The 144,179-nt window shown below is 40.2% G+C and overlaps 2 protein-coding genes across 2 annotated transcripts; both read right to left on the bottom strand.

The window, feature by feature from the left end:
* Positions 1 to 58,329: 58,329 nt before the first annotated feature.
* On the bottom strand, positions 58,330 to 61,699 carry SLC35D3 (solute carrier family 35 member D3). The gene is made up of 2 exons (XM_040239315.1): positions 61,258 to 61,699; positions 58,330 to 60,258 (listed from the first exon to the last, which is right to left on the bottom strand). Exons 1-2 carry the CDS (start codon positions 61,697 to 61,699, stop codon positions 59,429 to 59,431), a joined length of 1,272 nt encoding a protein of 423 aa, XP_040095249.1. The 3' UTR covers positions 58,330 to 59,428.
* A 7,260-nt stretch (positions 61,700 to 68,959) lies between these two features.
* PEX7 (peroxisomal biogenesis factor 7) lies at positions 68,960 to 142,100 on the bottom strand. Its single transcript, XM_040239313.1, has 10 exons — positions 141,857 to 142,100; positions 140,044 to 140,101; positions 138,866 to 139,016; positions 127,443 to 127,520; positions 126,956 to 127,064; positions 115,963 to 116,069; positions 113,968 to 114,081; positions 111,751 to 111,806; positions 87,590 to 87,689; positions 68,960 to 69,444 (listed from the first exon to the last, which is right to left on the bottom strand). Exons 1-10 carry the CDS (start codon positions 141,984 to 141,986, stop codon positions 69,376 to 69,378), a joined length of 972 nt encoding a protein of 323 aa, XP_040095247.1. The 5' UTR covers positions 141,987 to 142,100; the 3' UTR covers positions 68,960 to 69,375.
* Positions 142,101 to 144,179: the final 2,079 nt, after the last annotated feature.

Below are 144,179 nucleotides of genomic sequence, written 5' to 3'. Positions count from 1 at the left end.
GTAGAATCTAAAACGCAAATATATTGGAACAGCAAGTACCCTAACCCTCAATAAGTCTGACTTTTAGACAGAATTCTAGGCTTGGTGGTAGGTATGATAGAAAGGAATTAGGAATTTCAAAGTTCACAAGAATCTAGCAAAGACCCTACATATCTGTAAGGTCAATGGCAAACCGAAATATCTCTGAGTCACATCTGTGTTTCCAGGAAAAGTATAGAAATCATTGGTCTCCAAATTTAATTTGGAGACCCTGAGCAAAAGTTTAGACAGGCCCAGAATTTATCTCAGAATGTGTAAACTCTCGCATATCCTTGACAGAAAAGGCCCCCTGCCTTTGGGTCATGGTGGGACTTCCCTCGTGGCTCAGAAGGTGCTGGAGACCCGAGTTCAGTCCCTGGATTGGGAAGATCCCCTGGAGAAGGGAAATGGCAACCCACTCCAGTATTCTTGCCTAGAGAATATCATGGACAGAGGCGCCTAGCAGGCCATAGTCCATGAGCTCACAAAGAGTCAGAGGCGACTGAGTGACTAACACTTTGCATCGATCATACAAGCGCCCTCAATTGCAGAACAGCCGAAGCCGTCTTCACATCCCTGGCAGATGCTCTGGCCTCTGCCAGCTTGAATTCCTCGCAGCTGTCAGGGTCAGAATTCTGAGAAAGCCGGGGTGGGAAGCAGCCGCGAGCAGGTGCAGCCTCTGCTGCCTCTTCCTCAGCTGGAGTCTGCCGCTCAGCTTCCAGGGAGGTGGGTGGTTCCATGCGGGGAGTTAGCACACAGCAATTACGTCTTCCTTGAACTGCAGCAGGCAAAGCCACTGACATTTATATCCAAAAATGGCTCATTCGGATCCCACAGCCTTCCCAGAGGAGAATCCGTCACGTCTTCATCACCCTCCTCTAAGGGCAAGGAGCCGCTGTTAACAGGAGATTCCCTTCTCAGCGTGCCCCCCGCCCCGCCCCGTCCCCAACACACACACACTTGCATTCAGAAACCCAATAGGGTTTGGTCACTGTGCCCAGTGCTGCAGCCCCCAGATCCCCGCCTTTGCCTGTCTGTCTTAGGCCCCACCAGCTCTCAGGGTCAGCTCTGAGTTGACTGAGCCCTCCCTCTGGCAGGTGACCTCTGCTTAGGGAAAAGCCAGGGAGAGGTCAGGAGTGCCCCCATCCCTCCTTGACCACACTCTGTCCCCAGGAGCTAGGCTCTACACCCTTTCGTTGGTGGCCCACTTTCCAGCTAAATGCTTCCAGAATGATTTCTCCACAGAGTGGTAGCTGAAGTGGGAAGGCTCACCTCTAGCTGGCAACTAGCCAGCAACACATACTGAACATCTTTCAGGTCTACAGACAATCCCAGTTGCTTTGGGGGTTTAAGCATGACTCCTCCAAAGGAGAGATGTAAAAAATAAGACATAAAGACCAAGCATGCCTACAGCCCTCTCTCATTTTAGTTCACACACCCATATCCTTGCAGTGGGATGCTTATCCAATCAGAGATTTTGCAGTGACAAAATCTGTTATTCAATCTCACAATTTGGCAATGTGATGGAATAAGCTATGTTTCATTCTTAAGGATGAGCATTCTTGAGAGTGTTTTTGGAAGTCAGTTTTCCTTGTGCGATATGATTCTTGTTTTATCTTGTTTTTGTTTCTCCTTCAAAGCCAACCCAGATCTTATAACTGATTTTTTCAGACATATCCACCATGACTCATAGCTATTTGATAAAGGATAAAATGCTTCTATTTCTCAGGCTTAACTTTCAAAATTAAACATTCAAATGAAAAAAAATAGCATTGCTCCAGTAGATGTCAGTGATTAAACTCACAAAAAACAGTTCTTTTCAGAGAAGCTCCATAATGTATCTAGACTGTTTCTTCCTTTCATCCAACCCTGACCTAATTCTGAGCTTTTTTTTTTTAAATGCATCTTGACTTAATTAATTGTTTACAAGTTGCTGCTCAGAGATGAGTTTATTTTCTGAATAGATACTCATGAGGAAACTTCTAGGGGTCAGGAAGGCTGAATGAGGTCCCCTTGCATTCAGGAAATGACAGCCTCCTACTGCACACCCATCCCTGGACCAGTGAGAATGCAGAGTGCCTGTGTGGCAACCCACTCCAGTATTCTTGCCTGGAGAACTTCATGGACAGAAGAGCCTGGTGGGCTACAGCCCATGGGGTCACAAAGAGTTGCACACGACTGAGCAACTAACACTGTACTTCCTGGGTGGCACTGCCTGCTCCCTCCAGACCCTGCAGTATCAGGGAGAGAATTGGTATCTGCTACTTTCATAAAAGCCACTGGTAACCTAAGGAGATGGAAGGGCTACTTGCCAGGGTCTTCAGAAGATCTGATCCAACATGGCAAGATAGACTTTTCAGTTCCCTTAAGGAAAATCTTGCTTGAAAGAAGAATATGTCTGGAGCCAACAGCTATCTGCTCTACCACGAAAGACATCTATTAATACAAATTTCCTCTGTTTTGTCTTACTCCCTAAAGGGAGATGACTAGAAAAGGTCAAAGTGATTCTGTTTCCTGTAATTCACATAAATAAGTTATTATTAACCATCCACCATATTGGGGCATGGGGGGCACCAGGATAAATGATGTATGTCCTACCCTCAAGGAACTTACAAGGACTTTTCTCTGTGTACCATCTGTTTCCAATGAGGTGTTTTATTCCCCAACACAGAAAATCACTACTAAATGGATTCCACACTTCCCTGACCTTTTGTCCTGACTCCCACATCTTCATTTAAATTGTCAACTGTAATAAGGTGATGCCCTCACTGGGGAGATTAGAGCCTCTCCCTGTGTCTCTGGAATCTGAGAGCCATCCTTGACTTTTCCTTCTTCCTCACCTCTCCCATCCAATCAGCCATCCTGAACTGGAAATTCTACCTCCATGACATTTCATGTCTCACGCATTTCTTCATTTCCACTGCCTCACTTGGGGCTTCTTCACATCTCACCTGAAACCACTTAAACGTATTCTGGCTCATAGCCCTGGGTTCAGTCTTATCCAGCACTTAATCATTCGCCATACTATATCATAACATGGAGAAGGAAGCGGCAGCCCACTCCAGTGTTCTTGCCTGAAGAATCCCAGGGACAGAGGGGCCTGGTGGGCTGCCGTCTATGGGGTCGCACAGAGCTGGACACGACTGAAGCGCCTTAGCAGCAGCATATTATAACAGCATTTTTATCTAACAGTCTTCATGCTGGATTATAAACCCTTGAGGGCAGGCATTAGCTTTCAATCTCTGTGTCCTGGACACTGAGCACAGTGACAGGCTAATAGGAGGCACTCTGCTTATGCTTATTAAATGCATGGGAGATGCTAAATGGATGCATGGGTGTACTAAATGACTCCACACTACTGTGATTTTACTGTTTCTCCTCTTCAGTTTCCTCTCGGTTGTTAATAACCACTTTATCAATTTTAGCAGTATTTCTGCTTTTTATTCACTTATTTCCACTACCCTAATTAATTTTTGGTTTCAATCTGCTGTGGGCTAGCAAACCAGAAAATCACAGTTATTTAGAGAGTGTATAAAGGAAGAGTGAACAGGCCCTGACCAGGTCCCTCTTCTACATTTAAAGCAAATGAGCTTCAGTGCACTGATTCTGTGAGAGCTGTCTCAGCACCTCAGGGAACTTTGTTCCACTGCTGTGTTCCAGACAGCAGGAGTTGTCAATAATTCTGAAAGTTACCTAGAGGTAACTAAGATGAGACTGTATTAAACTTTTTGAAAATTGGTGACCTTTTAATTGATATAGAGTTGATTTACAATGTTGCGTTTTGGGTGTACAGCAAAGTGATTCAGTGATGTTTATATATTTTTATAATTCTTTTATAAATTTATATTATTTTTATATAAAAAGAATATTTATATTCTTTTCCATTCTGGTCTATTACAGGATGTTGAATATACTTTCCCGTGCTATACAGTAAGACCTTATTGTTTATCTATTTTATATGTAGCAATTTGTATCTACTAATCCCAAACTCCTCATCTATGCCTCCCCCACCTTCTTTCGCCTTTGGTAACCATAAGTTTATTTTCTATGTTTGTGAATTTGTTCCTGTTTTGCAAATAAGTTCATTGGTGCCGTATTTTTGATTCCACATATAAGTGACATCATATGGTAATTGTCAGTAATCAGTCATTTTAATTTGTACTTTTATTTCAATAATACTCTTTCAAATTTGCTTCTGAACATTATAGCAAAACTTTTGATTTTACTATACTTTTTAAATGATATATATGAATCTTACCAAAGTGTGTTATTAAAACTTATCTCACTGGAAAATACTTGTGTAGCTGCTTATTTATATCTTTGCCATTTTTAATTTTTTCAAATATAGTTTAATGTTAAATAAGGAAGGATATCAAAAATCCCTGTAGAAACGAATTAAGAACCTTCTACTAAAAATGCATGGACATTGCATTTTCTGTTAAAAATCTCCACCTACCTAATCCTATTCTTAATGGATTCTCTGCCAGCAGAGAACTGATAAATACAGCCTTGAAATACTTGCTAGCACAGAGCAGTGGGTTTTGCTTTTTAAACTATGGTTGGTTATATTTAGGAGTGAAGATAGTGCACACCCTTAGAAAAGAAGTTGAGCTTGGCATTGAAGCCAGTAATCCTTCAGGTATGCATCTTAATTGCCTCAGTTGAGAGCACAAGCCCACTTCACAATTTTTGCAATTGCCTTCCGTCTCAGCTCCTACAGCTGGAGGCCTGGTTAATCAGGTCCACATGTGTGGCCCCGGTCCATTAGAACTCATGGACACCTAACACTGGACCAACAAATCCATAGGCTGGGCCAAGCCAAATAGATTCTCTCTTTTAGAAATACGAAGTCAGGGCTCTGACACAGAACTAATGGGTTGATGTTGAGCGCTTGGTCTGAGAGGACACATAGAGTCAGGATGGAAGTGCCTTCTTGGGCTACATGCAACTGATTAGAGAGGAAAAGCTGATTAAAGAGAAATAAAACAGAGAGAAGAGCCACTCTGAAGCCCTAGGAGAGACACAGAGGTGACCTCAATTCAGAGAATGATCAGCTATAAAATTTTCAGGGTGCAGCACAAAATGAAAATGTGGAACTCCTTATTCAAAAGCAACTGTTGGAAGGGGATGGCACTAAAGTTATTACAATATATTTTTTGTTTATGGTTGTTTATAAATTGTACAGGAGTGTATTAGTCAACTCAGGCTGCCATAACAAAATATCACAAACTGGGTGGCTTAAGCAACAGAAATTTACAGTTCTGAAGATTAGAAGCCCAAGATCAGGGTGTTGTTATGGTGTCTGGTAAGACCTCTCTTCTGGGCTTGCAGACAGCTATCTTATCGCTGTATCGCATATAACCCTTCCTCTGCGCACACAGAAAAAGAGAAATGCCTACTGTCTCTTTCTCTTCTTAGAAGGACTTGGGTCAAAAAGAGTCAGACATGGCAACTGAACAAGAACACAACCTCTTTAACTGCTCCGTCTCCAACTACAGTCACAGAGAAGATTAGCATTTCAACATACAAACTGGGGACAGAGAACAGAATTCAGACTTGAACAAAGTAATAATAGTGATATATAGGAATCATTTACAAACTGAACTTATAAAATGAACAAAATAATATTTTTGGCATTACAATCTTATATAACACAATAAATAATACTTTATTAGTGTAGCTTAACTGATGGTAAGACTTTCCTGGCTCACATCTACGAATGTAATTATTAGGCCATCAAAATTTATACTTTTAGCAACTTTATTTTCTAATGATATTGAAAGCAATGTGAGTTGCTCCTGGAAAATTCAGGATTGTAAGTGATTTTTGAATATTTTTCATTTTGAGGTAACTCCAGTTACTGGAGCTGTTAAGAGTATGTTTTAAGCTGTGAAAACTTTGGGGAAATTTTCTGATTATTTATTTTGAAATACAAATATCAGCACATCAAAAGCTGATGGTTCTTGAAGAATAATTTTCTTTAAAAATGTAGTCTTTCATACAAATCCCTTTCATGTAAGTCTGGATCTAATTTTAAATGTAAATTTGAACAACAGCATGTTAATATTTCCTCTTACATTTCCTATGATTTGTGCAGGTTACACAAAAATCTGACTTCATGATTTATATATAATTCAAACACCTGTCTATGTCTTGTATCACTGTATCTTCCAGTACAAAAGAGACAATTGTAAAATTACCTTTTTCATCAATAATTGGTTCATCTGATGCTTCATATGACAATAGTGTCCTTTGCCATCAAATGTGGTCATCTTTAAATTTAGTTTCTGTTTCTAAGCTTGCGGATATTTATTTTGCAATGTGGCAGCAGTTTTCAAAACTAGATATTTTACATTATAGAGTTCTAATAACTTACTGATAGGCTTTATTGCAATGCCCACATGTATTTTTCTATTTAGTATTAATTTGCTGACCAAGTTTTACCAGCTGAGCTCCAGTGGTTCCAGACCAAAGATTTAAGATTTGCGCCAGTGCCCCAGAGAGGGGCTCCACGGCCAGATCAGCAGACTGGCCTCCCACCACTGATCCTAGCATTGTTCTCACAGGAAGCCCCTCTGCTTCCCAGGGCTGAGGCTGCTGCTGCTGTCACCATCATTGCCACCAATATGGACCTGGTCCCAGCCTTGGCATGTGTAGCCAGGTTAACTGCTTGGCATGTACACTAACCACCGCTCACTGTGACATAGGACTAAGCCAGCCTGCCTAAGTGTGTGTGTGTGTGTGTGTGTGTGTGTGTGTGTGTGTGTGTGCATGCGCACGCACATGTACACACTGCACGCTGCCACTTCATATAGCTCCTCTTTGCACATGCATGTTCCATTATCTATGAAGACTTAACTTACAAAACACAAACTCCTCATTGGCGACTTCTGTCACCATCCCTGAGGGATCCAGGCTCTGCTTGTGTCTTATTCTTGGATGCCAGTAAGATGACATCCACTGTATTTTTATGAAAACTTCCCTATTCTTAGACTACAGGATGCCCAGTCATTGCCCTTTCTCTCTTCTTTAATAAAAGAAAAGTTATTCTTTTCAGGGGAGCCACATGCCACCTCCCAGAATTCCTTCCTGGTAGGCTGCAGTCCATGGGGTAGCTAAGAGTTGGACACTACTGAGTGACTTCACTTTCACTTTTCACTTTCATGCGTTGGAGAAGGAAATCGCAACCCACTCCAGTGTTCTTGCCTGGAGAATCCCAGGGGCAGGAAGCCTGGTGGGCTGCTGTCTATGGGGTCACACAGAGTCGGACACGACTGAAGTGACTTAGCAGCAAAGGTAATTATGCAACTCAGAGCCAACGAAGAGTAATCAGGAGGCTGCTCTAGATTTCTGGAAATATTTGCTTTCCTGATACACATATGGCCTTCTTTCTGTTCCTCTTCTTCTTACCAGGAATGTATACCTGAGGCTCAAAGTAGAAAAGCCATCTTGCAATCATGAAGCAATAAGCAAGAAGGTAGAACTGGAGCACAGGAAGAAGCTGTACCAACCCCAAACCGTCAACTCCTGAATGTCCTGTTGTATTAGAAACATAAACTCTTTTGGTTAGGCACTGAATCTAGTTTTTATTATATGCAGCCAAATGAAATCGTAACTGAGATATCCTGTTGCTTATATTAGCTTGGGTGGGTTTTTGTTTCTTGCAGCTTGCTAGTTTTGTACGACCCATAGCCTATCTTTTTCCTACACAAGGTGTTTTTACTCCTACCAATCATTACTTGCAGCTCTTAGTTACGAGGCTACTCTCAGTCTGCCCAGGCTGTTGGTTTTAAGAGCTGTAACTGCAGGGGAATTTACATCCCCTTGGTGCTATTTGTAACCTTTGCCTTACTCTGGATGGTTTACCTTACTGGAGGATTAGGAAAGAGTTATGCCCGTGAGATGTTCATGGAACACTCTTACACAATCCCATTGCCCAAGTTCTCCTGGGACATTTCCTAATAAACTACTTTTCCATGGATCCTTATCTCAGGGTCTACTTCTGGGAAACAGAACCTAAGATGCAGTCCAAAGATTCTGAATAGAATACATACTATCAAGTGCTATGGGCTGAATGTGTCCTCTCAAAATTCTTTTGTTGAAATCCTTAATCCCCGGGTTGATTGGTGGTGGTAAACAGGTAGCTAGATCCAAAGTGGGAAGTCCCCATGATTGGATTAGTGTCCTTATAAAAAGAAAAAAAGATGTGAGATATCAATCTGTGTGTGTGTGTATGTGTGTGCATGCATGAACATGCCAAGAAAAGGCCATGTGGGGACATAACCACATCTCAGTCTCAGTTCAGTCACTCAGTCATGTCTGACTTTTTGCAACCCTATGGACTGCAGCACGCCAGGCTTCCCTGTCTATCACCAACTCCTGGAGCTTTCTCAAACTCGTGTCCATCGAGTCAGTGATGCCACCAAACCATCTCATCTCCTGTCGTCCCCTTCTCCTCCTGCCTTCAATCTTTCCCAGCATCAGGGTCTTTTGCAATGAGTCAGTTCTTCATATCAGGTGGCCAAAGTATTGGAGCTTCAGCTTCAGCATCAGTCCTTCCAATAAATATTCAGGACTGATTTCCTAAGGATTGACTGGTTTGATCTCCTTGCTGTCCAAGGGACTCTCAAGAGTCTTCTCCAACACCACACTTCAAAAGGATCAATTCTTCGGTGCTCAACTTTCTTTATAGTCCAGTGCTCACATCCATACATGACTACTGGAAAAGCAATAGCTTTGACTAGATGGACCTTTGTTAGCAAAATAATGTGTCTGCTTTTTAATATGCTGTCTAGGTTGGTCATAACTTTTCTTTCAAGGAGCAAGTGTCTTTTAATTTTATGGCTGCAGTCACCATCTGCAGTGAGTCTGGAGACCAAGAAAATAAAGTCAGCCACTGTTTCCATTGTTTCCCCCTCTGTTTGCCATGAAGTGATGGGACTGGATGCCATGGTCTTCGTTTTTTGAAGGCTGAGTTTTAAGTCAGCTTTTTCACTCTCCTCTTTCACCTTCATCAAGAGGCTCTTTAGTTCTTTGCTTTCTGCCATAAGCGTGGTATCATCTGTGTATCTGAGGTTATTGATATTTCTCCTGGCAATCTTGATTCCAGCCTGTGCTTCATCCAGCCCAGCATTTTGCATAATGTACTCTGCATATAAGCAGGGTGACAATATACAGCCTTGACGTATTCCTTCTCCTATTTGGAACCAGTCTGTTGTTCCATGTCTAATTCTAACTGTTACTTCTTGACCTGCATACAGATTTCTCAGAAGGCAGGTAAGGTGATCTGGTATTCCCGTCTCTTTCAGAATTTTCTACAGTTTGTTGTGATCCACACAGTCAAAGGCTTTGGCGTAGTCAATAAAGGAGAAATAGATGTTTTTCTGGAACTCTCTTGCTTTTTCAATGATCTAATGAGTGTTGGCAATTTGATCTCTGGTTCCTCTGCCTTTTCTAAAACCAGCTTGAACATCTGGAAGTTCATGATTCACATATTGTTGAAGCCTGGCTTGGAGAATTTTGAGCATTACTTTGCTAGCATGTGAGATGAGTGCAATTGTGTGATAGTTTGAACTTTCTTTGGCCACCCAAGACGGGCGGATCATGGTGGAGAGGTCTGACAGAATGTGGTCCACTGGAGAAGGGAATGGCAAACCACTTCAGTATTCTAGCCTTGAGAACCCCATGAACAGTATGAAAAGGCAAAAAGATAGGACACTGAAAGATGGACTTTCCAGTTGGTAGGTGCCCAATATGCTACAGGAGAAGGGTGGAGAAATAACTCCAGGAAGAATGAAGAGATGACGCCAAAGTGAAAACAATGCCCAATTGTGGATGTGACTGGTGTTGGAAGTAAAGTCCAATGCTATAAAAAACAATATTGCGTAGGAACCTGGAATATTAGGTCCATGAATCAAGGTAAATTAGAAGTGGTCAAACAAGAGATGGCAAGAGTGAACATCAACATTTTAGGAATCAGTGAACTAAAATGGACTGAAATGGGTGAATTTAACTCAGATGACCTTTATATCTACTACTGTGGGCAAGAATCCCTTAGAAGAAATGGAGTAGCTGTTGTAGTGAACAAAAGAGTCCAAAATGCAGTCCTTGGGTGCAGTCTCACAAACAACAGAATAGTCTCTGTTCCTTTCCAAGCAAGCCATTCAGTATCACAGGAATCCGAGTCTATGCCCCAACCAGTAATGCTGAAGAAGCTGAAGTTGAACGGTTCTGTGAAGACCTACAAGAACTTCTAGAACTAACACCCCAAAAAAAGATGTCCTTTTCATCACAGGGTACTGGAACACTTCACATAACCATATAAACCCTCACTAAGAGTATGTCGGGCTTCCCTTTTGTCTCAGCTGGTAAAGAATCCACCTGCAATGCAGGAGACCTGAGTTCCGTCCCTGGGTTGGGAAGATCCCCTGGAGAAGGGAAAGGCTACCCACTCCAGGATTCTGGCCTGGAGAATTCCATGGACTGTGCAGTTCATGGGGTCTCAAAGAGTCGGATGCGGCTGAGCAACTTTCACTTTCATGTTCAAGAGTGTGCCGGCACCCTGATCTGGAACTTCTAGCCTCCAGAAACATGAGAATTAAACATTTTTGCTTAAGTCATCTAGTCTATGATACTCTGTTATAGAAAACTAAGATAATAACAAATTTAAAAGCAATTTAAAAGGCAGTCAATTTTGATGTTTGTTATACATTCAGGCCTTTAGTGGGAATAAAGGTATTCTTCTTTACATCATGCGTAGCTCCCTCCCTCTTCACATATCCCATCTGATAGCAGCCCAGGCATTTTTAAATACTTCAAATATAATGTGATACTCCAAATAAACATATATTTATTAGTTTGAAATTCATAAGAAATATCAATGACCTCAGATATGCAGATGACCCCACACTTATGCCAGAAAACAAAGAGGAACTAAAGAACCTTTCAATGAAGGTGAAAGAGGAGAGTGAAAAAAACTGGCTTAAAACATCAACATCAACATTCAAAGAACGAAGATCCAGTCCCATCACTTCATGGCAAATAGATGGGGAAACAATGGAGACAGTGATGGACTTTATTTTCTTGGGCTCCAAAATCACTGCAGATGGTGACTGTAGTCAACATGAAATTAAAAGATGCTTGCTCCTTGGAAGAAAGCTATGACAAACCTCATCAGCATATTAAAAAGCAGAGACATTACCTTGCTGACAAACATCCATCTAGTCAAAGCTGTGGTTTTCCAGTAGTCATGTATGGATGTGAGCATTGGACTATAAAGAAAGCTGAGCACCAAAGAATTGATGCTTTTGAAGTGTGTTGGAGAAGACTCTTAAGAGTCCCTTGGACAGCAAGGAGATCAATCCAGTCAATCCTTAAGGAAATCAGTCCTGAATATTCATTGGAAGGACTGATGCTGAAGCTGAAGCTCCAAGACTTTGGCCACCTGAGAGACAACTCATTAGAAAAGACCCTGATGCTGGGAAAGATTGAAGGCAGGAAGAGAAGGGGATGACAGAGGAAGAGATAGTTGAATGGCATCACTGACTCAATGAACATGAATTTGAGCAAACTCCAGGAGATAGTGAAGGACAGAGAAGCCTGGCGTGCTGCAGTCCATGGGGTTGCAAAGAGTCAGACACGACTGAGCTATTGAACAACAATTTCATAAGAAGCAAATGTCACTATTGTGATACTAAAAAGATGAATATAAAATAGATGATAGCTGAGTCTTCCCTGGTGGTCCATTAGTTGGAACTCTGCACTTCCACTGCAGGGGACCCAGGTTCAATCCCTGGTCAGGGAGTTAAAATGCCCCAAGCCACGCAGGTGGTAAATAAATAATGTTAAACTAATAGACGTCAGTCAAAGTGTTGATCGAGGGCTATCTTTCATACCTCACAGCCACTGCAGTTTGGGGAGCACTCCAATCTGGCACTGGCTCCAGGGGGGATGCAGCTTATTACCCTTAACCTCCCCATCACCTCCCAACACTGTACTTTCTTGATCCTAAACTTTGCTGCTCTTTGTGGGCCATTGGTGTTTTCAGTTTTATTCACAGCCTGATTTTCTTTTACCTTGATGCATGGGTCACGCCTTTGATGTCAGAAAGGCTGGGAATTATTTTTAAAGGCCTGAATCGATACTCTCATTGAGAAAACTGGACCATGTAGGATTGCAAGCTCAAGATGAAAAGCTGACACCCTTTCCAACAGCTCAGTTCTTAAGGCTGAGAGCAGGGCAGATGGCTCAGTATCCCTTGATATGATTTGATTACCAGTCACTGCCAGATGCCCCGTCTGGGGTACGTGAAGAAAAGCACAGACAGACTGCTGGATTTACACTGTTTAGGAAGCAGATACTCTTTCAGTTCAGTGACTAAGAAGCAAAACGCTCCTTCAGGTTTTAAGAAAACACAACTGGCACTTCTGAAGAGTCAGGAGCAAAAGGAGGGTACTGCACACACCCCCAACATGCAACACTACCCTAGGGGCTTCCCAGGTGGAGATAGTGGTAAAGATTCCACCTGCCAATGCAGGGGACGTGAGGGACTCAGATTCTCGATCCCTGGGTCAAGAAGACCCCCTGGAGGAGGAAATGGCAATCCACTCCAGTATTCTTGCCTGGAGAATCCCATAGACAGAGGAGCCTGGCGAGCTACAGCCCATGGGATCGCAGAGTCAGACACAACAGCAGCAACAAGGGGTGAGCAGATCATCTAAGTCACCCCCCTGGCCAGACCTCTGGACACACCCCTATCTTCACCCCATAAAAGTAACAAGCTCACCTCTGCTCAAGTAGTGAGCAAGCAAGGGAAATGTGTTTGTTCTCGCTCCTCCTTACTATAGCAAGGGCCCCAGTAAAGCCTGAATTTCTTGTCTGGCTTCTGTTCACTTCCTATTGATTAAGGAGGCCAATTGGGTTTCCCAGGTGGCATAGTGGTAAAGAACTCAGTTTCCAATGCAGGAGATGAAAGAGACACAGGTTCGATCCCTGGGTCAGGAGGATCCCTTGGAGCAGGACAACCCACTCCAGTATTCTTGCCTGGAAAATGAAATAGACAGAGGAACCTGGTGGGCTACAGTCCATGGGGTCACAAAGAGTCGAACACAACTGAGCTCATACGCACACAAGGAGGCCAATAACTCTGGTCAGTAACAAGTCTTCTAGGGGCATGTATACAGATCGTCCTGCAGAGATAGTCAATATGTTTTGACTGAGTACTTTCCTGACTTTTGCTTTCAGCCTACCAGAGACCTACCACTGAAGGGAACTGAAGGCAATTTAACATGCCATACCCCCCATTAGTCTGGGGTACACTTGGCTTGCCGCTTTACCCTCCTGTCTCTGTTTCTCCACCCAGAATAATTACTTACTTTTGGAACATAGGCTTAGCTTTTAGCAGTCCTATGTCCCTTGCTATCAGGTAGAGCCAGTGGGAAAAAACGAGCCTCTGCTTATGGATTTATATTTAACAATTTATATATGGTCAACTAGCCTAATGATGCCATTTGACTATATTAATTATATTCCATCAAGGCAAGAACTATGAAGCTTGTGAGACAAATAGTAAGTAGACCATTTGCAAATAAAATGCAAATCTACCCCAACTCAGTCACAAACCAGAAACAGTAGATTAAAGACACTGAAACCCTGAGTGTTTATTTTACAGATCAAAAGGGATGGTGGCCAATTTACTCCAAATTTAGTACACTCTAATATACAGGAATAGTTTCCTTACTATCTTTGGTCACCTCCCAAATGGCAGGCACAGTGAATTGGGACAACTTCATTCAAAGAACCATTGACCTTTTTCGAGGAGTAAAGAGAAATTAGAATAATGGCAGTGAAGATTATCGGAAACTTTTTTCCACTCAAAAAGAAAAAAAAAATCATCTTCCCACCCTCTATACAACCTACATACACAGCATCTTACAAGCAAAAATTCCTTGGGCCTTCATTTAAGATACTACCAGAGATACACACCACTGATTAGTTGACTAATTGCTTTGCTTTTATATTCCAGCCAGATGTACTAGAGAGGCAAGAAGAGGCAATAAGATTCCATTATTGAATCTTATTGAAGAGAAGAGAAAAAGAGCACCTTGGAGTATTAAAAAGCCCCCCAAATTGGGGGAAGGCATCTAAAAGCCAAATTCTGCCTGGAGTCTCAGTCTGCATATTCCTGACCCTGGTTCCCACAATCTGAGATTCTCAAAGAACTCTTGAGAAGCGAAGCCACTTAAAGGGCCCATTTAAAGCATCAAAACTAAGGCTGGCATGTATTATTCGCTCTGAAAACGAAATTCAGAATATTCAGATATGCAATAAAACCAATAATAGTACACACATATATGGCCAACATACTAGCAGTCTCTTGAGCTAACTTTGTCATTTTGGGATTTATGTTACATCATTTTAGAAAACTAATTTAGTATACTAGGGCTATTATTCTACATTAAGCAATTCAATTTTAGCAATCTATATTTGCAGAAAAATAAATTGGAATGGGTAAACTTTAAAAGAAATTTTTACCTGTGAAAATAATACATGTGTAGTGGGTAGATACAGAAAATAAATGGTAGAAAATAAAAATCAATAGTAATTACAGCAGTAAGGGAAAACCTATGTTGACATTTTGAGGTATTTATCTTCAACTCTTTTCTGCTCATATATCTACTCATGTATGTCATCTGGAGCCAGACATCCTGGAATGGGAAGTCAAGTGGGGCTTAGGAAGCATCACTATACACAAAGCTAGTGGAGGTGATGGAATTCCAGTTGAGCTATTTCAAATCCTGAAAGATGATGCTGTGAAAGTGCTGCACTCAATATGCCAGCAAATTTGGAAAACTCAGCAGTGGCCACAGGACTAGAATAGGTCAGTTTTCATTCCAATTCCAAAGAAAGGCAATGCCAAAGAATGCTCAAACTACTGCACAATTGCACTCATCTCACATGCTAGTAAAGTAATGATCAAAATTCTCCTAGCCAGGCTTTAGCAATACGTGAACGTGTACTTCCTGATGTTCAAGCTGGTTTTAGAAAAGGCAGAGGAACCAGAGATCAAATTGCCAACATCCGCTGGATCATCAAAAAAGCAAGAGAGTTCCAGAAAAACATCTATTTCTCCTTTATTGGCTACACCAAAGCCTTTGACTATGTGGATCACAATAAACTGTGGAAAATTCTGAAAGAGATGGGCATACCAGACCACCGGACCTGCCTCTTGAGAAATCAGTACACAAGTCAGGAAGCAAGAGTTAGAACTGGACATGGAACAACAGATTGGTTCCAATAGGAAAAGGAGTACATCAAGGCTGTATATTGTCACCCTACTTATTTAACTTCTACACAGAGTACATCATGAGAAATGCTGGGCTGGAAGAAGCACAAGCTGGAATCAACATTGCCAGGAGAAATATCAATTACCTCAGATATGCAGATGACACCACCCTTATGGCAGAAAGTGAAGAGCTAAAAAGCCTCCTGATGAAAGTAAAAGAGGAGAGTGAAAAAGTTGGCTTAAAGCTCAACACTCAGAAAACAAAGATCATGGCATCTGGTCCCATCACTTCATGGGAAATAGATGGGGAAACAGTGGAAACAGTGTCAGACTTTATTTTGGGGGGCTCCAAAATCACTGCAGATGGTGACTGCAGCTATGAAATTAAAAGACACTTACTCCTTGGAAGAAAAGTTATGACCAACCTAGATAGCATATTCAAAAGCTGAGACATTACTTTGCCGACTAAGGTCCATCTAGTCAAGGCTATGGTTTTTCCAGTGGTCATGTATGGATATGAGAGTTGGACTGTGAAGAAGGCTGAGTGCCGAAGAATTGATGCTTTTGAACCGTGGTATTGGAGAAGACTCTTGAGAGTCCCTTGGACTTCAAGGAGATCCAACCAGTCCATTCTGAAGGAGATCAGCCCTGGGATTTCTTTGGAGGAAATGATGCTAAAGCTGAAACTCCAGTACTTTGGTCACCTCATGCAAAGGGTTAACTCATTGGAAAAGACTCTGATGCTGGGAGGGATTGGGGGCAGGAGGAGAAGGGGACGACAGAAGATGAGATGGCCGGATGGCATCACTGACTCAATGGATGTGAGTTTGAGTGAACTCCGAGAGTTGGTGATGGACAGGGAGGCCTGGGATGCTGCGATTCACGGGGTCACAAAGAGTTGGACATGACTCAGCGACTGAACTGAACTGAACTGAACTGGTGTACAGTTATCCTATTGTTTTTGCAGGTTTTACATTTAAATTTATTTTTGAATGTATAAAACATACATTTGGCATTAAAGTCTAATTAAAATACACTAACTGTTCAGAATTTTTTACCTTTTTTCTATTGTTTTTTTTTAGTGCTTTTTTCTTGATATTGAAGAATTCTGCATATGTTTTTCATTTTTATTACAAGTCTTTTCCCTGTTTAGAATTTATTTGATCAATTTTTTTTTATTTTAATGGTTTCTAACAAATTTAGACAAACATCTACTACTGCTTCTATAGTTAGAGTCTTTGATCTCCTATGATGTAGTCATTTTTCTTCTATTTTTTATTTTACTTTTTCATATTTTACATTTAATTTTAATCCATCTGAAATTTACCTGGGGCTAAGATGTACAGTATCCAACCAACTTTATTTTTTGAGTAATGGTTTCTTTTCCTACAGTTTTATGATACCATCTTTTATGGATTGAAATGTGTCCTCCAGAAAGATATGTTGAAAGTCCTAAGCCTCAGTATTTCAAAATGACCTTATTTTTAAAAAATAAGTCATTGCAGACCTAGTTAGTTAGGATAAGGTCATGCTGGAGTAGGGTGGGCGCTTCATCCAGTTTGAAGAAAAGAGTAGACGCAGAGAGAACGCCAAGTGAAGACCACAAGGAGACTCCATGCAAAGGTGGCACTGGAGACTGGAGTCGTGTTGCCACAAGCCAAGGAGCACCAAGCACGGCCACCAAGTCTCAGAAGCTAGGAAGAGGCAAGCAAGACTTCCTCAGAAACTCCAGAGGGAGCATTGTTCTGCAGATACCTTGGACTTGAACTTCAAGCGTCCAGAACTGTTAGACCATAAATTTCTGTCGTTTTAAACCACCCAGTTTGTGGTGCTTCATTACAGCAGCCCTTGGAAATGAATACACCCTCTTCAGCAGATATAAACCTCTGATAAACTAGTATTCTTTTTTTTGGGGGGGTCCATTGATTTATGTCTATTACTGTATGGATATAATGCTATTTTATTAAGGTTTTTGATTTAATATTCTGTATCTTTCCCCTCACTACTTCATCTTTTCTGAGCTTTCTTACTAATCTTACAAATTATTCTTCATAGTAAGTTTTATTTTTAGAATGAAAATGTCAAGTCCTATTTCTTCCAAAATACAAACCTGATAATTTTTTATGTACAGTGATTCATCACTTAACAACAATAAAAATTCACACTCTGATTACATTAAGTAACAAAATCTCCAGTTTCTTTGAAATAGGATTTCAATTTTTTTAATTGATTCACATTTAACAATTTACATTTATTCCAGAAAATTGGACCAATATGTGATCATAAAACAATTATAGATTTTAAAGAATAAAAGTCTTCCATTGCATACAGTTGAAGGAAACTGTATTTTTAAATAATAATGTTATTGTTTGATAATAAAGCCTGCCTTTGATTTTCACATTATTTTAATGTTTAAAAATTCTTTGCTATCATTTAGTTCAGTGAACAATATAACAGACATTCTGCCTCAAGGATGTTACCCCGTTCACCACTTACCCAGCCTAATGTCTCAACTCCAGTTATAAATGTTTTTCTAAAATACTTACCCACCTTCCCCGAAGTCTTCCCCCTCCCTATATCCTGAATGCTTAGATTCTATCAATCCTTCAAGTCACCCTCAGGAGTTACCAGTATCTTAGAGCCTTGGAATCACCCTAGTTGGAAGCACTTTCTTCCTATTGCTTAACTAGTCACTTTCTGTCTATAGTTCATCTTACATCCTGTGTATTGTGTAACAATGTTATCTTTTATCTATGTGTAGGGTTTGAACTATGATTTATTACGTCACCTTGTTTGAGCAATATATTTTGTTACCATGTATACTAAACCCTTTTTGAAAAATCAGATTGGCTAATTCCATGTACTCCTCCTAAATTCGTGCTTCTAAATTACCTGTTCCTTATGTAAGAAACTGAGAGAACTGGCCTCACCTAAGACATTTTTGTGGAGGGGAATGCCCAGCATCTACAAGGCATCTCTATGTAGGTCAGGGTTGGCCCCTACAGCTGTCTCTCAGACATCAGTGCTACCGTGATGTTCTTCAACAAAACTTCATACATCACTTTCTCAATGTGATGGGATCAGCATTGGGCAAAGGGTCAGAAGGACTGGATTCAAGTTCTGGCTTTGTTCTCATCTTTCCTTCTCTGGGCCTGTTTGTTTCTTCTTCTGTATCACAATGTTATTGCAAGGGGGTCACTGGGAAGTGGGAGGTTTTTGTTGTGAGATGGATTTGTCGTTTGGTTGATTTTTGCTTTGTTTTGTTTTGATTGCAACAGCAGTAAAGACTTTCAAAACTTAAAGTGGGAGAAGGGGCAATAATTGATTTTTTTTTTTTAAAAAAAGAGCCTTCCTGATAGGAGCTGGGAGAATGGCTGGAAACCTGTCTCTTGACCTTCCCTACTTCTCCCAGCAGCCTTGGAGGCTCCTCTGTGGCCTGAATGCCAGGGTGGTTCCTGAGAATACACTTTGAAACCATTAAACTAGGTCAGGGTTTCCTAAGCTTCAGGCATCCACGTACCAACCTATGATTTTTGCCTGAATCAGCAGCTACCATGTGCTACTTATTCTTTCATTCATCCATTCAACAAAGATTTGTTAAGGCACGTTACATTGAGATCAAATGTTATTTTTCTAACCTACCCACTTGTTTAACTTAAGTAATTTCCTTAGCCTCATTCTAAGCAAATAAATCTAGTATAGAACATCATCTAGGTATTTTTAGCATATTTGAAAATATGTACACAGCAATTCCCTTTGGAAATGTTCCTCTTCACCCTTAAGTCATTTCAGCATCCGTTTAGTATGTGGGACACATTTGGGAAACATAATTGCCTTCATTTCTTCTAGCATGACCAGCCCATGCTCTGGTCAGATGCAGTGGAAGGATATCATTTTCCTCTGTATAATGTTGTCATTACTATCCATCTTCAGAAAATAGTCATCAAGTGCTTAATTCCTGCTGTGTCTCAGGTCTAAGGAATGGTCTGCACTCATTTCTCCATCATCCAGATGATTATCAAAGGCATGTGTATGTACCACATCCTCTTAATCCAGTCCTCTGCTGATGGATATTTAGGCTGCTTTCATGTCTTGGCTACTGTAAATATTGCTGCTATGAACATTGGGATGCATATATCTTTTTGAATCGAGTTTTCTCCAGATGTATGCCCAGGAGTGGGATTGCTGGATCATGTGATAGCTCTCTTTGTAGTTTTTTAAGGAACCTTCATACTTTTCTCCATAGTGGCTTCACCAATTTATATTCCCACCAACAGTGTAGGAGGGTTCTTCTTTCTCCACATCCTCTCTAGCACTTATTATTTGCAGACATCTGAAGATGGCCATTCTGATTGGTGTAAGGTAATATCTCGTAGTTTTGATTTGAATTTCTTTAATAATTAGTGATATTGAGCATCTTTTCATGTGTCTGTTGGCCTACATGTCTTCTTTGGAAAAATGTTTATTTAGGTCTTCTGCTCATTTTTTTGTTGTTAATTTGTGTGTGTGTGTTTATGTTAAGCTATATGAGCTGTTTGCCTATTTTGGAAATTAAGCCCTTGTCAGTTGCATTGTTTGTAAATATTTTCTACTATTTTGTATGTTGTCTTTTAGATGTGGTATATATACAATGGAATATTAGTGAAAGTCGCTCAGTCATGTCCGATTCTTTGCAACCCCATGGACTATAGCCTGCCAGGCTCCTCTGTCCATGGAATTCTCTAGGCCAGAATACTAGAATGGGTAGCCGTTCCCTTCTCCAGGGGATCTTCCCAACCCAGGGATCGAACCCAGTTCTCCCACATTGCAGGAGGGTTCTTTACCATCTGAGCCACAGGGAAGCCCACAATGGAATATTACTCAGCCATAAAAAGAATGAAATAATGTCATTTGCAGCAACATGGATGAACCTAGAGATTATCCTACTAAGTGAAGTAAGCCAGACAGAGAAAGACAACTATCACGTGATACTGTTTATATGCAGAAACCGAAAAAAACTAAAAAACAATACAAATGAACTTATTAAAGAAATATAGACAGACTCACAGACAAGAAAACAAACTTATGGTTAAAGCAAAGAGGGGAGGGAAAAATTAGGGGTCTGGGGTTAACATATACACATTACTGTGTATTTAATAAACAATAAAGATCTAATGTATAACACGGAGAACTATATATAATATCTTGTAATAACCTATAAGGACAAAGAATCTGAAAAAGAACATTATATCTACAATTACTTTGCTGAACACATTATTGTAAATCAACTATACTTCAATTTTAAAAAAGAACAAAAGGCATCTATGGTGTGATGAAACCACTTGCCCAGGTCAGGCCAGCACCTTGACAAAGAATAAACCAGTACGTGGAAAGCAGAAAGAACATTAATATCATATAGTGCTTTAGAAGGACTTTTCAGGGTTAAAGACAAGAGTAGGGTCCTGTGAAGCCAGCAATGGGAGCTTTAAGTTCAGATCACAAGTAGTCACACTCCCTTTTCAAAGGCCTGGCTGCTGCGTAGAGGACCCTGCAATGCCCCCCTTCTCCTGGCTCCATTGTTCCCACCCACCCTCCGAGCCAAAGCCTGGGGACTCTACAAAGGCAAGGAGGGTCTCGAGTGAGGGGATCCCAGGCTGGAGACCTCCCTAGCCTCCTATTATGGAGAAGCACATAAAACTGGTCTTTTCTAAAGGCCAGACCTTTCCTGGGGCCTGCCTTTCCAACTTTCACTTCACCCAACTACACACAAACTTCCCAGCACCATGAATTACCTGCCAATTATTGAAAGAGTCCCACAGCAACCACACGGAAGCAGAGGATCTTAGAAGTAAACGCAGAGGTTTTCTAGCGGCTGTGCTGTGGCCAGCCCTCTGTGCAATTCAGGATCTCCGTCTATAGACATTCAGTTTCTGCTTCAACCCTACACAGAGGCTACCACCCGCGCTCCCCTCCCACATCCAGTACAGCTTTACAACCTGCTGGGTGGCCATATTTGGGTATAGTTCAAGGTCAGTGTTCTTGTCCTGTCCTGGCTCTATTACCGGCCAGTTGTGTGACAGCGGAAAAGTGTCACCCTCTCAGCCTCGTTTTCCTCCTTTGTAAACTGGGGAGTGTGTCTGATGGGATTTCTAAGGTCCCTTCCATAACTATCATTTGACTGATCTGATTCCAATCACCTCTCTTCCCCATGACAGCCCTTCAAATATCTAACTGCAGCATCCATGTCATCTCCTCCTCAGCCAACTTTCCCTTTCCCCTCCACGCGTCCCTGTCACTCTTGGTCTCTGGATCCCTCTCTGCTCTGGTCATCCTCCTCTGGAAGGGGGCCAGCTCATCAGCTCGGTTCAGATAAGGGGCACAGCAGAGCCTGCCTGGGACTTCTTCCAGAGCACCTGCTCATTGCCAGAACCAAGGCTGTCTGCCTCAATTAGAACATCTGGTCACCTTTGCTTGTCCCCCTAATCCCATTGCAAACCCACTGGCTTCATTAATACAAGAAGTTAGATTTTAAATACTGGCTGTTAGGAAAAGACGGAAGAGTCATCTGCTAACGCATAACCTCATTTTTTTCCAAGACGTTAATTTAAGAAAAAAGAAACATTCAGAAACATTCAGAAAACTCCTTGTACTTTCATAAGTACAAATGAAGCTCCTTGGGTTCTCAAAGAGCAATTTGTTTCTGAAAGTACAAGCAGAGAGACAGCCATTTCTTCTGCAGTTAGAGAATGTGCCCACTAGGCTAGTAGAGCACAGCCAAGAAGATGCTGCTGCCACCTTGTGGCAGCAGTTATTACATCGCGTCTCTGTCCATCAGCAGGATTTAGGGACGAATCACTGAGCAACATACATGTCCACTGGCTTTCATATTAGGAATCCTGAGACAGAGAAGATGAATAGAGAGGAATCACCCAGATTCCTGCCCCTCTCTCCATTCTTTTCATCTTTCAGACCAATCGGCTTCCTCCCATCCCTCCTCCATCAATAACCAGTGAGCTTTGACAAGACCCCTGCAGCCTGGTGTCCACTAGGTGGAGGACAGCATATCTGTGGCTGCCCACCTGGGACTCCCAGAGGCTGGGCACTTTCTGGACCACAGTGGCTGGCCCTCTCTCATCTCCTTGCCCCTGCCTAAAAGTGATACAGGCAATAGCTGGTTCCTTCAGCATTCTCCACATTCCTCCTAGCTTGCTTAACCCCCTGACTGGTGCCTCAGATAATACCAATGAGGAGCAAATGTCCACAGTTCGTTAAGTGTGGCCCTGAGTCTCTGCAGTCTCTGCGGGGAAGATGAGTGAGTCCATGCCCAGTTGCTTCCGTCATGTCTGATTCTTTGTGAACTTATGAACTGGCAGGCTCCTCTGTCCATGGGATTTCCCAGGCAAGAATACTGAAGTGGGTTGCCAAGCCCTCCTCCGTGGGATCTTTGCAACCCAAGGATCGAACCCATGTCTCCTGCATCTCCTGCCCTGCAGCTGGATTATTTCCTGCTGAGCCACAGGGAATTCCCTAGGGAAGATGAGCCTCCTCCCCCTTTCAGTATCATGGCCGTATGATAGGTGCATGGTCTCCATCTTCCACCTAGAGATCTGCATGCCTGAGCAGGTGAGTCTGGGGCACACAGCCAGGACTCCAGGCTGGATGGGGACACTGGCACAGATGCCAAGTTCGGTTCCTCCAGATTCCAAGTCCCCACGTGCCTGTCTCCATTACAGTCAACACCGCCAGCTTCTCCCCCAACAAATATGTCCCCCTTTCCTCCCAAATGTGCTACTTCTGGGCCATGAACGGGTGGCAGAACCAATGTACATGGAGCGGGACGACAGTGCATATCTAGTCTACTAATAATCCCCGGAGCTGACTTCAGGGAGATTGTCAACCTTAAAATAACTTATTTTCTCCATCACTAGATCACAAGTTCTATTAGTGATGAAAAAGGTGCAAAAAGGGAGAAGGCAGTCAATAAATCTGTAGTAGAAAACTGCTATCTTAAGCTTATTTTACAGCACACGCTGATATTTACCTAAGTTCTTTTCCCAGGCAGCGACAAAAAGAACTGTTGCTACCCTAAAGAGAGAAAGGGACCCAAGTGATCTGGTTAAAAAGGGATGAGGAGAAATGGTGTAAAGAGGGGAAGGGGTGGAAACATAAACCAAATATTCACTGCAGAGAACCTCCTGCACATCGGCAACCTGCAATTTATGAGAAGGTTTGCAAACCAGCCAATTACCAAGTGGAGCTGCTTAGCTACAAACAAGATGCTGGTTTGTGTCACGGGAGGTCATCCAGGCAATGGGGCCCACGGCTGAGGGCACTGTGTTGGTCCCTCCAGGGTAGTGGTGAACAAACAGTCACCACACCTATGAACCACTTAGAATAAGATCTGGAAAGATCTACACCAAACTGTGACTGCAGTTACATGTCGGGGTCAGGACAAGAAGAATAGGAATAAAGAGGATTAGTAGGAATTTTAAGTTGTAATATCTTTTTTATTTTTTTTGCAAAAAGAAGGAACTGTTTTATCATATGTATAATTTAAAAAATACATTAAAATATATTACAAAATCCAGTCAAAGGAGCATGAACATAGGTGGCAAACTGGGTTTAAGTGTCAGCTGTATCTATATCTAACTGGTGTCTCACTTTGGGCCAATCACTGAAACACTTGTGACTTAGTTTCCTGGTCTGTAAAAAGGAGGCATTAATACGTAATCTGCAAAGTTGTTGTGTTGCTTGAGACTGAAATAGGAAGTATTTAAAATACAATTGGTCCTAAGTAAATAATCTTTAAAAAGAGAGATGATTGCCCAGACCAGAGGTAACACAGGTTTATGAGGACGGTGGCAAAGAAAACAAAACAGAAGACAAAAATGAGAGAGAGATTTCAGAAACACAGCAGAAAAGAAGATGATCTGCCAACAAAACTGACATTTCTGACTCAAAGCCTGTTTCCTATACCCGCTCCCCATCCCAGGCTGTCCTTTGGTTCTGCTTTTCTTCATTCAGGCCAGAAGGTGGCTGTGGTGGGAGAATATGAAGCGGAAAGAGAGAGAGAAAAAAAAGGAACAGAATGAATTTAAGACCCGATACAGTCCAAGAGAGTTCCAGAAAAGCATCTATTTCTGCTTTATTGACTATACCAAAGCCTTTGACTGTGTGGATCACAATAAACTATGGAGAATTCTGAAAGAGATGGGAATACCAGACCAGCTGACCTGCCTCTTGAGAAACCTATATGCAGATCAGGAAGCAATAGTTAGAACTGGACATGGAACAACAGACTGGTTCCAGATAGGAAAAGGAGTACTTCAAGGCTGTATATTGTCACCCTGCTTATTTAACTTATATGCAGAGTACATCATGAGAAACGCTGGGCTGGAGGAAGCACAAGCTGGAATCAAGATTGCCAGGAGAAATATCAACAACCTCAGATATGCAGATGACACCACCCTTATGGCAGAAAGTGAACAGGAACTAAAGTGCCTCTTGATGAATGTGAAAGAGGAGAGTGAAAAAGTTGGCTTAAAGTTCAACATTCAGAAAACTAAGATCATGGCATCTGGTCCCATCACTTCACGGCAAATAGATGGGGAAGCAGTGGAAACGGTGGCTGACTTTATTTTTGGGGGCTCCAAGATCACTACAGATGGTGATTGCAGCCATGAAATTAAAAGACGCTTACTCCTTGGAAGAAAAGTTATGACCAACCTAGATAGTATATTCAAAAGCAGAGACATTACTTTGTCAACAAAGGTCCATCCAGTCAAGGCTATGGTTTTTCTAGTAGTCATATATGGATGTGAGAGTTGGACTGTGAAGAAAGCTGAGTGCTGAAGAATTGATGCTTTTGAATTGTGGTATTGGAGAAGACTCTTGAGAGTCCCTTGGACTGCAAGGAGATCCAACCAGTCCATTCTAAAGGAGATCAGTCCTGGGTGTTCATTGGAAGGACTGATGTTGAAACTGAAACTCCAATACTTTGGCCACCTGAAGTGAAGAGCTGACTCATTGGAAAAGACCCTGATGCTGGGAAAGATTAAGGGCAGGAGGAGAAGGGGACGACCGAGGATGAGGTGGTTGGATGGCATCACCGACTCAATGGACATGGGTTTGGGTGGACTCTGGCAGTTGGTGATGGACAGGGAGGCCTGGCATGCTGTGGGGTTGCAAAGAGTCGGACACGACTGAGCGACTGAACTGAACTGACAGTCCATGGTCATATTGTTAAAAATGTGTGTGTTACAATGAGTATTTTGTGAAAGAATTTGCTGTTTCTGTGCTTTCTGTGAGTGCATGGGTGCTCCCATCCTGACAATGTTCTCATCCTAACAGTCCTCAGCATGACTGCCTGCTTCCATCTTGGCCTCTGAACCATTCTATCACTCCCAAGGAGGCAAAAACTGCTTCTCGGGAATATGGGGGGAGGGGACGACAAAAAAAGACTTGCTTTAATGTATAAAGCTCAGAGACAGATAGGTATTACACACACACATAGGGTATTTGGAAAGTGTATCTGTAAAAGGCTCCTTAGGGGCATGATAATGGAAAAAAGTTGTGAAGCCTTCTCTCAGCACTCTGGGGGCTGGGATTCTGAATTCACATTCACCCTCCACGTTGAGGAGGACACCTGTGGATATCAGAGATTAATAACAATATACTAGAGGGGAAAGGAGGGTGAGGGAGGGAGAGGAAGTAGAGGGAGGCACTCCTGGGCTACAAACAATGGACTTAAACTATACACCACTGGCTCGCTTTGTTGTTAGCTCCTGGGTAGGTAGTGAGATGCTGCTGCAAATCTCAGTCCTGAGAAAATAATCTTAGACAGAGAGCATCTTCTGGAAATTTGCCCCAGAGCCTCCAACAGTCTTCCCCGCGGGTCCCATTTGACTGTCACATGACTTTCCCAAAACCAATCAAGGACAAGGAGGGTGTGGACCCCTTCTTAGACCTGCAGGGACAAGCTCTGGAGCCGGGAAAGGGTCTGGTCTACCGAGGCACAAAGGGGCAAAGAAGTGGCAGGAATTTAAATACAACTGGGGTTTGTAGGGCAAGAAGAAGAATCGGGTGGAGCCTGGTTGGGGAAACAACTGAGTTACTGGCTTAGATGTTCCTGAGCAGTTTTATTAAGAGAAATGGGTTTCCACCGTGTTCCTGCCATATTTTAGTAGCTCTTAACATAGCAAACATCCTTTATTTTTTAATTGAAGTATAGTTGACTTAAAGTTTTAGTTGAATAACAACCTGTAACTATTTCAGTATAAATTATCTATTTCAGCTTAACTTTTTTGAGTTAAGTGGATGACATCAAGGAAGTCCTTCCCTCTCTCACAGCTTTGGTTTGCTCCCTTGAGAAATAAACAAAAGATTATCACAGTCTCTGCCGTACCTAAGGGTCTGCATCTTGGAATGTGCTTCTACTATATTACAGATTATAGAGGTTTGTGCAATTTTACTTTTATAGGTGCTTTTGCCAAATAGTTTGAGTCCTGTTTACATTTTTTTTTTTTGTATTTGAACAGAAGCAAGCTCTCCATTATAATGCCATTTTGATAGGAAAATATCATCCATTTAACCATAAATCATGACACCTTATGGTTTCCAAGAGGGAACATTTGTACCTACAGAAGAAGCCTATTGTGCACAATTTTAAATGACCACGTTCAGTCTTTTGGATGGATGGTTGAGTTGATGGACAAACACAGATAACTGAATGAGCAAATGATCTTGCAGTCTAAGATTAGGTATAAGTCCCTAGTGATATTGAGGCAATTAAATGGCAGGTGTATGTCCTTCTACAGTTCAGGGCGCCAGACACTGTCCCTATTCTAAGAACAGGTCTATGAAGGGAGCTTGTGTCATGTCGGTCACACACTCTGTTTGCCAGCTTCCCAAAGAGCTTACTTGCATTTTCATTAGACTGTCCACTTTCTTTCTATTACACATCTGCACACTTTGTTGCCCTTGCTGAGAGAAGCAAATGACTACACTAGGTCTGCAAAAGCAGGCAACATCTCTCCTCCTAGCTCCCCTTTTCTGGTCCTTTCCCTTAAGAATTATGAGATTTACAGGTTGCTAAGGGGACGACAGAGGATGAGATGGCTGGATGGCATCACTGACTCAATGGACGTGAGTCTGAGTGAACTCCAGGAGTTGGTGATGGACAGGGAGGCCTGGTGTGCTGCGATTCATGGGGTCGCAAAGAATCGGACACTACTGAGCAACTGAACTGAACTGAAGAGTTAGAGTGACTTTTCTTCTTATACAATTTCTCATATAAAAATTTAAAACTAAATATAAAAACACCACACACCTTGAACCACTTCCAAAGTTAGGAGGATTTTTAGATTAAGAGCAGTGATGCACTTAATAATAATCAAGTCAATTTCCCAACTACAATAGCTTGTTTTGAAACCATGTTTCAGGATATATGCATTTATAAAGAGGACAAATCTGTAAATAAATTACCACAATAAGGGAATGTTTTTAATTCTACACCTTGAAAGTCAAGAGTTAAACAGAATCAAGAATCAAAGATAAACTTATGAAGCAACTTGTTAGAAAGTACATGTATTTACCTGATCAATATGAAGTAATCTACAATACATTATATAGTAGAAATGTGTTAGAAAATCTCTATTTGGAGAAATATCTTGTCTTCTTTTCACTGTACTCTAAATAAGTTTATAAGCATGTAATTTACCTTGTTCATATTTATCAGTTAACATGGTTGCCTACAATTAAAAGATGTTTTCAATACTTTAAAGAAAAAGAAGACCAGTGACAAAATATCAGTGTTTCTGGGATGAAATTTTAATCTAGAAGAACTTTTTAAAAAGCACTTTTCTATCTTGGCTCAGTAAATGAACAGAATCAAGCGAACACTACCATCCCAGGCGCAGATGCTCCCTCTTGCTCCCCATTCAGCTGAAGACCTGCCTGTCAACACTGCCCGGCGATTGTGGCTCTCCCCGCCGCTTCCTGCAGCTGCCATCTGGCTGATTAGAAGGGTGAAAGCCTACGTGACAAGCCCTCAGGGCACTGCTCCAACCCTTTGGGAAACAGAACCAGGAACCACTAATAAATCTTTCAAGCAGCCTTCAAGAGGAGAGGGCATTGGGTGTGGAAGAAGTTGATCCCTTCATGGTCCATATTTCACCTTAGTGCCCTCCTTTCATTTTACAGCAGAGACTCCACGCACGCACGCCCCCGCCCTCCTCAGCCCTTGCCCAGCCCGGCGCGGGAGAAGGGGAGGAGGGAGGTTTCAGGGTTTCCGGTCCAAACTTCATCGTCCCAGGGGACTTCAATTCTTGCTGTCGTTCAGTCGTTCAGTCGTGTCCGACTCTGCAGCCCCATGGACTGCAGCACGCCAGGCCCCCTGTCCTTCACTATCTCCCAGAGCTTGCTCAAACTCACGTCCATTGAGTCAGTGATGCCATTCACCCATCTTGTTCTCTGTCGCCCCCTTCTCCTCTGTCGTCTCCGCTTCAGAGCACAAATTAAAAAACAAATCAGAATGGCAAAATAGCGATAGCAGAAATTGGGAGTGAGGGTCGAGGATGGGGGCTTCTGGGCGCGGGACCCTAAGTGACCGCACTGGTCGTTCGCCCACGTGGACAACCCTGCCCCAGCTCCTCTCTGGCTGGTAGCACTGCCTTCCTTCCCGAGCACGGGTCTGCCTGCAGTGTGCCACATTTATCTTTTTTCCTCCTGTCCCCACTACCCCAGCCCACCACCACTAAGCTGGTTGCGATAAGCACAACCGGGGGAAACCAGGACGCCCTTCTTTCTGTGCGAGGTCTGGGAGAACACCGGAAATGCATTCCACTTAGTTACCAGGAGAAATCCTCTAGGACTGCTTTTGATACTATTCCTAGAACCAATTAATCAGACCTTTCATTTAGATGCAACTGTAGTACTGTATTTTAACAGCTTAAACAGCTCCATTTGTTTAGCTTAAACAGTGGAATAGCTTTCCAGAAATACACAGAAGAGCAGCTCTTTAGGCCTACTGAAAGCATAACAATGACAGCTGCAAAGTCATAAAGGAAGTACCAGTTAGGTGCCATTTGCTAATGAGTTGTGTTCAATATTTGAAGAGAGAAAGAAAAAAAATGTTAAAATAATGAAAGTTAAAGGTGAAATAGAGACCTTCTCATCTACTTTATTTTGTGAATTAACAGCTGGATCATCAGTTGGAAATATGATCTAGTTGGCATTAGGCAGGAGAGTGTTATATAAAACATTTAATAAGGAAAGTTCTGTCTCAAAAGTCTTTTTTGACTTATTAAAACAGAAATCATATACACAGGATATTTTTATATCTGTGTGACTGTAACATTTGCTTTTATCTTGTAAAGATATATTTTAACAATGAAACAAATACATATACTTGAGTCATATTTAGAAAGTACAATTTCTACAAATAAACAGGTAAGGTTTACAATTTCAGTTAAAATCAGTGCTAAAAAATAATTTGAAACATTTTCAAATATTTTCTTCAATTTTAACCTTATGTCTCAAATATAAGTTCACAACAGAGTCTCATGAACTTTGAATTCAAGCAAAAATTTTAAAAATTAATCTTATTTCTTTTCATCTGTTCATTCAAAAATAGTTTTTAAAACTTAGCTTAATGAGTTCTCCACTTAAAGAGCGTAATCTTAACATAGGTGATTTTGGATTAACAATGCAAACCTGATAGCAAAAATTTCCCAGAATTGATGCCGACCTGTCAAAGAGAATGGCCTGTTTCTGAATGATGCTCAACAACATTCATGTATATTACACACAAAGTACAGGTTACACACAAAATAAAGGTTACATACAAATAAAGACACTTAGCAGTTTTGAAAGTACCGAGAGATGGTATACGCTGGGTGAAAGATAACTCAACTGCATTATTCCAGCTCTATGGACATTAAAATTTAATTTGAGAAGAGTGAGCAACATCTGCTGCTAACAGCGCTAATGACACAAACCAGGGACACAAAATCAGCCTGCCCAGTCTTTATCTTAAGTCCTCTCTCCTTTTTCCCAATTGTTCCCTTTCTATCTTCTAATCTTGACCCGTTTTGTAAACCACTTATTCTAATATCAATTCCTTTCTTGATTGAAACTGTGACTAAAAATCAGCTCATCCAACACACACAAGACAAAAATACCAGGTTCTAAATCTTGTGTTGGTGAGGGTGAGTCAATGCCCAATATGTGACACAGAGGGGTCAGTGACAGGCAAAGGGGATTAGCCCTTTTCTACCCTTTCAGTTCTCCCCCATTTTCCTGCTGGGCTGGCACTGCCTTCCTCTTCCCCACTGCCCTCTGTACACCCTCCTCCACCCTTGTCATCCTATCTTTCAAAACAGTTCTTATCAACTCTTTCACGAATGTGCGTCATGCTCTATCCCAGTGGTCCTCAAGAGGGCACGGGTAGTATTATAGGAATCAATGCTGAGATCCTTAGCATCCATATAAACTTGTTATTAAAACCATTGTCCCTGAGAAACAGCCTGTGATCAAAGTGTCCTTCTGGTTCTCTGTTCCTGTCGCCTCTTTCATAGGCACCCTTTCCTCACCTTAAAAAAAAAAAAAAAAAACAACGATGAAGAAGGTATTCCTCTCATCTATCAGGACTCAATTCAGTGCATTACCAGAAAGCATAAAACTCTCTGAGGCACTTAAAAATAAAATCAACTTAAAATAGTACTGTTGGATGAAAAACAGTCTGGAAGGTCCTTCAACTCAGTTCAGTTCAGTCACTCAGTCCTGTCTGACTCTTTGCGATCCCACAATTCGCAGCACGGCAGGCCTCCCTGTCCATCACCAACTCCTGGAGTTCACTCAAACTCACGTCCATTGAGTCAGTGATGCCATTCAGCCATCTCATCCTCTGTCTTCCCCTTTTCCTCGTGCTTCCAATCCCTCCCAGCATCAGAGTCTTTTCCAATGAGTCAACTCTTTGAGGTGGCCAAAGTGTTGGAGTTTCAGCTTTAGCATCATTCCTTCCAAAGAAATCCCAGGGCTGATCTCCTTCAGAATGGACTGGTTGGATCTCCTTGAAGTCCAAGGGACTCTCAAGAGTCTTCTCCAATACCACAGTTCAAAAGCATTAATTCTTCGGCACTCAGCTTTCTTCACAGTCCAACTCTTACATCCATACATGACCACTGGAAAAAACATAGCCTTGACTAGGTGGACCTTTGTTGGGAAAGTAATGTCTCTGCTTTTGAATATGCTATCTAGGTTGGTCATAACTTTTCTTCCAAGGAGTAAACGTCTTTTAATTTCATGGCTGCAATCACCATCTGCAGTGATTTTGCAGCTCCCCCGCCAAAAAAGTCTAACACTGTTTCCACTGTTTCCCCAACTATTTGCCATGAAATGATGGGACTAGAGGCCATGATCGTTTTCTGAATGTTGAGCTTTAAACCAACTTTTTCACTCTCCTCTTTCACTTTCATCAAGAGACTTTTTAGTTCCTCTTCACTTTCTGCCATAAGGGTGGTGTCATCTGCATATCTGAGGTTATTGATATTTCTCCTGGCAATTTTGATTCCAGCTTGTGCTTCTTCCAGCCCAGTGTTTCTCATGATGTACTCTGCATTTAAGTTAAATAAGCAGGCGACAGTATACAGCCTTGACGTACTCCTTTTTCTATTTGAAACCAGCCTCTTGTTCCATGTCCAGTTCTAACTGTTGCTTTCTAACCTGCATATAGGTTTCTCAAGAGGCAGATCAGCTGGTCTGGTATTCCCATCTCTTTCAGAAATTTCCACAGTTTATTGTGATCCACACAGTCAAAGGCTTTGGCATAGTCAATAAAGCGGAAATAAAAATTTTTCTGGAACTCTGTTAAAAAACTAAAAATCAAGTTACCATGTGATCTGGCAATCCTACCCCTGGGCATATGTCTGGAAAAAATGAAAACTCTAATTCAAAAAGATCCATGCACCCCAATGTTCATAGCAGTACTATGTACAGTAACCAAGAAGCAACTTATATGTCCATCGACAGATGGATGGATAAGGAAGCTGTGGTACATGTATACAATGGCATATTACTCAGCCAAAAGGAAGAATGAAATAATGCCATTTGCAGCAACATGGATGGATCTGGAGATTATCATACTAAGTGAAGTAAGTCAGAGAAAGGCAAATATCATATGATATTCACTTAATATTCCACTTATATGTGGAATCTAAAAAAGTATATAATTGAATAATTTTGCTGCACACCTGAAACACTGTAAATCCACTATATTTCAATTTGAGAAAAAAAGGTAGTAGCTTTGGTGTTGTGATTCTAATGACTGGCTAACAAATCCTTTTGCAAGTCAAGTACTTTCCTATTCTTTTGAAAAATGGGCTAATAAATCATTAGAAATAATTTTCCACAATAGATCACTATGTAATTTTGTCAGGATATATATTGGAGAAGTGAGTGGCTTTCCTAACAACAAAACTCTTTCCTTTACCACCCACTTATTCAGCGAACAAAAATCCTCAACACACCTATAAAAATGGCATAATGAAAATTAGAGCTGAGCCCTGTCTTTTTCTGACCATAAGTAACATTCACTCATGAATTCATGAAATAACTTTTTAACATCCCATTTGTCTCATTAAGAGATGGAGCTCTAATAGAATTTTATTTTTATAATTAGCAACTGTCAACATTTATAATATATTTCTGTTGAGAACTCACTGAGTCCTGATAGTAATCATGGTGATAACTCAATTCTAGAAGACAATCCTTACAGTTAAGATCCTATTGGTCAAAAATATTAGTTTAAATTGCATACATACTTTTGTTTAAGAAAAATATTTAAGACTTTCAAACACAGAAGACACTAGGATAACATTTCTATTAGAAAGTAGAATAAAAATACAATTTCAAAAGGTTGAAGCAAAAAGAGAATATCAAGTTTCCCCTTGTCTATGCCCATATCTTTCTTATCATTATGAGATTTAAGCTTTGTTGAGTACATTAAAAATTACATATCAATTTTATTTTATTTTATTTTTTAATTTATTGGCCATGCTGACAGGCATGCAGGATCTTAGTCCCCTAACCAGTGATCGGACCTGTGCCCGCTCAGAGTCTTAACCACTGGACCATCAGGGAAGTCCCTCAATTTTATTTTAAAATGAAAGTGGAAATTAAATCCTTTGCAACTACATAAATTTGAAAACTTTTAGATATCAACTTAAACAGATGCAAAGAGGGCATATCTTTTGAAACTTATTCTAATCTACACCTCTCCCTCCCTAGCATTACCATCCAGGATGCTTTGTGTATACTCTGGACCACTACACCATAGAGGGTTAAAGTAGGGAACCTGCAGAGTATTTAGCAAAGTGTCTGTCTGTGGTCACTAATCAATAAGCAATAGCTATTTTCTGTCTCCAAGGAGAATATCTTATAAACCAATTCATAATGAGGCAATAATCACTCAAAGATTTAAAGGATTATTATTCTCAGAAGGTTTGATTCTAGCAGGCTCATGAAAAGGCAGTATTTTCACACTTGTGCACATGTGCCAGTTGCAGACACACACATATGTACACAGAGAGCCAGGTGGCTCACAGGTAGAGGTCTCCCCCGTCCTCTGTCTGTCCTCCCCCACTGCCCTCTGACCGCTGTTATACTGTGCTTACATTCCGTGCTCAGGAATGGCCCTGTCATTTACTTTTTAAAAATAATTTTTATTTATTCATTCTTGCCTTGAGAACCCCATGAACAGTATGAAAAGGCAAAAAGATAGGACAATGAAAGATGAATTCCCTGGGTCGGTAGGTGCCCAGTATGCTACTGGAGATCAGTGGAGAAACAACTCCAGAAATAATGAAGGGATGGAGCCAAAGCAAATACAATACCCAGTTGTGGATGTGACTGGTGATAGAAGCAAGGTCCGATGCTGTAAAGAGCAATATTGCATAGGAACCTGGAATGTTATGTCCATGAATCAAGGCAAATTGGAAGTGGTCAAACAGGAGATGAAAAGAGTGAATGTCGACATTCTAGGAATCAGCGAACCTAGATGGACTGGAATGAGTGAATTTAACTCAGATGACCATTATATCTACCACTGTGGGCAGGAATCCCTTAGAAGAAATGGAGTAGCCATCATAGTCAACAAAAGAGTCCGAAATAAGGTACTTGGATGCAGTCTCAAAAACAACAGAATGATCTCTGTTCGTTTCCAAGACAAACCATTCAATATCATGGTAATCCAAGCCTATGCCCCAGCCAATAACGCTGAAGAAGCTGAAGTTGAACAGTTCTGTGAAGACCTACAAGACCTTCTAGAACTAACACCCAAAAAAGATGTCCTTTTCATTACAGGGGACTGGAATGCAAAAGTAGGAAGTCGAGAAACACCTGGAATAACAGGCAAATTTGGCATTGGAGTACAGAATGAAGGAGGGCAATGGCTAATAGAGTTCTGCCAAGAGAATGCACTAGTCATAGCAAACATCCTCTTCCAACAACACAAGAGAAGACTCTACACATGGACATCACCAGATGGTCAACACCGAAATCAGATTGAATATATTCTTTGCAGCCAAAGATGGAGAAGCTCTATACAGTCAGCAAAAACAAGACTGGGAGCTGACTGTGGCTCAGATCATGAACTCCTTATTGCCAAATTCAGACTGAAATTGAAGAAAGTGAAGAAAACCATTCGACAATTCAGGTATGACCTAAATCAAATCCCTTATGACTATACAGTGGAAGTGAGAAATAGATTTAAGGGACTAGATCTGATAGACAGAGTGTCTGATGAACTATGGACAGAGATTCATGACATTCTACAGGAGACAGGGATCAAGACCATCCCCAAGAAAAAGAAATGCAAAAAAGCAAACTGGCTGTCTGAGGAGGCCTTACAAATAGCTGTGAAAAGAAGGGAAGGAAAAAGCAAAAGAGAAAAGGAGAGATATACCCATTTGAATGCAGAGTTCCAAAGAATAGCAAGGAGAGATAAGAAAGCCTTCCTCAGTGATCAGTTCAGTTCAGTTCAGTTCACTTCAGTTGCTCAGTCATGTCTGACTCTTTGTGACCCCATGAATGGCAGCACGCCAGGCCTCCCTGTCCATCACCAACTCCTGGAGTTCACTCAGACTCACGGCCATCGAGTCAGTGATGCCATCCAGCCATCTCATCCTCGGTCGTCCCCTTCTCCTCCTGCCCCCAATCCCTCCCAGCATCAGAGTCTTTTCCAGTGAGTCAACTCTTCACATGAGGTGGCCAAAGTACTGGAGCTTCAGCTTTAGCATCATTCCTTCCAAAGAAATCCCAGGGTTGATCTCCTTCAGAATGGACTGATTGGATCTCCTTGCAGTCCAAGGGACTCTCAAGAGTCTTCTCCAACAGCACAGTTCTAAAGCATCAATTCTTCAGTGCTCAGCTTTCTTCACGGTCCAACTCTCACATCCATACATGACCACAGGAAAAAACCATAGCCTTGACTGGACGGACCTTAGTCGGCAAAGTAATGTCTCTGCTTTTGAATATACTATCTAGGTTGGTCATAACTTTTCTTCCAAGGAGTAAGCGTCTTTTAATTTCATGGCTGCAGTCACCATCTGCAGTGATTTAAATTGAGGAAAACAATAGAATGGGAAAGACTAGAGATTAGATAGATTAGAGATTAGATCAAGAAAATTAGAGATGCCAAGGGAACATTTTATGCAAAAATGGGCTCAATAAAGGACAGAAATGGTATGGACCTAACAGAAGCAGAAGATATTAAGAAAAGGTGAAATGAATACACAGAAGAACTGTACAAAAAAAGAGCTTCACGACCCAGATAATCACAATGGTGTGATCACTCACCTAGAGCCAGACATCCTGGAATGTGAAGTCAAGTGGGCCTTAGGAAGCATCACTATACACAAAGCTAGTGGAGGTGATGGAATTCCAGTGGAGCTATTTGAAATCCTGAAAGATAATGCTGTGAAAGTGCTGCACTCAATATGCCAGCAAATTTGGAAAACTCAGCAGTGGCCACAAGACTGGAAAAGGTCAGTTTTCATTCCAATCCCAAAGAAAGGCAATGCCAAAGAATGCACAAACTACCGCACAACTGCACTCATCTCACACGCTAGTAAAGTATTGCTCAAAATTCTCCAAGCCAGGCTTCAGCAATACATGGACCATGAACTTCCTGATGTTCAAGCTGGTTTTAGAAAAGGCAGAGGAACCAGAGATCAAATTGCCAACATCCGCTGGATCATGGAAAATGCAAGAGAGTTCCAGAAGAACATTTATTTCTGCTTTATTGACTATGCCAAAGCTTTCCACTGTGTGGAAATTTCTGAAAGAGATGGGAATACCAGACCACCTGACTTGCCTCTTGAAAAATCTGTATGCAGGTCAGGAAGCAACAGTTAGAACTGGACATGGAACAACAGACTGGTTCCAGATAGGAAAAGGAGTACGTCAAGGCTGTATATTGTCACCCTGCTTATTTAACTTATATGCAGAGTACATCATGAGAAATGCTGGGCTGGATGAAGCACAAGCTGGGAGAAATATCAATAACCTCAGATATGCAGATGACACCACCCTTATGGCAAGAAAGTGAAGAACTAAAGAGCTTCTTGATAAAAGTGAAAGAGGAGAGTGAAAAAGTTAGCTTAAAGCTCAACATTCAGAAAACGAAGATCATGGCATCCATTCCCATCACTTCATGGCAAATAGATGGGGAAACAGTGGAAACAGTGGTAAACTTTATTTTTTGGGCTCCAAAATCACTGCAGATGATGATTGCAGCCATGAAATTAAAAGACGCTTACTCCTTGGAAGGAAAGTTATGACCAACCTAGATAACATATTCAAAAGCAGAGACATTACTTTGCCAACAAAATTCTGTCTAGTCAAGGCTATGGTTTTTCCAGTAGTCATGTATGGATGTGAGAGTTGGACTGTGAAGAAAGCTGAGCGCCGAAGAATTGATGCTTTTGAACTGTGGTGTTGGAGAAGATTCTCGCAAGTCCCTTGGACTGCAAGGAGATCCAACCAGTCCATCCTAAAGTAGATCAGTCCTGGGTGTTCACTGGAAGGACTGATGCTAAAGCTGAAACTCCAATATTTTGGCCACCTAATACAAAGAGCTGACTCATTTGAAAAGACCCTGATGCTGGAAAAGATTGAAGGCAGGAGGAGAAGGGGACAATAGAAGATAAGATGGTTGGATGGCATCACCGACTCAATGAAAATGAGTTTCAGTAGACTCCAGGAGTTGGTCATGGACAGGGAGGCCTGGGTGCTGCGATTCATGGGGTCGCAAAGAGTCAGACATGACTGAGCGACTGAACTGAACTGAACTGAGGGCCTGCTTCCTGATTCACAGACAACATCTTCTCACTGTCCATTTGTGCAGTAGAGGGGTCAAGGAAGCTCTCTGGGGTCTCTTTCCAAAAGGCACTAATCCCATTCATGAGGGCTCCAACATCATGACCTAAAGCCCCCATCTCCTAATACCATCATATTGGGCATTAGGTTTCAACATGAATCAACATAAATCCCGGGGGGTGGGGAGGAGAAGGAAGGGAACAGAAACACTCATATGCTTTGAGTCTGCTTGTAAGACTTAGTTCTACCTATAAGCATATCTTTACCAGCACTAAGTATGGATTACAGAGGGTACAGTTCTGTGCTGGATACAGAGATGAGTAGACACAACACTCACCTTCAGTTAGATTTAAATTGAAAGGGTATATTTGATTTCCTTTCTTTGCAACTCTAGCCTCACAATATCAAAACTTGTATTTATGCTTGTTTGTTAATATGTTGAGTCATGCCCAGAGTCAAAGAGATACAAAATGTTCGTTCAACCCTTTTATGTAAGATAATTTTATTCACTCAAATATGTACTCATTAACAAGTGTTTTGGAGTGCCAGGCAACTGTGTAGGTGCAGAAGATACAGCAGAAACAAAATAGAAAAAAATCCTTGCTCTCAAGATTCTTTTGAGAGGGATGAAGCAGGGAAGTATCTCTCTTAGTAAATTAGAACCCAAACACTCAAGGCTTTGGCAGCCAGGGAGATCTCAGCCTGTCTCCTGAGCCACCTGTGCCTTCTGCATCTCTTGCTTGGCTCCTTCTGCCACCATTCCTCTGGCCCTCGGGGATGGGTCACACCCCCTTTTCTTATCCACAGCATACTAAGGTCAGTGGGCCAATGACAGCTTGCTGCCTATTTTTTGTAAATAAAGTTTTATTGGAACCCAGTCATGCTCATTTATTTATGTGTTGCCTATGGCTGCTTTCACACTATAACAGCAGAGCTGAGTAGTTGTGACAGTCACCATTGGCCCACAAAATATTTACTATCTGATCCTTTAGGGAAAAAAGACCAACTGCTGGTCTAGAGTGTAACCCAAGTTTGTATCTTTTCCCTTAGGTCCCCTTAACATATCTGGGGAAAAAAAAAAAAAAAGCTCAAACTTTCAAAGGGATTTCACTAATTATTTTCAGAAAATAAAATAGAAAGGAATACAGAGAATAAAATAAGAAACAAATATTCTGACACTGGACTTTAGTATCTGACCCTGCCAGTTGACTCAGCATAACACGTCTAGTCTCTGCCAACTAATCCAGCCCCAAAGGCAAACTGCAAGCTGCAGACTCCTGGCCTCTTCTACTCCCAGCCTAGTTCTTGGTGGACATTGCCACCTTATGATCCAACATTTGGGAGCTAATTCCCAGACCTCTTGAGACCCTCTGGTCAAAACCCCAATAGATCCCCCCAATTTCCATAAGCATCTAAGTGCTGCAAATCTTTCTCAAATGACTGACCTAGTCAGAGACCTCATCCTTCAGGCAAGGGTGTTGTTTAGATAACAAACCAGCAGTCTAAAAACTCACGGTAAATTCGATATCCCAATGAGGGTCAGTAAAGAGATGGCTCTATTTCTTAATTTCCAACTTAAGAGACCAGATCTCCTAGAGAATACATAAATTATTGGATGTAATCAAACCTACTGAGGGCCAATAATCTGAAAAGGACACGAGAAAAGTCTGTAAATAAGCATAGATAGGAATGTAGTTGCTGAAGGGTATGGAACTAGAAGAACTGGAGGGAGAGGCAAGAAAGACCTCTGGAGGGATGGAATTTGGATGAAGGAAGGATAAGACCAGACAAGGAAGATGTGTGTTACCAAGAGCCCCTCTGCTGCACGTTGCCCCCTCCCAACCTCTCCTCTACATTATTTCATCCCTGGCAAACCATATCAAGGCTCCCCCAGTGGCACAGTGGCAAAGAATCCACCTGCCAGTGCAAGAGATGCGGGATTGATGCCTGGGTTGGGAAGATCTCCCGGAGAAGGAAGTGGCAACCCACTCCAGTATTCTTGCCTGGGAAATCCCATGGACAGAGGAGCCTGGTGGGCTACAGTCCATGGGGTTGCAAAAGAGTCAGACATGACTTAGTGACTAAATCCTATGAAATTATTTCCAGAGCAGCAGATACAGCAGCAGGTAGTGAGGGGCAGCGGTCTTGGTCAGAGTAGCTGAGGCATTAACGGCTGTGTTTACTCAAAACAAAACAAAATAGAGAGGAAGAGAGCGATTGAGAGGGAATTTGAAGAGATCTTAACTCTGTAGAGAAAAATAGACTCAGCCATCAGCCATAAAACACAGTGCTCAAACAGTCACTCTTACATTCCCATTTTATAAGTAAACACCTACAAAAAATGGAAGAAGTCTGTGACTAAATAATAGTTCTAAGTCTCTCGCCTAAGCAGAATGAATTTTTATAACTGTAAGGTAGCTATTTACAGATACTGATGTCCAAAGATAACAAATTTCCTCAATATTGCATTCTCTGTCTGCCCAATAATTTTTTAAACTCAACAATTTTCCTTAATCACAGGGTCATGGAATAAAGATTCTTTTCCTTATGAATTAAGATGATATAGACTTTGAAGTAAAATAACAGTAAAGATACTTATTAATAAAGATAAAATTGAGTTTAATCATTTGCCTTTGGATTTTTATCTTCTATACTAGCATTCCTAAGGAAAAATGGATGAGGTCAAAAACAGGATAATTAGCATTTATTTAACTTCAAGGGAACAAACATCTTTGTTTCTGTGGGATTGATTATTGGGCCCCTGATCAGCATCAATTTCATTCTAATGGACACTCTGTTTTCTGTTTTATAATTTACACTTGAATTCCAAGTATTTCCCTTTGATACATTCCTGAAAGAAGATTCAGACAAATTGTCTGTTTTATCTTTTAAGTATAATATTAAAACCTCCTTCTATGCCACCCCTCTGGATGCCTCATTAAAATTTTTAATGAGCCATCACCTTTGTTCTATCCATGGAGGTTTTCGACGGGAGAGGGAGGTTGGAACAAGATGAAGAGGATGTTTTCATCAGAGGAGGATTGTTCCAGGATGAAAAGCTCACAGGAATATATGATGTGTTTCAGAAGAAGGAGGGGAAAAGCAAAGATTGGGAAGATTCTGCTCCTGTGGGTGTCAGCCCCGCCAGAGACACTGCTCACGAATGACATGTTTCAGATCACTTGACACGGTCATGCAAGCAATAGAAAGTTATATGGTTTTTAGTCTTCAGGTAGCATTGAATTGATAATGTGGGTGGATGGGGGGGAAATGAACTTCTCATTTTGTATTTAAATTACTTTTGAGCTAGTTCTAGACTGTGGAGGAGTCAATAAGCTAACCGATTTCATACACACTCACACCTCCCCACTCCTCCACAGCCTCACCAAAGTTTCCCACAGACTTACTGTGGCCAACTCATCACTCACTCAACTCATCACTCACTTGCATTTATGGAGGGACTGGTACCTGTGGGTATCATGTTATGCCCTGGCAAAACAGATGAAAGAACACATTTCCTGCCTCTAATGGGAAAGTCAGACAAGGAGCCAGATAACCACAATCCAGAGAGGGAAGTCTCCAGTTATGAGATGGTCTCGATGCGCCAGGCATCCAACCCAGCTGGGGATGGAGTGCAGAAGGTGAAGGAGAGGGAATTCTTTCTGGAGTTGACTGTTTTGAAAGATGGATAGGTGTTGTTCAAAAAAAATGAAAGATATTGCTAGCAATCCCAGTTGTACAATACCAGGATGTAGGATATGAACTGAAAAAGTTAAGTTTGGAAATAGGAACTGGGGCAATCATAGAGGATCTTGAAGGCTACACTACGAGTTTGAACTTCATTCCAAAGTTGATGGGAAGCGATGACTAGTATTTTTAAGAAAGGATTACCCTGATTAGTGGTCACAGAATCAGTGCAGTGCTTAGCCTGTCACCTCCTCTCTAAATAACACCAATCAGGAAAACTAACTAGGATAAAAGGCAGGGCCAGAGCAGTGAGTGAGAGGACCAAGAAACAATGTATGTTTCAAGAGGATTTATAGGAAAGAGAGGTACCAAAGCTGTAGATGGATTGGCTGCTGGTAGAGAGAGAAAGGTAAAACGACAGCATAATTGGTGGTACAATTCAGGGCTCAGGAATATGGAAAATCATAGAGGAGGAAGAAGTGAAGAGAGTGGATACAGTTGAGATGATTTTACTCAATGAAACATCCCATGGGCGACTGATACAGAGATATAGAGCTCAGGAGACAGGGCAGGATAAAAAGGCACATTTGGGTGCCACGTGGCAGGTAGGAGAAGGCCAAGGGGAAACAGAGAGCCCAGAGATCACCTGCATTTCAGGAACCCTAAAAAAGAGACTGAGACGGAGAAGGCAGATGGCCAGAACGAAAACACAAGAACCATGTAAAAGCCAAGGAAGGAACATGTTTCAGAGGCAGAGTGATGGACGGGGACAAATGCCACAGAAAAGTAATGAAGATCAGGCTAAAGAAGGAACTTGGCTTTTGTAAGCACAACATCTTTGAGGATCTCTGCAGAGCAGTTGTGGTGCAGTGGTCAGGCTAGAATCTAGACCTCAAAGACTGAAGACAAAATGGGACAAGGGAAAGCAGAAACGACAAAGCAGACCCAGATTTCAGGAGGCTTAGTATAGAAAGCTAGTGGAAAGAAGGGACAGAAAACAAAAGACTCAGGTCCAGGAGGAGTGTGTGTGTGTGTGTGTGTGTGTGTGTGTGTGTGTGTGTGTGTGTGTGTGTGTGTAGCAGGGTAGGGAGGGAGAGAGTGGTGAGTTTTGCTTTAAGAAGGCACTGTCACCTTTTATTCCCTGCCCACTGAGAACTCTGGGACTAATCTAATCCAATCCAATACTCAGGTTTTAAATGAAAGAAGAATCGTATATGTGGTACAGGAATTTATAACACTCGCTGCCATCAGAGCTTTGTGTGTTTTCTCCCCTTTATCTTCCGAGCAGTTCTACAGCATGGGCATTCTCTCTTTAAGCTTCTCAGGGAACTGAATCAGCAAGGTCCCCTGGTTTGCCCACAGCCCAGGGTATGTAAACAATTGAGCTGGAATTTGGTTCCATTTCTGTGTGAATCTAAAGCGCCAAGGCCCTGGGAGTGAGAGGGTCAGCCCTTCTCTAGCAATTTCACCTCTAGGAGCCTGGTTCCTTCTCTGTGAAACAAAAGCTTTGGACCAGGAGGTCACAATCATGTCTTGCTTCTGGTGCACTAGGCAGTCAAGACCCAAGAGTTCTGTCCAAGAAGCAAACGGCTCAGTAAGCAAACGATGTGAAAACCCATCTATTTATCTTCTTGCCACTTTAACTCCCATCTACACACACCTGAGCACACAATTCTATTCTTTTCAAATACCAATTTGAGTCTAGGAGAAATTGAGTTCGCTGCAAGCTAAGTGGCTGGCTCGGCAAGATGAAGGCCCACTACACTAAACACAAAAACTTTTCTTGGGTGGTTTCAGAAAAGTTACTCTGGAAGGAGATCTTTCTTCTTTCTCTTTATACCAGGTTTCTTAATATAAATATATTTTTAAATGTTGACTTGTCATTGATATGCACTATACATTCACAAAGATGTATATACCCGAAGTATGCAGCATTATCAATTTTCACAAGATGAACATATCCTTGAAACCAGCACCCAAATGGCTGCCACTTTTTGAAAATTATTTATTCATTTTCACAGTTATAAAGCTTCCTTGGTAATTCAACTCTCTACCTCACAGTGAATTTAGAAGGGCTAGCTAATTATAGCTTTAACTGTAAAACACTTTGACAAACTTGAAGTAGCGAGAGAGCTGCTTAAATTGATTATAATGTCACATGGCTTCTACCTAAATTATTTCACCTGGGAAAATGTCAAACTGTCCTCATTAACAGATCACAAAAGAGATGTTTGAAATTCATTTTAATGGAGACTTGTGCATTTTTTAAACTATTGTGAGGCAGCTAGTAACCTGAAATATTCCAGTTTGAGTTTTGAGTCAGTCTCCTTCCCTTCTCATAACTCTGTCTACATTCCTTTTTCTGTAGCTAAGGGAAACCTTGTGTTTGAAAGTAATAATGATTTCCCAAAACCTTCATGTATTACAAGTGGGTCATATGGTTGGTTATATGGTCCTTGGCTTCAACTATTGGTTTTCAGGCATCGTTAATAATATTTTGTACAAAGCCACATTCAGATTTTAACCTTCTCCAGGCATGGGCCAGCTTTCAGAGTCTGATCTCAATCTGTGCTGTGCTGTGCTGTGCTTAGTCATCCAGTCGTGTTTGATTCTTCGGGATCCCATGGACGGTATCTTTGCGACCCCCATGGACGGTAGCCCACCAGTCTCCTCTGTCCATGGGGATTCTCCAGGCAAGAATACTGGAGTGCGTGGCCATGCCTTCCTCCAGGGCATCTTCCCCACCCAGGTATCAAACCCAGGTCTCCCACATTGCAGGCAGATTCTTTACCATCTGAGCCACCAGGGGAATTCTAGGTCATTTCTAATCTGGAGGGGCATGGTTTGAAACCAGTCAGGAGGACTCATCTCAGTGTGGGACAAGTGAGCAGAAAAGCAACTGGTCTCTTTTGAGGATGATGCTTCTACCTTCTCAAGGGGAACAGGGGAGGGAGAACCCCCTATGTGACAAAGACTGTGACAGTAAAATCTAGAGAATTTCAGAGTGAGCAGCAAGAAGGATAATTTAGCTGCACAAGACTTTGGTCCCAGAAAGTCGATAAATAGTGCACCAGCTATTGTGGTTATTCCACAGTGATATGAATGGAGGAAGAAAAATGTTTTTTGTGGCATATAAGAAGGAATCTCCTTAATATTATTTCTATTTACTGATGTTTGGTGTCCAACCATTCCAGCCTGACTGGGAATTGCTAGAATGATTAGTCTCCTTTCCATTAGTTCTTTTGATAAATCTAGTCGTTTCACATTACCTCTAATAAATTTGTTTTTCTTCCACTTGCCAACCTGTCTGAAAGATCTAGCTCACAATCTAAACTTGAACTATCTATAGACCAATAGTTCTCATTGCCAGTCTGTACACCTCTAATCTTTTACAGTTAAAGCTATAATTAGCTAGCCCTTCTAAATTCACTGTGAGGTAGAGAGTTGAACTACCAAGGAAGATTTATAACTGTGGAAACAAAGAGTAAATAATTTTCAAAATGAGGCAGCCATTTGGGTGCTGGCTTCAAGGATATGTTCATCTTGTGAAAATTGATTAAGCTGCATGCTTCGGGTATGTGCACTATTGTGAATGTATAGTACATATTAATGACAAATCAACATTTAAAAATATATGTATATTAACAAAGCTGGTATAAAGAGATCACCAGGATAAGGTGATTGAAGATTCATACCCTGAGGATTGAAACTTCAAGACAGGAATAGCAGGACAATTAAGAAAAGAGGCTGGGCCCTGCCCAGACCACATATTTCTCATTCTTTAAGTCAGGAGACCTCCCTGACCACACAAGCACAGAAAGACTTCTTAGAGGTCAAAGTGGAGTGATGCTAACTAATGCCAGGCTACCCATAGGCCTTAGCGGTAGAATCCACCTTGGCTAAGAGATGCATGCACACACATGGGAAGTTACTGAGATATACCAAATGTGGACTTGGGAATTAGGCAAATCAAAATTATTGGCCAAAGGAAATCCAGAAGGCATGCCCCATATCAGCGATTTAAACTGCCATGAAGGGGCAACTCAGGGACTATCCCTCTGAGTCTGCCCATGTGTCTATCCATATGTACTGTATTATTTTTCCTCTTAACAAATACTTATTTGCATCAGTACTTTCTGTCTTTGTGGAAATTCTTTTCTGCAAACCAAAGGTCCAGGGCCCTTGTCACTGACCACTGGTCTAGTAGCTAGGATTTGGTGTTTTCATGCTGTGACCCAGCCCCTATCTCTGGGAGTCCAAGCCCTACTTCAAGACTTGCAGGCTGAGGCCACTGAAGATCAGACTTACTAAGAGAGTAAAATTTAATCCATCTTTGGTAGTTACAAAGTTTATTCTGCCTTGGAGTAAACATCTATCGTTGGCAAGTGAATAGTCTGTTGCTTTGCTTTGCTTTTGGTACTGATCTATGTACTATTTTGGACTGTGAGGTCACTTGCCATGTACATATGTCTTATCTTTCCAAGGAGAATGTTCGCTCTTTGAGAGCAGGAACTAAGTCTTACTTACATTTTTTTGTGTGCCCAAAGTGTCATACTCAACATAGTGCCTAAGAAATATTTGTTAACTGGATGATTGGTCAAAGGAAAAGCCTGAGAGATCATATTCATATTTTTTAAATTTAGAAATATACTCTCTAATTTTGATCTGTCATAGCAGTTGTATAAATCCAGTCTTTTTCAAAATTAAACTACTGTTGCAGACATTAAACAATTCAACCATCCAGAAAGGTTGAATATCACTCAGAGAGATTAATACCTTTCCTTTAATATTTCTAATAATCACTTCAGATGAAAATGAGAGTCGCTCAGTCATGTCCGACTCTTTGTGACCCCATGAACTGTAGCCCACCAAGCTCCTCTGTCCATGGAATTCTCCAGGCAAGAACTCTGGAGTGGGTAGCCATTCCCTTCTCCAGGGGATCTTCCCAACCCAGGGACCAAACCTGGGTCTTCCACACTGCAGGCAGATTCTTTACCATCTGAGCCACCAGGGATCCATCATAATCCATCTCAGAAAAGATAAGTCTTTTCTCCCATAAGCAGCCAACAAAAGCATCACAAACAAGCTAAATGCTGCTCCACAAAATATTTTAGGTCATATTCTTATTCTCAGCTTTGCCAATGTGTACAGTCTCAGGAAAACATCATTTTACATATCTGACAATGAAAATTATTCTCTCAGCCTCATGCAACACCTCTTAAGCAACTCCATGAGAATGACATGAATAGCAGGAAGTAAGAAAGGCTCTTTGGAATGAATGGAAATGAACAATGTAGGGACTTCATTGACCTTCTCAGAGAAGACAGTCTTTATAAATCTTGAATAGTGGTATTATTAAGTATTTCATATGCAAAAATATGAATATATCTGTTTTGCTAATTAAGATCTCTGTTTAACACAAGTATTTGGCACCTCATTTAAATAATTATCTACTGAGGTACCCTGTGCTTCTGTGTTGTATATTAAAAGTGTTCAATCAGGAGAAATTCTAGCCTGCGTAAGAATGTTTGTTAATTAACAAATTTGGAGATTTAATCAGAGTACCTCCGGCTTTGGAAAAATCCTCAAAATTAAGCCAACAAAAATTAGAGCTTGCATTGTTCATCCAGAACTAATAGGCTCTGGCAGGCATTTGAATGTATCCTCAGCCTTAGTTCCATTGATTAAGCCACATTTAGAAAGCCACCTTTTCTATCTTTCCTTAGCTGGACTCTTCCTACTCATCCTGCTTTCCTAGTTTCCCAAAGGATCTTTTTCTATTTTGAACCTGCAAACAAAACTACAAAAACCAAATTCTTTGTCTGTGAATGTCCATGTCAAGTAACAATGACTTGCACAGATTTGAGGACAACATAATTTGCAAGTAAGAAATGCATGGCCAAATTAGTAAAAAAGGAAGAATAATTAACTAAATGTCTGTGGCATAATTTGGTTTTTAATATTGTGACAACAATGCCATAGGAGGAAATTGAAGGAGGATTTTCATTGCATCACTGTTTTTCAATGTCTGCCTTTGAAGGGCCTGTAACTCTATTACAAGTGTTTCTTTGACTGAAATACATTTTCAACACAGAAGGAATTCATGCATTGAGCAAGCACTTACTAAATACATACTAAGTGCTAGAAAGAACACGGTCACTAGAAATACAAAATGAACAAACCCAAACCCTGTTCTATGGAAGTTCAGAATATTGGAGACACAAATACAAAAACATAAATAAGAACATAACTGATGGAAGATGCAAGGCTAGAGTCCTCTAACAGGTGTTGATATGGATCTTACTAGGGGAGGCTTGAGGAAGTTGAATAGGTTCTTCTGGTGTAGATGTGGTAACTTTATTTAAAAAAAATTTATTGATTTGACTGTGCTGCTGGGTCTTAGTTGCGGCATGTGGGTTTTTTAGTTGTGGCATGCTAGCTCTTAGTTGCAGCTAACATGGGATCAAACCCAGCCCGCTGTGTTGGGAGCAAAAAATCTTAGCCACTGGACCACCAGGGAAGTCCCCAGTGTGGTAACTTTCTAATCTAAACAGACCATTTTAGAATCTGTAAAGCAAATCATTGATTTAGTTTTTAATCAGATTTTGACATATTAAGCCCTTAAAAATAACCAAGGTGTATACATAGCTCTTAAAACAACAAAAGCAAAGAAACATAAAACTTATTACTGAATCTCTTTGATTATCCCAGTTTTCAAAGAGGAAATCTGAGGCCACCCTGGGTAGTAATGGGAGCCTGGTATAAAGCATGGGCTCCTGCCTTACAGTTAATTCTTCACACACCTCTTTAACTTCTTCCTAATGTTTAATGAAGACTTGGTAACTAGATGTGATTTCTATTTCAGGAATTAGTCAGTTGTCTTCTAAAGGGAAATACCTCCTTAACTTTTCTTATTGAACTATTAAACCTTAAAATTCTACTGAAGCCAGAATTTCTATTAGATTCTGAAACAATATCTCTAACAATTATGTACCTTCTTCCTTGCACTTTAGTTGGTGGCTATTTATTTCTCTAGTTATCACTGTGTTTTAATCAAAGGTTCTTTTGGATGTGACTTAGATTGTATTAGCACTGGTTGTAATACCTATGTATGCTCAGTCATTTCCAACTCTTTGGGGCCCCATGGACTGTAGTCCGTCAGGTTCCCCTGTCCATTGAATTCTCCAGGCAAGCATATTGGAGTGGGTCCCCATTCCCTACTCCAGGGGATCTTCCTGGCCCAGAGATCAGACCCGCATCTCTTGTTTCTCCTGCATTAGCAAGCAAATTTTTTACCACTAGCACCACCTGAGAAGCCCAGGTGTATGTATATACACACATATATATGTGTATATATATGCATATATAATGTATATATATGTGTATATGTGTGTGTATATATATATACTTATATATATATGTATATATATCTGAGACACCTTTGGGATCACTGGTTTACTCCAAATATCAGCAAACTCTTCTGTTGTCCTTTAAAAAGGATCCTTTGTCAATACCAAGAGAACAATCCCATTAAGAAAATGGGATCAAAGACCTTAACCAAAGAAGGTATACAGCTGGCAAATAAGCATATGGAAAGAAATCCCATATCACATATCATCAGGGAAATAACAAGTTAAAACAACAGTAAGATACCACTATACAGGTATTACAATGGCCAGGACCTGGAACACCGAACACCAAATGCTAGTGAAGATATGGAGCAGCAGGAACTTTCATCCATTTCTGCTGGAATACAAAATGATATGGCCACTTTGGAAGACAGTTTGACAGTTTCTTTCAAAATGAAATATATCGTTACCATACTATCCAGTAATCATATTCCTTGGTGTTTACCCAAGCAGTTGAAAACTTGAGTCCACACAAAAACCTGCACATGGGTGTTTTTGCAGCTTTATTCATAATTACTCAAATTTTGAAGCAACCAAAATATCTTTCAGGAGGTAAGTGGGTAAGTAAACTATGGTCTATCCAAAAATGGAATATTATTCAGCACTAAAAAATATGAATATTAAGCGCAAAAAAGGACATGGAAACTAAAACACATATTATTAAGTGAAAGAAATCAGTCTGAAAAGGCTAAGTTATTATATCATTCCAACGATATAACATTGGAAACAACCAAAGGATCAGTGTTTGCCAGGGACAGGGAGTGTGTGAGAGGAATGAATAGGCAGACCGCAGAAGATTTTTAGGGCTTGAAAATACTCTATGATATTATAATGATGGATGCATGTCATTATACATTTGTTGAGACCCACAGAATATACAATACCAAGAGTGAACTGTAACGTAAACTATAGACTCGGGGTGATAATGATGTGCCAATTTGATTAATCAGTTGTAGCAAATGTGTTGCTCTGTGGGGGAGGATGTTGACAATGGGAGAGGCCATGCCTGTGTGGGGCAGAGGATAAGTGGGAAACCTCTGTGCTTTCAGTTTCACTGTGAACCTAAAAATACTCTAAGAAAATAGCGGTTTTGCAAAAAGGCTTTTTTGTTTTCTGCTTGTTCACTCTCTTCTGTGGTTCCGTCTTCCCTTACTCACTAGGTGCATTTTCTCTCTTACTTAAAAAAAAAATATATATATATATTTATTTATTAATATTTGGCTGCACTGGGTCTTAGTTGCAGTATGAGGGATCTAGTTCTGGGATCAGAATCAAACCCAGGCCCCCTGCATTGGGAGCTTGGAGTCTTAGCCACTGGAGCACCAGGGAAGTCCGCTAAGCTCATTTTCTTGCTCTTTTTTAGTGTTATCCTTGGATGTTACCTGGCTTCCTTAAGATAACAGTGCTAACTGAGTAGCCAGTAACTGTTCTGTTAAGACCCACACTTCTCCAAACTCAGCGTGACTGGTGTCTCAGGATGTCTCCTTCTGCGGTCCCATTAGGGAGATTACTGGCCTCCAATGGGCTCAGTCTAGTCATTTCCTCTTTATTAGTTATATTGATCACCACCCCCAGAGGTATGACAGAAACCCTGGCACAGATATTAACTCCACAGTACAGAACACATTTGTTCATCAGCCAGGAGCTCTTTCAAACACTGTTCAAAAGATTAAAGAAAGGCCAGGACGACTTCACTCTTCATTTTTTTGTGTGACCTATTTCTATCTTCCCTGGCTGAATTGTTAACAATGTTCTCTATTATTTTTCAAGACAAGCATCCTAGCCAAAAAAAAGTTTCTTTATGAACATTTTTTATTGGATTGAGCCACAACAAGTCTCCTAAAACCTGACTGCATGGAACCCCGGGGCGCCAAAAGTACTGGGCAGGAGCTCCTTCCTTGCAGAGCAGACCTCCAAACAGCGCACCAAACCTTCCTGCCTCTGCCTTTATGCAGAGACTATACAGCCAATTCCTTATCCAGCAGATTCAATTTACAGCATTTTATTTTCCAAGAATGGCACTTTAGGGAAATCAGGCTTACCAATTGGGCCATCTTAAAAGAGCTTATAATTGAATGAGAAAACTAAAGTTGTGCTTTGATTTTTCCTGACTTGGCTTTCTTTTGTCAGTCAGTCAACAAATATTAATTGAGTGCTAGACTGCGTTCTAGGCAGGGTGCTGGGCAGTAGGAAAGAGGAGGGCAGATAAGACAGTGGAATACCTGCCTTTGTGCAGTGAACTGTCTGGCCTACTGGCCCCCTTTCCACAATCATCTCTCCATATGGTGATGGAATTAAAGGGGACGGTGTTTACTTACAAAGCCAGTCACATTTATCACATGGAAGAGGTAGTGCCATCCTATGATTGCAGCAGTGCTCTGGAAGGCTTAAGGAGTATTAGGTAAAGTGAATTGCCCTTTATACCATCACAGTGACGGTAAGTGGCTACAGAAATGGCCGCTTACCAAGTCGGTAATAATGTTTACAAAATATATTGCAGATTTTGGAAGACAGCCACTAGGCAAATTGCAAAATGTAAAACTTTTCCCTATTTGCCTATCCAATTCATTTGAAAATTGAACATTCCTCTTGAAAGAAAAACAGGAAACTAGTCTTTTGAACTGGGCTGCTTGCAATGGGCTTCTTTAAGGGTAACTGTACACAGCAATTATTGATGAGAAAGAATGGTAGCCCTCCAGAGAACTGGGCAATCAGTGTGAAAGCACTCCACATACAGTCAAGACTTTTGAAATTCAGACATGACCTGTGTTAACTCCCAATAATCCAAGGCAGGGGTGCTATACAGCAGAGATTTATAACTGGTATTATTTTATTCAATCACACCATAGATTAGCACTCTAGATTCATCATAATTATACAGAAAGCCAGTCCAAGACCAATAGCATCTCTCACCCACTGAGAGACATCTGATGCAAGGACACATACATGCATATGGTATGCATGATGCCAAATAGCCAAGCAAAAAGCAAGAAATTTGGTCCATTGTCTGGACCTCTCTGAATTAGGTCTTCTGCATCAAGATAGAAAAACATCAAGATTATCAGGTTTTTCCATTTTTCAACAAGTGTTTTGGCATTTTGGCATCAAATAATTAAAATCAAATTTTCTCTTTCCCATCACACCACAGGAAAAGGCTGATCCAGAGGCAGAAAAGAACCAAACATATTACAGCATGTGAAGAGATAAAATCAAACGCTTGCCCTTGATAATAAGTAACTGTTCCTTCTGTTGCATCAAGTTTATTTTATCGATTATTTTCAGAATATATCACTGAAGTTAATCCATTGTTACTTTCTGGCAAGTTCTGAAGATCTATCAAATTAGTTTGCCATAAAGGATGGATTTCAGAAAAATGATGGTTCTACTCATTTGCTTTTGAGTCCCAAAATCTTTTCTGTAGTGAAATCAAAGAAAGAAATGACAAATAGACATTACTCAGATAGCTAAGAAAAAATTGATTTTGCTCATTTGAATGCACTTGATATATTCAATTGATTCTGTTGGTATAAACCATGAACTAATTCTTATTTAAGTTCTACTAAAGAACATTGTGCTTCTCTGATGGCTCAGTGGTGAAGAATCCACCTGCAATGCAGGAGACTCAGAAGACGTAGGCTCAGTCCCTGGTTCAGGGAGATCCCCTGGAGGAGGGCATGGCAACCCACTCCAATACTCTGACCTGGAAAATCCCATGGACAGAGGGGCTTGGCTGACTACAGTCCAAAGTGTTGCGAAGAACTGGACATGACTAAACATGCAAAGAATATTGTACTCATTGAATTCTATCCACTGTTAATAAAATCAATGGGAAAAATGGATAGTAGTAACTTATATATATATATATGGATATATATATATATCTATATATATACGGCCATCCCTGTGGCTCAGTCAGTAAAGAATCCACTTGTAATGCAGGAGACTGCCTGCAATACAGTAGCCCAAAGTCTATGCCTGGGTCAGGAAGATCCCCTGGAGAAGGAAATGGCAACCCACTCCAGTATTCTTGCCTGGAGAATCCCATGGACAGAGGAGCCTGGTGGGCTACAGTCCATAGGGTCCCAAGAGTCAGACACGACTCTGTGACTAAACCAGTCACACTCATGTACATACTGCGCCTTCAATAGTTCTGCAAATTAAAATGATGCAGCGGGTATAGGAAGTCTGGAGTCCTGGGCCATTACACATGGGGTGTTGGTCAGGAGGACAGTGAGAAGGAGAAGAAGAAAAAGAGTAGGAGGAAGCCCTCATTCCCTGCCGCTTTTTTTCAAAATCATTCTTTCTCACTGTGACAAGTGAGATGACAGTATTTTGGTGAGAATACTGGCTAAACTGCTGAACTAAAAAGGAGCCTGAATACAAAAGCTCAACAAAAGTGCATTTCTCTCTCATAATAGTCTGAAAGTAGGGGTGGGGTTGTAATGGTAGAAACCCTCACTCACAGGAATATTCAGTTTCTCAGTTCTCTTCTAAAGACGTTATAGACTGGGTGGCTTAAACAATCAACATTTATTTCTCACAATTCTGGAGTCTGGGAACATATGAAATGAAGGCATTGGGAGATCCAGTGTCTGGTGAGGGCCTGATACCTGGATTGCACATGGCCAGCTCCTCTTTATGCTCACCTGGCAAAGAGCAGAGACAGGAGGCACGTTCCCCTGTGTTTTCTTATAAGGGCACCAATCCCAGGTAAAAGAGCCACACCCTCACGACTTAATCTCTCCAAAGGCCCCATCTCCTAATACCAATGCCTTGAGGGTTAGGATTTCAACATATGAATTCGGGGTGAAGGAGGGAGACATTAACATTCAGCCCATAATAATGTGCATTGTTTATTATCTGTTTGTTTTTGTTTTTTTTTTCTGCAGAGGTGATACTAACGTGCTTGCTCACGAACAGACTTCCGTTCCAGCAGCCTCACTGACACACATATTTTCACTGTGGGTTAATTTGCTTTTTTCCTATTTAAATGAGGTTGGAGTTCTCTGATGGCTCAACGGGTAAAGAATCCACCTGCAGTGCAGGAGACACAGGAGATGTGGGTTCAATCCCAGGTAATCAGAAAGATCCGCTGGAGGAGAAAATGGCAACCCACTCCAGTATTCTTGCCTGGGAAATCCCATGGACAGGGAGGCTGGCCGGCTACTCAGTCCACTGGGTAGCAAAATGAGAGACATAACTGAGTGATTAAACACACAAGGATCCTTTCATTGTATAAGAGCAATTTGATCTCCTTCACGAAACACTTTTTATTGACACCTTTTGCCCCTTTTCCATCACATTTCTGGATCATTTTTTTTAAACTCTTGGTGACTATGGGAAACATTGTCCAGTTATGTCTTTCAGATAAACTTTAGAAGATAAACCTTAGAGTTTTTATTGCCTTTTCAAAGAATGTTTGGCTAGTCTTCATCCTCAAATTAGCCCTTTTGGAAGTAATCCTTCACGTATAAAGAAATCACCAATTACATTGACTATAAAGAAATAGTTTTAAAAAGGAAATAAACTGTTCAGAAGCTGGTATATAATATTTACTTATTGTTTGTTTGTTGAATCAAGGAATAAATTATGGGTGGATGGATTAAAATTGATGTTACAATGAAAAAACATTTTGCTTTTCAACTGTATTTTCTTTTTGATGCAAAATTAACTATCAAATTTAAATTTAATATCAGTTGGGAAGATTTGGCTTAAAGAAAAAGAATGCCCAGCTACAAGTGACGTTAGAATAGGAATTTATCCTCTCCTGTAACAAGATGCCTGAAGTAGGCAGTTCCAGTGCTGTTAAATGAGCAGTACAATGAAGGCACCAATAAACAGGCTATTTCCCTCATTTTCTTGTTTGCCCTGAACATATCACTGTTCACACTTAGGGTTGTCTACTTGAGGCTGCAAAATAACTGCCATAGCTTCAGAAATCACATCCCTACCAACTGCATACAAAGGCAGGATAAAGGGTTAAGAGCATCTTCTCATCATAGAGAACTGGCCCAGAACCCCTTTCCTAGCATACTTACTCATTCATCTCCTACTCTAGCTGCATCACAGGCCCTCTGCTAAGTCAATCATTGGCAAAGAGCTATGAGTCCGCCATGAAGGCTTTAGAAAAAAGATGATTAATCCAACAGGGGGTTGACCCACCTTCCCTGAGCACACTGCTGCTTGTACTTGAACAAGTTTAGAGTTCTGTGCGCAAGGAAGAATGTGGGAGTGGGTGGCAGCCAACAGGTGGGCAGATAGCCAACTTTGCATTAGTTATAAACTTTTCCAGAATAACTTTCTCTATCTATCTAAACCTCCTATATGTGTGCATGTGTGTGTTTTGTGTAAAAAGTTTTTAAAGCCTGTTTATTTTTTTGGCCACATTGCATGGCATGTAGGATCTTCCCTGCTACCAAGGATGGAACCTTTGTCCCCTGCAGTGGAAGTAGAGTCTTAACCACTGGACTACCAGGGAAGTCCCAGGGATGATATTTTTTGATAACTATGGTTTTTCCACATTCTTGGAAGAGAATAATTATATTGTCAAATGATTTCTCTTTTGTTTTAGTGTCACAGCTCTTCCCAGGTACTTCTTCAGAAAAACAATAGGAAAATAAGCATCTTGGGGGCTTAAGCCTAGGGTAAGTGTGACTGTGGGGAAGGCACTGTCCTGGGCAGGAGTGGGCCCCACAGAGCAGCAGGCAGGGCCCAGGTGACAGAGGACCACTCAGACCCCAAGAACAGAGACTTCCAATACTGACTTTTAAGTTTTCCTTTCCTGCACTGAAATGTCCTTAGGATAGGTAGTTGTAAGCATTCAGTAAATCTTATCAACTGCATCTCAACATTAACTTTCTATCATTAATAGCAGTACCTGGTGTCAAAAAAAAAAAAAAAATGGAGCACAGGAGCAGGTTAGGAAGAACAGCTTGAAAGAGCAATTTCAAGACAGCAGAAAGCATTTAGTCACAAGAAGCAAACCCACAGAGGCTGAAAGTTGGTTAGCGATGCCAGGGGCTGGGGAGATTCAGAGAATAAGGATAGTGACTTCTATCAGGTACAGGATTTCTTTTTGGGACAATGAAAATGTTCTGGAATTAGACAGTGGTAACAGTTGTACCATTCTATAAACATGCTAATGAGTATCGTGCACTTAAAATGAGCAAATTTTATGGTACATAAATTATATTCCAATAAAGTCTTTTTTCAAAATGATCAACACAGCAGCTGGGAACAGGAAGTAATCAGCAACACTGAGCATGCTCAGTGAATCCTCAGAAACACTAGTCTGAAGGTCTGTACCTCTCAGGGTTATTTAAGGTGAAGGATTAAGTTGACTTGTTTGAATATTAAATGAGTGATGGACTGGAAAGTCTGGAGATCTTGGGGACTTGGTTACAATAGCAATAGAACCCCTTTCTTGATTCTGTTTTCTTGGTACCTCAACTGCTCTCTGGGTCCCTTAGTGCTCACAAACAGAAAACTGTTCATACACACACACATATAGGTTGTATCCTTTTTCTTTCTGAGGACAGCAGACTCTACGGTCCTAACTGAGTTGTAATGAACAAGCACTGGAACTACCCACCAGCACTCCCACATTCTCCAGCTTTATGATGTCAGGTTGAATGTATCTCACCAAGAGGCAGGATAGGATAATGGTGAGACAGATGGGCAATGGAGTCAGACTGCCTGGGTTCAAATCAGCTCCCACATCTACAGGTTACCAGCTAAGAGGTCAGGGAAAGTTCCTTAGCCCTCCACACCTCAGTTTACTCCTTGTATTATTGGGATAATATTAATGCCAACATGTAGAAATATTGTAAGAATTACATGAATTAGTCCATGTAAAAGCCTGAGAACTGCACCTAGCACCTAGCAAGGACTATAATAATAAACCTCAGATAATATTTATAATAGTGTGCAATACAAAACATTGCTCCAACATCCAGTGAATTTGAGAAGCGTGAATGTAGGATTCACTGAATTGTAAACTGAAGACAAGGATGATAGGTAAAACCATGGGTTGTTTAAGACCATGGGTGATACAGAGTAGATGGTAATTTTTGAGACCAGAGTGGCATATCTAATCCCTAGGCAAGGGTAGGGGTAAAAGCTTGTGTTGGTGAAAAATGAAAAACAAACAAAACAAGCACAAAACAAACAAAAACCTCTTTTGGTCCTTTTACCCCACCTTGTTGCTAAAAACCAGGCATTTATATTTGTGTCACTTGGGATTCTTTGTTATTGAAAGTGGCAGAAATCTCAATGACTAAAGCAAATAAAAACAATTTTAAAAAAAGACCTTGTTTTATATCTGACAATCTGAGCTCTAGTGCTAACTTACAGGAAAGCCATCTGAATGCCAGGCTCCTGTGAAATCAGGACTCAGAACTCAGTTTCTCTCTCTCTCTCTACCACCCTGGTCCACCTCTCTGTGTTGATTTTTTCCTGTTGTATCTTTTTCTGGTGGTAAGATGACAACAGTATGTCTGCCCCACCCCCACCCTACCCTCCTAGGTTCAAGTCCAGTGAAAGGATAAATGATGTTGTTTAGTCGCCCAGTTGCATCTGACTCTTTAGACCCCATGGACCGTAGCCCACTAGTCATGGGATTTCCCAGGCAAGAATGCTGGAGTGTGTTGTCATTTCCTTCTCCAGGGGATCTTCCCAACCTAGGGATCAAACTCGCATCTCCTGGACTGGCAGGCAGATTCTTTACTGCTGAGCCACGAGGCAAGCCCAGAAAAGAAAATTAGGAAACTTAAGTCTTACCAAAAGTACCTATGCACCTCCTTGGCTCGGTCCCAGGACCATCCTTGAATGAATGGAGTTCATCCATCCAAGTAAAGGAAATGCTTCCATTGGATTGGTTGGAGTGTCTCTACAAATGTTTCTACAAGTCTATTGACAGGAAAGAGTTAATCTTTTTGTAATAAATGCAAACCCACAGTTTTAACCAAAAGGGAATTTTTTCAGTGAAAAACAATCATTTTATTGATTTGTCTGACAGTGGACTTAAAAAATATATACTTTGTTCAGTTTTGCTGCTTTTCACAAATTCTCAGCTTCATAGAGTAGCTACAGAATGTTGCCTTCTGGCATGCTGGCATTACCTTTAATGCTTATTTTGAAAGAAGTCATTATAACTCTAGTCAACCATTTCTAACTGCAGCCATATGACAGCTCCTACCACTTAAATGGCTTCTAGAGGTACCTATGGAAACATCAATTGCTGATGAAAACAAGCAAGCCAGAACCAATCACAAACCATCACAACGACACTTACCAGCTTGTAGAGAAAAACTGATGCCTCTGCTTTTTGCTTGGTTTTGATCTTTGGAAAATGAAGAAAAATAAAGTCTCAGAAACATGCTGGCAAATGGTGACTGTCTTCACCTTCCAAGTACACTCTGGGAGGTGGCTGACAGGAAGACTTCCCCTGGCTTCCCGCTTTTATTACGTTTCAAACTCCATCTTAACTGAAGTCAGTTGTGGATGGCTCTCACAAGGCAACATGAGGCAGGACTTTATTTTTACTTTACTTTTCCTTGACTGGAAAACGAGAGTGTTTTTAATGTTGTTGTTTGAAACCAAACTGCTATGCTAATTTAGGAAGTTCCTGATGGGGGATGAGCCCTGTGCCCCAGATACTAAACACCACTCACAGGGGGCGAACACAAGCCACACAGCAACAACAGAACACAGATGTGTCAAAGACAAATTTCTAACAATATACCTTTTAGCAGAGACTCATACTTTATTTTGACAAATTTAAGATAGAAAAATATCATAAAGTGAATATAGCAGTTGCTCTTTTTGTAACATGGTTTAGGATGTGCAGCGCGACTTGAAAGGCCTAGCTTAACTGAATGGTCTCATTTCTGTTTGGGTTTCAGTTAACACTGAATTATACATCAGCCATTGCATTTGCTTGAAAGAATACTGGACACAGTAAAACTGTTTTTTAAAAAGGTTATGGCATTCAATAACAAATATTACAAAGCAATGAACTAAAACAACCTTTCAAATATTTTTAATTACTAAAAGCCAACTTTAAAGTTCATGATTAAAGCTAAGAATTCATTTTCAAAATAGTTGTAACATTTTCTACCAATAGAAGAGTAGAGCACTTATATATATTTTAAAACAGAGGAAAATTAGAGTAAACATATTTCAGGTGACTTTAAACAGTAAACATTAGTTCAGTGTATTTAAATATGTTATTTCAATAATATATTCTTCCGAAGTGGCCATAAAAACTATAGTTCAAACTATCGTCAAAAAGGTTCCCTTGCATGTAATCTTTAAACTTAATTAAGTGCTGCCATCATCTCTATGCTCCATCTTTGGAGGGGGTGGTTGAAGGACTCTCCATATATGCAGATATTTGGTTGTGGTCATAATGACCAAAAATGTGCTAAGAGTCTGCAGCTGAAACCCTGCCTTAGTTTGCTAGTCACCTTCACATTCTTTTGCCTCTGTGATGCTTTTGGTATTCTTAGGCTAAATAATTCACACGGGTACTAATTTTGTTGCAGTCAGACATTTCAGCTTCTTTCTTTGCTCCCCTTCCCCACTCCAAGCATAAAACTGGGCGGCTCCTCATTAAAATATGTCATCTTTCACATATAAAATAAGTGTATGTACATATATACATACGTGCATTTCCTTTTCAAGGACTGGGTAACTCCTCATTTTCTATCAAATAATCCTTCTTTACATACTTGGCTCCCCTAACTAACCTCCACACTTCGAGGTAAGCATCCTTTAATGAACTCCTGCCCACTTCTTCAGGGCTGTCTGAGATCTTCGAGCTCCTAGCCATCAGCGAGACCCCTCTGGGGCTGCCCCTAGCCTCTTGCCCACCCGGTTGAGTGGAGCCACCTGCGGCCTTCCCACCTTCTGACCCGCCATTTCCACCCACTGCGGGCAGCTCCTCCATGACAAACGGCAGCTGATCTCCACTTGGCTGCGCCTCCTCTCCCCCCGGCTGTGTTTCCAGGTCCTCGTAGTTGCTCTGCTTTCTAGTTTCCAAAAATTTGGCCGCACAGTAAATGATGGAGCCCAGGGTGTTCACCACGACGCCAGCAATGAATAGAGAGGTAGGCTCCACATCGCTGAAGGCCACCATACCCACAGTGATGGTAGCGATGCTCTTCACCACCCCCACAAAGCTGGTGGTCACCGCCGAGTTGATGTAGGTGCAGTGCAGCGTTGTGAAGTTCATGGCACAGCCGATCAGGATGCACGCCACGAAGATGGTCACCATGGCCGGGTCCTTCCAGCCGGGGAAGGTCCAGGCGTGGATCGAGTCGGTGCTGGCAAAGGATAAGACGACCAGCAGCGGGGTGGCGGACACGGCGATGACGTACTGCGCGGTGAGCGGCCCGTGCTCCGTGTCTGCGCTCGCCTTCTGGATGAGCACCAAATAGGCAGCGTGCACCAGCACCGCCAGCACGCCGGTGACGTACCCGATGGGGTCGCCGGTCAGGTCACCGGCTCCTGGAGCGCATCGAGAGAGGTCCGAGGAACGTAGGGCAGGAAGGAAACAGAGAAGACACTGGGTTGGCGGGAGCTGGTATCCACTGGGGGCAACGGCGTAGGTTGGAAAGTAGGGTGTGCGCCCTAGCTCTACCCACGCGTATCGAAAGGAAAAGCCAAGTACAGTCAATTGCCCAGTTCGAGGCAGGAGAGGCGCGCCCTCCCTTTCTTATCCTCGGGGGGCGTCCCGTCTACCTCTCTCCAAGACAGAGGCTCCGGACAGCACCGATACCCTCGGGGTAGGCGCTGTGGCTTCCCCGAGCTGGCACGGGTGTCGCCTGGGCACGTGGTACGACTGCCGCCTCCGTGGGGCACAGAAGAGAGAGGGGGGTCCCGGCTCGTGGCTATTCCCCGGGCAGGCTGGGCATGGGGAGACCCTCGAAAGAAGGTTGCCCGCTCCGCTGGCGCCCATCTTGCTCAGTCCTCCACGCCCAACCTGCCAGAGTCTCAATCCGCCCACCTTTGCCTAGCGTCTGCAGCCCCCCGCGTGGCGCCGGAGATCCCAAGCTAGCCTCAGGGCTCAAGCTTGGCTCGCATCGTCCCTGCCCACTCCGGCCCCGCGTGACCCAGAGAAGTTCTCGGCCCCCTCCTTCCGTCTCGGTCTGGGGGCTATACCTCCCAGGCTAGGGCGGCTCGCCCACCCCCTCCCGGAGGAAGGAAGAAATAAAGGGGGAAGACGGAAGGAGGAGGGCGAGGAGGCAAGGGCGTTACGGAGCGAGACAGGGGCGGGGGTCGGAAACCCGGACTAGTAGTGGGAGTGGGGACTCGAAAGGAGGAGGCCGGAGCGCAGAGGAAGACTCTGCTGGGTCTCAGGGGTCCCATCTGCTAGCGGAGCCACCGCGTTCAAAGCTCTCTGCCTCAGTCTCCCCATCTGGAAGTGAGGGCTTTGCACTGAGTGATCCCCGAGGTCACTGGCTGGTGGGGCGGGGTGGGCCGGGGGTCCGCGCGGGTCCAGCTCACCTGCCAGAGCTGCGCCGCAGGTGGTGATGAGCACGGCCGCGAGCACCCCCGGCGAGGGCGCTCCGTTCTTGAGCACCAGGACGCCGATGAGCATGGTGACCAGGGGCAGGCAGCGCTTGAAGACCACGTACATGGGTAGGCTGAGGCCGCGCAGGGACCAAAGCGTGAGGCTGGACTGCAGCGTGGAGAGCACGGCGACCCCCGCGAAGGAGCGAGCGAGGTTCAGGCCGAAGGGGGGCACCGCGATGAACCCCAGGCGCCGCAGCAGCTCCAGGCTCAGCGCCGCGGTGGAGCTGGTCAGGCACTGCACCAGGGTCAAGAAGGAGAACTGGTAGCGGCTGATGAGGAACTTAAGCAGGATGTTGAGGGAGCCGGAGAAGACCCCGTGCGCGATGGCCACCGCGATGCCCAGCACGCGGCCCCGGCGGCACAGCTGCCGCATCGCGCCTGCCCCGCCGCACCCGGCGGTGGCGAAGCTCCGGGACCGGCGGGAGGAGAGCGCGGAAGAAGGCCGGGATGAGCGGAGCGAGGGCGGCAGGGGCGCCCGCCCAACACCGCGGCGAAGGGCAGGGGGCGCCGGCTCGGCTGCGGAGAGAAGGCAGCTCCAGGCAGGCGTCCTCGCGGCTCGGCGGTTCCGCGTCCGACTGCCCCGCAGCTCCGGGGAGGCAGGAACGGGGGCGGGGGACTCCGAAAAGTGGCAGAGGTGGGGGGCTGGTCTGAGAGGAGTGGCGGGAATCCTAGCGACAGCGACTTGTAAGTAGGTGACGAGCGGCGATGGGTTGTGTCCCACGCGGTTTCACCGGCAGGGAGGACGCTCTGCGGCTGGAAACCTCGGCAGCTGCCGCGAGGGGGACCGGACCTGCTCCCCTCAGGAGCCCCAGCACCCACCCGGGTCGGCTGTCGGGGCGCGGGCCCCTCTTCTGCATTGCCAGCCGCTCGCGCTCGTCCCTCCTTCCCGGATCCGGGCTGGGGGATAGCGGGCACAGCTAAAGATTTTAGAAACAACAGCGTTCCGGGGTCGCGCCGCGTTTATTAGCTTCAACAAGTGACAGCGCCCTCAGCCCCCTTCCCCGCGAGATGCAGCGGCTTTTCCACCCACAGTTTCTCCCGGCGCAGCCGCGGGACCCTGTTCAGTTGCCGGCCAGGGAAGAGAGAAACTTCGGTGCCCGCGGGTTGCGGGGCTCCCGGATGCTCGGGTGCCAACGCCCCAACGTTGAAGGAACCCAGAGCCCCCCCAAGGACGCCACCGGGGCGTGCTTCACTTAGGGCGCGAACCGGTCCCTTCCAGTCTCAGGCGACGCGCTCTCCAGTCCCGCGCCTTCCACGGAGGGACCCGGGGTTACGCTCGCGGCTAGGAGCGCAGGGATGTTCCGGGGGGCGCCGTGGCCTCGCGAGGCTGCAAAGCCTGGGTACGGGGGGCATGGACATCTATTGCAAGCGAGGCAAAGATGTGAAATAAGCCAAAAAAGCAGACTCTGAGTCCAAGTAGCGTCTAGTGGTTCCGGAGGATCGCCGGGGCGCCGGTTCCCAGGGGTGAGCCGGGAGCGACTGGAGGCTCTGGGAGATGCGGGCGTGGAGGCTGGGGAGGGCACAGTCCCAGGGGCGGGAACCCGGGATGAGACTTGATACAGCTTTCTCTGGATCCGCGCAACCGACACCCGGCCGGTTTGGGAAGCAGGACAACCCCTACCTCCTGGCTCCCCGGCCCAGGAAATGTCCGCCTCCCACAGGACTCGTAGACTGTTTACTTCTTATTTGACTCAGAGTAAAAATAATGAAATTCTTAATTTCTGGAGGTGCAAGACTTGTGTGTTCCATTAATCTGAATTTCGTTTTCTGTAAAGTAACGTCCGGACCAGTAAATTCAGCATCGGAGGGGTTCGCCCAGCCGAGGTCACCGCTAAGAGTGAGCACAGTTTAGTTTTCGTGCTACTTAAACATGACAGGCTTGACCAGGGCTTGGGAGCAAGGAAGAGGGCTGGAGATGGCGGCGCCCTACCTATCCGTTTCCTTCACTTCTGTTACCCACCAGAATCCCAATCTTCTAACTACGGCAATGACCTAATACACACGATACATTTCCCCAGCAATTCTTTTTTTGTCCTCCACACTTCCACCGCATCATTTCCAGTCCAGATGTTGAAGCCGCGATTATTAATTATTGGTGCCAGAAAGAAAAGAACAGTTTACGTCGGGGATAGGTACCATCATAGCGATCTTTCATCTTAGCCAGCTTTGTGTGTGCTGGGAGCTCACGTGGGTGGGAGAGAGACCTGTCTCTAGCTGGGATGCCCAGGGTCTAGTATGGCCCCCTCCCTGCCCCTACCCCACAGCTGAGTATTCAAAAAGATGTTTTCAGAATGGACCCTGTGTCAACTTTCCAGGAACAACACTGGATAGTATTATACTTACAGGCGTGCTTCCGGTTCCCTGGGGAATTCGTGGGTTTCTGGGTGGGTTTTTTTTTTTTTTTTTGTGGCTCCAATCTATGGTTACACACCATTGGCTATTTCAGGGACTCTGTTCTTCAACTGTTGATGTTATTTCTTTAAAAAATGAGGTTTGAAGCAACAGTTGAAATTTATGTATGTGGTATAAGCCTATATTTAAAGTACACTCATAAAAACTTTGAAAATTAATTTTTTAAAGACAGCATCAACAAATACCACTGTTCTCCTTCTGGGGGTTGTTCCAATCAAAGAATGGTGGTTTTAAGCCATATTAAGTGAATATAAAGAATTGTCTGCACAGACCTAGTTTTAGAATGATTCATTTCTGCCAGCAATTATAATTGCTTCCATTTGTGATGCTAACATTAAGTAAAAGATTTGAGGCTGATTCAGCTATCTTACTCTTCTCATTTAGGCAAGAATATTTAGCTTAATTTGAAACCTGCATTGGCATGGAACAGTACATTTTCTCCACTTTACTGCAGATAATTCTTTTCCATTAGGGCTTTCATTTTTTAAAAAGTTAATACCATCTCCCACACCAGTTACTAGATAAGCTACTGAAAGAAAAAATGAGAAATCTCCTGAAGAAAAATGGGGGGTGGGTGGGAATAAGAATACCATTTTTAGCAAGGTTAATTGAACATGAATGTCAATCTGAAGGTCAAAAAACTTATGTGACCTACTGGTATCTAGGGTCCATTTTCTTTGGAGCCACACAATAAAATTTTACAGCATTAGATAAATCCTTTAGTTCATTTATTTGGTGAATATATCCAGCTAGTGTTTTGTACCAGGCCGTCTCTTAGCCACAGAGGATTCTTAGTCCTTAAGGGATTCACAGGAAGAGATAAGGTAACACAATGACACTTATACAACAGTGGGGGCTTGTGCCAGAAACAGGGGAGTGCCAAGGAGGGCAGCAACATCAGCCTGAGAAGTGCATCAGAGAAGGCTTCCTGGAGAAGGAAATAAGGTCTTATTTCATTATTTTAATTGCAAAAATAAGGCATGCTCATTATACTATGTAAGAGGAAAACAGAATTTATAAATAAGAGAACTTGCTGTCTTCAATATTTCCCACCCCCAGCCCCACTACAGAGAGCCAGCTACTGTTAAGAGTTTGACATGAACATTTCAGTTTTTCTTGTGCTTATATGGATGCATACATAAGCCCTCCTTCAAAAAAAATAAACTTAGATATCATACTGCTGCTGCTAAGTTGCTTCAGTCCTGTCCGATTCTGTGCGACCCCATAGACAGCAGCCCACCAGGCTCCTCGTCCCCGGGATTTCTCCAGGCAAGAACACTGGAGTGGGGTGCCATTGCCTTCTCCGTATCATACACACGTCTATAAAAGCACATTGTGGTAACCAGCCTCTAAGAGTCCCCATAGATTGCTGGCTTCTGCATCTTTAGGCCCTGTGAGCCCCTCCCACGCTCTAGCAGAGTTGGTCTGAGTGGCTGCGACTGACAGGAGGCAGCAGAGGTGATGGCATCACTCCGGAGATGAGTGTGTAAAAGACCGAGGCTTCCATGTTGATTTTTCTCTTTCTCTTATATCAGTCTCAGGGAAAGCCAGATGCCATGTTTCAGGGACACTCAGCCAGTGGAGGGTTCCACACGGTGAGTATCTGAGGCCGGCTAACAATCACCTGAGTGACTTTGGAGCATTATTTACACGGGGAGTTTGTGAGCACGCTGGTGGTCCTGGGGCACAAAGTTGTGACTGTGGAGAGAAGCAATGCTGCAGGTAGAGGCAAGAGCTAGCCCCAGAGGACCTTGGCTGCCTGGTTAGTGAGCTTGAACTTTTTCCTGTAGGCAATCCTATAAGCAGAGAAAGGTTTTACACTGAAATTGATGTAATCAGATTGCATTTTAGATCAGCCTCTGGCAGCTGGGTTGCGAAGAATGGCTCTGAGGGCACAGAACTCGGAAACAGACACATCATTTAGGAAACTGCAGTGATTGTCCAGAGAAAAGCTAATGAGGGCTTGAACTAGGGCAGCGGTGTTTGGATTGAGGAGAAGAGACAGAGTGGAGAAGTATTTAGGGGGTAAAAGGGATGGGACTTAGTGACTGATTTGATATGTCTTGGAGTGGAGAGGTGGGAATAAGGAAAGGAGCAAGGATGACATTAGTTTAGCTTGAGCTCCTGGGTGGACTGTACTGACAACAAATGAAAAACGCACGTGCAGGAGGAGCCCATGTAGTAAGCAAGATGAATTTGGTTCAATTGGGAGAGCCAGGTGGGGAAGGCAGGAGATTCGGGAGTAGTCAGTATGGAAGTCAAGAACATATAAGTAGATTATCTCTTTCAAAAAAGAGGCCTATTAAGTAAGAAATTAATGAGTTCATTTCTGGAAGAGCCAAATTACAGCTAAGATACACAGAGAGTGCTCACTGCCAAAAGCAGAAGGGACAGCTGACCCTCAGCCTGAGTCTTCCCAGATGAGAGATGCTTTAGGAGGGGCACCCCAGGACCACGGTGTTTCTTAGCTCTTTAAACTTGGAAACACAATCTTGTCAGTTTAGACTTGGAAACAATTCTCTTAGGAATGATGAGGATCTAGTTACCAGAGAGTCCCACAACTTCCTATTTCTCAGTGGGCCAATTTCTGTTATTTCTAAGAAAAAAGCCACATGGCAGGACCAGATCCAGTCATAGCTGATTTCAAACTCCAGCTCCATACTTCCTGGCTATTATGGCCCCTGAGAGCCTTCGTTTCCGTGTCTGGAAAATGGGAGGGCTTCCTTGCAGGGATGTTATAAAGATTAAAGGGAACAAGATACAGAAAGCATCTCATGTGATGCCCAGGGCACAGAAGATACCCAGTGACCTGAGTTCCCCTTTCCTGCAGTCACTCCTCAGTGCTGAGCTCTCACTGCAGGTACAGGAGGAACTTGGGAGAGGCAGACGGGGATGAAACTCAAGAACTCAGCCACCAGGAGATAAATTCTGATCTTCCGACCTGGAGGGAAGGACTGGCTGTCCTCTCAAAGTCCAGAGGCTGCTTGGTTCGTGAATTAGTAAGAATTTAAAAATCTTATGCATTCTCTTTCAGGATAGAATCCAGCTCCTTTCCCTCTAGCTTGACAATCCTAGCTCAAGGAACTCATTGAAAAAATGTTCCTCCACCCTCTTTCAGATTAATAGACCTCAAGCACCTGAGGATAAGTATTATGAAGTAGTGTTATAAACAGCTCTAACATCCCCAAAACAGTAGGGGGTGGGGGGGTTGGAATCAAGAGGGATATTAGTTTTTTAATTACCAGTGTCTGTTTCAAATGATACATGATAAATTATTTTAATAAAATCTCTTGCATTCTAAAAGGAAAATAAGTCATTTCCTTTCACTGTAAACATGATCTGGGTTAGGTATTTTAGGTCTATTATAAATTCTGTCCATACAGAGAATACCAACTGTGAACCTGCTTTTACTGAGCTGCATACACTTGGTGCAACAGTTTGTCTTTCTTACGGAGGGAAGCAACACAAAAGCAGTTTATGAACTGACCTCATCATCATGCCAGCTCTAAGGATGCGCTTGAGCATCTTGCACCTTACAAGACAGTCATGTGAAGCAGTGTCCTCTCTATGGGGGCCTCTCAAAAACAGCACTGATTGGTCTAAGAACCAAAAAGAGTTAATACTTTCTGTGAGACCATTCATTCGACAGATATTCACTGAACACTTTCTATGTGCCAGGCATGGTGCTAGGGCCAAGCCAGAATGAGGTCCTTGCCCTCAGGCCTTGGCCACTGCATCCTGTACTGAACCGGACTTCCCATTTACACTTCCAGTAGCAACTTCCTAAAACTTAATCTTAGAAAATATATATTTTCAAGCTCACGCTTTGCTCCACTTTTATGTTTCCTTTTTTTTTTTTTAATCTTTGTAGCTTGTAAGGTGTCTTGTTTTTCTGCAGAAACTGGGAAATATGTAAATTAGACAATATACATATATTTTATTTTTGTTCTGAAAACTACGTGTATTTTTCTCTTTAAAAATTCTCAAAAACTTGTTAAAAATTTAATGACAGTTTTTGCCATTTGTAACATTTTAAAAAATTTCATTTTTTAATTGAAGGACAATTGCTTTACAGAATTTTGTTGTTTTCTGTCAAACTGCAACATGAATCAGCAATGTGAAAGTGAAAGTTGCTCAGTCATGTCTGACTCTTTGCGATCCCATGGACTACACAGTCCATGGAATTCTCCAGGCCAGAATACTGGAATGAGTAGCCTTTCCCTTCTCCAGGGGATCTTCCCAACCCAGGGATGGAACCTAGCTCTCTCACATTGCAGATGGATTCTTTACCAGCTGAGTCGCAAGGGAATCAGTCATAGGTATACATATATCCCCTTCTTCCTGAACAAAGTTGTCTATTCTACTACTTTTTCTCTTTCAACCTAATTTTTTATGGATCATCACACCTCAAGGTTTTTCAAGACCTAAGGAATTAGTAAGGAGGGTTTATGGCATTAATTAGTATATTTCATTATTAGTTATGAATTAACTAAGTATTTCATTATTTAGTTTTAAGGTAATTTCCTGAGACCTTGGTAGGATCTAAGACTTTTTGCCCAATGACCAGTTTTTCAAAAATCTGATTATAGAGAAATAGGAAGAGAGAAATATAGGGTCATGGGTATAATATCTAAAAATATTTGAATAAAAGTAAAACACAGGTAAGCTCTTAAACTCTCAGCATCTTTTTTTTCCAATAATTTTAATTTATTTATTTTTGGCTTGCTGGATCCTTGTTGCTGTGCAGGCTTTTCTCTGAAGTTGCAGCGAGTGGGGGTACTCTCTAGTTGTGTGCAGGTTTTTTAATTGCGGTGGCTTCTCTTGTTGCAGAGCACAGGCTCGAGGCATGTGGGCTCAGTAGCTGTAGCTCCCAGGCTCTAGAGCACAGGCTCAAAAGTTGCGGCACATGGATTAGTTGCTCTGCAGCATGTGGGATCTTCCTGGATCAGGGACTGAACCCTAGTCTCCAGCACTGGCAGGTGGACTCTTTACCACTGAGCCACCAGGAAAGCTCCCATGTTCTCATGTATGACGGACACCAGTCCTTGAGAGAATCTCATTTATTCTGTGTGTCAAGCATGTAGTAGATGCTCAATAAATAATCGCTGAATGAATCTGCAGTTATTAGAGCCCTGTTACTATAACCATAGATGTATCTATATTATATAGTGTTTTATATATATATACTATATTAGAAAAAGTAACCTTGGTAGGGGTGTCATAAAATCATAAATGATCAAGAGATACCATCTGTTTGATTTTTATCAATAGCAGTCATTATATTTTAAATCAAAAATGACAAATTAAAAGTGAAATATATCACTATCAATATAATCTACAGAGCTCCCATATTTTAATCCATTTTATAATAGGTTATATTTTAATAGATACTATAAGATACACCATACACCATAACTTCAATTATTCTTAAGATTTTAAGAAATATGGCTTATGTACCAGGCTTTAAATAGTGAGCCAAATCTTTATCGGCTGCCTCAAAATTGATTCCAAAATGAATTTTTAAATTTTAAAATATGAATAGTATATAAAAACATAAAATCTATAGTATCAATAATTTATTTCCTGCTGAGCAGTTCTTCAGTCAGTCTCCTGTGTTTCTGAATGGAGAAGTTTGTCTCAAGCCAGCATGGTAAGACAAATAGGATCATATATCTTTATTGTTTCATCCCAAGCACAATCAGCCACCTGGAAAACAAAAAGGAAGTGAGAAGAAACAATCCACAAATGTTCAAAACTGGGAGAAAAAAGCCTAAGTCACTTGGAGTGTAAGTAGATCATCCACCACTGAACAGATCTTTAAATAGGAGGAACACAGGAACACGTTTCTGGAAAAAAGTCTGTTTTCCCTTTTTAAGATACACTTTGGGGCTTGTTTCCAACTGACTGAAGTTGCCTGTAAGGGTTTCCCACCAGAGCTACATAATTCCCTACGGGTCCTGAGATAAATGTTGAAAAGGTACATTCCTAAACTGTGAACCAAGACACCATACCAGCTATTATGGGGATAAAAAAGAAGGAAAAGCATAGTGCTTGCCTTCAAAGAATGGCTCATTCAAAACCAAAAGTGGAAAGTGCTCTAATAGACTCTCAGGGAAGCAATTCTTTGACTCTAGCTGGGAAAGTGTCAGAAGATTTCACAAATGCCATTGCATTCACACTGGCCCTCTTTAGGGGCAGATATGGGGTAGACATAGACATTCAAGTCTAAAAAGTCACATAAAAACATGAAGGGAAGATAGTTCAGGGTGCTCAAAAATGTGTGTTAAAAAATTGGTAAGTATAGCAATATCTTAGGGTATAAAATCAATTGTATTTCTGTATACCACCAAGAGAAAAATTTTAAACTACAAATAAAAAATTCACTTAGAATAGCATCAAATAACAAAATAGTTAGAAACACATTTAACAAAAGGTATGCAAAACATCCACCCTAAAATGCAGCTGAGAGAAATTAAAGATGGCCCAAATAAATGGAAAAGATACCATGTTCATGGGTTCAAGATTTATTAAAAAGTTATTTTTTCCCCTAAATGATTTATAAAAAATTCATAATCCCAGCAAGTTTTTTAATAAAAATGTAGAAGATAGGCTTTTAGTTTATGTAGAAAGACAGAGGATCTAGAATAGCCACAAAAATTTTAAAAAAGAACAACAGAGTTGTACTGTTTACACTACTGGAATAGAGACTAATCATAAAACAAAAGCTATCTAGACAGTGCAATACCGGAATAAGGATATACAAACAGATCAAAGGAAGAGAACACAGCTCTGGAACAGACCCAACACTTGGTCAGCTGCTTTTTAACAAATGTTCCAAAACAATCCAATAGGAAAAGGAAAGTCTCTTCAACAAATGATGCTAGAACTGGATGGCCATATGGAAAAAATAAGAATTAAAGCCCAACTTTACACCATAAAACAAAAGTTCATTTAAGATGGATGGATCACAGACTGAAATATAAAAGCTAATGGTATAAAGCTTTTAGAAGAAAAGACAGGAGACATATAGTCTCAATCTGAGGGCAAGCAAAGATTTCTTAAACAGGAAGTAATAACCATAAAGATTAGATAATAGACTCAATCAAATAAAACTTTTGATCATCCAAAGACACTGCTAAGAAACTGAATAAGCAAAACACAGAGTGGGAGAAAATATTCACAAAACAGACACCTGACAAAGAATTTGTATCCGGAATATATAAAGAATTACTATAACTCAGTAATAAAGACAACCCAATTAAAAATGAACAATAGACTTTGTTAACAGATAAAAAATACATAAATGATCAATAAGCACATAAAAACATTCAATATCATTAGGCGTCATGGAAATGCAAATAAAAACCACAATGAGATACCACTACATATGCACAAGAATGGCTAAAATTAAAGATGTGCTGTGCTGTGCTTAGTTATTCAGAGGTGTCTGAATCTTTGTGACCCCGTGCATGGACTGTAGCCCGCCAGGCTCCTATGTCCATGCAGATTCTCCAGGCAAGAATACTGGAGTGGGTTGCTATGCCCTCCTCCAGGGGATCTTCCCAACCCAGGGATTGAACCCAAGTCTCCCACACTGAAGATAGATTCTTTACCATCTGAGACACCACGGAAGCCCAAGAATACTGGAGCGGGCAGCCTACATCTTCTCCCGACCCAGGAATCAAACTGGGGTCTCCTGCACTGCACGCAGATTCTTTACCAGCTGAGCTACCAGGGAAGCCCCCAAATTAGACAACATCAAGTGCTAGAAGGGATGCAGAGGAGCTGTCACTCTCAAGCGTGTTATGTGTGTTAAGCTGCTTCAACTGTGCCCGGCTCTTTGTGACCCCATGGACTGCAGCTCGCCAGGCTCCTCTGTCCACGGGATTCTCCAGGCAAGAATACTGGAGTAGACTGCCATGCCCTCCTCCAGGGATCTTCCCAACCCAGGGATGGAACCTGTGTCTCTTATGTCTCCTGCGTTGGCACACCAGTTGTTCTCTACCTCTAGCACCACCTGGAAAGCCTGTGTTGGTATAACCACTGTGGAAAACTGGCTGTTTCTTATAGAGTTAAACATACACCAAGTGATTTCACTCCTAGAGGGGCTTCCAACAGAACTGAAAACATTTTTACAAAACAGTGTATATAAGGATGTCCTTAGCAACCTCATTCACAATAGCACACAACTGGAAACAAGCATAACACATACAAAAGAATGGCTGACAAACTAGTAAATTCAAACAATAGAATGATGCTAAGCAACACAACAGAGGGAACTACTTGCTGGTGGTGGAGGGAGCAACGTGGATGAATCTTACAGACAGTAAGTGAGTGAAAGAAGACAGGAACAAAAGAGTACCTATAGGAGATGCCATCATGTAAGTTCTAAAACAGGCAAAACTAATCTAAGGCAAAATAAAAAATTAAGGAAACGGTTGTTTTGTCTTTTCAACTGGAGGGAGGTATGAGGCTAGGGAGAGTCTGGAAAGGAGAACAAGGAAATTTGAAAGGAAGATGCAATTGTTTTGTATTGAGATGAGATGTAGATTACACAAGTGTATCTGTTTGTCAAAAACCTACATGTAAGATTTGTACATTTCAATGTACAAAAATGACACCTAGAAACAGTAAGAATAATAACGACAATAAAAATTGAATGAGGACATGAGTAGAAGAATAAACAAAACAAGAATGTTGGTAATTGTCAAATCTGGATAATGGAATTGTATTATCCTATTGTTTACTTTCTATACATTTGAAATTTTCCAGAAGTAAGAGAAGGAAATGAAAAAATGTAGACAGTAACATTAAGGATGAAGCAACAAGAGAGGGATTTGACCAGTTATTTGCACTATATTTCCCATCCTTTAATGGTTGCAAAGGCTGAAAGTTACAAAAGGGAACTCAAAGTCTCGGTCAACCAAATTACCTGGCTGTCACTACAGAATACAGGAACTGCAGATTAATCAGAACTTGAGGTAAAGTGAAAGTCGTTCAGTCGTGTCCAACTCTTTGGAATCCCAACAGACTATACAGTCCATGGAATTCTCCAGGCCAGAATGCTGGACTGGGTAGCCTTTCCCTTCTCCAGGGGATCTTCCCAACTCAGGGATTGAACATAGGTCTCCTGCATTGCAGGCGGATTCTTTACCAGCTGAGTCACAAGGTAAGCCCAATCAGAACATATCAACTCCTTATCATTCACTAACAATATCTCAGCTCAGAATCCAAGCTAGAGAAAGCATTAGAGACCTTTTAGTCAAACTTTTTTATTTTAAGGATTAAAAACCAGACTCTTCAAGATTTGGTTGCTACCTACTTCTGTTTCTCAGTGCACCAGGCTCACACACTCAAATCCTGGCATCTTGCTCATGCCTCTGTGCTCATGTACTCTCAATGATCTCCTCCCCTGAATAAACTTTCTCCCTCCCTTCCTCTCTGGCCCTTATCTTGCTTTGCCTGGAGATGACACCTCTTTGCAGAAGAATCCATTTAAGCACTACCTCCTCTGTGAAGTCATTCACTGTACCTATATCAGCTGTGCTTATTTATTAACAAGTGTTTCTAGCTCTTTGAGGGCATGGACCATGTTGTGCTATAACTTAACAATGATTCAATAAAGATTAGCTCAAAGAATGAGTTTTATAGATTAAGACTGCAGAGCCTAACTTTTTCTCACATTCACACTACAGCAGCAGAGGTGGAACCAGAACCTAACACTGCTGAGTCTGTTCACTGAAAACCGTGGCCTCACAAAAGGCTGATCAATACTCATTGTCTGCCTAATCCTGCAACTGTAAATTTTTATACCCCAAAACACAAAGATTAGTACACAAATTTATTCGTCTCATTTATGTATATAGTTTTTCAAGTGCTAGGCCTTTCTGTATGTTGTGTCAACTATTATAGAAAAGAGAATCAGAGAAATGAGACTTAAGCTTCTAATATAAGGTATCTGTAACTTATGTTTCTGAATCCTTATTCATTACTCACCGCTTCTCAGGTGGCGTGAGTGGTAAGGAATCCACTTCCTAATGCAGGAGATGTATGAGACATGGGTTTGAGCCCTGGGTCGGGAAGATCCTCTGGAGAAGGAAATGGCAATACATTCCAGTATCCTTGCCTAGAAAATCCCATGGACAGAGGGCCTGGTAGACTACAGTATATGGGGTTGCAAAGAGTTGGATGTGACTGAGCATGCATGCACAGCCAGTATTCCTGCCTGGAAAAGTCCACGGACAGAGGGGCCTAGGGGGCTACAGTCCAAGGGGTTGCAAAGAGTTGGACGTGACTGACCACACATGAATAGACTGATTCAAATTAATGCCAACACTCTTTACTCATTAACTAATTAATTAAAATTAACTATTTCATTAAACCCCATCTAGTGCTGGGCTTCTCCAGTGGCTCAGTGGAAAAGAATCCCCCTCCTTGCTAATTCAGGAGATGCAAGTTCAATCCCTGGGTCTGGAGGATCCCCTGCAGAGGAAAATGGCAACCCATCCCAGTATTCTTCCCTGGAAAATCCATGGGACAAAGAAGTCTGGTGGGCTACAGTCCATGGGGTCACAAAAGAGTCAGATACAACTGAGCGACTAAATAAATAACATGGAGTACTGTGAATTTTAAAAAGCTAACAAGCAAAAAAATAATAATAATAATAAGGTAAGAAAGAAAAGCACTTTACTAAGCTAACAACAAGGCTCCAGATGTAGAGACGAGACTTCCTGATAAAGAAAAGTGACCATGAGGTCACTGGAGGTCCGCGGTGGGGGGCTCATTAATTACCATTACAACCCCAATGGCCTTGAAGGGCCTGCTTCCCACGTAGTTCTATAAATTAGGGTAAACAGGGCTTTTTCTTAAAGTCCCATGCTACCTACCTGAAGCCAGCCTAAAAGACTTTGCTAAAAATTAGGGTTAACAGAAAAACCAAAAAATAAGGAAGTAAATCAGATGACATGGTAATAAACACTCTTGTTTTACTGGATGAGATCCACCCACTGCAGCAGCTTGTCAAATACAGCAAGAAATCTTTCCCAGCCCCCGTCCCACTTCTCCATGGCAAAGCCATCTTTCCCTCCCATCCCCAGGAATTCACTCCTGGACATGGAGACTCCTTCAAGGCCAGACGACTCACGACAGAGAATGAGAAGACAATAATAGGATATCTCCTTTCTCATCTACCGAAGATCCTCTTTCTCCATTTCAGACTCCTATATAAGGACTCATTTCTTTGCCCGTTACCTTGCTGTCAGGAAAAACTGTGAAAGATTGCAGTGAGCAGATAGACTGCTAGGTGTTCTTTCAGTGGAATGCTGGCATTGTTCTAGAGTCTCACAGGATTACTGCAATCTATAGGGGTCTTATGCCTTCCACTGGCTCTGACTGGATTATTTTACAACTCTAAAGTTATAGAAAACTGACAGTAATCAAATGATTCTCAGCCATTAAAATGGCAAATGAAGGCTGTCCTATAGAGACCCAATTGATGCCTTGTCCTGTCTCCTGAGAGATGCCTCTAATCATTGTGTTACTGCTCATGGATACTGACTAGTTCTGCATCTATTAGTAAATTCATTCTCACATTTATCAGCTATCTATATGTGTTTGTTCTTTGGTTCCTTTGAGCTAGCTGTAAAATTCTTCCCAAGTTACAGAAGGTCTTTGACACATGTTCATATTATACTTGTACGAGAGCCATGACGGCCATATTGGAAATTACCCTTGAATACGGCCACAGAAAAGCCACTTCATTAAAAGAACAAGCATGAAATGGGAATAAGGGGCTGATAATCATCTAGAGAAGGGAGGCTAAGAATAACTGCTAAAATGGGCTATGAAATTGAGCTCTATCTACACATTCTGGCAGCAAAGGCGAAAAAGGCAAACAATAATATAAGATAGACAAATATAGTGAATTTACCAGTTCATCAGGGGAGATAAAGTTTTTTTTGTAGAACTTGATGATAAGAGAAATATATAATAGACCCCTGTTACAAAAAGCAATATAATGCCTAAAGAGTAGATTTAAAAGAAATAAAAAGTCATTCTTCATATGGCTGTTTAAAAAATAAACATCTCAACCCTCAAATAAGACAAAAGTACACTGTTAAACTTTGGTTTCCTAGAGGCATTTCTACTGTGCAGTGGTCTCAAGCTTTGGCGTACATTAGAATAGCTTCCCAGGTAAAGAATCTGCCTGCCGGTGCAAGAGATGCAAGAAACGTGGGTTCAGTCCCTGGGTCAGGAAGATCCCCTGGAGTAGGAAACAGCAACTCACTCCAGTATTCTTCCTGGAAAATCCCGTAGACAGAGAAGCCTGGCAGGCTACAGTCCATGGGGTCGCAGAGAGTCAGATACAACTAAATGACTGAACTGAACTGAAAATCTGTGGATGGGGGACCCATGGTACAGAAGGTTTACTCTATATCAATTAACTAGGCTTTTGTCCTGTGCACTAAACCTGGAGTTCTGAGGAAGTACTTTATACGCAAGACTTTTTGGTTATCGACTAAAAGGAAATTTAGCATCATTGAAAAAATATTTTAAAGGAAGATTTCTCTTCCGATCTTGAGGAAAAAGAAGAGGTTAATTTGCCACTAATAAAATGGGAAACACCTTGTGCCATATTTTTACATTTCTATTTGGAATCTAAGTTTCAAATCTGGTAGGTTGATATGTGATGGGAAGACAGTGAGTTGTGAGGAGGACTAAGAAAGAAGACACACTGAACCATCTTTAAAGAAAATCACTAGGCGTACACCTGAAGCATTCTTCACCAAAAGTTTATGTAGCTTCCAGACCTATTCTCCATGAGCAAGAATCCAAAACTTCTACTTGAACACATTAGAAAATTCTATGACTCATTTAAACTATGGTGAGTAACAGTATTTTTACATTACTTATTTTATTTTAGATTTGTACCCTGGTGAGTTCTAAATGGGTTAGAACAGTTTACAGATAAACTCACAGGGCAAAATAAAGTAAATACAGATTTTAAAAGACCTGTTCTAAAGGGAACAAATGGAGCAAAATCTTTCAGGTGTCAAAGCTAATCATATTATGACACCTGCATAATAAATTGGGCTCTTTGCTTTACAATAACTATGGAGAAAATGAAAGTATTCTGGGTAATATAGCTTCTGTTTTCTAACAACATTCACATAATGATGCAAACACTTTTGTACAAGTACACCTAAACAGGATTTTTTTTAGAGTCATTGATTATGTGTCTTGGCAGAATCTGGGAATTATACCCACTATCTTATAATAACCTATAATAGGATATAATCTGCAAAAATACTGAACCACTATGCTATATACCTGAAACTAACACAATGTTGTAAATCAACTATACATCAGCAACAAAGAAAGAATAGATGAAGAACTAAAAAGTTCTAGCTTAAAGGCAACTAAATTACATTATAAGTCCTCTGATAAAACCCTTAATCTTTTTTTTTTTTTTAATTTTTACTTTTACTTTATTTTACTTTACAATACTGTATTGGTTTTGGCATACATTGACATGAATCTGCCACGGGTGTACATAAGCTCCCAAACATGAACCCCCCTCCCACCCTTAATCTTTTAAAAGAGGCTTTTTCTGACTCCTGACTCCCGTCTAGGGTTTCTGAAGGCTGGCGGCCAAGGCCTACCTTGTTTGACCCTCTCCTCTGAAGGTGAGTGTGCATGTGGACACAGCAGCATAGGCTCAGCCTCTAGGCTCTGCATCTTCTGCCTGAGGATATTCAAGTGGAGAACTATTTCTTACCTTGCAAGCTCCCATTGTTGTACATTTCATCCCTGTGTCCTCTAAACTTCCTTTAATCTGAGATCAAAACACCAGCCTTTTCAATAAAACTCAGAATTATCAACATTATAGGAAAAATGGCTTGTTAGAATATTTTATATTTGTATAATGTAAAATTGGAAGAAAAGATTAATTTTTTCATTATTATTTTTAAAAGCTCCTATCTTCTAGGGTAGTGAAAAATAACCAGTAAGATAAGAGCCCATACAAATGTCTGTTTTTTGTTAGTTCAATTTTACTTTGAACAGTGCATTTGATATTTCTAATTTTAAGAGTAAGCACATTAATTAGAAATATGAATTTCTTGATATTATCCTAGCATGTCAATTTCTTTAAAACATGTAAGGAAGCATTCTTAAAAAACAGAATACAAACTTATTATCTATCGAAAAAGCCTATTAATTTCTGAATTCAGCTATAGCATATACATCATGACATCATACATGGAATGCTTGAGAGCAACTGTATTACATATTTTACCATTTTCTATGTGTAAAGTACTGGGCTAAGTTCCACAGTAGACCCAAGGATATTAAAAAAACAAATCCAGTCAATAAGGAGTTTATAATAAAAATTTGGTGGATCAAGTAAGACTTGTTATAAAGCATCATCAATAATAATGATCCTATAAATGCAAATTTTGGAAAACATAATAAAAACATCAGATTTTATATACATGTGTAATTTAGAAATGATTTATATTCCTAGTTTATCAATGTTCTCCATTTTACTAAAATGTTCTACATATGCCATTGATAAGGTAATTTATTTCAATTGGTTTAATATGGCTGTTAATATAACAAAGACATCCTATAGACCCATTAAAAGGTTTACTTTGCTGACAAGTTTTCCATTTCTTATTTATCATTATACCCTTTCCTCTCAATTTTGTGCACAATTGTTTTTGCCCTTGGGAAATTTGTTTGCTGCTGCTGCTAAGTCGCTTCAGTCATGTCCAACTCTGTGCAACCCCATAGATGGCAGCCCACCAGGCTCCCCCGTCCCTGGGATTCTCCAGGCAAGAACACTGGAGTGGGTTGCCATTTCCTTCTCCAATGCATGAAAGTGAAAAGTGAAAGTGAAGTCGTTCAGTTGTCTCCGACTCTTTGTGACCTCATGGACTGCAGCCTACCAGGCTCCTCCATCCATGGGATTTTCCAGGCAAGAGTACTGGAGTGGGGTGCCATTGCCTTCTCTGGGGAAACTTGTTTAATCTACTATAATTATCTGTATGACATATACAGATACTTGTATATCTTTAGCAAAAATGGACAAGAGAAATAAGCAGAGGAATGTAAAGAAAATGAAAGAAATCACAGAGAGTCAACTCTAAATTTTAAAAAGCAGCGCAGACAGTATGTTGCAATGTATTTAACTACAGATTAAAGAAAACATGTCTTATTTACTCAACCAGCTTCCCAAAGGAAGTGCCTGCAGAGAAGAATGTGGTTTATTATGTTAATCAGTATGGGGTTTAAGTAAAGGTAAGAAAAGTATTGACTAGTATACTAAAAAAAAGGGTCTTTTCATGCATCCACTCATTCATTCATTCAACATTTATTCAGTACCTACATATCAAGGAGTTTATGTAACTTCTGGCAAGGGGCTGGCACTCAAATATCCACTGAAGCAAAAAAAGGGAAAGGAGAGAAGGGAGAGAAGACTTTGGCCAGGACTTGGAAAGGCAGACATACTTTGCACAAGCAGAAGTGGAGGACAGAGAGGGAAACGGTGGCAAACACATGCAGATAACAAATAATAAATTATAACTGGCATAAAATAGGGAGATTACATAGGATAATGAGAAGTTAAATAAGACAGCAATACAGGTTACATTGAATCCTGAAAGTAAGATTAACAGCTCAGACTATTCTGGAGGTAACAGGCTGCCTCTTGAAAGGTTTCTGAGAGGACATGATGAAGAGGACAATTTAACTATGTTGATTTGTAAATTAAAACTAGTACGTAACTAGTATGGCAGACAGTCAATGGTCAGAGTCCTTAAAGAGCAGTCACAGGAATGGCTGACCATGTGTTCCAGACAAGAAAGATCTATTAGGAGGCAAATGTAGTATCTTTTATAAGATGAGGAAGATAGCCACCCGCCCCCCCACCAAAAAAAGAGTATTCTGCTGCAAGAAGATGATGTGTCTGTTCATTTATTCCAGTCATTTTTTAAAGTCCCTTAGTAAAGGTATATAATTTTCTTTATCTAGAGTCCTGCACATTTAAAAACTTTTATTCTTCTATGTATCATCCATACCACATACACAGTTGTTGCCATGTAAAAGTAATTTTCCTATTTTACTCTTTAACCGATGATTATGCGTATCCACATGGCATTCATTTTTTATATATTTTATTGCTTTTTATTGAACTCATTATTTTTAATGGGTTTAAAATTGAGGTTCTTAGATTATAATACTTGACAACTGTACAAAGTACAAAGATAAAATTTTCTACCTTTAAAAATTTTTCTACTTTTTATATTCCATTTTGTTTTCTCCTATTACTAACTGGTGACAATTTTAGAACCATGTTGACTAACAGTAATAATGGTGGCAAATCTCATCTTGTTCTTGCCTTCAATGGGGCCATTGATATATTTAAGGTCAAGGATTAAGAAAAATCAGATTTGCATAACGCAGAGCTCTGCCAATAAGCAGCACTGAGAAATCAATGGAATGATGGAAAGAGCTTAGAGACCAGTTAGGAGATGCAGTCATCCATGGCAGTTCAGTTCAGTTCAGTTCAGTTGCTCAGTTGTGTCTGACTCTGTGACCCCATAAATCACAGCATGCCAGGCCTCCCTGTCTATCACCAACTCCCGGAGTTCACTCAGACTCACGTCCATTGAGTCAGTGATGCCATCCAGCCATCTCATCCTCTGTTGTCCCCTTCTCCTCCTGCCCCCAATCCCTCCCAGCATCAGAGTCTTTTCCAATGAGTCAACTCTTCACATGAGGTGGCCAAAGTATTGGAGTTTCAGCTTTAGCATCATTCCTTCCAAAGAAATCCCAGGGTTGATCTCCTTCAGAATGGACTGGCTGGATCTCCTTGGAGTCCAAGGGACTCTCAAGAGTCTTCTCCAACACCACAGTCAAAAGCATCAATTCTTCAGCACTCACCCTCTTCACAGTCCAACTCTCACATCCATACATGACCACTGGAAAACCCATAGCCTTGACTAGACGGACCCTTGCTGGCAAAGTAATGTCTCTGCTTTTGAATATGCTATCTAGGTTGGTCATAACTTTTCTTCCAAGGACTAAGGATCTTTTAATTTCATGGTTGCAGTCACCATCTGCAGTGATTTTGGAGCCCCCAAAATTAAAGTCTGACACTGTTTCCACTGTTTCCCCATCTATTTCCCATGAAATGATGGGAAGATGTCCTTTTCATTAGAGGGGACTGGAATGCAAAAGTAGGAAGTCAAGAAATACCTAGAGTAACAGGAAAATTTGGCCTTGGAATACGGAATGAAGCAGGGCAAAGACTAATAGAGTTTTGCCAAGAAAATGCACTGGTCATAGCAAACACCCTCTTCCCAACAACACAAGAGAAGACTCTACACATGGACATCACCAGATGGTCAACACAGAAATCAGATTGATGATATTCTTTGCAGCCAAAGATGGAGAAGCTCTATACAGTCAGCATAAACAAGACAGGGAGCTGACTGTGTCTCAGATCATGAATTCCTTATTGCCAAATTCAGACTTAAATTGAAGAAAGTAGGGAAAACCACTAGACCATTCAGGTATGACCTAAATCAAATCCCTTATGATTATACATGGCAGAGACACTAATAAATGCTTATCTAAGGCAGCAAAGCTAGAAGAGTATGGCCCACATTTCAGAAATATTGCTAAGGAAAAATCCATAAGCTTGATGCCCACTGAATTTTAGGAGTGCAAAGAGAAACAAGAAAACTAGGATGGTTTCCCAGGTCTTGAGTCTGGCTCCAAGATGCAACATAAGGAATATTGAAAGAAAAGTAATGAAACATCTGTTGACATCACACAGCAAAAGCAATTGGATAAATAGGTCGAGCATCACTGACATATAATTAAAGGCCAGCTTAAAGAAGAAGGTGTGTAAAAGTAAGAGGACTAACACTTGTATATTGGAGAACACCTGCTTTTGGAAGGATGGTAAGGAAGAAACTGGCATAGGAGATGGAGATATTTAGCAAAGAAGTAAGGAACAACTGGTTAGCATGGTTTACATGAAAGCAACAGGAGGGGAAGATTTTTCTTTTATAAAAATTATATAGCTAAAAAAAGAAAAGTCCGAGAAGGCTAACTTGGTTTTCAGAAGCTTTTACTGGTGACCTTTTGGGGCTTAACTTCAATTGAATGATGAAAGGGAGACGGGTACAGGGGCTAAAAAGAGAGTGTTGACTTTGAGAAGTAAAAGCAACAGTTAAGCTACTAATTCTTGATGTCTAATAATAGAAGAGAAACTAAATTTACTGGTAGGGAGGTAAGACAGTGGGGTCAAGTGAGTTTTGAAAATAGAGAAAAGAACTGACTGGAAATCTACAACAAAAACAAATTCCCACAGTGGATTATTGAGGAAGCAAAGATCTGAATGAAAAAGCCAGTGAGAAAATTAGGAACCTAATGGAAAGGGGGAAAAAACAGAGCTGAACATAAATACTTTGAGGTCACAGAACTGAAAAAAGACATTCATTCTTGTCTATTTATACAATAAGGTAGGAGGTAAGGACAATGTTCAGAGTGTTAATGATGCCACAGAAGGCTGAGGGAAGATATTGTGGAGAATGGGCTGGAAAATCAAAAAGACTTCAGAGGCAAGTTGAGTTGGACCAAGAGCCTAAATGAAGTTTTTCTGAAACAGTAATTTCCTGTGTGCTGTCACCATTTTTGCTTGTTTTTTAAGAAGCAATGCACCATAGTCTAGAGGAAGAGAAATGAGTAAGAGAGTGAATGACTGATTCAGGAAGGGCACCCAGAAACAGCAGAGGCTAAGGTGGGAACAATTCAGAACCTCTCATTGCAAGGGCTGTTCATGGAGTGCAGGGGGCAATAAAAACACGATTACAGCAAGATCCCGCAGAGCTGGGCCAGGGCAAGGTTTTGTGGCTGGGGGAAAACAACCAGTTGTTATACAATTTTAAGTTAAATGTTACACAATTATGAAAGCCTCAAAGAGGCAACAACAGAGCCTAATGCCTGAGAACACTGGGTGCTTCTGGCACCTGTTTTCAACTCTAAAGCCAGTCTATGACAAAAGCACAAAATACCACCTCAGGCTAAAGCTGAACAGGACATGTATATCCCATCTACCAACAATGCTAGTTGTCTTCTAAAATCTGATTTTCCAATCTCATACTGAGACTTTTAAAATATTTTATCTACTGTCAACCTTTAAACTTGGTATCTATGATTGTAGGAATAGGGATCTCAATCAAAACATGAGCTGAATGTTTTAATGATAGCCTAATATTTCTGTTGTTTTCTTATTATTTTATTTTAACTGAGATAGAACTGACATGTTAACATCAATTGCAGGTATACAGCATAATGATTATATATATATATACCTATATATATATCTTATACATATATATACACACAGAGAGAGAGAACCAAATCTAAGCATCTTTCACTGACACCAAATGAAAATACACAAAATTTCTTCTGCTTTATTTTAAGGAAAAATCTTGCTTCCCTGGTGGTTCAGACGGTAAAGAATCTGCCTGCAATCCCACAGACAGCCTGGTGGGCTACAGTCCCTGGGGTTGCAAAGAGCTGGGCATACCTAAGCAACTAACACTTTCACTTTCACACTTTATATAAAGTACCTACATGTTCCTATCATGGAGAGACTAGGAAATTCACTCATTAAAGATTATGATTACTAAGTACTGATATTTTGGAGTCCCAGAAGATAAATGCATACATGTGATAAAATCACAACAATGAAAAACATGTACACAAAGTGACAGGAAGAGTATTTACCTTTGGGAAGGAGAGGTGGAGTGAGATTTGGAAGGAAGCATGACTAGGCTTTTTGGGATGCTGGTAGTGTGTTCCATACTTAACCTAAATGGATGTTACACAAGTGTAGTTACTTCTTGGTAACTTACTGAATTACACACTTAAAATATGTGTGTTTCCCAACGTATGTATTACACTTCAAATAAAAATTCCTGGAAAAAGGCTGAAAAGAACCAAGTTAATATGGTATAATACAGATTCTTTCTAGAGTGGCAAAACCATGGATAATCTTTATCCTTTCTTCTAAATATAACTTCTCAATTTCATCAAAGGAAAAACAATATATTTATTAAACACATAAATGAGGTATCTTGGAATGAACTAGTAATGTCTGCTTTTTAAAAGAGAAATCACTATCTTCCAAATGCATAAATACCCAGCTTATAAATACTAAACTAAATATCAATGAGCAGAATTGATACTGAAGAGACAAAGTCAGGGATTCTAAGAATACATTAATACAGAAAATTCCAATTATACCAATGGACATATATTACAGGTCTAGAATCATTAGCCTAAAAACAGAAAAAAAAAAAGTTTCCAATTTAGAAATAATAAGGGTAAGAGAGAAAAGAGAAAATGCCAGGACTATACAAATCAAGATCAGAGGGAACGAATTCAAAGAAAAATGTTCTGAAGTGAAAGATGATTTCAGCCTGGTTAACAAGAGGCCATGGAGTATTTCCTAGCAATTATCCTTAAAGAATGACCCCAGACACTTATTTGTCAAGTTTTAAACTTTTAAAGACAAGACCTTATTATACTCAGTCAAAAAGAAAGGAGGTTATAATACAAGAATGTCTTTGGATCTCATTTTTCAGATCTCTAAGAAGGGAGAAGCTAAAAAGAAAATTATAAATACAAGAAAAATCTCTTTTAAGACAGGGAATATATTAAAGCATGGAAGCCCAAAAGTACGTCAGCAAAGTCTTATAGCTATTAGAATCAGCACAAGAGATGACAAGTTTATGAAAGATTGAATGGTACTCTCTAAGAGGTGAGAGAAAAATACTTTCTAAGAGAATAAATTATGAACAAAGAGTGAAATTAAATTAACATGCAATCAGTAATCTCGAATACATATATATGAGAATAAAGGATAAATATATGTTAAAAATAACTTAAACTACCAACAAAAGGTTAATGCGGTAGATTTAAAATGATTACAAATTCTTTGCAGCCACTCCCAACAAGAGGTGGAGTCTCTCTGTCACTCTGAATCTGACCTGGCCTTGTAACTTGCTTTGCAACAGAAGGAATGTTGTATGACTTTGAAGTCTAGTCCTGAAGACACCTCGCTATCATCCTCCTGGAAATCTACAACTGCTAGGTAAAGAAGCCTGGACTCATCTGGAAACACATGGCTCAAAAGAAAACCAGTGCTATACTCGATGTATTTATGTGAGTCTTAGATCACATAGCCCTGGTTAAGTCACTAGATGACTAGAGTCATCTGAGTGACCCCAGGTGAGATCAATAAAGGAACTACTTGGCTGAGTCTGGTGTAAACTGTTGAATCACAGAATTAATTGTAAGCAAAGAAAATTGTTGTTTGAGCTACTAGGTTGTAAGGAAGTTTGTTATATAGCAAAAGATAACTGAGATAAGTGAGAGAAAGACAGGGAAGTGAACTAAGAACTTGATGCTTATTTCCCCTAGAAAGGAGTTTAATGTTACTTGGTAAAACTATACATTAATAATATAAATAAAACAAATGCTTGCATTAAAATGTGATGATTTTAGATATGCTCTTTTAAAAAAAATGTTGGTTAAAAAAAAACTTAGTTTGAAAGGAAAGTTTAAAGTCCAAGACAGAATATAAATAAAATAAAGGGAAAAAGATAAATTTACAGGGAGAAGAAAAGTATAAACTAATCACTGAAAATGTTAAATCATATGAAACATCTAGCTATTTATTCCGAATCTTTCCATCTTTCCATCTCTAGTCATACCTATGGTTTGTTCTCCCACAACAGCCACAACGATCTTTAAAAACACAAATCACTGGACAGCCACGGGCAGTAAGAATGAAACTGGACCACTATCTTACACCATAAACAAAAATGAAAATGGATTAAAGATTTGAATGTAAGACCTGAAACTGCAAAACTCGTAGAAGAAAACATAGGCAATAAGCTCCTTGACACTGGTCCTAGTAATAATTTTTTGGCTCTAACTCCAAAAGCAAAGGCAATAAAAGAGAAAAAAAAATCAAGTGGGACTACATCAGACTAAAGATTTTGCCCAGTGAAGGAAATCATCAAAAAAGAAGATAACCTACTGAGTGGGAGACTATGTTTGCAAGACATATATTTGATAAGAGGTTACTATCTAAAATATGTAAAGAACTCATATAACTTAGCACCAAAAACAAATAATCTGATTAAAAAATGGGCAGAAGAAGTGAATAGACATTTTCCCAAAGAAGCCATACAGGTATAATACATGAAATGATGCTCAACGTCACTATCTATCAGGGAAATGCAAATCAAAACCACAATGAGTATCACCTCACACCTGTGAGAATGGCTCTTAACAAAAAGACAAGAAATAATAAGTGTTGGTGAGGATGTGGAGAAAAGTGAACCTTTATATACTGTTGGTGGGAATGCAAACTGGTATAGCCACGATAGGGAAAAAAAATGAGTCCTCAAAAAATTAAAAATAGAACTACTATATGATGCGGGAATTACACTCCTCGGTATTTATCTGAAGAAGGTGAAAACACCAATTTGACATTTGGCACTCTCCAAGACCTGGATGAGGAGTTGCCATGCATCATGGATGCACACGTACTGCCTCAGGCCACAGGCTGGGGATTGCAGAGGTGGGTCAACAGAAATATATGAGAAGGAAAATATCTAATTTAGGGTCCCTTTTTGGGTACTGTCATGCTTCAATAGGCACATTACAACATTTTTATAAACTGAGATAGTAATGATTATTTTATTAAAAACAGCTTCTATGATAAATGTTTTTCTCAGAAAAGGAACTAGTATATTTAAAGCACATTGTATTTACATTAAGGATCATACCGTTTCACTTATCACTATTTCAATTTCTTCTCTTCTTAGATGCCACTAAGTCATTTTCAAACAGTTTTTCTAATGCTAATGAGAATATTTTAACATACAATGAGAATATTTTAAACTCAGAATTATGTCTTGAATTTCTAAAACAAAAGAAACCCATGTATTCATTTAAATTTAAGTACACAGTAATGAGAAACAGAATTTGCTTTGTGTTTAACTTCTAAAAGTTATCATAAATGCATAACTTCTTAGTCATACAGTAGAATTTCCACATATTATTTTGTTTCAGTAATAGGATGGTATTTTCACATAGCCTGCATTATTAAAGTATCCTATCACTCAACATAGTCAAGTGTTTCTGATCTGAGTTTACAATTTCCAAAACTGAAGCTGCTTTATTAAAAACCTGAAGAATATTTTAAAAAGTCCTCAGGAGAACAAAAAGGGGAAAAGATGAAGTTTGGTAACTAGAACAGCAGCCACTCTCCTCTACTTCGTTCCGTATGCGGAGCCTCTCTTCTGACCTGGCATGAGGAGATGAAGGTGACACTCCTGAGAGGGAAATGGCAGGCCCATAATCTCAACCACTCAGCGGGCAGCTGAATCCAGGGGCACACACGCTTGACTCCCATCAGCCTCTGGGGCCAATCCTTCCTCACTCCATTCTCCCCCTGTCACCCTTTCCATTGGCAGAAGTCTACAAGTTAGGCACAATAATTTGGGGAAAGTTTCCTTTTCCTCTCAGCAAAGTTAACCCTTCAAGAGGAGAAAAGTATGTCAAGTTCCTGGATACCTCTTCTTCCCTAGTATTTCAAATGCTCAAGTTTACACAGAGAAAAAGGTCAGGTTTCTTAAGTAAATGTACTTTACCTTGCCCTAAAGGCAAGAATTTTGTTCAGAAAAGCAATGCATGCCACACGTAGAGCTATTTGTAAACTGTATGGGTAGGAAAAAATATGAGGAGATTGACCCATTACCTGAGTAGGACTCTGAAGACTTAAATCTAAACCACAAGTAAATTCTGTATGATGTTCCACTGTTTCAAGAAGAGGGTCAGGCTTTGAAAAGTTCCAGAATCTGTGAATACAAAGAAAAATAAATAATTTAAATATTAAAACTACAAAAAAACTTTAAGAAAAAAAGATATTAAACACAGCAAAGATTTTATCAAAACAGGCTCAACCATACATAAATGCTGAGCCCCACTACTAATCTATGTAAAAATCTAATAAAGAAAAAAATGTGTTTTCTACTGTATATAAAAAGACAAAAACCAAATGGAATTATTAATCAATGTAGAAGTTATTGTATTCCCATTAGTATACTTTATAGGCCATAAGTCATAGTTAATTTTTTTTTAAATATTGTCCAAGGACATTTGAGATGAGAGACACTAGGCTTTTTTAGCAATTCTAAAAGCACTCATGGCTGTAAAATAAGGATATTGGATTACATGAACTGTTAACATTTTGTGTTTTTAAATACTACTTCATTTCTCAACAAGTGATGTGAACAGATCGTAGGTTTAATTTACATTTCAACAGCAATTCAAAGTCTTTAAAAAGAATCTGTTATGAAAATCTCTGTTAATTCTGAAATTATCTTTTTTTCTGAGGCAGGGCCTTTCTTATAGATTCCACATCAATGTAATTTCTAGAGGCAAGAAAAACTGAAATATGTTTTCCTTGGCCAAAATTAAATACTCTATTTATCCTCTATAGACTGGGAGTGGTAATATTTATCATAATATATCTGATTTCTACTATACAGAGAAGAATTTTGTCCTGTTCTCAATGCACAAAATAGTACTTTATGTCTGAAGCTTTATTTGCTCATCATCTTTATTATTTGACTCTATACACACCACAAAAATGGCATATTCAGAATCACAGAGTCATACCAATTCAGCCTGCCTAATCATCTACAACATGGGACACACTGAAGGTTTAGCAGATCTCTTTGAAAGAGAGTAAATACACAGAACCAACAGTCAGTTTGTTTAACCCGGTGGTATTATTTCCCTAATAAATACAGAGTTGGTCTTATTAAGTTTGAAAAGGACTGTTGCTATGGATAATCCACTGTGGGGTACCACAGAGACAATGAATAAACAGCCCATTTATCAGATCACTGAAATCTACACAATATTTAAGGAGAGTGATTTTACTTTTGAAAAATATCTTGTCCAAACAAATGAGGGTACAGGCTGCAGTCTTTCTCAGAAATTATAATAGCGGTCTCCGATGTTTTTGCATATTTGTTCATTTGGATCTAGAGACAGAATTGTACTGAAATCTAATTTTCCAGATCTTGATAATGTTTATAAGCAAAAGTAAATATATAATTGCATAATTTCATTCCTAAAACATGGTTATTCACTGATTTGCATTATTTGAGTCAATAATCAAATCATTTTGTACATACCCAGTTTGTTCCAAAAAATATTAAAATGGTTTTTAAAATATGCATTTAATATGGCAAAAAATATATAAGTTAAAGGAAAAGTAAGGGTATGAAAGTCAATTCAAACCTGTAATGAGACTAGTAAACAAAAATATATATTCATGAAGTTGTATATACTTGACAGGAAGGACCTTGAGATGCTAAGCCTTTCAGCAGTCAAAGCAGAATAGGAGACATGACCAGAACCTGAATTCATAGTGTCTACATCCAAATTGCTCTTGGAAATTTCAGAAGGAAATTCATCCTTGGGAATTCACATTACCTGAAGAGCATCCTCAACATTCCTTAAGGAAACACAGAGATGTTTCATGCGTTCTTCCTCATGAGTCAACAGCCTCACACCAAATGGTGGTTTAGCAGAATCCCTCTATGGGAAGGTCATTTAATCCAAGTATCAGCTCTCTGACTTCATTTGAGATTTAGATTTTTTTTCAGTAGAATGGATTAAATACAAACCATAAAAAATGGTTTTAGAATTTTTTAAAAAGATAATTGGAAAAGGAGTATGTCAAGGTTGTATATTGTCACCCTGCTTATTTAACTTATATGCAGAGTACATCATGAGAAATGCTGGGCTGGAGGAAGCACAAGCTGGAATCAAGATTGCCGGGAGAAGTATCAGTAATCTCAGATATGCAGATGACACCACCCTTACGGCAGAAAGTGAAGAAGAACTAAAGAGCCTCTTGATGAAAGCGAAAGAAGAGAGCGAAAAAGTTGGCTTAAAGCTCAACATGCAGAAAACTAAGATCATGGCATCTGGTCCCATCACTTCATGGGAAATAGATGGGGAAACAGTGGAAACAGTGTCAGACTTTATATTTTGGGGCTCCAAAATCACTGCAGATGGTGATTGCAGCCATGAAATTAAAAGACACTTACTCCATGGAAGAAAAGTTATGACCAACCTAGACAGCATATTCAAAAGCAGAGACATTACTTTGTCAACAAAGGTCTGTCTAGTCAAGGCTATGCTTTTTCCAGTAGTCATGTATGGATGTGAGAGCTCAACTGTAAAGAAAGCTGAGCACCGAAGAATTGATGCTTTTGAACTGTGGTGTTGGAGAAGACTCTTGAGAGTCCCTTGTACTGCAAGAAGATCCAACCAGTCTATCCTAAAGGAGATCAGTCCTGGGTGTTCGCTGGAAGGACTGATGTTGAAGCTGAAACTCCAGTACTTTGGCCACCTGATGCGAAGAGCTGACTCATTAGAAAAGACCCTGATGCTGGGAAAGATCGAGGGCAGGAGAAGGGGACGACAGAGGATGAGATGGTTGGATGGCATCAATGACTCAATGGACATGGGTCTGGGTGAACTCTGGGAGTTGGTGATGGACAGGGAGGCCTGGCGGGCTGCGGTTCATGGGGTCGCAAAGAGTTAGACATGACTGAGTGATTGAGCTCAACATGGATTTGTTTATACCCTCCTAACAAGTTTCTGGAAAACAGTTTTATTGTTCTTTTGTTATTTTAAGCCAGTAAAGGATAAGGCAGCACTAAGGACAAGACAGGTGGCCTTAAGAAAATTTGGTTACTAATAAGGGCACGTGTGTGAAGCCATCCTACTTTAGCTTGAACAAGTGTGACAGAGAAAGTCACACATGCAGGAGGGCTGAAATTCTACTCAAAAAGTCAGTTTGAATTTGTTCTAATACACAGTTTAATGGGCGGTCATGGCCCCACCCAGTTCCACACCACAGATTCACACCATCCTAATTTTAACACAGGAGAAACTATCAAGTATTACTGTACATTTTGCAAAACCCTCATGAAACAAAATGCATGCTAACACTCTAAGGTTACTATTTGGTGAAAGGTGGGCTAGTCTAGTGAATGTCATAATAGCATTACTGACTATTACACCATTTCACAGCTCCAATGTAATTATGAAATTATGTAACATACAAAGTATATATTACGGTGCAAAAACAACGAGACATTCATTCCTAGCAGAATGGCTGACTAGGTGCCTAGACCAATACTCCTACTGAAAAAAAACCCAAATCCTACATAATACAGAAAAACAAACAAACACCAGAAAAACTTCATAAAAGCATCAGCAAGGAACACTCAGGTAAAAACCATGTGAACAGTGAAACCCAGAAATGGATGTGGAACAATGAAGCCAATTTTTGCCTTGAGAAGATCTGCTAAACAGAGAACCCAAGCTTCAGATTTAATTAATATTAATGATTTTTACCTAATTAAAAGGTCTTAACAAAAACATCAAGTTGAACACAGTAAACTGCATAAGCTAAATCGGTTGAGAAAACCAAAAGCGGAGCAATGTGACTATACACTACAATTTGTTTCTTAATCGCAAATGGCTCTTTCAATAAATAACAGAAAGAAATGTATTTTTCTTCATTCCCACCCTCCAAAGGCAACCACTGTTAACAGTTTGATATGTATACACTGCCAGAATTCTGTCTCCATTCATGTTGCAACAGGAATGGGTGGCCTGTAAGGAGGAGGTGAGCTTTTCTCCAGGTTTTCTTGCAATTGCAATGGAAGGAGTGGACAAGTGCTCTTCCTGCAGTCTTCCTCTGGACTCTAGGGCTCCATATCTCAGGACTTTCATATGCTTATCATGCCAGTAAAATTGGCTCCTTTTAATTGGGAGAAGTCAGGCCACATGTATCATTAAGTGGTCAAGTAAGACGTATTATTTTTAAGTGAAATGTTTGTTTTGGTCTAGCACACATACTACTTGGTGCCTTTTTGTCTCTTTGCTGATGAAATCACTGACTCATGGGAAGTAAATACACTGGAAAGGCCTCCAACGATTAAAAATATTACAGAACTGTAGGAACATTTTTCATTTAAACTGGAGATGGAAAAAGAAAAATTCATCATAGTACAATGTCTGGGTTGAGTTTCTTTTTGCCTCTGACTCTACAGTTCATGAACACAGCAAACATGTAGTATTGTGTCTAAACAAAACATCAAAATTATTTCAAAAATTAAGCCAAAATTACTTTTTACTTTAAATGTAATGTGAAATCTCTATACTAATGCTTTTGAAATTTAGCCTATAGGTGAGTTCAGCAGGTTTAAAATATTTTTCAAAGTTCTTTCTTTTCCTTTTCTGTTTTCAACTTTGGAGTTATTAACTCTTTGTCTTTCCTAACTTCAAGAAAAAGATGGGGAAATGCTTTGGCAACTTTTCAATGTCTTATATGTACATTAGTTTTAATTAATTAGTAATTACTTAATTATGAGGCTTTTGTTTGCAAACTGCTCATAATTTAATGTTTTAGGGATCAGAAGACCACTCATGGTCTTCTCGTGTTTTTAAAATTTTAAGCAAACTGCACCATTATAAGTCCCTCTGTTTGCACTGTTTGGGACTAGCAGACTCTAGAGTGATGAGCAAAAATGTCACAACAGCTTCTTTCCTCATTATTTAATTACTTATTTATTCAACAATTTGTAAGTCCTAGAATATGCCAGGTACAAGCACCAGAAGCAAGAGAGCTGACCTCAGACTTCCTGCAGCTCATTGTCCAGTGGGATAGACTGACATTAAAAAAAAAATCACAAAAGCACAAATGTAATTGCAATTGACAAGTACCCCCAAAAGACAACGAAGAAGGATGTAAGAATGAATTCACGAGTAAAGTGACCCCGAGCTGAAATCCGAAGGTTGAGGAGATAGCCAGGTGGAAAGCAGAAAAAGCAGCTTGGATTTAAGGTGCTAGCAGTGATGATGAAGAAAGGCTGGTAGGATGGAAATAAATTTAGGCAGAATTAATAGGACAGAAGAAATCAAGACTGACTCCCATGTTTCTGGCTTCCAGCATAATACTTACAATGCTTCCGCTATACATTTATTTACAGACCTATTGTCCTTTAGTGGGGATTCCCTGGTACCTCAGCTGGTAAAGAATCCATCTACAACGCAGGAGACCCCAGTTCGATTCCTGGGTCGGGAAGATCCCCTGGAGAAGGGACAGGCCAACTCCAGTGTTCTTGGGCTTCCCTGGTAGCTCAGATGGTCAAAGATCTGCCTGCAATGCGGGAGACCTGAGTTCAATCCCTGGGTTGGGAAGATCCCCTGGAAGAGGGCATGGCAACCCACTCCAGTATTCTTGTCTGGAGAATCCCCATGGACAGAGGAGCCTGGCGGGCTACAATCCATGGAGTCACAGAGTCAGATGTGACTAAGCACAGCACATTTTCCTCTAGTAGCCTCCTTGAATTCAGGGGCAGTATCCTATTTGTATTTCTTGCATGTGTAAAAATGTCTGTCTCACACAAGGACACCCGAAGAATGTTCCATGAATGGATGAATAAGAAAATTAAGTGAGGATATAAAGGACAAGATAGAGAAATAACAAAGGCCAACCTCACAAATAAGGTAACGTTTAAATCACCTTTAGACCTGGTTCCCAAATGATGGACCAAAAACTCCTTATATCAGACATTCAAAAAATACACACTTCCCAGTTTTGCTGAGGAATTTTTTCCTGAAAATTCTGAGTAGATCAGAAATGAACCTGATGCTCAACCAACTAGGTTTGGGAATCACCATCCAAAGCAGTACTTCTTAAGAACTTATTTCAAGATACCAATGTGACAAATTCCCATTCGAAACAGCAGCAATCTTAGCAGAAAGGGAGGCTAACAGGGCAGTGGTTCTCGACCCTGACTACTGGAATCAATTGAGAAACTAATTCATCCCAGGTGCACCTCAGGCACTGGAAGGTGCAAACATTCTCCAGGTGATTATAATGTACAGTACAGGTTGAGAACCTCATGAGAATAGTTATTTTGAGAAATATTCCCTTTATACTGAAGCTAGCTCAAGATGGTTTCTGTTTCACACTTGCATGCAAGCACACACGCATGAAGCACGTGCACACACACACACACACACACACACACACAAACACAGGATCTAATAGTGGAGAAAGAAAAGGGATGCTACTGAACTTTGTTTTAAGATGAAAACAGGTAATAATCATTGGTTTTTATTCTCTGTATTGTCTTCCTCTATTTCTTTGCATTCTCTATACAGTTCAATCTATTAGGTCAAATCTCTAAGAATTCAATTTGAGAACATTTAGTGCTGGCACATTCTAGACTAGGGTTTCAGGACAGATCTCAAGGGTGAATTATTTATCCCTGAGTCCTCTGGGAACAGAGTAACTTAACAGCTGACAGGTAGTACCCCATTGTTCAAAATAAAGACTTACTATGCATGCAAATAACTAACAGAAGAAAACACTGAGGTTCTCTGCTCTATAACCCTTTTCTTAAAAATGATAATTGCACAGATTAAGTCCATTACTTCTGCAAGGTTCATGACAAAGAGCAGATGTTTCCCGATGTACCTCCTCAACCCTTCACCTCAGAGGCAATCACTTTAAATTCTTTTAGCTGTTTCTTCTGATATTTTATTCCATATTTCTAAATAATATATATACAGAAATCACTGATTATTTTCATTTTTATATTTTTATCTTTTGACTTCCTACTATGGAAGATGAAGCAAAGCAACATCTACATTAGATGTTGTATAAATATATACAACAAAATCCAGTCAGTTGCCTTTCTGACACTACACAACAGAATTTTTAAATTATAATGCAAATTAACTGACAAAAAATCCATAAATTTTCTGTTGGAACTAATCAGCACAATTCAAAGTTCAAAGCGGTGACTTCTACTGCATTAAGCTAAGGCTTAACATTCCTCACGCCTTTTAGATCTATTTCTTCATGCACTTGCATTAGGTTATGAATTAGACATGGATTTGGTGATTCTTACAGAAAAATGTTAGTAATAAATAATTCTGAAAATTGTTCTGCAGTTATGAATCAAGGTACTTAAAATCTGAAGTCTTACAAGTTTTTTTCCTAATATGTTGTTTCATTTTATAGGAAATTATTTTCATTTTTTCACCCAGCATTTAACTAGCAAATTTATGCTTCACTTCATCAAAAGATCTTTCCAGTATGACAATAATTACCTTAAGAATTTTCTAATTTAAACAAGTCAAATGGAAAAAATCTTTGGGAACATACTAACAAGTTCGAGAGTTACTGGTTTATACCTACAAATATCTTAACCATTAGGTATATAAAGCTTAAAGAGAAAGAACAGTAAAGTGCATATTACAATTAACTGTAGAAAAAGACAAAAATATATTTCTATAACTTCAGTTGACAATCAGGATATCAATAAAAGATTCCAAATTTGTTCAATAGTAAGATTTTGCAATTGAGTCATTAGTGACTAAGCACACACATATGTTAAACACAAGAGAACAGCAAGTTTTCTCCTTGAAAAATATTTTTTATCACAGTATGACTTTCTACTTTAAATTCAGTTTTATGAATTACTACTTAAAATACAAAGTGAAAACCTAATTTATATACAACTGCTTGCAGGCTCTTAAGGTCAGAGTGACCAAAGGATATCATAAATTTTCATATAATTTAAATTCACTTGTATTTATAAACAATTATGTTAGTATATCCACACCCCAGGTGCCAGGGACAAAATGAAGAAAGAGATGAGTCCTACCCTGTAATCAGACAACATGCTTTACTAACACAAAATATATTCAGCACTAAAATATCCTTGCAAGAATTAAAGAAACATGTGAATGCAAATATTCTCATTATTAAAAAAGCAAACCAGAGACGACTACATTAAGATGCTTTCTTAATACCAGGGATGAAGTTTAGTGAACCTTTGTCACAAAGCAAAAAATGTGGTGAGAGCTACAAACATATTATACCTAAGATCTCTGAAAGGAATGGAACACTCAACAACTCTGATCATTTTAAGAATCTGTTCCGACAAACCAACACTTAGCATCCTATGGTTAGCCACACAATTTCTTGTGGTTGGAGTAACAAATGTAGAGGAACTAAAAGCAACTGTCTGAAAAAGATGAAGTAAAATGATCATGTGAAGCTGCACAGGCGTTCACGTTCAGCTCCTCACATTTCTCATCTATTTACTTTGACTGACCTTTTTTTTTGTGAGTAAGGGGGACTGGGTAAAGTTGAAATGAAAGGTTTATGAGACAGAGTACATATTCAGCTATACTATCTGTTTGCTTTGGCTGACCTTTTTTTTATGGGGAAGGGGAAGAAAGAGAAGTATCTGCTCGTGGAAATCTCTGTGTTAATAATCATAAGGATCAAAAAAGAAGGCTGTCATGCACACCAAAGTTAAGACACTTACTGTATAAAGGCAAATCCCCAGTGAGTCAATGTGACAAAGATAAAAAGTATTTCTGTGTCTGCTGCTTTGTTAGGCTTTTAAATTTACTACAATTCACCTAAAGGCCATTTTCATGCTTACACAACATAATAAAGCTATTTATCTTATTTTACAATTAAACATTATAATTATCAAATTTATTAGAAAGTATTGATAATAAGAAACATTTTCAGAATTTTATTTTACATGATCAAACACTGCTTATTTTTCTCTCAAATGTTTTTATTTTGAATTACCAACCCACAGAAAAAGTCAAATAATATATATTGAACATCCATATACTCTTCATAGAGATTCACCAGTTAAGATTTTGCCACATTTGCTTTTTCTCCCTCTACACATATGCATATAAAATAATATCTCTGCTGAACTATCTAAAAATAAACTACAGATATCATGAGGGCTTCCCTGATAGCTCAGTTGGTAAAGAATCCGCCTGCAATGTAGGAGACCCTGGATCAATTCCTGGGTCAGAAAAATCCACTGAAGAAGGGATAGGCTACCCACTCCAGTATTCTGGCCTGGAGAATTCCATGGACTGTATAGTCCATGGGGTTGCAAAGAGATGGACACGACTGAGAGACTTTCACAGACATCAGGATTTGAGTGTTTCTGTGATTCTGCTAGTTTTTAACAATTTTAATCAGAAATAAAAGAACCCTAGGCTAACAAGAAATTTTCAGGTATCAAGTAATATAAAAAGACTGGAAATATAAGGTCTAGGTTCAAGTTTGGGTCTATTACTTGCCACCTATGCGACATCAGTCAGTCTTCCCATCTGAGTCAACTGTCTTCTGGATAAATGGGCACACCCTCACAGTCGTGTTGTGTGAAAATACTTAAAATGTAAGAACAGATACAGATGTGGAAGGAGTTTTGGCATTTAAAGACTCAGCTACTCTTGGCCCTACCCCACTCAAAAATCGGAGCACTTCTGACACTGGAAGAAGGGGAGGCAATTCATAACTGTAAGGACTGTCACGACCACAGTAGGACCTTTTGCATGGTTACTGCCAACCAAACGCCGGTAGTGTTGCCCACCACTGCCACAAAATCAATTATGTCCCCACTAAGAATTAATAAAGGTGTAACTGCAGAGTGTAAATATAACTAGGAAAACATCCACAGTAACCCTCAGGCCCTGTTACCTCCATGGGAGGGTAAGAATGTTCTTCTGAAAGCCCAGGGAGACAATATGAAAGTTCTAGAAATCTAAGAAGCACTGCAAAATATTCTGCCCAGGGGGCAGAAAGCCACTGAAAGGAAAGGAGATAGAGAATGCTTGAGTAAAAGTTAATCTGGTATATGCCCTTCCTTTTCAGGTATTTTTCAATGAAAAGGAATATACATTGGGTTGGCGAACCCGGTAATTACAGAAGTTTTAAAAAGTCAACAATTATTAACACAGCAATCATGGAGGTCTAGGGCCAGCCCCAGTGGAGTGTACTGGCTTGTGAGAGCTGGTGTGCACGTCTCTTCTTGACCTCAAGTTTACCAACATCATATCATACTGGTAGCTTGACCCTGCCATGTGGGGAGTACTTACACCACTGAACTCCTACTTCAAACCCTACAAATCAGGCTCCCCTGCTCACCTAGAGAGCTGGCTGTTAAACATCTATCACCACACCACTGGTCAGCCCTCCCTGTGTTCTATGCTGAATAATAAACTGTTAATAAACTCAAATGCTGTTATTACCAGGTCTACACAAAAGAGAAGCACAGATTAAAAATACTATTACCTTGTGTATATATATATATTTAGAACTCAAGGCTAGAACTCTGAATTTAAAAGTTATGTATCAGAGAACACACTGACAAGTTTCACACTGTTTCACTGGAAACCGAACTCCAGGGATGCAGAGGACCACCAAAGGCCAGGTTGAGGCTGACTGTGTGGCCATAAAGCAAAGATTATTACCTTATCCTTGAAGACTAGACCTGGAGTCGGCCCCAACCCCATACAGATGCTCTTCTGTCACCATCCATTCAATACTAATAATGACTATAGTAGCAAAAACTTATATAGTGTCTGCTATGTGCCAGCATTTGTGTGTATCAACTCATCTAATCCTCACAACAATCTTAACGTTGTAGGTACTATCACAATCTCCAGTTTACAGATGTTCACACTTACACAGGAATTAAAGAGCAATCTGGCTAACCACATAGGAGTTAGTCTGTGGTCCTAACTCCTATGTTACCTGGGAATGTGCCAACCTGCAGTTAGTCTATTCAAGGTATAGTTAGTCTATTCAAATATATCTTTCACTACCCCCCATCTGTTTTTGTGACTACATATCTCCCACTATGCCAACACAACTGACATGCTTCAGGTTCCTTTGTGTGCTTCTATTTCTCTTTAAGTCTGCTTTTATCATTTCCTCAGCAAGAGAGCCCAAACTATTTATTACAATAGCTGGCAGATAACAACCATTCTGTAAAATATGCCTAAATTTTAAAAGCACTGTACCATTTTATATCCAAAAAAGGAGCTTAACAATTCAGTTGGAAACATTACAACTGCTGGTATGGGCAAACAGTTTCATATAAGCTGTGGATAAGTACAGTTTGAAAACACTGGAATTAAAATTCACTTCAAATTTTTCTTGCAAAAAGAATCTAAGTCCAAAAAAGTCTAAAAAAACCCCCCTGCTGTTTGCTTTATTGTTATCAAAGTGAACTGATTTTAAAATGTTTTAAAAGTTAGCATATTTATAAAACTATCCTGAAACAGAAAAGTGTTACTATGTTTGAGACAAATAATTTTAGCTTTATCTATTTATGAAACTTATATCTTTATCTGAGAAGTATTTGTTATATACATGGAAGAGACAAAACGTCCTTCCTAATGAAGAAACATAATTATAGCAGCTTTTACTTTTGCTTGGATTCATACATATCTACTTTGTTGATTTCTGCCTGTGTTTATGAAATGATCTATAGGTATAAAACTAAATACTAGCATTTAGAACTCAAACCATACTTATGTGTGGCTGGTATAGCAAATGTGTCTGGGCAGAAAAAGCAGTAACCTAATGGAGAGTATATCAGAAGAAAGATAACAGACTAACATCGATGATGATAACATTCATAAAAGAATGTAAATAATTCACTATTAAATATTTTAAAATTAAGTACTATTCTGAGTGAAGTTTAGAAAGAACCAATGTGCATTTCTATAGAATATATTGCCTATCAGCTGAAGGGAGTTCTGATATTTTTTCCAAAAGACTGGAGTTTTTATTTAACCTCAACTATACTAAATAATTTCAAATCTATGTTATACATTACTTTTTTAGATCTTTATTACATAATTGATGAAATATAATGAGCTACTCTACAGGTAAAGAAAGGACTTAAAACTTTTCCCAGTTAGATATGATAATCTACCCACATAAAAAATATAGAACTTGAATTTTATAAAACTAAAATATTTGCCATAGCATCAGTTTTGATATAATGCCCACCATATAAACTGTTTTAAAAGCTTAAAAACTGAACAAAATATAAATTTACAAGTAAATGAAAATATATATTTGAAAAGTCTATGTTAGAGAAACTAGCCACACAGAATCTACAGTGCTATCTGTAAAATTACCAGTGCTAAAAGACTAAACAGGTGACTGCTCATCTTATGTCTTAAATCTTTTTTTGTTGTTTTAAAATAATTTTTCTGTCATTAAAAATATTATCAATCCAATGAGATTTAAAATTCTTCAGAGGATAAATTTAACTAATAGCACATGGAGTAAAAATCTACCCAAAATGCACCTTTCCTGACCTTTCCAATGCGTGGTCACCACTCACAAGTAATGAGAGACAAAAGTCAAACAACGAATTAGTACAATTAAAAGTCATATTTTCAACATGCATTGAGAGTTACAAATGTGCATACATATATACATACATTCAAAAATGAAAAGTTCTTCAAATGATTTTTTTTTCTATCCATTTTCCTTTGCATAAGAAAGGCTTTGATAACCCTATATTGGAATATATGATTAGTAGCCTCTAGTTACATCCTGTATGAAGATGGAATGGTAGTAGCTATGCAAGCAGGCTAAGCTGCTTCAGTCGTGGTCTGTCTCTGCGATCCTATGGACTATAGATTGCCAGGTGCCTCTGTCCAGGCAAGAATATTGGGGTGGGACGCCAGTTCTTCTAAAATTATATGTTAATATTAAAATCCTATTTCTGGAAGAAAAATGATTTTGTCTCTATATACTGCCAGTGAAGAAACTGGGTTTAAATGTTTTTCTTTACTCCACTTCAGACTGGGAAAGTGTTTCTCAATTTTATAGAAAAAAAGGAGAACTCCAGGGTTTAGACCTGACTAGGGCTACTGTTCTCAATAACTGAGACAAATAACATAGAGGAATATGCAAACCTTGCAGAGTGAAGGAAGTGAAGAAACAAAGAACGAGATGCCTGTGTGGACACTCCGGTGCCTGCATCCAGCAGAGTGCTGAAGAGGCGGGCCTGAGCTGGGCAAGAGAGATCAGAGCTGGACAAGGCGGGTGGGCAGTATCAGCTAGAATGGATATGTAGAAGTATACTGAGCCAGAGTTTACCAAGTTTAAAGGGGAGAGAAAGAGATTCCATGATGAAGTACAGAAAGGAAGGGCTGGGGAGGATGAGAAAATAAAAACAAAAAAGAACATGGAATCCCTAAGGTAAGGAGTTTTAAGAAGGAAAGCCTGATCAACAATTTGAAATACAGCAACAAGGTCCAGTACAACAAGTGCTGACGAGTGGACTGGATGTGGTATTATTGAGGTCACTGATGCTTCTGCCAGAGCAATTTCAGTAAAGAAGTGGGGCTAAGCCAGCTTTAGGCTTAGGAGTAAACGGACACATTGCCCTAAGTGCATAGGACTATAAGCTTTCAAGGATCTACAGGAATGTCTGAGAGCTGACAATTAAAATCAATTTTTAATTAAGTACATATAAATTTAACATTATTAATTGTTAAGTGTTGTATTTAAATATTTCATTCCATTTAAAAACAATTTTTATGTTGGATTTTTTTTTACTTCACAAAAATTCCTAAGTAAGCATAATGATTGCCAAGAAATCATAATCCATCACAAGTAAGCCACTTATTGCAAGATGACTTCAAAAGCCAAAGCATAAAAATCTTTCAAGATAATTAGCCCTGTTGAATCAGTGATGTGGATCCATTTTATAGATTCAAATGAGATAGGGTAAGTAAGACCTCCAAGCAGAGCACCCTAGGACTGCAGAGCTTTTGTGGCCTTGGTGACTGGAGCCTCAGGGGACTCTAAAGCTTGGCTAGGGCTTCCCAGGTGGCTCAGTGGTAAAAAAAAAAAAAAAAAAAAATCTGCCTGCCAACACAGGAGACACGGGTTCAGTCCCTGATTTGGGAAGATCCCCTGGAGAAAGAAATGGCAACACTAGTATTTTTGCCTGGGAAATCCCAGACACAAAGGAGTCAGGAGGGCTACAGTCCATGGAGTTGTAAAAAGTCGGACACAACTTTAGCAACTATAAACAACAATAAAGCTTGGCTAAGAAGGAAAGAGAACTTAAAGGAAAATACAGGATACAGGAAGAAGTTACAGGTTGAGGAGAAAGTCAGTAGAGAGTTGCAGACTGATGATACAACACAAAGAAGGCATTTAATGGAAAAAAGTGCTGAAGGACATAGAAGTGTATGGGATTAAAACCGCTCATGTGCACAGGTTCTGATTAGCACAGAAGAAATGGATAGGTACAGATTTAGATAAATTTACAGGTTTGCAGTGAAAATTAGGGCTTCCCTGGTGGCTCAAATGGCAAAGAACCCGCCTGCCAATACAGGAGACATGAGAGACATGGGTTCGATCCCTGGGTGGGGAAGATCCCCTGGAGGAGGGCATGGCAACCCACCCCAGAATTCTTGCCTGAAGAATCCCCATGGACAGAAGAGCCTGTTGGGCTACAGTCCATGGGGTCACAAAGAGTCGGACACATGGGGTCACAAACAGTCAACTGAATGACTGAGCACAGCACAGAAAAAATTAAGATAATTTGTGTTTGAGCCCTACAATTAGTTTTTTTTAAAGAGAGAGATAAGGTGGTTTGCTGAAAGTGCAGGGAATAGGGCAGAGGAGGTCACTTAAGAAGAGAAGTAAAGATTGGAAACCCAGATAAAGAATTAGCACAGTATTTTCAAGTATGTCCTTCTATGCAATTCTTCAATAACTTTGCAAGCTTGTGAGGACATTCCATTTTCATAGTAAAGAAACCTAAACTCTAGTTATATAGACAAAATTGCCTATTTGAAGTCTTTTTCAACTATGTTAAAGATCTCACATTACCTAATTATGATCACAATCTTGCCAAATGTTTACCAGTGATGTTTTTGATTTTGCAGTATGTCACAGAACCAAGACCTAGCCATCTCTCTCTCCCCAGAAGCACTGAACATCTATCCCCCAATCTCTAGTCCTGCTCAGGATTCAGAAAAAAGCAAAGCCTAATTCTTAAAAGTGGAGAGAAAAAAGAATCTATAAAAGTAGTGAATCACTATGAAATACACCTGAAACTAATACAATATTATAAATCAACTATACTTCAATTAAAAAGTGGAGGGAAGACTCTGTGCCACAAAACTGCAATGATTTCTGAGCATAGTTAGGTACCTACAAGATTTCGGAGTACTGCAGTTTGCACTCAAAAGCCCAGTCTGGACAAATATTCCTGAGATAAACCTACATCAACAAAAGTGAGGCATCTCCCAACTGTGTGTTTAGGGATACTTAAGTATATACATAAGACAGGGAGTGGTCAGTAAAATTAAGATCATAATGACAATTAAGACCATAATGACAATTAAGACCATAATGACAATTCTGAAAAGCAAGAACAGGCAGTCACTAGGTTTTCCCCTTTAATTAGAAAAGGTCAGTGAAATGGATTTAAGATGTCCAAAGATTAATGCCCCCAGTTCAGTTTTCAAGGCTTTGGCAATCAGCTTCAAACTCCAGAAGAGATTCTGAAATCCAAGAACTGGATTCTATATTTAGAAATCTGAGCCTACAAGTGACACTACGTAAGAGAGAAGATTCCAAGCTCACTCTTTGTCTTGTTTAGCCTACCTGGAGGATCTCACATTACCTAGGCCACCCACGTGTGGTTGACATCCTCGCCTGCAGTTTCTCTGACATACTACATGCTCCGAGGTCTCCTCTTGTTTTGGGTAACCTATTCCCTTCTTCCTTCCAACATTAATTCCCTCCTAGAGATTGTTTGTTTGGTTTGTCCTTCTTCCTCTAAACTTATCTCCCTTTGATTGATGCATTCTTCTGGACTAAATCATCTAAGTTAACGGCCTTCAAATCCATACTTACAGCCCTCACCTCTAGTCAATGATCTAGCTCCACAGATGCAGTCTGCAAGAGCTTGGGGCGGGTGGTGAACAACTGATAGGTTTTCCTCCTGTCTGCCATGTTGCCATTTTTTGGCTCCCATGCTAAAAATTCTATAATCACTCCATACTATTTTATACAGACCATTATATTAAAAAATTGGTCATGGTACCCTTTTAATTGAGAAATGGAAGATTTAGTGTGATTATACTTCCCAGTGTGTCTGCCTGCTTGTACTGGATCAGTCCAAAAAAACCGAGTTAGGCCATGTAATTCCTCCTCAGGCACTGTTTTAATTTATTCTATTAGAATTACATTCCACACAAACAAAGTTACATAGCTTCTGCCATATCAAATACTGACTTAGAAGTAAAGGAGAAAGGAATACTGGGTAGTTGAAGTAATGAGGCCATGTAAATCCAAACCTCTTAGTGTATCCTCACAAAAACCAATACAGAACAGCAAAAAGAACAAATAAAACTCAGGCCTTTAACAAATCCCAACTTGTAATTACATGTAAAAAAAATTAAAACAGAATCTTAGTGTGCATTCTCCCATGTTCTAGATCTAACTAAGCTTTATTGAACAGCAAGGGGAATTTAGGAAAAACTGAATAGAACAGAGACGAGCTAGGATCAGGTTAAAAACTGATTTAAAGCTACAACCACAAAGAGAAAGCCCATCCTATGAGTGAAAATACTAACAAAGCTTAGCATAGAATAGAGTACAGATTTTAAAGTGCACAGGACACAAGGTGGTATTTTAGGAAGTTAATAGTTTAAAGGGAAAAGAAGACTAAAAGGAAAGAAAGCTACCAGTCCTAAAGCATCAATCCTGTACACAGATATGCAGAAACATATAAAGTCTTACTCTATTGTTAAAAAAAACCAATTTTTTAAAATTGATGTCATAAACTCAAACAATTCACCTGAGAAAAGATCACCTCAAAAAAATAAATAGCAAAGTGTAAACTGTAATACAACATTCTAAATGGAATTAATATCTCCAAACAAGCATTTGGAGACACGAGGAAAAACTTGACTTAGATCAGTATATCACAGTAAGAGTTATATTTGATGTTTACCTGCAGTTCCTGGCACAGAGCTCCTAAAACCCCTGGAAATTCCTGAATAAAGGAAGTGAAGTGAAGTTGCTCAGTCGTGTACAACTCTGCGATCCCATTGACTGTAGCCTACCAGGCTCCTCCATCCATGGCATTTTCCAGGTAAAAGTACTGGAATGGGCTGCCATTTCCTTCTCCAGCGGATCTTCCCGACCCAGGGATGGAACCCAGGTCCCCCGCATCTCAGGCAGATGCTTTAACCTCTGAGCCACCAGGGAAGCCCGAACAAAGGAATGTATTTGTTATTTTTGAGGACTCCCTCTGGAGCACACCTGAGATTATGCTAATAAGGTGACTTAAGATGGAGTCCTTACATAGTCTCACGTGACTAAAGGGATGGAATTTTCAGCCCCATCCGCTGGATACCCAGAGAAGAGGAAGGGCTGGAAATAAAGTTCTATAAATCTATTGAACAAGCTTTGATGAGCTTACTGTTAAAAGTATTGGCAAGGATGGGAACCACAGTGCATCACTGGTGGGAATGCAAATTAGTGTAGCCACTATGGAAAACAGTAGAGAGAGTCCTCGAAAATTTTAAAATAGAATACCATATGATCGAACAATTTCAGTTCTGGATTTTTATCTGGAGGAAACAAAAACATTAACATGAAAAGATATATGTATCCCCATGTTCCTCGCAGTGTTATTTACAATAGTCAAAATATGGAAACAACTGAAGTGTCCATCAACAGATGAAAGGATAAAGAAATTGTGACATATGAATACAATGGAATATTATTCAGCCATAAGAGAAGAATGCAATTGTGCCAACTGCAACCATATAGATAAACAAAAACAAAACAAGCTTACAGACACAGAGAATAGAGATTAGTGGTTGCCAGAGGCAGCAGATATGAGAATTAAATGAACTGTTTTGGTTTTTTTTTCCCTTCAAATGTAAATAAAATAAAGGGAATAAAAGCATTACAAAACTTATAAAATCAAAGGCAACCACTAAAACAAAGCAAAAAAAAACTTATCTAAATATAATTTTTTAAATAAAAGAGCAAAAAATCAAAATACAACATAAAATATATCACATACAGGAACAATAAACAGAACGTAAGACATAATAATCATCATAAAATACAACAGACTTGCTACCAAACATATTTTTATCAAGAAATATGAATAAGTTAAAGCTTCCCTGGTGGATCAGTTGGTAAAGAATCTGCCTGCAATGCAACAAACCCATTTGATTCCTGGGTGGGGAAGGTCTCCTGGAGAAGGAAGGAAATGGCAACCAACTCCAGTATTCTTGCCTGGAAAATACCATGGACAGAGGAGCCTGGCAGGCTAGAGTCTATGGGGTCACAAAGAGTTGGACATGAGTAAGCAACAAACTAAACTTGCATATTACAATAAAAAGATTTTTTATTTAGTTCACTGAGAAAAACCCAAATATATGCTCTATACGAGAGCCATACCAAAAACAACATGGATCAAAAAAAATTAAAAATATAGAAAAAGGTATCTGGAAGATGGAAACAACATGAAAGCAGGAGCAATGATATCGATAAGAGATAAACTGTAATTAAAACTAAAAGCAATTAACTGTGTCAAAGTTAGACTCTCTTTTATGTTAAAAGTTTCAGTTCACTAAATGTATATTATAAATATTTATGCACCAAATAATACAGCATATGCCTTTATGAAATCAAAACTAGAATAGATTCAGGGAGACATAGATAGAGGCCCACTGATAATAGGATTTTTTAATATTCCACTCTTGGTACAAAACAGATTAAGTGAACTAAGAATAAGAAAGGATACAGATGATCCAAATAACATAATTACTTAGTAGAGCTTATTTATGGTTATAAGGTGGCACTAGTGGTAAAGAACCTGCTTGCCAATGCAGGAGATATATGAGACCTGGTATCAATCCCTGGGTGAGGAAAATACCCTGGAGGAGGGCATGGCAACCCATTCCAGTATTCTTGCCCAGAAAATCCCATGGACAGAGGAGCCTGGCGGGCCACAGTCGTTAAGGTCACAAAGAGTCAGACACAACTGAAGCAACTTAGCATGCCCATATGCATAGTTATATATTTAACTTTACAAAGTGAAAGCAGAGATTAAACCTTCTCAAATGCATATGTAACATTCAAAAATTTGACCTTTTATTAGGTTCTCCCCCATAAAACAGGATGACTAAAAAACAGTATTCTCTGATCACAATGCAATAAAACTAGAAATTACTCATAAATTTTCAAAAGTTAAAAAGTATTCTCATATAGAAATTACATAACTTCCTTCTAAACAACTCTTGGAAGAAACATCAAACACAAATAGAAGTGACATATTTTTTAACAATAATGAAAATATTATGTATCAGAATTCATGGGTTACAAATGAAATAAAAACTAGAAGAAAATTCATAGTCTTAAACACTTTATTAACAAGATGAAAGAATAAAAATATGTAAATTCCCAGTTCAAAACGTGGAAAATAACAAAATACGCCAAAAGAAAGTACCAAGAAGGAAATAAAGGCAATAATTAATGAGGTACTGAATAGAAAAACATTAGTTCTCATTAACAAATCAAAATTTAGTATGCTTAAGAAAAAAATAACAAAATAAACATACCATTAGATAAGTTAAAGTAGAAATCACAAATATATACAAAATCAAAAATAATAAGAGAGAAATACCACTGAATCAGAATAAATTAAAAAGTCATGACACTATATACATTTGTATAAATAAATGTGAAAACCCATAAGCAGAGGATAATTTCCTAAACTGATCAATCACGTTAGAGGCAGAAAGTTAAGAGAAAAATTCCCATAGAAGAAATAAAGTTATCAAGAAGTACTCCACAAAAAGACCCATGCCCAGATGGTTTCACAAAGAAAGTCTATCAAAGCTGCAAAAACCAAATATCCTCTATATTGCAAAAATTGTTCAGAAGATGTAGAAAAACTGAAATCCCTACATAAACCCTGTGTGGTGTGGGTCCAGAATTAGGGGTATGATTAGAGATACACATATGTTAGAGACACATATAGGCCAAAATCACCTCTGAATATTGATGTAAAAGCTCTAAAAAAAGTATTAGCAGACAAAATCCAACAAAATATCTTGTTCTATGTGTAAGATAATGATATACAAAGAATAGGAGCGATTTAGTCTAAGAATGATCCATTAATAAAACAAATCATACGAATAGCTCAAAAAAGAAAAATCATGATCATCTCCATAGATGCTGAAAAAGCCTTCAACAAATCTTAAGACCCATTCCTGATTTTTAAAAAATACACTCAACAAAACAAGCATCGATAAATACTTTCTTAGCATGATAAATATACACTTTGTTTTAAAGTCAGCATCCTTCTTTAAACAGGGAAACATTAGAGGCATTTTTACTAAACACATGAATTAAGACATTCTCTGTAACATTTGTCCTCCCTGATAGCTCAGTTGGTAAAGAATCTGCCTGCAATGCAAGAGACCCAGATTCAATTCCTGGGTGGAGAAGATCCGCTGGAGACAGGATAGACTACCCACTCCAGTATTCTTGGGCTTCCTTTGTGGCTCAGCTGGTAAAGAATCCACCTGCAATGTGGGAGACCTGGGTTCGATCCCTGGGTTGGGAAGATATCCTGGAGAAGGGAACGGCTACCCACTCCAGTATTCCAGCTTGGAGAATTCCATGGTATAGTCCATGGATTGCAAAGAGTCAGACATGACTGAGCAACTTTCACTTTCACTTCACTTCAGTTCAGTTGCTCAGTCGGGTCCGACTCTTTGTGACTCTATGAACCGCAGCACGCCAGGCCTCTCTGTCCATCACTAACTCCTGGAGTTTACCCAAACTCATGTCCATTGAGTTGGTGATGCCACCCAACCATCTCATTTTCTGTCGTCCCCTTCTCCTCCCGCGTTCAATCTTTCCCAGCATCAGAGTCTTTTCCAATGAGTCAGTTCTCATCAGGTGGCTAAAGTATTGGAGTTTCAGCTTCAACATCAGTCCTTCCAATAAATATTCAGGACCTGATTTCCTTTAGGATGGACTGGTTGTATCTCATTGCAGTCCAAGGGACTCTCAAGAGTCTTCTCCAACACCACAGTTCAAAAGCATCAATTCTTCAGTGCTCAGCTTTCTTTACAGTCCAACTCTCACATCGATACATGACCACTGGAAAAACCAGAGCTTTGACTAGATGGACCTCTGTTGGCAAAGTAATGTCTCTGCTTTTTAATATACTGTCTAGGTTGGTCATAACTTTTCTTCCAAGGAATAAGCGTCTTTCAGTTTCATGGCTGCAGTCACCATCTGCAGTGATTTTGGAGCCCAAACAAATAAAGTCTGACACTGTTTCCACTATTTCCCCATCTATTTGCCATGAAGTGATGGGACCGGATGCCATGATCTTAGTTTTCTGAATGTTGAGCTTTAAACTAACTTTTTCACTCTCCTCTTTCACTTTCATCAAGAGGCTCTTTAGTTCTTCACTTTCTGCCATAAGGATGGTGTCATCTGCATATCTGAGGTTACTGATATTTCTCCCAGCAATCTTGATTCCAGCATGTGCTTCATCTATCCAAATGCTTCATCATGAGCGTTTTTCATGATGTACTGTGCACATAAGTTAAATAGGCACAATGACAATATATAGCCTTGACATACTCCTTTTCCTATTTGGAACCAGTCTGTTGTTCCATGTCCAGTTCTAACTGTTGCTTCCTGACCTGCACACAGATTTCTCAAGAGGCAGGTCAGGTGGTCTGGTATTCCCATCTCTTGAAGAATTTTCCACAGTTTGTTGTGATCCACACACTCAAAGGCTTTGGCATAGTCAATAAAGCATAAGTAGATGTTTCTCTGGAACTCTTGCTTTTTCAATGATCCAGCGGATATTGGCAATTTGATCTCTGGTTCCTCTGCCTTTTCTAAAACCAGCTTGAACATCTGGAAGTTCACGGTTCACATATTGCTGAAGCCTGGCTTGGAGAATTTTGAGCATTACTTTGCCAGCATGTGAGATGAGTGCAATTGTGTGGTAGTTTGAGCATTCTTTGGCATTGTCTTTCTTTGGGATGGCAATGAAAACTGACCTTTTCCAGTCCTGTGGCCACTGCTGAGTTTTCCAACTTTGCTGGCATATTGAGTGCAGCACTTTCACAGCATCATCTTTTAGGATTTGCAGTAGCACAACTGGAATTCCATCACCTCCATTAGCTTTGTTCATAGTGACACTTTCTAAGGCCCACTTGACTTCACATTCCAGGATGTCTGGCTCTAGATTAGTGATCACACCATCGTGATTATCTGAGTCATGAAGATCTTTTTTGTACAGTTCTTCTGTGTATTCTTGCCACCTCTTCTTAATATCTTCTGCTTCTGTTAGGTCCGTACCGTTTTTGTTCTTTATTGTGCCCATCTTCACATGAATTGTTCCTTTGGTATCTCTAATTTTCTTGAAGAGATCTCTAGTCTTTCCCATTTTTTGTTTTCCTCTATTTCTTTGCACTGATCAGTGAGGAAGGCTTTCTTATCTCTCCTTGCTGTTTGTTGGAACTCTGCATTCAAATGGTATATCTTTCCTTTTCTCCTTTACCTTTCACTTCTCTTCTATTCACAGCTATTTCTAAGCCCACCTCAGACAACCATTTTGCCTTTTTGTATTTCTCTTCTTTGGAGATGGTCTTGATCTCTGCCTCCTATACAATGTCACAAACCTCCGTCCATAGTTCATCAGGCACTCTATCAGATCTACTCCCTTGAATCCTTTTGTCACTTCCACTGTATAATCATAAGGGATTTAATTTAGGTCCTACCTGAATGGTCTAGTGGTTTTCCCTATTTTCTTCAATTTATGTCTGAATTTCACTTCACTATAACACTATTTAACATTGTAATAGAGGCATCTGTCAAGGCAATCAGATACATCAATTAGGGGCATCAGAACTTGAAGATGTAAAACTATATTTATAGATGTTATGATCATGAACTTGGAAACCTCTAAAGAATCAATGATCCTTAGATGGTAGAGAAACAGGATATTGCTTGGAATGGAAACTGGAATATTCCTCATGGGTAGGAATATATAACAAATATATAACAAAACAGAAGATATATATTTATATCGTTACCTTTTAATTCAGCAATCCCACTTCTGGGAATATATTCTGAAGCTAATTCTCTAGTGATGTGAACATACTCACGTACAAGGTTATTATTCATTGTGGCACTGTTATTTATAAAATACTTGAAACAAGTTAAATATCCATATATAGGAGAATAACTGAATATAGTATATGTACATAAAGGAGTTATTATGCAGAATGAAAAAGATCTTTATGAACTGATACAAAGTGATTTCCAAACTACTTTCCTAGAATTCTAGAATAGCAAGTAAGTAAAATTGTTGTAAATAATAAAAATCAGGAGTTATAAATCTGGAAAAGGAGAAAAAGTAGAATGAACCCTGTGTGGTATGGGATCAGAACTGGGGCTATGATTAGAGATACATATATACATATTCATACATAGATACACATGTATACACACATACATACAGTCATCCACAAACATACATACAGTCATGTTGTTTTTTTATATCAATTTTAGCAGTAAGATTTATATAATTAGACCTAAGCAAATAAGATTTCACAACTTTTGAAATCTAAATTTAAAAAGGTACTAGCTAGTTAGTCTATGGCATAGGAAGATATTACTTTAGGAAGAAGAGTCAGGAAAAAAGACTTAAATAGAAAGATCAAGCAAACCTTTAAATAATAAAGAATTCATTCATCCATGTGACTAGATCATAAAAACAGGAAAATATAATATTAATTCCAGTAGAAAATATTCTCATGTCTCCAGCTCAGATTATTTTTATATTAGCAAAATAAACATGTCCTTAATAAAAGTTATAAAGATGCAAATGGTACTTGGTATTTTACAATGAAACATATCAAAAACTACTGTACCTTACAGTAAAATCATAGGAACAAGAGGCCAGCACAGAAGCATGAAATGGTGAAAACTACAAAAGAAAACAAAAAAGTCAATTTTGAGGTTAACTGTAATTGTAACATGGTACTTCATAAGATCATTCCCATGAACTTTATTACAATGTCTAGACAGGACTGTCAGAAATACAGACACTATTATATGTCAAATAGATAACTAATAAGGACCTACTATATAGCACAGAGAACTCTACTCAATACTCTGTAATGGCATATATGGGAAGAGAATCTAAAAAAAGAATGGATATATGTATACGTATAACTGATTCACTTTGTTGTACACGTGAAACTAACACAACATTGTAACTCAACTATACTACAATAAAAAAAAAATTTTTTTTAAGTGTGTTTTTCCAAACCTTATTATGGTTTAATTCAAGGCAAAAATCTTTTAGTCTTTTAAGCATCCACCTACAGCAAAAATGGTTGTTTTTACATTCTTCAAAGAAAGTAATTTCTCAAGCTTTTTAAATCTTATTTAGAATTAAATATTCCCTAAATGTTGCCATTCTAGAAAAATTAAGCACAATTTCATATTGGCTATCCAAAATTAACTTCTACAAATCTAAAGGACCATAAGTGTATGATGATTCACACATATAATTATATAATGTACCAATCTTGTAATATATTTTATGACTGCTATTAGGCACAAGCATCAAACATTTAAATGTTAAAAGTTTTAAAATAATTTTTATGCTATTTGTATATCACATTTAATGAAAATGATATCAAGATCAAAAATTGCAAATTTTAAGGACAGGTAATATACAAGTATCAATATACATCTTTTAACTGGCTGCCCACTGTAATTTTATTTCCTCAGCGTCTTTCTTACCAGTACTTTAAATGTTTATATACACATATATACTTCCATTTGAATGTTCTTCACAGTTTGCAAAACACTTTCACTATTTCACCCTATTTCATTCTCAGAACTATGAAGTATATATAGAAAATATTTTTTAACTACCAAAATTTGTGTGCCATTAAAAAAAAAAAATCTGGGCACTGGGTCTCATATTTTGAGTTATAACCAGAAAAAATTTAAATATTAACTGCAATTTAGAATTTTTAAAATAGGGATAACATAACTATCTTAATTAAAAGATCAAAAAGGTACTTATCTGTAATGTAAAAAACCAAAAATGAAATTGGGAGATGTCCCTTAATAAGATGTTTTCCACAGTGACTTAGCAAAATTTACCTAAATAAAATCTGGGAAGGACTTTCCTGGTGGTTCAGTGGTTAAGAATCCACTTAAGAATCCAACGCAGGAAACATGTTTGAACCCTGGTCCAGGAGGCTACCCACAGGCAATGAAGCCCACGCACCACAACTACCAAGCCTGCACTCTAGAGCCCATTGGTCCATAAGAAGAGGAGCCACCACAGTGAGATAGCCCCACCTGCAGCAACTAGAGGAGGCCCCCGTGGGGTAACAAAGACCCTTCACACACACACACACACACAACAGCTGGACATCCCCGCCTGCCGTAACTAGAGAAGGCCCCCGTGGAGAAACAAAGACCCTACACACACACACACACACACAGAGACACAGACACAGACACACAGACACACAGACACAAGACACAGACACAGACACAGACACAGACACACACACACACACACACACACACACGCTGGAAGACTAACGTTAGTCACTTTATAACCTGACGAATTCAGGAGAGGCAGAAGAAAAAAGTTATCTCTATTATTTACAAAGTGGAAATTTTTTTGTACTCTGTAACTTTTGTGAACATTCATATATATAATCATGTTAGGGAAAAGAATGAATTAACCACCTCTCTGTACAAGTTTCAACAAAATAAACTTTTCCACTGAGTGAAAAATTATAAAGACTATAATACTAAAACTAAATTACTATAGTTAGAGAGTTTTAAAAGAAATAGTAGCATGGGGATGACAGAATGAGAAAAACATTTTTATTCACTCCTGAGTACCACCTGACTATATTGTTATAAGTCACTCAAAAATCATTCCAGTATTTTACCTAATTTTAGCTTTCAATGTTTACTACCATTCACTGGGTAACAAAACATGAAAAACAAAGTGAATCAATAACCCCATCCCTTAAACACCTTTTAAATGTACTTCGTTGACTGTATTTATCTTTTTGTTCTGTGTAGAAAAAGAAAAGATAAAAACTTACTTTCACTCTCCTAATAGCATAGGTGTGACCGAGAAGTTCAAACACAGGTTGTCGTATATTCCTCAAGTCCCAGCCTCTCAAACTACAATCAACCGCCCCTGTCACCACCAAATTCTGAAAACAATAAAGCAAGGTTAAGTGTGACTCTTTACAAGTAAGCAGTAGCCAAGCTTTCCTATTGGAAATAGTATCTATTTTCTGGTACTTATTTAATCTGAACCCAGGAGTCATTCTTGAAAAGTTACATAACATTATTGAAAGGAGTTAACATATACATCAAAAGCAAAAGTTAGTATGACTTGGAAGAAAAGGAACTCAATATGCCTTGGGTATATGAAGGAACACAACACACAAGAGAAAAAGGCATAGTCTCACACAACCTTGTAGCTTCTCCCACCTACTTTTAGGGATACTAATAAGAACACAAGTTTCTAAAAATTACACCTGACAGAGAGCCCACCTGTCTCTTCAGCGTCCTCTGAGGTTTCTACCAGGTGTTAAAAGGCAAGAGACTGCTAATTCACAAACATTTGAAAGGGCAAAGGTATTAATTAAATGTTGTTTTCCTAATTCTAAATCAATCATTGCTCCTAACTCTCATGGACCATGTCATAATGTAATAGCTAACTCTGAGAATTTTTGCAAATAGTGGGTAGTCTCCTATCTAGAATGCTAGGTGAACCCAGAGTTCACGGCTGAATAGGCCAAGAGCTGGGTCCACACTCAGCCCCATTACACATCGACCAGGGCAGTAATCCATTGTCTGAACATCAATATAAGCTCATTTTTAAAAAACTTCAGTGATGATTGTTTTTTAAAAAATTTTAAAGTACGCTCAAGTGTATATCCGGAGAAGGCAAGAAGGCAATGGCACCCACTCCAGTACTCTTGCCTGGAAAATCCCGTGGATGGAGGAGCCTGGTAGGCTGCAATCCATAGGGTCGCTAAGAGTTGGACAGGACTGAGCGACTTCACTTTCGCTTTTCACCTTCATGCACTGGAGAAGGAAATGGCAACCCACTCGTGTTCTTGCCTGGAGAATCCCAGGGACGGGGGAGCCTGGTGGGCTGCTGTCTATGGGGTCTCACAGAGTCGGACACGAATGAAGTGACTTAGCAGCAGCAGCAGCAGCAAGTGCATATCAGCATCTTTTTTAGAATTCCCAAAAGTATAACATATAGTCCACAATTTCATTTTATTTGGAAAATTCATGGGTGAGATTTGAACTGAGGCCATCAGCACTAAAAATTTTATTAAAATCAAGTATTATTTTAAATATGTTCTATATCTTCTTTTATTTTATTTCTAATTAAAGAACTCAGCCAATACAATGTTCCCTTAATTTTCATTGACTAAAACTGGGAAAAGAACAAAGTATATGTTATACTTAACTGTCACAGTCAACAGATCACTTCAGGTAGATAAATATATTTAAATGGCATATCAACACATATTTAATCCATTTCTATTTCTAATTCATATGCCATATGGTTAGCTGAAGATTGCAAAAGGTTGCAAATGGACACTGCTATCTTCCAGAAACATGAAGCTTAGTTAGGCTTGTAAGGGAAAATGAAACAGAAAATTCCTAAAACTGATGGACTGTCAAATTAAAAATCAAGTTACATATAGTTCAGCAGCTTCACTAGCAAAGTGCACAAGAAATGAAGGCAAAAGATGATACAAATTGGCAGGGTTAAGAGCAATAAAGTAAAAAATTACATAAATTGTAAAGCAGTTCCCCAAACAAACAAGTAAGGCTGCACTATTGAACTTTTGAGAATTTCTGTTTCTTATTCAGCCTGTTTTATGTGCACTTAAATCCAATTAATGCTAATGCAGGTCACTCACAATCATCAATTAGAAATGAAAGGGACTGAATCTAACTTAATGGCCCGTAAACACTATCCAAGTCCACATAAACAAAGATAAAATCTAGAACATTTCAACTTTAGGAAGGGCTCCAGTAGCTAAGCATAGAACCAGATAGGGTACCTCATTGTATTTACACCAGTCACAGCTCAAAATTTCCGCCTGATGTGCTGGAACCACAATTCTGACTCCTGTTGTCTTCACATCCCAAATTCTCAAAGTCTGATCACCTGGTGAAAGAGGAAGACTCGATCACTCTTTATCACACCACTTGCATGCTTGGTACCCATGATGACAAGTCGGGGGAAAACACAACACTTCCATTATCAGGACATCACCATCTGTATGTCATATACACATATACATTGCTTTACACTATAATAATATATAAGAACTACTAAAAGTGACAACTACAAAAAATAAGGTACCATATTAAGTTTTTAGATCTACTCAAAGCAGGAAAATCTGAATCTCACACTGACACAAGCGGAGCAGTGACTAAGCACACACCCAATGCATTTTTCTTCAAGAAAGGAAAAGACTGAATATCCTCATTTCTTGTAAGTAAAGTTAGCACCTTATACCAGTATATTCTACAGGAAGCAAAATGGTAACAGGTTTACTGTAAAATGTGTCCGAAGTCTACCAAATCAGAATGGATAATTTCAAATCTTAGCTTTCACATTTATTACATTTTAAAGGGCCATCCAAAGGTATGGATTTCACCTTGAAAGAAACAAGTGGAGAAAATGTAAGGATTATACTCTGAATTACTACAAAAATGATTTATACCACCTAGCTGCACAGAGTCAACCCTGATTAACTGTTTTAGATGCTGTTTGCCTTCAATTTTGTAAAATATGAGGAAACAACAAAATGACCAGATGAAAAATTCTGAATATATGTACATCTCCATTAAAAGTAAATTACACACAATAACTGATCCTCTGAGAAAGCCAGTTCAGGTTAATGTAAAAAAAAAAAAATGCTGTGATGGCAGTAATGGTCTTGATTCCATTTAGTAGTTGTGTGACCCTGCACAAGCTGGATAATATCTGTGAGACTAGTTCCTCAGAATGCCTGGATGGAGGATGGTACAAAAACATTCAGTGTAATAAAGTTTCTGTAAACCGTTAGCATGGTCTCCAGCATATAGCACATATGCTAATAAGCAGTATATAAAAACGATAACTTTTAAACATTTCCTTTAGTTATCTACATATAATTTCCTATCACCCCAATTCTAAATTATTTGTCATTTAGCTAAGTCCAATAATTTCAGACAATTTTTTTTCTGATTTCTTTGCAAGTTAAGAAAGATAAGAATTAAACTGCTTGTGGTAATAAAATGCAGAGTTTAAGAATAGGGGTTTTGGAGCTTCAGAGCTTAGCTCTAGTCCAGCTCAATCATTTCGTAGCTGTTAACATTCAGTCAAGTTACTTAACATCTTGAATTGTCATTTTCCTTACCTACGATAAAATATCTGCCTCATACAGACCCACAGACACAGGGAACAAATCAGTGGTCACCAGCTCGGTGAGAGAAGGACAGGAGGAAAAGACAGGGGTAGGAGATTAAGAAGTACAAACTATCATGTATAAAATAAGACACAAAGATATACTGTACAACAAAGGGAATATAGCTAATATTTTATAATAACTATAAATGGTGTATAACCTTTAAAAACTGTGAATCACTACTTTGTACAACTGCAACTTATGTAACTTTGTAAACCAACTATACTTCGAAAGACACAAAAACATATCTGCCTTACAAAGCTGCCCCTGGCACAGCTAGAATGACCTAAAGGAGATATTTGGATTTCTCTGAACTGTGATCGAAAAATAATGCTAGTCCCCGTCACACAGGAGAATTTACAGGTTACAAAAACTGAGGAATTGTTGGTTGGCCATGTGTTTCCCTGTATGGAGAAAGTTGACCTGCACAGTCAAGTCAGCCAGCAGAGAAAAGCCCAGATTAGAGACAGAAAATGTGTCCTGAGGTTGTTTAAGCATCCCTTCCCCTTCGGGGGTTGCTTTTCAATAAATTCTACAAAGACCTACAGTTGCTCAAGCTCTCCTATTACCACCTGCAGACAGAGGAGATTCCTTATCATCGTGGCAGCAGTGAATGGAATTCACCTGAAGCTTCAGACTCTCAAAGCCTAGCTCCAGAGAAGAAGATTAAATTCAGCACAGGGCTTCCAGTAAAAACATAGGAAATGTTTAAATGATGTACATTAGATTTCAAAAGTTTATATGTTATATCAAGTGTGATATAACATATAACACGGGTCATGGTGGAGAGTTCTGACAAAACGTGGTCCACTGGAGAAGGGAATGGCAAACCACTTCAGTATTCCTGCTTTGAGAACCCCATGAACAGTATGAAAAGGCAAAAAGATAGGACAATGAAAGACGAACTTCGCAGGTCAGTAGGTGCCCAATATGCTACTGGAGATCAGCGGAGAAATAACTCCAGAAAGAATGAAGAGACGCAGCCAGAGTAAAAACAATACCCAGTTGTGGATGTGACTGGTGATGGAAGCAAGGTCCGATGCTTAAAGAGCAATATTGCATAGGAAGCTGGTATGTTAGGTCCATGAATCAAGGCAAATTGGAAGTGATCAAACAGGAGATGGAAACAATGAACGTTGACATTCTAGGAATCAGCGAACTAAGATGGACTGCAATGGGTGAATTTAACTCAGATAACCATTATATCTACTACTGTGGGCAAGGGAGTAGCCATCATAGTCAATAAAAGGATCCAAAATGCAGTGCTTGGATGCAATCTCAAAAACAACAGAATGATCTCTCTTTGTTTCCAAGGTAAACCATTCAATATCACAGTAATCCAAGTCTATGCCCTGTCCAGTAATGCTGAAGCTGAAGTTGAACAGTTCTATGAAGACCTACAAGACCTTCTAGAATTAACACCCCAAAAGATGTCCTTTTCATTATAGGGGACTGGAATGCAAAAGTAGGAAGTCAAGAAACACCTGGAATAACAGGCAAATCTGCCCTTGGAGTACAGAATGAAGCAGGGTAAAGGCTAATAGAGTTCTGCCAAGAAAATGCACTGGTCATAGCAAACACCCTCTTCTAACAACTCAAGAGAAGACTCTACACATGGACATCACCAGATGGTCAACACCGAAATCAGATTGATTATATTCTTTGAAGTCAAAGGTGGAGAGGCTCTATACAGTCAGCAAAAACAAGACTGGGAGCTGACTGTGGCTCAGATCATGAACTTATTGCCAAATTCAGACTTAAATTGAAGAAAGTAGGGAAAACCACTAGACCATTCAGGTATGACCTAAATCAAATCCCTTATGATTATACAGTGGAAGTGAGAAATAGATTTAAGGGACTAGATCTGATAGACTGCCTAATGAACTATGGAAAGAGGTTTGTGACATTGTACAGGAGACGGGAGCAAAACCATCTCCAAGAAAAAGAAATGAAAAAAAGCAAAATGGCTGTCTGAGGAGGCCTTACAAATAGCTCTGAAAAGAAGAGAAGTGAAAAGCAAAGGAGAAAAGGAAAGATATAAGCATCTGAATGCAGAGTTCCAAAGAACAGCAAGGAGAGATAAGAAAGCCTTCCTCACTGATCAGTGCAAAGAAACAGAGAAAAACAATAGAATGGGAAAGACTCGAGATCTCTTCAAGAAAATTAGAGATACCAAAGGAACAATTCATGCAAAGATGGGCACAATAAAGGACAGAAATGGTATGGACCTAACAGAGCAGAAGATAATTAAGAAGAGGTAGCAAGAATACACAGAAGAACTGTACAAAAAAGATCTTCACAACCCAGATAATCACGATGGTGTGATCACTCACCTAGAGCCAGACATCCTGGAATGTGAAGTCAAAGTGGGTCTTAGGAAGCCTCACTATGAACAAAGCTAGTGGAGGTGATGGAATTCCAATTGTGCTAATTCAAATCCTAAAAGATGATGCTGTGAAAGTGCTGCACTCAGTATGCCAGCAAATTTAGAAAACTCAGCAGTGGCCACAGGACTGGAAAAGGTCAGTTTTCATTCCAATCCCAAAGAAAGACAATGCCAAAGAATGCTCAAACTACCACACAATTGCACTCATCTCACACGCTAGTAAAGTAATGCTCAAAATTCTCCAAGCCAGGCTTCAGCAATATGGGAACCGTGAACTTCCTGATGTTCAAGCTGGTTTTAGAAAAGGCAGAGGAACCAGAGATCAAATTGCCAATATTGCTGGATCACTGAAAAAGCAAGAGAGTTCCAGAAAAAAACATCTATTTCTGCTTTATTGACTATGCCAAAGCCTTTGACTGTGTGGATCACAACAAACTGTGGAAAATTCTTCAAGAGATGGTAATACCAGATCACCTGACCTGCCTCTTGAGAAACCTGTATGCAGATCAGGAAGCAACAGTTAGAACTGGACACGGAACAACAGACTGGTTCCAAATAGGAAAAGGAGTGCGTCAAGGCTGTATATTGTCACCCTGATTATTTAACTTATATGCAGAGTACATCATGAGAAAGACTGGGCTGGATGAAGCACATGTTGGAATCAAGATTGCCAGGAGAAATATCAATAACCTCAGATATGCAGATGACACCACCCTTATGGTAGAAAGTGAAGAGGAACCAAAGAGCCTCTTGATGAAAGTGAAAGAGGAGAGTGAAAAAGTTGGTTTAAAGCTCAACATTCAGAAAACTAAGATCATGGCATCCAGTCCCATCATTTCATGGCAAATAGATGGAGAAACAATGGAAACAGTGGCAGACTTTATCTTTCTGGGCTCCAAAATCACTAAAGATGGTGACTGCAGCCATGAAATAAAAGGACGCTTACTCCTTGGAAGAAAAGTTATGACCAACCTAGACAGCATATTAAAAAGCAGAGACATTACTTTCCCAACAAAGGTCCATCTAGTCAAGGCTATGGTTTCTCCAGTAGTCATACTGTATGGATGTGAGAGTTGGACTATAAAGAAAGCTGAGAGCCAAAGAATTGATGCTTTTGAACCGTGGTGTTTGAGAAGACTCTTGAGAGTCCCTTGGACTGCAAGGAGATCCAACCAGTCCATCCTAAAGGAAATCAGTCCTGAATGTTCATTGGAAGGACGGATGTTGCAGCTGAAACTCCAATACTTTGGCTACCTGATGCAAAGAGCTGACTCATTGAAAAGAGCCTGATGCTGGAAAAGATTGAAGGCGAGAGGAGAAGGGGACGACAGAGGATGAGATCGCTGGATGGCGTCACTGACTCAAATGGACATGAGTCTCAGTAAACTTCAGGAGTTGGTGATGGACAGGGAGGCCTGGCGTGCTGCAGTCCATGGGGTCACGGAGTCGGACGCGACTGGGCGACAACCGAACTGAACCGATCAGGTCTGAAAGGCTCCCCTGGTGGCTCAGATGGTAAAGAATCCGCCTGCAATGCAGAAGATGTAGGAGACATGGGTTCGATTCCTGCGTCAGGAAGATCCCCTGGAGTAGGACATGGCAACCCACTCCAGCATTCTTGCCTGGAAAATCCCATGGGAAGAGGAGCCTGGCAGGCTACAGTCCATAGGTCGCAAAGAGTCGGACACGACTGAGTGACTTCACTTCAAAGCATTGTTAAAAGTTCAGTGAGCTCATGTTCATCCTAATAATTACATTCTATGGGTGTATGCGAATGCTTTACAGTCTCAAAACATCACAATACATGTGGACTAGGAGTTAAGAAGTAACTAGTAATTTTAGCAACAATATGGATGAATCTCACAAAACATAATGCTGAGCAAAAGAACTGGAGACAGCACAACATAAAAACAGGTAACATTAAGCGACGCTATCAGGAGGCAGTTCAGAGGTCACCCTCGAATGGACAGGGGTGGGTAATGGCTGGAAGAATGTAAGAGGGGCTTCTGAGAACATTCTGTTTCTTGACCTGGGTCCTGAGAGCCCGGGTCTCCAGAGTCTCCGGCATGGGCAGGCAGATTCTTTACCACTAGTGCCGCCTGGGAAGCCCCAGGACACAGGTGTGTTCATTGTGAAAATTCATCGTGCTATAAATAGGCACTGTTCTGTGTGTGTATTATATACTTCAACAGTAGATTAAACAAATATAACCACCACAAAGGCTGGGTGGATGCCTCTATCAAATTTCTCTGGGACAATATTCTGGTTCTTCGTCAGCATAGTCAGGCAAAGTTTTTTTTTTTAAAGACTACAGTTTAGGTTGTCCCCTCTGGCAGTTAACTTAAAGAGCACAAAAAGAGTGAGAAGTGCTCTGAAGGAGCTGAGAATCCCACTTGCGCACACTGGGCACTTCCTCCTCCTCATTTCATTTGCCAGGTAGGAGAGAGACCTTCTGGCCAACTGGTACCATGACTCATTCAACTCTTTTAGCCACCAGGACATCTATATTTATATTGCTTGTTTAATTGCATTTTCCAGACAACTGGCCTTTCTTTGTCAGCCAGACGTTTACCAGGGCCCTGTGGCAGTGCCACAGACCCACCTGAATTACCAGCTTCTCTTATCAGCTGCAGACTTGCCACTGGCAACAAAACCAGTGACTTTAAGTGCATGATATGGTACAGGAAGTGCTGGCTACTACCATGTCTAATTCAAGTTGTGGCATTAAGAAGAAGCTGGGTAAGGAGAATGAGTGTAAATGGTGAATCTGAAACCAGGAAGTGAAATGAACAGCAAAAGATGCATAGTGGGCCCAAATAATTTAATTTATTTGAAATGCCAGATGCCTATCAGATGACTTTTTTCTCTGAGTAGAATGATTTTTTTTCAAACTGCTAGACTCCACACATTGAGGCATGGCTATGATTTATGCAATTATATGGAGTCGGTAATAGCAGTAATTTAGTTTTCTTGGTTCAAAAGAAAGTTTACTTCATATTAATCCTCCTCATGTAATGAGCTCAAATATTCTTCCCTTCCATCTCATATAATTTGGAAATGTGAATTATGTAAGAATAAAACTTTAACGGACGAAACAAAACCAACGCCCTTAGAGAACTCTGCTAAGGAAGATCTAAACGTCAAAGTCCTGCTTCCTTTTGGTTTGTCTTAGCTTAGCTAACAGCAAATTTAGTACTACCACTTTGAAGGGGATCAAATTCTTGGAAAAACTTAAATATTATATTCTCATGAAAATGACAGTGTTAGCTGCTCAGTCGTGTCCGACACCTTGCAAGCCCATGGACTGTAGCCCGCCAGGCAAGAAGACTGGAGTCGGTAGCCATTCCTTTCTCCGGGGGATCTTGCAAACCCAGGGAATGAATTCGTATCTCCTGCACTGCAGGTGGATTCTTTGCCATCTGAACCACCAGGGAAGCCCATATTATTATATACTATCTTAAAATATAAACTGTTATAAGCAGTTGAATGATATAATTAGCTATATGTGTGCCACAGGATTAGACATAAAACTATGTCTTGACTGCCAATTATATAAGCTGCTTATCATTTTTAATATTTGTGAAGACAAATATTTCACAACTTTGTGTTCTTCAACCATGAATTTTACAGCTGAGATGATTTTTATGCAAATACTATAGTATGTTTCATAGCAAACTCTTGTCCGTAAGCAAGAAAACAAAGAGAATTAATGGATAAAAGACTATAATACAACTCAAACTATAACTGGCAAAACTCAGGGAAAAAACTAAGTTCTCAATCTTAGGAAACCACTTCTTTGAATTCAGCACTGAAACCATTCCATAGAGTTTTTAAAAGATAAGTATATTTCTGTTAAAAATAAACACGAAATTTCCATTACATCAACAGAAATAAGCTATTCATTAGACATCTTAAACAGAGCAACATCACAGACTAGTACGGTGTTTCCCAAATCAGGCTCATCACTAGACTCGGCTTGGGTGATTAAAAAATACACCTCTCAGAGGCATCTGATTCAGTAGGACTAAGATGAAGGCTAGAATTCTGTTGTTTTTTACGACTGAGCGACTTCACTTTCACTTTCTTCCTTGGTAGCTCGGGGTAAAGAATCCACCTGCCAGTGCAGGAGACGCGGGTTTGATCCCTGGGTCAGGAAGACCCCCTGCAGAAGGAAAGGGCAATCCACTCCAATATTTTTGTCAGGAAAACCCCATGGACAGAGAAGTCTGGTGGGCTACAGTCCATGGGGTCGCAAAAAAGCCAAACTCGACTTAGCGACTAAACAGCAACAACGGACTGCGATGGTGGGCCAGGTTTCAGGATCACTGGACAGGTATGTTATTATACAAGCATACATTTCAGATTCCACCTGGAGCAAGTTACCTGAAACTCGGTTCCCAGGGTTTTAGTTCTCAGGTAAGCACTGACTCTCAATCCTTACAGCACATAACGCATGCAAAGACCATGCAAATCTTCCTCCAACATGCCCTATACTCTCCACATTCATCCCTTTACTTCCCACTTCTCACTTCCTCATCTACTTGTTCATAAGGTAGCAGCTGAAGAACTATTTCCTTAGGGAAGTTGCTCTGACCAGCCAGTTTTGACAAGCTCAAGAATCCTTTGCTGTGTTCCCATGAATCCTGAGCACACACGTTAATGACACGAGGCACCACTCAGAGAGCCCTTACTCTGTGCCAGGCATGGTCCTAAGCCTTCAAGCTTGTATCTTAATTAATTCACTTAATCCTCATCAAAACTCCACAACACAGGTTATTATTATCACTCTTATTTTTTAAATGAGGAATGAAGAGACAGAGGTTAAGTAGCATGACTGAAGCCATGTAAGAGCAGTGAAAGGAGAATCTGATCACAGGAAGTCCAGCTCCAGAGTCTGTGTCCATAACCACTGTGCTGTGACCTCTTTCTCAAAGAACTTCACACTCCTCATCGTTGCTGTCCCTAGGTTTTTTTTCTTAGCATCTCTCTTTCCCACTAGACTACATGTTCAGTGTATCTTCAGTGCCCAGACAACAGCATTCACTAAAGACCTGAATGATTCACCAACAATACCCCTTTTGACAATCAAAATTAACCTTAAATATGTTTTAAAAATTTTGATAATACAGTTATTTCCATAGCTTATATAATAGTAATCGAAAAACTGTAGTGTTTGCTTGTGTAAGGCACTCAGCTATGCTGAAGAAGACACATGCCCTATTGGAAATACATGAAAACAATTCAAGCAAAGAAAATACACAAAGAAGTGCACTGCAAGTACACAACTTGGGAAGCAAATTTTCTTGTCTCTCTTGAAATGGCAAAGGCACAGTGAGAGTTTTAGAGCTTACCCCAACTTTTACTATGCCACAAACCCTCCTTTTGAGCTAATTACTAATTTATTTTAAAGATTAGAAAATTTTAAGTTCTAATAAACGCTTTAGTATAATGTTTTTTGAAAAGAAAATTAGCTGTCTAACTGAAAAGCAAGAGAAGTATGTTCTAGAAGATAAAAAACTTTAATATATTTGGAATGGACATAGACTTTTTATGGAGGAATAGAGGAAAATGTTACTAACAGCAGTTCTATAGGAGAGGGGGAATGAGCAGTTATTTTTTATTTGGCATGTCTCTGTGTTGTCTGAATTTCTTTACTATGTATATTCTCAAATAGAAATTTTCAGGGTTACCATTTCTGTTTTCTCTTCATAAATTTCCTTTTTGATAGTTATACAAGAAACAAGAAATAAAGAGTGCTGATATTATCTTGTCAATCACCACAAACATTTATGATTAATTAACATATGTTATACATTATTGTAACTGTTACTCAGACTTAGCAACCTTATTCTGATCAACAAACCAAAGATAAAGCCATCTAAGCCAAAACAGCTCAGTAACTAATAAAAGGAGCTAGACTGGTTTCCAACTTGGAAAGATTCATAACTGGTTATGATCTACCTAAGACAGACCGTTAATCATGAATTAATCATTAATTAAACCATATTTGTTCATTAAAAGTTGTGCTTGTCAAATTTATATTACGAAAAGTCATGGTATGACAGATATTATGATATTACTAAGAATTAATATTCCATTCTAAACCACATGAATATAACTCTGACTTCCAACATACTGTTTCCCCACTGGGAATGACTCTACCTTCGAACCAGGGACAGAAAGGAAAATTGTTCTTGCTGTCTCAAGCCTCTTCTTCCCATCATCCTCTGGGAGGACCCTGCCACTGAACTTGTTCATGTAAAGCCAGGACCACAGAAGTATGACAGGCTAGGCTGGTGGAGAAAAAGGTAAAAGAATGAAAGTACAAGAGCTGTGAGGGCAGGGCTGCAGGGTGTGAGAGAAAGGCAAACAGCCAGGGGAGAGGTGCTCTAGAGCAGCCAGGGGCGAGCGAAGATGCGGGCGCTATTTCAATGACCATTTGGCAGGTGGCCCATGTTGTTTTAAATGGAGTGCAGACAAGCTGTGCAATGTTTCTCTACAAATTATGTATGTTATATTGTTCAGATTATACATGATTTATGAATCGGCCTAAAGAACCAAATTTGTAAACCCTCATGCAAACAGTGCAAACAATACAAAATCTAATTTTTAAATGTCTATAAAATGAGTTCTCTCCATTAAAAAATATAGAGATATAGAAATGTATGTATCTACTTAATATTAGAATTGAAGACATACATTAAAAGCAAACAGGAAAAATGATCATACCAAATACAGTCTTGCTATGGCTTAGTGGCAACGAGTCAAAGAGAATATCCCTAAAAGAGGGGTAAATATCAAGCAAAGGAGGTTAACGATGTGCGAGACATTTTGTGTTTCCTTATTTCATCCTGTGAACAACTCCACAAATCAGACATTCTTAGCCCCATTTTACTGACGAGAAAAGTCATCACCTCACCCTGAGGTCCCACAATTGACCACTGAAAAGAGTTTCCAGATTCAATCAAGTTCGATGTCAGAGTCCTCACTTTGTCCCTGACCTCTCATCTCACCAAAAGAGTACATGTTAAGGCAAAAGGTTAGAAGCAGGTTGGCTAATTCTTGTCTAGAGACTAAGAAAGAATGAAATAGTCTCAAGAGTTTAAGGAGGAATGCTTACTTCTCCAAACCTAAGGTACACAGCGCCACCTTCTGGGGAAAGTGAGGTCACCATTCACCACAAACAAGGTTTTTGGTAAATGTATTATTTACCTGAGGATGAAGCAAAGCAGCCAGGAATGTGGGGAGACCAGATCGTGCTATAAATGACACTTTCATGGCCTCTAAAAGTGCACAGAGACTTTCCAACAGTTGGATCCCACTACAAATAAAGGAACAGATCAATCACTTAACAGCAGTAAATTAAAATTTATGCTTTATATATACTATATATGATTCATCATATATATACACACACAATATACACATATATCTCAAGGATTTATGTAAAGTATATTTTTATATAAAGCAGTATAGCATTTAAGAGGCCAAAATAATCAATGCTGAGCTAATTATTAATTTATAGCTCAAAGATTAGAAAATTTTAAATTCTAATAAACACTTGAGTATAATGTTTTTTGAAAAGAAAATTAGCTGTCTAACTGAAAAGCAAGAGACTTATGTTCTAGAAAATAAAAAACTTCAGTGGACACTCTGGGGAAGGGAATATCTGGTTTTACACACAGTAATGCTGACATACCAGCTTGGCCGTTTGATCCCATGAGCCAGACACCACAAGCTGTTCACCTCTCGTTTGGCTCCAGTCAACACTGTACACCTAAAACATTTAAAAGTGTCATTTATAAAGTGAAAGAGCTGGGGCGGGGGAGACACATGTATACCTATGACCGATTCATGCTGATGTACGGCAGAAACCATCACAGTATTGTAATTATCCTCCAATTAAAATAAATAAATTTAATTTAAAAAAAAAGGAAAGCGCATCAAGTTCAACATTACATCTTATCTGTTTATAACAGAATAGTCAGTTATAACAACTAATTCATTTGGTTAAAACATCAAAGCTCTACAAATCTCCCCACGGTGTCAGACAAAGGTCATCGTGTCTATGCCCCTAGACTTACCCCTAACAGATAAGACTCCACTCTACAGAGGTGAGAATCCTACAGAGTATTTATAAGATCTTCTCCACTAAAACAAATTATACGTATGTTTAAACCTCCCAATAAATCACTGTCTGCAGCACCCTGAAGAAGTATCAGAGAAGATTAGAAAGTTAGTCATCTAAAAACACTCGCCAGGCCAATGTTTATCAGAAAGTATTAAAATTCAATTAATATCCCTTTTTTAGTCTCTCTTGATAAAAGCATATAGGAACCAGGTTTTCCTTTCAGATCTATTGATAAACAGCTTCAGTTATCTAATGCTCCTCTCAGTAAATCACTTTAAGTGAATTATTTGAAAACTTATGGAAACAGTTTTAATCCTGTTATCAGATAAAACAGGTCATATACAGATCACCTAAGTTCAACTAAATTATGTGCATAATGAAACTTCACAAAAGCAGTCCTGCTCCAGACCCGAGAATATGCCATTAAGTGTGAACAGCCAGCAGGTTTATTTTGAATCTAAAAACTCTACCATATTTATGTAGGAAGTATGACTGTCTGGGGTTTGTGGCAGCTAAAGTATGGGTTCCCTGTTCTCTGCTGCCTAATGCTATGCCTAGCCATATTGGAACCTGAGTTTAAAACCAAAAAAATTAGTAACACTGATTCTGCCTTTACTTAAAACTTTGATATTTTGCTCATTGTAGATTTACATTAATTTTGATTTCAAAAATACTGCATTAAGAGATTGTTTAGGGCTTCCCGGGTGGCGCTAGTGGTAAAGAACATGCCTGCCCATCCAGGGGATGTAAGAGACTCAAGGCACACACGTTCAAGCCCTGGGTCAGAAAGGTCCACTGGAGGAGGCACCCCACTCCAGGATTCTTACCTGGAGAATCCCATGGACAGAGGAGCCTGACTGGCTACAGTCCACGGCGTCACAGAGTCTGACACACAACTGAAGCGACTTAGCATGAACACAAGAGATTATTTATCCTGACTACTGAGCTTTTTGTGTCAGTCATGCAGTCCTGTCGGACTCTTTGCGACCCTATGGGCTGTAGCCTGCCAGGTTCCTCTCTCCACGGAATTTTCCAGGCAAAAATACTGGAGTGGGTTGCCATTTCCTCCTCCAGGGGATCTTCCTGACCAGGGATCAAACCCGTGTCTCGTGTCTCCCGCTTTGGCAGGCGAGTTCTTTCGCACCAGTGCCACCTGGGAGGTTTTTTGGGGTGGCTCAGACAGTAAGGTGTCTGCCTGCAATGCGGGAGACCCAGGTTCAACCCCTGGGTCGGGAAGATCTCCCAGAGAAGGAAATGGCAACCCACTCCAGTACTCTTGCCTGGAAAATCCCATGGACGGAGGAGCCTGGTGGGCTACATTCCATGGGGTCGCAAAGGGTCAGACATAACTGAGCAACTTCACTTTCACTTCACTTAAATTATATATCCAAGGTAAGCACTTCACCACTCTAGTTCTGGCCCAGCTGCAACCTGTATTCTTACAAAAGAAGAGCAGTTGGAACACTATAGAAATCGCAACCCAGCAACAGAGTAGCTCATAAAGTACACAGTAGGGTCAGCAAAATCCAAAGAGGTGCTGAAGTCATCTGTCAGTTACGGATGGAAAAAGATAAGCTTGGAGGCAATCAGAAAAGATCTTGAGACCTAAAGAGTCTGTGCTCATTGCAATATAATGATTTAAAAAACCAAATCTATCTCCACAACCCGCATCGTTGCTAAGTAATTATAAAGAGCTACTGCTAACATCATTAGCTCAGACTCCTCTGCCCCTACACATTTCCAGTGTGACATAAGACTTGAAACCTTATGACTTCTCATTTTTAAAACTTCAAGAGCCTCCATGGGCTCAGAGAAAACCCAGCCCCAAAGATAACAAAAGACAGGAGGTATGAAAACTATGCTGCTGCCAGCTCTGCTACGTGACACAGGACAAAGCAGCAAGCATCAAGGCCTAGGACAACAAGACTGAGCATCGAACACACATGGTGAGGTTTAAAATGGGATAAAAAAGAAGGAGATAAAGGTGATTCAATCAATAAATACTTTTTGTTTGCTTTACTGTGTTTAAAAATACTAGGACATGGAAACGTAACAGTATAAGCCAGGATACTGTGTTTAAAACACAAAAACTGTAGACCATGAATACAAAAGCTGGTGGGACGGAAAAATTCAGCTTGATGCCCAGAAGAGAAGAATCTTTGCAAGGCCCTGCAGGCTGGCTAAAATGTCAACAGCAGAAGGCAGAGGTGAAAACAGCGACCAGAAACTCCCTCAAAGACACAAATGGGGACATAAGCTCCCTAGGGATGGGAACTAGTGAACGCCGCAAGATAACACCAAGGTTTTGTGCCTGGGGACTGTCAGCAATGGTGGCATTAACAACACTGGAAGACTGCAGGAAGAGTGATAATGTGTAATTTTAGACATGGTGAGTTTGAGGTGACAGCCTGATAGTCAAGTGGAAATGTCTCGGAAGGACAGGGTTTGGGCATTAACCTCAAGCCCTGAAAAAAATTTACAGCAAGAGAGATGTTTGGGAGACAGCCAAAAAGGAATGACTGGATTCCATTATCCCAATCTCAAGTCAAATCTATTCAAAAAATGTTTACTGTGAACAAGGGACTAAGAGTATAGTGTTAGGCAAAACAGATAAAGTACCAGCCTTCGTGGATCTTATATTTTAGCAACTGAAGATGTGCTATAAGTATATAATTTCAGGTTGCGATCAAAAAGAACTATTCAGAAAAATAATGCAAAGTAAGAAGACTAGAAAATAATAACAAGGGTGGGGAGGGGGCAGGTCACTGCTCAGTAAAGTGGTCAGTGAAGATGTCTCTGAACAGAGACCTGAGTGCAGTGAGACAGAACCTTGCAGATTTGAGAGGAAAGGTTTCCAAAGCAAAGAGCAAGCCTAGAAGGAAACAAGCTCATCACACCTTAAGACCAGCAAGGTCAAACGGCTCAGAGTGACAAGACTCCAAAGGGCCATGAGTTTGTATATAATTTCTCTGAAGAGGTTACAACCATCAACCATAAGCGACCACCTACATTACAGGATGCTTCTAACTGCTCCCTCCTCCATTCTTGTTCACCTCCAATCCATTACCCATTTGCTGTTGGTCAGTTGGGAAGTGGGATCTGACTCTGTGACCCCATGGGCTGCAGCATGCTAGGCTCCTCTGACCTCCACTATCTCCCAGCGTTTGCTGAAATCCATGTCCATTGAGTTGGTGATGCTATCTAACCACCTCATCCTCTGTTGCCCACTTGGTTTCCACATGGTTACTACGTGGCTCCTACAGCTTACCATCTTCACTCAACACTGAGATTCACTCCTGCTGTTGCTTTTCAGCCAAAGGTCAAAATCATGCAAAACTGTGCATGTATATGCATAAAACTAAAAGGAAAAATAAAGAAGATATAAATAGAAAATTCAGGATAATGGTTATTATTGGGAAAAAAGGAGGATGAAGGACTGACTCAGAAAAAAGAAGCTACAGGAAGGACAGAAGCAGTAACCAGGGGCTCCAATGGTACAGGCAATGTTTTATTTCTTAACCTAAATGATGAATATGTAAGTGCTCACTATATATTTTGACAACTCACATATATTTTATATGCACAAAGTGTATCCTTGGAAAATTTTTAAATCTGCAGTATTCTTCCACTGATCTTAGCATAACAGCCAAAATGCTAACTGCTCCAAGCACACGTACTCAGCCCTTCCCTTGCAAGCAAGCAGTTTCTTTTGCCTTGAACCCTGTCCTCTGACATCTCCACCTGAATAGTTCATTCCAACTGTCTCCTCAGACTCAAGGATGTCCCCCCACACACACCCACCCCCATCCCTTCCCCCAGGCCAGATCCTCCCCTCTCATAGCACTCTGTACATTCACAGCATGTATTACATTCCAAATTAACTAACCCAGCAGCTTAAGCCTTTCTTTCCCAGAGAGGGAAAGGACTTTGCCTGACTTATTCATCTTCCCTGTTAGGCCTTATACAGTTCCTTGCAGACAGAGAGTTAATCAGTTTCTGGACTGAATGAGGAACAGAGAAACAATCTAGATGGAAAGCACATCTCACATTAGTCCACCCTTCTATCTTTTCCCCAGTCCCAATTCCCGGCTCCACTCCCATTCAAAGAGCGGACATGGCAAATGGTTAAGTTAAATATAAAAAGAAGAGTGATATGCAGCTATATTTTAAAAACAGGGTCCTCTGAAGGCCTATCTTATGAAATTGCTCTTGGTAGTGGTGAAGAAAATTAATTGGGAAATTGCAAAAAGAAAAAAAAAAAACACACTGAACAATACTTTGTGGGGCTTTATGAAATCTGAATCTCATCAAAACCACAGTTTGAGGAGGACAAATTCTATTACTGAATCCAATTCCCATACAGCTCAGTTTTAATCTACCGCACAGTATTGCCCTTTTTCAAGTTGGTCTATTTAATTAAAAATCATCAAATAAAAACTGTATCCAGAATGTTCATACTTATCTATATCAATACAAAGGAAAGGGACACTGAATTTTAATTACTGAGTGATTAGAAAGGGCTACATTTTAAAAATATGAAACAAATTAAAAAGTATTTTCCATTATAGATATTTTAAAATGCACATAAGAGTAGAGAAAACAGCATAACAAATCCTCAGGTATCCATCACACACCTGTAATTATCAACATTTTACCCATCCTATTTCATCTGTTCCGTTACTGACTGAACGACTGTTGGAGTATTTTAATCCATCAGACTATTTCATTCACAAATACTTCAGAAGTAAGAATGTTTTCACCTTTTACATGAGCACAAGGCCATTTTCACACCTTAGATTAACAACAGCTCCTTAACATCACCTAATACTTAGTCCATATTCCTATTTCCCTAACTGCATCAAAATCATCTTTTCTAGCTGGTTTACCAGGAGGCGCAGTTGGTTAAAAAAAAAACCCAAAAAACCAAAAAACCCACCTCCAGTGCAGGAGATGCAACAGATGTAGGTTAGATCCCTGGGTCACAAAGATCCCCTGGAGGAGGAAATGGCAACCCACTCCAGTATTCTTGCCTAGAAAATTCCATGGATGGAGGAGGAGCCTGGTGGGCTACAGTCCATGGGGTCGCAAAGAGTGGGTCACAATGGAGCATGCACACCCGGATCTAAACGAGGACCCAAAGTGCCTATTTTATACTCAGCTGTTATGCCTCTTAAATCTTTTCTAATCTAAGAAAATTTGCTCCCCACCTTGGTTTTCCTGCCGTCTTACCCCACCAATGACATTTATTTGCTGAAGAAACAAAATTATTGGTCCTACGGAATGTTCTACATTCTGAATTTGACTTGTTTCCTCATGGTAGTGTTCAACTTTTTCCTCTACCCTTCTTATTTTATTTAAATTGGAATTTAGATCTAGAGGCTTGATTCCATTCAGTTCAGTCTTTTTTTTTTTTTAGCTTCCTATTGTATTAGGAAGATTCTAATACAAGAAATTTTCCATACTAACTATTTGATTACCCCACAATGAAATTCATACAGGAAAAGCAGGATAAATGCCTTGATTCTTTATTTATCAATTCATGATCAAAGACTTTAGATGGATCAAATATCTCTTAAGGTTTTTCAGCAAACTGATACGCCTCACTATTTCACAATGAAGACAAACTTTAACTATTTTTAAAAACTGTAATAAGCACACTGAGAATCAGATGTCGAAGTATTAAACTGAATCTGTCATCTTTAAAGTCACTTTTAACTCACTCTCAACAGCACTATGCTATAAGCCATGAAGTCAGAAACAGAAGTCTCAATTCACTCTTTTTTCTCCTTGCTGAATCTTTTAAAGTTTTCTCATTCTTCATTCCCATTATATATTCAACAGCAGGCTAAGCTAAAGGCATTCTATAGGGCTCAAAAGACATAATGGCCTCTACAGTTAAACAATACAGAGAAAAATCAACTCCTGCTTTGATGCTAAGTTTAGAAGCCATGCAAAGGGAAAATGTCCATGCGTTTTTTCCTTTTCATGTCACTTTCATTCCTTTGGGCCTAAAATACATCTAGGTCTTGGATGTCTCCTTTTTGCTTCAGTGACTATTCATCTGACTATCAGAAAACTAATGGCTGAACTTAATTTATTCAACACAGTTTGCTGAATATTCAATGAATATTTAGTAGCTCCCAAAACTGTTTGATTTTAAATCAGTCCTTTTGTTTCTGCATACTTGGTGTAAGAGACAAACTTTAAATAAATTTTTCTCTCTAATGAAAAATGCCAGATACTTGGTATCTTAATACTGAGCTTTTAGGCCGATTACCAGAAATTCTCTTAATCTCATGGAGGATGACCTTTCTGAGGGCCTGACAGTCCTCCACTCATCATCCTGCTTGGTGTGGTTTGACTTTTACTAAACATCATGAGAAAGACAAGAATACTGCAGCACGTACTGACGGGTACCTTCCCAACCACCAATCTCCCTTTCTCCTGCTCACCTGAATCACAGCTCTGTCCTTTAGGGAAAGCTCTGTCCCTTCCTCGCTCATCCCAGGGGTGAACTTACTCAGGTGAAAGCAGATGGGTGGTGGCTTGTTTCCCTCACAAGTGACAGAGTTGAGACTGGGCATATAGTAAGATGATACTGCTGCTGCTGTCGCTTCAGTCGTGTCCGACCCTGTGCGACCCCGTAGACGGCAGCCCACCAGGTTCCCCCGTCCCTGGGATTCTCCAGGCAAGAACACTGGAGTGGGTTGTCATTTCCTTCTCCAATGCATGAAAGTGAAAAGTGAAAATGAAGTTGCTCAGTCGTGTCCGACCCTTCGCGACCCCATGGACTGCAGCCTACCAGGCTCCTCCGCCCATGGGATTTTCCAGGCAAGAGTACTGGAGTGGGGTGCCATTGCCTTCTCTGGAGATGATTCTAGGCTGGTGCAAAAGTAATTGAGCTTTTTGCACTGCTGAAATGTGCCATTTGACATTGAAATCCATTCTTAAATAAATGTGGTTATGTTATACATCATTTAAATGCACGTTTCTTGCTTTATGTTTTTTTGCTAATGACTTATTACTCGCTGTTCATATGTATTTTAGACCATGGAAATGATGTTAGACAAAAAGCAAAGTCAAGCAATTTTCTTATTCAAGTTCAAAATGGGTCATAAAGCAGCAGAGACAACTTGCAATATCAACAATGCATTTGGCCCAGGAACTGCTAACAAACGGACAATGCAGTGGTGGTTCAGGAAGTTTTGCAAAGGAGACAAGAGCTTTGAAGATGAGGAGCATAGTGGCCTGCCATCAGAAGTTGACAACCACCAACTGAGAGCGATCACCGAAGCTGATCCTCTTAGAACTACACAAGAAGCTGCCAAAGAACTCAATGTCGACCATGGTTGTTCAGCATTTGAAGCAAATTGGAAAAGTGAACAAATTCAGTAAGTGGGTGCCTCATGAGCTGACCACAAATCAAAAGAAACTGTCTTTTGAAGTGTCACCTTCTCTTGTTCTATGCAACAACAATAAACCATTTCTTGATCGGATTGTGATGTGCAACAAAAAGTGGATTCTATAGGACAACGAGCCTTGACCAGCTCAGTGGTTAGACTGAGAAGCTCCAAAGCACTTCCCAAAGCCAAACTTGCACCCAAAAAAGGTCATGGTCTCTGCTTGGTGGTCTGCTGTTGGTCTGATGCACTACAGATTTCTGAATTCCATTATAGCTGAGAAGTATGCTCAGGAAATGGGTGAGACCTGCCAAAAACTGCAAGACCTGCCGCTGCTATTGGTCAACAGCAAGAGCCCAATTCTTCTCTATGACAACGCCCAACCGCACATTGCACAACCAACGCTTCAAAAGTTGAACAAATTGGACTACGAAGTTTTACCTCACCCACCATATTCACCAGACCTCTGACTCACCGACTACCACTTCTTCAAGCATCCTAACTTTCTGCAGGGAAAACACTTCCACAAACAGCAGGAGCAGAAAATGCTTTCCAAGAGTTCATTACATCCCACCAAAGCATGGATTTTTATGTTACAGGAATAAAGTTATTTCTCATGGCAAAAATGTGTTGATTATAATGCTTCTTATTTTGATAATAAAGTTTTCTTTTAGAGCCTAGTTATAATGATTTAAGATTCATGGTCCAAAACCACAATTACGTTTGCAGCAAGCTAATAACTGGAACCATAGGGAGTGTAAGAATAAAGAAATCCACTGAGGAGAGTAGAGTGGAAAGGTGGGAGAAACCTGGGTATTTGATGATATTGTCAAGCCTAAATTAACCAAACCTGGACCCATCCCACCTCCATATGCCTGGTTATGTGAAATAACACACTCTGATTGTTGAATGCACTTTTACTCAGGTTTTCTCTTATTCTAATGGCCTAGGCATCTGATACAAATGTTTATCAAAAATTGCATTTGAAAAAAAATGAAGAAGGACAACCTAGAATAAAAGTCTGAAAAAACAAGTAATAACATGTCTTCAGTTAAAAAAATTAGTTATATAACTATAGCAAAAAACTTATAAACTACTAGTTTAACAGTAACTCAAATAACAAAGATCGAGGTACGTTTTACAAGTTGACTAAAAGTAACCCAGCACTACAACTTGGCTCAGGAAAATATTACAACCATGTTAAGTAATATTATTAGAAGAAGTGAAGAAGTGAAGTCGCTCAGTCATGTCGGACTCTTTGCAACTCCATGGACTGTAGCCTACAAGGCTCCTCTGTCCATGGAATCTTCCAGGCAAGAGTACTGGAGTGGGTTGCCATTTATTTCCTTCTCCAGGGGATCTTCCCCACCCAGGATTGAACCCAGGTTTCCCACACTGAAGGCAGACGCTTTACCGTCTGAGCCACCAGGGAGACCCTAATAGAAGTAGAGGCTTAAGATCATGGTGGCAAAGTCAGAAAAAGCTCAACACACATAATCATATTTCTGGAATAAATTAGGTTTACAATGTTTAAAGCAACACTGTAAAACAGGAGATTACCCAAAGGAGTTTACCAGGAGGGTGAAAAATAAAGAGACTGTATGAGCTGAGGACAGGCCAATGGAATTATTAATACAAATGCACAGTCTGGAAGAGAGAAGATTTAGAGAGGGCATGAAGTGGGGACAGGACTTGGTTTCATCATGTCAGAGAAAGGCATTAGAAGCAACAGTGGGTTGATACTGAAGATAGATTTGGTTTTAAGAAAGCAACTGTCTAACCAGTAGAGCAATCAAAAAGCCAAATAGGGGCTTCCCCGGTGGTTCAGTGGTTAAGAATCCAATTTGCCACGCCGGCAATACGAGTTCGATACCTGGTTGGGAAAGATCCCTCATGCCACAGAGCAACTAAGCCTGTCTGCCGCAACTACTGAGCCCATGCACTGCAGCTCCTGGAGTCCACGGCCGAGAGCCCGTGCTCTGAAGAAGTCACTGCAATGAGAAGCTTGCACATCGCAAAGAAGAGTAAACCCTGCCTGCTGCAACTAGAGAAAGCCTGTGTGCAGCCACCACAGCCAAAAAACAAACAAGCAAATCTTAAAAATCAAAGCCAAATAAGTTATCATATAAGAGAGTGAAATTCACTTTCACTGAGATGAAGTAAAGATGGAGCTGCAATCACAGAGAACATTCTAGAACAGTATTTTTCAGAATTGTAGCATTATACACAAGTTGTACACAGTTGTACAAGACATGATTTTAACTGGTACCTACATTTAATCTTATTATGTATTTATTTTACCATACAGTCAATAAATGTACACACTAAGTTAGCCATCAGTTCCATGGTTCATGAATATATGCTGTTTTAGGATAAGTGAAATAACAATGCCAAGTTCATTTAAAGGAAAACATTAAACCAGTTTCTCAGATTTAATATAACTGGATATATTACTTTATGATTTGTTAGTTACAACCCTAGAATTTATACAGAGAAACAATACAAGGCCCAAAGATTTAAGAAAAAATTTTTGAGAGGAAAAATAATTTTAAAAAAGAAAGAAAAAACATTCAGTTAACTGTAAGTAATACATGGAAATGGTAAAAATTATGAAGGTACCACAAAAAACACTGAATTCTGGACATGCTGCTTTGTGAGCATTCTTGCACTGAACATCCTAAAGCTAAAGTTCCTCCCTTATCAAAGCTGTCTTAGTGTTCAGTGGTTCTATCAAAATACAATCATTCATAACTACATCTACTCAAAGATCCTCCTTCACAATAAAATGGAAGAACTGAAATTTTCTATTATGTTCATCACAATCTCAGAAATTATGATTTTTAATAGCTAGAGCTATAAAAATGATGTTTAGAATCTTCACATAACTACTCTGTTATTACAGAAAACTAACACTCTTGCATCTAATAAGCATTTACTGAAGCAGGAACTGTGCTGGACACAAATGTGCAAGTAAATTTGCAAGTATTCATTTGAAGGATCTACTGAGAAAAACTTTAAAACACACCCAAGGAGAAAATTTTTACTATCATGTTCAGTAAAAGTATATATGTATTTTAATATGACTGAAGGCCAAACTATTTTCTGTGCTACCCATACACACAGACAATATCTAGTACATGAACGAGATTTAGTTTTAAAACTTATTCGGTAAGCTCTGCTTTATATTCAGGATTTCATGCTCATGCTTAAATACATTCTGAAAATCCTTGGTGAAGCCCTAAAGGCAATCTTACAATGTCTGGGTGAAAAGTCCGCCTACCTCTATCTTAAGGCAGTGTATGGAGGCATAGCCTTTCTAAAGCCTAAAGAAAGTAATGGGCCTCTGGAGGAAACAGTGCCACAGTATACTTCCTACCAGAGGCGTTTTCACTGACTAATGAGAAGCCTGACCTTTTCTTCTTTCCCAGCTCCTTAGGCCAAGAGGTACTTGATGTTTGGATAATCAAATAACCAGTGACATCTAACATGTACAAGAAACACTAAAACTTAAACTTGGTGTCCCCATGTGTCCACCCCCAAATGGATTTCAACCAAAGAAAAATAATCAGCCCAGAAAGACCTCCTTCCTACCTCCTGAGTGTGCTCCTTGAAGACCTGCAGAGGCCCTGTGGCCCTGGCGGTATCCCAGAGCTGTAAGGAGCCATCACCACTACAGGTGACCAGCACATGCTCATTGTTCTCACTCCAGGTCACATCAAACAAACCATCATTCCAGTCAAAGCTACACCAGGAAAATTAAAACCAAAAAATCCAGTTACACAGGCAGCTGAACATATAGTAACAATCTTTTTTTTTTTTTTCAGTTTATCACATATTTTAACACAGTATCTCACAATGTCTTCACAAATATGGGAGATTCATAGAGTAGACGTGATAGATGCAGAAACAAGTGCAGAGAACCTTAAAAGAACAGCCCAGTTACGAGGCCAGAAACTGCACAGCAAATTAACATCAGGGCTTCCAACTAGAAATAGGACACCGTTTACATGAGAACACGCTGCCACACGGGTGCTCGCTGTCTTCTGTGGTTCAAAGGAGGGATCAGCAAGCACTTGAAAATATCAATTTAGATCAATAATTTCAGTGTTTCCCATAAATCTTTCACCTGAGGTATCAGCAGGTAGTTATTTTCTGAGGAAATTTCCTTTCCTTTCTCCACCCTTGACTAACCCTGATGGAGGTGTTAATGAATCTAACAGTCACAGAGATAAGAAAAGTACAGAGTGAAGAAAGGGAAAAAGGTAATAATTAGTTCCTGAATGAGTAAAGCTAACCTACACTAAGACACAAAGGTGACTTTTCTGGTGGTCCAGTGGTTAAGAATCCACCTTGCAATTCAGAGGATGCAGATCTGGGAACTAAGATCCCAGACGCCCTGGGCAACTAAGGCCACACACCACAACTAAAGATTCCATGTGACACAACAAATATCCTGTGTGCTGCAACTAAGACTCGATGCAGCCAAATAAATAAATTTAAAAAAGAAGACAGCAAAGCTAGGAATGTCAAACAAGATACCAACTAGCTTACATTTTTGTATGTTTAAGTTTTATCATGTATAAGTGAATACTGAACAACAAGAGATTTAGAAGAAAAGTGACAATCACAAGTTAATGGCAAAAATCAGTTCCACACTATGTAAATCCTGAAGGCTTTTTTATATTACAAATTAAAACATCTTACTGATTACAAAGATTTAAAACCAAAAGCAACAGAGAATACATCTAATTTTAATAGAACCATCTTACCTTCTAAAAAGCCTAAGCCCAGATTCATTTTGATCCAATATTAGCAGAGTTCCACTGCCTAAAGGAGAAAAAAGTTGAGGTCAAGGCAAAGGGGTATCAAGAACTGAGAACAATACTACAGTCACAAATTTCTCCCTAAAGTTCCTTGAGACCACATAAACAAAATGATGAGGACTGCACTCTCCATTTCTGTCTCTCTACATTGTACTTCAGTAATTAAATATTAAATTTACTATCTCACCTACACTTGGATTCCAGACACAGCTGAACAGGGGAGAGATATTTAAGTGCATCCTCTATGGCCAGGATGACATGTACCCAAACCTCCCAAACACGTGTGATCATTCCTATTCACAGGAGAGGAAACTGAGGCTTAAAGACACCAGGGACTACACCTTCTACTATAATACATCGCATTGCCTCCACAAAAAACCTCAAATACATTGTGTGTGATTTAAAAACACATACCTGGTGGATTTTACCACATACTTGGCAGTAAAGTGCTGAACACAATATACCATTACCTATCAAAGAGGAGTTATTTTACTGAAGATCAGTGTATTTTAGAAAGTTAGATTTGTTACGCGGTTGGAAGAAAAAAAAAAGCTGATTGACTTAGAAAAAAACACCAACTCCTTTTAGAGAGATTTTTAAGGATTTAATTTAAAATATCATTACAAACTCACGAGTCTTCAACCTTAAAGGTGGGCAAGTATCGCAAATCTGAATTTGCAACGACTAAAAGCCAATAGGGAAAACATAAAAAGCAAATATTTCTCTCTTTCTGAGCTGTAGATATCACTTGTTTTCAACTGTATGATTCTACAAAAAAAAAAAAAAACACAACACTATCGCGATCTGATATTATGCAATGAATTGTTTCATAGAATTTCAGTGTGTAAACAAGAGCTAGGAAATTAATTAAAAGAAAGTCCAAAATCAAGAAGGGAATCCTGCCTTTCAACCAGAGACAATTAACTTGAGCCTCTAACTGCCTGTATATGTCTGTATTCCTCCCAAGACAACAAAGGACTCAGAGCTTCATGAATTTCTTGCTGGTTCTTGCGGGGAAACGCCTAGCGTCTGTTCATTGGAAGGACTGATGCTGAAGCTCCAATACTTTGGCCAGCTGATGCGAAGAACTGACTCCTTGGAAAAGACCCTAATGCTGGGAAAGATTGAAGGCAGGAGGAGAAGGGGACGACAGAGGATGAGATGGTTGGATGGCATCACCGACTGGATGGATATGAGTTTGAGCAAGCTCCTGGAGCTGGTCATGGAGGAGGCCTGGCGTGCTGCAGTCCATGGGGTCGCAAAGAGTCGGACACGACTGAGCGACTGAACTGAACTGAACAGGGTGCATCCTTACGACGCACAGCCTGTGGTGAATGTGGTCCAATTAACCGGTACTGGGGTGATCCTGCAGACCGTCTTCCAAGTGCTGTGGGTCCGGTCGGACCGGTAGGAGGGGCCACATGGGTTCAGCTAGCTCTCCGCAGAGCCACTCGTACCAGACGGGGTGTGTGTCTTGCGGGCCAAGGAGTTGGTGCGCTCTTTAAGAGTAAGGATTACGGGCACTAGGCACTTTCCACATCCTGTTTCCGCACAGTAAGTGGAAAGGTGAGGCACTCTACTCTAGACCAACTCCCCACACTGGACAAAAGCGGTCAGGAAGCCAGCCAACTCCTTGGCTACCCCTGGCCTTCTTTTGCCGCGCCGTCTACTGTCGGAAGTGATTTCCGACCACGGGGAGGAGCTGAACCTTGGCTGGAACCCGCCCCCGCCCGGGAGGCTCGGCGCGACCCGGCCTCACCCGCGATGCCGTAGTGCTGCGAGGCGGCGCAGGCCAGTCGGCCCGGCAGGTACGGGGAGAACTCGGCAGCGTAGCCGTGGCGGCCGGGCACCCGCAGGGTTCGTACCCCTCCGCCGGGCGTCGCGCTCATCCCGCCCGCTGCCTCCGGCCCTCGTCGCTTTGGCCGCCGAAGCCGTTCCGAATAGGAGGCGGACCGTCCGGACTCCCTAAAAGAGTTAGACTCTAGCAGCCAAGGCGGAAGTGAGGACATCGGTTGCCCTGAAAGCTGGATTTCGATTGGTCCGCAAGGGAAAGGGAATTGACTCTGATGGAGGCCATACTTGTTTGGGGCAAAACAAACGCTTGGCGCCGGCTGTAATGAATTAAACCTGAAGGTAGTTTTTCAAGGATTAAGTGGTAATTCTGACACCTTTTGTTTTTACATCTCAGCCTCCACCGCGGGATATCTGGTTCTTATTAATTCCTTTGTCTTTTGAAAAACCGGCATCAGGGAATGACCCCATGGACTGTAGCCTACCAGGTTCCTCCGTCCATGGGATTTTCCAGGCGAGAGTATTGGAGTGGGTTGCCATGTCCTTCTCCAGGAGATCTTCCCGACCCAGGGATTGAACGTGGGTCTCCCGCATTGTAGGCAGATGATTTACCGTCTGAGCCACCAGGGAAGTCCACAAAATGAGACAAGTTACAGCAAAGTCTGAAACCATGCCACGAGTCCAAAAGGCTGCTGAATGATTTGTTGCTCAGGGAAACAAGGCGTAGTTAAATCCATGGGCGTGAGGCTCAGGAAAGAGACATCATTAGCAACTAACTTAAAAAAAAATTTTTTTTTAAAAATTCTCATTATATTTATTGTATAGAATTAACTGCTCAGATGTTGGAGCTGATTAAGAAAACGAAGACTCATTCATCCATTCAAATATTTACCAGGCATACACCATATAGGGCTTCCTGTGTGGCTCAGCTGGGAAAGAATCTGCCTGCAATGCGGGAGACCTGGGTTCGATCCCTGGGTTGGGAAGATCCCCTGGAGAAAGGAAAGGAAAGGCTACCCACTCCAGTATTCTGGTCTGGAAAATCCCCATGGACAAAGGAGGCTGGTGGGTCGCAAAGAGTCAGACATGACTGAGTGACTTTCACTTCACATACCAATATAGTGTGCTAAGTCGCTTCAGTCATATCCGACTCTTTGAGACCCAGTGGGCTTTTGCCCACCAGGCTCTTCTGTCCATGGGATTCTCCCGGCAAGAATACTGGAGTGGGTTGCCATGTCCTTCTGCAGGGGATCTTTCCGGGCCCAGGGATCGAACCGGTGTCTCCTGTGGCTCCTGAATTGCAGGCAAATTCTTTACCGCCGAGCCACCGGGGAAGACCTATACCATATAGAGAGTGGCTATATAGTACTTCGGAGAAGGCAATGGCAACCCACTCCAGTTCTCTTTCCTGGAAAATCCCATGGACGGAGGAGCCTGGTAGGCTGCAGTCCATGGGGTCTCGAAGAGTCGGACACGACTGAGCGACTTCACTTTCACTTTTCACTGTCATGCGTTGGAGAAGGAAATGGCGACCCACTCTAGTGTTCTTGCCAGGAGAATCCCAGGGACGGGGGACCTGGTGGGCTGCCGTCTATGGGGTCGCACAGAGTTGGACACGACTGAAATGACTTAGCATCAGCAGCATATAGTACTTATCTGCCAATAAGGCCCTTTTGAGAGTGAAAGAGAGTGCAGTTAATAATTAAGCCAGGTCAACAGGTATAAACCTAGTCATATGGCCACTTTAAAATATACACCAAGTGCAGTGCTAGGCACTGGGGATTCCAAAGCAAGAAAATATAGTCCCATGTCATCAGTTAAGTGTAACCAAAATACTGAAGGTGCTATGAGAAATATATAGGGGCTATTTTTTTTATATAAAACTAATTGTCAGTGCTGGAGGATGGGGGACAGGAGGAAAAGCTTCAGAAAGCAAGTAATATTTGTGTAAATGATAAGTGCTAAGTTGCTTCCATGAACTGTAGCCTGCCAGGTTCCGCTGTCCGTGGGATTCTCCAGGCAAGAATACTGGAGTGGATTGCCATTTCCTCCTCCAGGGGATCTTCCCGCCCCAGGGATCCAACTGGAGTCTCTTATGTCTACAGCATTCGCAGGTGAGTTGATAAGGTTTCCTTTAAATGGACAAGGAGATGGAGGTCATTACAGGAGCAGGAACAACAAGAAACCTAAAGCAGCATGATCTATAGGAGATTATAGCTGCCACGAATCAGCTTGGCCATGTGGAAGGAGTGTAGTGAATAGTATTGGGTGGAGAGACTAGAATACTGTCA

The sequence above is a fragment of the Oryx dammah genome, unplaced genomic scaffold (assembly GCF_014754425.2).
Source record: "Oryx dammah isolate SB20612 unplaced genomic scaffold, SCBI_Odam_1.1 HiC_scaffold_4, whole genome shotgun sequence".
NCBI classification, from domain to species: domain Eukaryota; kingdom Metazoa; phylum Chordata; class Mammalia; order Artiodactyla; family Bovidae; genus Oryx; species Oryx dammah.
Note: the sequence above shows the minus strand (reverse complement) of the source record. Positions and strands in the feature narration are given on the sequence as shown.

What these genes read in the sequence shown, in the direction of transcription:
- PEX7 (XM_040239313.1), bottom strand. Translation starts at nt 141,986, where the DNA reads ATGAGCGCGACGCCCGGCGGAGGGGTACGAACCCTGCGGGTGCCCGGC. An exon ending in ACTGGTGTAAATACAATGAG is followed by an intron (nt 114,082 to 115,962) that starts GTACCCTATCTG and finishes TATTGTTTTCAG; the next exon opens with AATTTGGTGGTGACAGGGGC. An exon ending in GTCTTCAGAGTCCTACTCAG is followed by an intron (nt 69,445 to 87,589) that starts GTAATGGGTCAA and finishes TTTGTTTTCCAG; the next exon opens with GTGGCTGATTGTGCTTGGGA.
- SLC35D3 (XM_040239315.1), bottom strand. Translation starts at nt 61,699, where the DNA reads ATGCGGCAGCTGTGCCGCCGGGGCCGCGTGCTGGGCATCGCGGTGGCC. An exon ending in CTGCGGCGCAGCTCTGGCAG is followed by an intron (nt 60,259 to 61,257) that starts GTGAGCTGGACC and finishes GATGCGCTCCAG; the next exon opens with GAGCCGGTGACCTGACCGGC.